Source organism: Calypte anna, chromosome 14 (assembly GCF_003957555.1).
Source record: "Calypte anna isolate BGI_N300 chromosome 14, bCalAnn1_v1.p, whole genome shotgun sequence".
Lineage (NCBI taxonomy): Eukaryota > Metazoa > Chordata > Aves > Apodiformes > Trochilidae > Calypte > Calypte anna.
Genome location: NC_044260.1, coordinates 3,823,446 through 3,963,982, shown reverse-complemented (window position 1 = coordinate 3,963,982; position 140,537 = coordinate 3,823,446). Strand labels below are relative to the sequence as shown.

Genomic DNA, 140,537 nt, shown 5'->3' with positions numbered 1-140,537 from the left:
TCAGCAGCAAGAGCAGAAACAGAGCAGGAGAAGATTCCAAACCTTGGAGCAAGAGCATCCATCCATCCAGTCTTTAGATTCCTCTGCTGCTTCCCTGAGCCTTGTTAGAGGCTGGAAGACAGAAAATCACACCTCCCTGTTTGCCCTTTTGGTTGTGTGAAAAGGAAGAAAAGAGGAGGGAAGCGGCATGAGTGAAGAATCAATAAAGAAGAGGTTACTCACACTGCCAGGAGAGCTAGGAAGATAAGCAAAAGGGCCCAGGTCTCTGTAGAGAAGTAGGGAAGAAGGTTCATTTTGGTTCTTCTCTTGGCTTTGAGTTGTGTCTTGATGTGGTTGTCCCAAATCTGTGGGAAATATGAGTGTTTAGCAGTGTTTATGATTAGTGTCCAATCACATGATTTAGGGGGCTGTCCTTCTGTCAGGAAGGAGGAGGAGTAGAAGGCTAAGGTAGCAAAATATGGTAATTTGAAAATCCCAGAGAGATGCCTGGCTGGGCTGTCTAAGGGTTGAATCGTTTAATCCTGATGTCACCAGGCATTTCAGCTCAGTTCTCTGTTATAATAGTCAGCAATAACTGACTTCTGAGTGAGTAATGCTCCTGGGCTTCTACACCAAAACAAATAAAACCAAGTTACACTGAAAAGGTAAATCCCAAAGCAGGTGTCAGAGTTGGTTTACAAAAGGGAAAGAGAAGGGAAAAGGTTATTTCTGTACTGTATGACAAGATCTTTCCTAGCAGCTGAATTAACTTTGGCAGAACTTAAGATTTTGTTTAAAATATATTTCTTTCTGTATGTATTGGGAAAGGCAACCACTCCCTGCTTCTGCCTGTGGTGGATCAGGAGCAGCTTCAAGCAATTTCCCCCATTTCAAGGCTTTAGAAGTCCACCTGGTTTGCTGGCTTGGTAGTCAGGCATTTTATAAGAGGAGTCTGCCCTTCCCCAGCTGTAAGCAGTTAAAGTCCCACCATTTCCAAACCAACAACTCCTGAGCAAAACCAGCACCTGCCCTTCTGCTGCAGCTGGCAAAAAGACCCAAGCAAAAGGAAAGTAAAAATTTTGTTCTCTTGTAAGGAAGGGTAAGGAAAGGAATAGCATCCTAGAGGTATGGACACAGATTGTGATGGTGGAGAAAGCTGAACAACTTGGGATGGTGTTTCCTGGTCCTAATGGAGTAGCAGGAGGCTCTAGTTTGCACATACAAGTAGTGCAGCACCTTTAGGGCTTCAATCAGAACTCCAGAATGAGCAATCCCTTCCCATTGACAGAGCTGAGATCTTTGAATAGGGTGTTTACTGACTGCCCAGGAAGCAAACAACTGTGTTATAAATATTTAGCACACCAGATACCTCGTGTCTCTGAGGATGTTGCTGTGATTGATGCCACTGATTGACAAGTGGACACAGTCCACATGGTGATATGAGACGCATTCTGAGAATCATTGTCTGACTTAGCTCAGCAGCATTTGTATCTCATTTCACCTTTGCCTGGCTTTTGCTCTGACCTCCAGATAAAACCCAGTTGCAGATTATTTTGTAATAAACACAGGCTTCTTTAGTTTGACACAAACAGGCAGGTTCATGACATTGTAATACAAGCTTGTGTCGGGTCCTACCTTGCTTGATTCAGAGATAGTGAAAAAACATGTGGTTAAGGAGATGTTTCCCATTCAGGACCTTGCCACAGCACTCACTGTTTATCCTGTATTCCTCTTTGCACATTTTGATATAGCCTTGAAATTTGAATTTACTGGGCACTAAATGTTCCTGACTCACCCTGTTGGGAAAGAGGTGAACACAGTTCAAGCCCAAGCTCACCCTCTCCTTTCCCAGCTGAAATCTCTGCCTGGCTGGATGCAGCTGCACTGAGCCACCAGTTACCCCCTCACCAGATCCAAGTGTCTTATTCCTTGCTTTTTGAGGTGCACTGCATCCCATCCCAGGTTTTGGTGCGCCCAGCACCCCAGGCATTGGAGTAGAGGCACTGCTCAGGAGGGAGAAGGTTCAAGCCCATGTGGAGGTCCAGCTATACCCTTGGTCACACCCTGCTAATGACACAGCTGGACTCATTCATGGTGACAAAGTGGCACATGATGTGTATTGCAGGGTGGATGTGCAACCCTTGGCATTTAGGCTGCTGAATGACGTGGGACCCCTGTGGTGCCACCTCAGCCACAAGCTGAGGGTGAGAGGTTTAAGAAGTCAAAGTTTGGAATAAATTCAGAAGAGAACTGAGCTGCTTTTCCATTCCTAATGCCCCTAAGTAGCTCAGATGATTGGATTAATGGCTTTTGGAAAAGCAAAACGAGTTAGCTGCAGTGTGATGAAAAGTGTGCTCTTAATCCTGGTGGTGAACAAGGTGTGATGAGCAGGAAGGAGTTCTTGTGTAATAATGACCAGGGGCTGGGAAGTGAAAAGGAAGAAGTATTTCCTCCAGAAGTTATGAAACCAAATGACATAGGGTAAGAAAAAAACAACAGAATAGAGAATATGACCGAGACACAGGTGTGGAGAACAAAGAGCAGTTCAGGATTGGCAAAAACACCCAAAAGCCGGGGTGGGTGACTTTTAATCATCATGATGAAATGGACTGCACTGGCATGATGAGAGCCAGGCTAGATAAGCCTGAATCTTTAGGTCTAAATCAGTTTTGAGTCCTCATCATGAGAGAGTTTCTCCTGAAATTCTTTGGGAAATTTGTTTTAGTTTCCCAGGGCTGGACTGGTTGGAGTGATACTCAGGATATAAATAATGCTGGGGAATTGTATCATTGTGGAGTACTTTAAACTCTCTAGAGAGAGATTGTAAAAGGTGCAACCAAGCATGAGGAACTCTGGTAACCTCATGGTAAACTAAGAGAGGTGTATTTTTAATCACAGAATCTTTCAGTAACCTCTGGATGGGAGGTGGTAGATTTCTGTACTGGAGAAACACCAAAATGGCAAGCAATGGAACTGGTTTTGCTCTAGTGTTGACAAATACTTAAAAGATATCCTAGAAGAACAGTTAAGAATAAAATCACCTTGGGCTGAATGAAATTCATTCATTTAGTTTAATGTAAGTGGAAGTATAAACAAAAACAAGTTTATAATTAGGGTTCCCTTTTGCAAGAGGATGAATTAATGAAAGAAACCAGTGGAACATCTCAGGGCCTCCAGTGTACACTGTGTCAAACCTTTTTCAGTCAGTGGTGCTAATTTTAGCAGCCCGTTGTTTGCCAAGAGATTTGTAGAAACAGATCCCACACCCAACTGACTCTACAGCTGCACCAAAAAGGATGCTCAGAATAAACCAACCACAGAGGAAGTGGAGAAAAAAAAACAAACTCAATGACTTTGTAGTTCAAGGTATGCTGTTACATGTTCTGGCCACGAGATCTCCTTAGGTTCTGTGCCCAATTCAGTGCTGCTCACCTGGGGTCCAATTTGAGGGGGTCCAATACACTGGGGGCTCTTCCAGGCCCCTTGGAGACAAAAAAAAAATCTTTGTTTCGTTTAGCTAAAAGATAGCTGGGCTGGAAGGTGTTTGCTGTGAGATAAATGCCAGGTAGGAAAGCTACTTAATCAAATGATGAAGCTGGATCAGGGACAAATGGGTATAACCCAGCCATGAATAAATACTGGAAATGAGCACAGTCCTGGCCTGGGCAGCTCAGGAGTCATTCCATCATGGAGTTAAAAGAAAGAAAAAAAGCTCAGATAATATGAAGTGGGGCTTGATAGGGAGGAGAGGGCAGTACATTAAATTTTTGACCAACATTCTTCTGCTAGAGCAATGTGAGGAGTTCATTTTCTGCATAGGCAGAAGATATGGGGAATCAAGTCTTTATTTCTCCTGCTATGCAGTGGTTTAGTTACCCACAGGAAAAAACTTCATAATGGAGTCTACATCTTGTTGTCAGTGGTTAAAATATTGATACACTGCTGCTGGATAAAAAATCAATGTATTTGGAGGGATCTCTAATTATACTTTGTGTAGTTCTGCGTATAGATGACTGATACCCTCCTGCACATAGATTTCCTTGGGATTTAAAAAGCTCACAAAAAAAAAAAATAACTCAACAAAAGAGTAATTAATTCCCCTGAATGTTTTGTTCCATATACTGAGCTTTGGAACTGCAGAAACTGGGGCATTCTACTGATGTTTTTTCAGTTGAAGTAATATCCCTGATACATACCAGTCTTTCTTCATAATCTTTACAACATATAGTTATATTCCTTTTCATGCTAAGAAATGACAGCTACAAAAGCAATATTCTATCTGACTGGCTAATTAACTCTGAGCACCACATTCTTGTGCCCAATCCAATCCAAATGTCTTTCTGAAAGGCTCTCCCTTTAACCTTATAAAACCAGTTGAGAAATAATGAAGTCTCCTGCTAGCTCTGCCCATGACTCCTTACTCAAGATGCAGCGAAAGATGGGGCCACATCCCCCAGGAGAGCAGCAGCACCAAACCTGGATAAATATAAACTAAGAGAGGTGTATTTTCAATCATAGAATCTTTCAGGTTGGGAAAAACCCTTGCAATCATCAAGTCTAACCATCATCCCTACTCTCCAAAGTTCTCCCCTAAGCCATATGCCCCAACATCACATCTAAAGGACCCTTAAGCACATTCAGGGACAGTGATTCAACCACCTGGCAGCCTATTACAGTGTCTGACCACTCTTTCTGTGAAAATTTTTTTCCTAATATCCAGTCTGAACCTACCCTGTTGCAGCTTGAAGACCCTAAACACAAAACCCTAAAACAAGGTGTAAGATCATGGTCTCTCCTGGATAGCTTGAGGGGGGATATCTTGATGTGGCAGTTGCGTGCAAGTGTTGGTTGGTTACATCAGAATTTTTGGCAGTCATTCCAAGAAGTGTCTGCTTGTGTCTCTGCCAGAGCAAACTTCTGCATTGGGATGTCACAACCTGGTGAAGTAAGAGCACTTGGCTCAGAGCGAGGGATCTTTGAAAGGGTGACAAATCAAACTGCGCATCCGGAGCGTGAGAGTTTTGTTATGCAAAGCACTGCATGAGGTTGTTCCTAAAACAGGAGTAATGTAATGTCTTCAGTCAGACCTATTTTTTTATCATTATTATTTTCTGTTTTAAAAGTAAATGGCATTATTTTGAGAACCAGTCCCTAAAATTCTCTTATGTTAACAAAATGCATGGGTTTTTAGGTCACCTCAGCTACACTGGCTGTTGTTTGGATCACGCTGTGAGAAGAGCTTTCCAGTCTGCATTTGTTTTAAGATCGCTTGAAAAGAGAAAAAAAATAAATAGAAGGTTGTGTCACCTCTACTACAGGTTGGCAATGAGTCTGAGAGGTCAAATGAGTTTTAAAAACCAGCATGGATTTCCTGGAAATGGCTTATGTTGGAAACTCAGAAGCTTGTGTGAACACATCTTCTGGGATGTCACAAGTTCTGGTCTCAGGTCTGTGTGTGAAAATCTGTCTGATTTCCCCCCATGGTTTATCTTGTTGACTACCTAACCAGTTACTAGCCTGTGGGATGGGATTCAAATCACTGAGTCTGGAAATCCTTACCAGAGGTGTGGGAGCAGATGAGTCCCACCAGAAATATTTCCCCCAGTCCTAAGATATGAGGCACCTACTTTGTCCAAACCAGGGGACTTGTATTGAAGCCTCCTGTGCTTCTGGACAATTTTGGGTCTCTTTAGGTTTTCACCTACCCATACCAGCTCCTCTCCGTGCTGGGAAGCACCTTGACTTGGCCGATCAGGGCATTGCCAGCCCCAAAGCTCCAAATTTCTTCACCAACTTGAGGAGTGATGAGCTTCACTCCACAGCAAAGATGCTCGCACTACCTCCAGCTTCATAGGTTGTTCCTGCTGTTCTTTTAATTGAGAGAGAAGTGTATTTTGGAAAATAGCTTGGCCTGCTCTCATCAGAGGACTTCAGCAGTGGTTTCATGCTGGTTGGTACCAATGCCTCTGAGGTAAATTCAGGTGCAAATCTGACAAGACATGTATAAATGGCAAGGACAGAACTAGTAGCTTTAAAACACAATTATTCCTTTAGGGTGATGCTCCTGCCCAGCAGGTTCTCAAGGAAAATCAACAGTAGGGAAAGCGGTTTCAAAACCTTTTCCTGAAGTTTCGTGGCCTTATCTTTTAATTCTTAAGCACCACAGAAACCCTCACATCTGTGATCTGAGTTACTGGTGCTGAGTGGAGAGGGAGAATCAGACCCTAATGAAAAGACATTCATCATTACAAACAGTTCAGCTGGCAGCCCTTGTCCACCTCCACACAGATTTATGCATTTCAAGAAGAATTGCAGAATTAACATGAAGTCCTGCAGCTCCCAGAGCTGATGCTGAACCTCCTGCCAATTCATCCCCTCCCCAGGATGGTTCCATCATGCTGTTAATTTTGCGTGTTAGCTGAGGGAAGGGTTCTTTGGAGCTCCCACCATATCCTTTCCTCTCTCACTCCAGCACCAGCAGCAATTCCCACTCTTCCCAGTAACCTTCAGCTTCCCCGAGCCTAAATGTCTGACAAAGACAGACCTTTAAAATGTTGGACAGAGACCCAAAGTGAAGGGCACAGTGATAAATCCTGGCAGCGGTTTGACATGATGGGAAATTCATTCCTCCCACATAAATTATTTCCTGCACTTTTCAAGCTTTAGCCTTTTACTGTGCATTTCCAGCCATAAACAGTGAAATATGACATTATTTACTTGGGAAGCACTAATAATGGGTACACGCCATAAAACCTGATGATGCTCTGGAGAGTTCCCAGCCACCAGCAGAAACCCAGGGAAGGCAGAACGTGCCCCAGACCCCATTGCAGGGCCAGCCCCCCCTGCCCCTTGCTTTATGCCTCCCTGAAGCATTGCTTAGTGCAGGCAGCCCTATTTATTCCCTGCTGGCACAGCTCCCCAAGCACACAGGGTGCCCTTTCCTTTAGGGTTCATCTCTCCTGGGTTTATAAACATCTCTCAGCTACTTCAGGGCTGCCTGACCTGTCTTGCTTAGAGAAACATCCCCAGCAGAGCCCAGCTCAGATGGGAGATGGGGCTGGGAGATGGGTTAAAACCTGAGCCTTGCTCAACCCCATCCTGGGGGCTGTGGTGCTCAGGCCAAGTTCATTTGGCCTGGCAGGTTGCAGGGGAGAAATGTCAAAAGGGATTTTCAGCATCTGTGCACGGATAATGCTGTAAGGAAGTCACAAAGTCCTGTTACTTTAACTTCCCTGCATTATTTTGTTTTTCTTCTTTTTCTCTTTTCTTTTTTTTTTTTTTCTTTTCTTTTCTGGAGGTCTTTCCCCTTGATGCTGCTGAGCTTTGGGTTAGCTTAGCCTGGCTTTTCATGCTCAGCCATAGCCATGCCCATGCTTTGGCCACTCTTGTCCTTGGCTCTGTGGGCTGGGAGCTGGCTGGATCTGTAGGAGATTCCTCCTGGAGAAGAGGTTCCTGGGCTGTGTTTGCAGCATCCCAGTGGTACAGCTCTTTTGTTATGCCAAACCAGGGAAGTTTCAGGTGAAATAAAAGGTGAATGAAGCCTGGTTGTGCCCCAGTGCTAGTGAGGCTCTGAACTAAGAGGGATTCCTGCAGGAAACCCAGTGAGGGTTTGGGTTAACTGTACGGGGGTAGCTGGGTCAGCCTTTGTCATCCCTTTGGGTCTTGGCATTGTGAGGAGCTTCTCAACCCCTCAAAATACCCGAGAGAGGAAAGCTGGCAGCACTGTCAGCCTGTCTGAGCAGGGGAGGAGGCACCTGGCCTTCTCCAAAGAAAATATAGAGAGCCTGTGGCCATATCTATTATCATTATTGGAGCTGTCAGCTGAGATTCAATACAGAGCTTTAGATAGATGTACCGAGGCCAGCTTCCACCCTGACTTCCCACAGCAGCACAGGAGCCAGCTCCTGTCTCATTTGTGTTCATTTAATTCCATTGATTTCATTGGAGTGAAGGGTGAGGAGGAAAGCAGCAATGGGCTCTGCAGATCACAGCCCAGGGCTTGGCTCAACCTCCTTGTCCTCCCTAACACCATCACCAGGAGATGATGGGGAACCTGGGGATTCAATGTCTTGGGCAAACCACAGGGCCAAGGCACAGGGATGAGCTTGTTTAAACAAAGCTTTTGCTCTAAATCAGGTCTGGGAAGCTGGACACTAACCCCCCTCTCACTTTCTGATTTCTATTATTCTCCCTCTGTGGCAGTTCTTACAGCTTAGATGGTTTGTTCCATCTTAACACTGTACCAAGGAAGGGAAACCATTCCCTGTCTTATCAGAAATGAAGCCAATATTTCTGTTTTCCAGCCTGTTCCATTGCTGTGCAGCAGATGGTCTCAAAGAAGCAGGTTCATGTCAGTTCTCCTGTTCTTGGTTAAAATATTGTGTCAGAAGGTAGAGACCACTGGGTGCTGGTTCACCTCAAGGATCTGTACATCTAGAGAACATTCAGGAGAGGTGGTCAGAATGTTCTGAGACAACACCTGGGGTTTGCTGGTACCAGATTAATTGAAGGGCTGGAGAGGCTGCCAATGTGATTACCTCTTCTTATCTTGTTCCAAAGTCCCTGCAACATCTACAGTGCAACAAAGTTTATGTGTATTTTTAATTTTTTTTAAAATCAATAGCAGTGAAGGTCTCATTAACACCAGCCTATAAATAAGTTTCTGTGAGGAGCCGAGAAAGTACAACTTTCCTGTGGACATATGGTTCACCTTTAGATTTGAGGCTGGTTTTTCCCTGTAAGAAAAACTACTGAAAATCTAAAAAAAATTACTAATGAGGAGCAAACCAAAGCCACCTGTAACCCACCCTCAGCACCTCCTGTGTGTGAGGCTTTGCAAAGTGGTTGTCTGAGCACTCAGGATCATTTTCCCAAGGTGAAACAGGTGTTGGATTTGTGCTTGGCTACCAAGCTTCAGTGTATGGCTGCTTCTGTACCTTTTCCTCCATGGACAAGCACAATTCAGTAGCTCCCCACAGAGGACCTGGGGAGACCTCAAGAGAGAGATGAGCCCCAAGAGCTGAATTGAGATCCCTCAAAGCTTCCCTTTTCCCAAGCCATGGGAGTCTCAAGTAAAAAGACTCTATTCAAATCACTCATCAATTCAGAGCAAAGCATTTAAGAGGAGGGCACAGTTTATACCTGTGGAGGATACTTTCTCCCACCCATCTCTTGGGGATCTCACCATCACCCCACTTATGCCCTATATTGCTGCCAGTACTGTCTGGACCTTTGGATGGAGGAAGGCAGCTGCATTTTGCCCCTGGGCTGTGCTGTTTTAGTGGCTCAGCACCATCCTGGTGGGCTGGGACCCTCCAGTCACAGAAGGGTGTAGAGAGACATTGTCAACCAGGTGCCTTGAATTGCCAGTGAGTGGGTGTGAGTCCACCTGTGCCTGATTAGGACAGGCCCCTATTGGGCATGAGCAAGATCAGGGGGCCAATAAAGGTGGGACACACACCCACAGAAGGCACCTCAGCTCACTCTGGTGCGAGGCATGGAGAGGCCAGCAGCTCGTCAAGCCTCTGGAACAAGAAAGGCTCTTCCCGCTATACTTCTACCCTGGAAGCGCTGTGTGGTGGCTGGAGTCCTGGAAGAGACCAGCAGCTTGTCGAGCTTCAGGAGCAAGAATGGCTCCTCCCGCTACAGAAGGGTTCAGGAGTTACCTCTTCCAAAAGCCACCACCACAGCCCAGGGCTGTCACCCACTGCCAACTGCAAGCAGCAAGGTCAGCAAAGTTCTCAGTGCCCTTTTAGCCTGCTGTGATAAACACACAGTCACAAAGGTTTTACAGCAGAACATGGAACAGGATCTGCCCTTTGTTATCCAAATGAGGTCGAATTTGTGGCAGCACATTGCTGTGAGCCAGGGCAGGTTTCGACTGGGATTCCTGATTCCTGAACAAGGACTGATGAGGCTCCCTGGGAGCTCCCATTAATCTTCCTGGTGAGCTCTGCAGGGCTGCAGCTGGAGAGGTTTTGTGTTTTCTCTCTCTCATTTGCACAAAAGGTGATGGTGATCCTTCCCCTGACAGACAGGAAGGATCTGGGCTGGGTTTCAGGCCAGGGGTTTCACAGTAGTCCTGTCTCAGCAATGCCTTGGAGAAAGAAAGCTTCAGGAAGGTGGCTTGGTCTCTGCTCCTGGGATGTGGTAGCTCAGGGCAGCTTCTCCATGGATGTTGCTTTTTGCTGGGGGGGCCAGAGCATCCCAGCCCTGGAGAATCCCTTAGCAGGACAGTGGTGCAAATGATTGCTCACTGCACTGTTGCTGTTTTTCATCAGCCTGGAAGCCTTCCTGCTCCAAGTTGTGTGGTTTAGGTCTCTCCTTAATATTTCAGGAAGTTTTCAGACCAATTAAATCTTTAATGTTTGCCTCTCGGCTCTTTGCTTCTACCTTTGTTGCAGAGAAGCTGCCTTCCCCGCTATAAACCACCTTAAACAGCCCCAGAATGAGCCAAAAATTCATCTCCTTGCTCCCCTCCCCAGACCACACTCTGCCAAGGAGAGGGGAAACCAGAAGCCCCCGAGTTCAGAGTCCTGGAAAGCCAAAGGAATTTGTTTTATACTAAATCTTTCATTTTCCAGATATCAAAACACTTTGTGAAGTCAGGGCCTGTAGGGAAGCAGTGCTGCTATTTATGTGATCAATAAAAAGTTTTACACGGAGCCTTGGATGCTCACAAAAGATGGGAAGGAATGTAGCTGAAACAGCTCTTTGCATGAAAACAAGATGTTTATTGGTATTGAAACACCCTGCTAGGCTGAAATCAGATGCCAAGCAATGTGAGCTTAGTCCTGGATGGTTTTTGGTGGGGAGAGGAGAGGAGCAGGCTGGCTTATTGCATAGGACTAGCTAAAATTTCCCTGTCATTATGTGTAATAATAGAAGGATAAATGCATAGCATGGTGAGATGATTGAGGTTGGAGCCAAGGGGGGACAGAGCCAATAACATTTTATATATTTTCCTGCCAAATGAATTCTTCACACCTTGAACTACTTTTCTTTGATTTTCTTTTTTTTTTTTTTTTTAATTTTTTTTATATATATATATATTGAGGCAACAGCCAATAAAGGAAACTAATGGGTTAGAACCCACGTCAGCAATCTCCCACTGCACTCTATTCCCCACAGACTCCTTGCATCAAAGGGAAGGCAGCAAAATAGGGCAACCAAAAGCTACCTAATAACCAAGATGAGTTGGTGCCAGCTCTGCCCCATGCTCAGGGCAGGTCCTGTTACCTGCAGGGACTGTTGGACTGGTAGGGACCATGGCAGCTGCCTGGCCTGGGGTGAAGTTGACATTTCAGGGTGTGACAGGAAGGAGCTCAGCTTGGGACTTTGCTCTGCATTCCTCCTGCCCCACTCCTTCAAATGTAAATACATCTCTGGGGCTGCCCTGCTTCTTCCTGTGCCACCCCCGTGCTGGGAGAAGATGATCTTTGCTTGCTGCAGTTCCTCTCTTGCTGCTTTTAGTCTTGTTTCCTGTCTGGGAAGTGCAGAGAAGCAATTTATCCTGTGTATGGCCTGCCTGCCCCTTCATCAGGAAGGGCAATTTCATCCCACTCCCGATGTGTTCCTTCCCTCATTGCACTTTACTGACCTCAGCAATGTCCAATTAGCAAATCTGGGCCTCCCAAACACAGCAGATATTACTTCCACCTCATTTCAAGTTTACCACTCCACTGGGTTTTGTTTTCCCCTTACCAGCACTTGGTGATTTTGCTAATAATGGAATCAGTGTCTCATTATTAGTGGGAACCATGGTGCTACATCCTGGGAAATGAGACACGGTGGGAAAACACTGAGTGTCCCCAGGGCTTCCTGGGAGGCATCAACTCTGGAGTTTGAGCCTTCAGGAAAGGGGCAAACACTGGTTGTGCCACACAAATGCTGGGAAGTGCAGCATTAAACCTTATGCTCTTGGTACAAAGCCCTGAGGAGCAACAGCATCAACATGACCTGCAGTTTTAGTAAGGGCTCTGACAGCTGGCATAAGGACTTCATGCAGGATAAACTTAAATCTTTTTGTACAGGCTCCTCCATACCCTAAATCCTGCTCTCAGTTGGTGCCTTTGCTCTGCAGGGCAGGCAATGCAGCTCAGGGTGTTCTGCACCCACTGCTGCAGGCATCAGCTCTTACCTGAACTGTTCAGAGATCCTTCTCCCACCCTGTGCAGGACAAAACTGTGGAGCTGCTCTTCAGTTTCTCCATTACCAAGCCACAGGCACTGCTGCTGAAGCTGCACACTAGGAAAGAGCATTAGGAGCTAAGATGTCTTATTTATAGCTTGGAGAATCCGCATCTCGGAGCGAGGCACCGTACTTAAAAATCAGGAGAGACAAAGGGGCACCTTGCAAAAGTGAGTGTTGCCTGGGCAACATCAGCATCTGCATCCCCACGTCTCCCTGGCCTTGTGCTTAGCAAATCTCCTCCCAAATATCTGTGGTGCTTCTGTGTGTGCTCAGGCTCACACCTTGCTCCCTCTCGTTCACATCCGCATCTGCTTCTCCAAGGTGGAAGGCAGGATTGGCACAAGAAGTCTGCATCTGCTGCTGGAAAGAAATGAATCTTCCTTCCCTCTTTTGGCCTGGCTCTGCTGCTCTGTTCTGCAGAATCCCAGGGCTGTGCTCACACCCAGTGCAAGCTTCACCCTGTGCCTGTGCCTTCCCACAGAGCCAAGTGCTCTTGTGCCCTCCCTGTGTGAAGCTGGACCACAGATCCTGTATCTTATCTCAAAGTCACATTTATGTAGTAGTTACATTTAAGGACAGATGCTTTTTCTCTCCCCCTCTCTGCTCTTTTTTTTTTTTTTTAACACTGTAAAGAGAAACACACTTTATCTTTCAGATTTGGGAGTTCTCTTGACAGCAGGCTGTGTGATGGATGTGCCAGGGCATCATTTCATCAGAATATCAAGCCATGAGGTTGGCTACTGCCATTCATTCTTGTCATTTGAATCCTCTTGATGTGTAGGATCACATTAAAATCCTGTAAGATAAAAGTGCTGCATCTCTCCTTGTCAGAGAGGACTATGCTGGCTCATCCATCCCAGCCTGGGACAGAGCAGTGGAGGGGAACCCTTCCTTGGACCCTTCTTTGAAGGTGAAACATAAAAGTCTGCAGGTACCTACTCCCTATCCTGCTCTAATTTCTAAAGGAAGAAAAGGAAGGCTACCAGAGCATTTATTATTTGCAGATTTCTCCACCTTGACAGTCAAAAAAGTTGGGTTTTTCCTTTCATCCTGCCAATGACAAAAGGCATTTGTCTTTCTTATGCCTTTTACTCTCTCCTGATTGCTTGGGGTTTGGTGTTTTTTTTCAGCATCTTGAGCAGTGGGCTGGTGGCCAGATTTCTGAAGGTGTTTAAGCATCGACAGATGCAGCTGGGTACCTAGAGGGATTTTTCAAAAGCATCTTGCTGTAATTGTTTATGATATTCCTCAGTAGCATCCCTACCCCTGCCAGCATGGCACCTCCTTTGGCAGAACTGAGCTGGATTTTCTTTCTCTTCTTACTTTTAGTCTCTACTCCAGGTAACTCTACAAAAGGGGAAACAAATGGGCAAAATTTGCTGCAAATGGTTACACTTGGGTAGATTTTGGTGTCCTTACAGATACTGATGGGAGGCAGGGAAGGTGCACACTTTGATTTACAGCAGCAGAACTCCAGCATGAGCAGAGCCTTTCCACAGACCTGATCTTAAACCGAGAAAGGTACCGAGAAATCAGCTGCCTGCTCCCTTTGAAATGCAAAATACTCCTGTGTTGCAGCGTCAGGACTGAATTTGCCAGTGGATTTTGAGCATCTGGATGTTTTTTGTTTGTTTTTTTTACAAGCAGTTATTTTGCCGAGAGCTTCCACGTCCCTTTTGTCCAGTTTACATTCTGGGGGGTTACGTTTGTGCTAAAAAATGGAAGGAGATTTGCAGGCAGGTCTGCAGAGAGCAGGGAGCTGACAAGGGACAAGCTGCAGGAGCCACCGCAGCCCAGAGCTGTTCCTAAAAGAGGAAAGGGATCTGTAATTTCCATCCTGCAGTGCCATCTATAGGGCAGAGCTGGGCACAGCAAAGGGCTCTGCAAAAAAAAAAAAAACAAAACAAAAAACCAAAAACAAACCAGAAGCCATAAAAGAAAACCCCAAAAAACACGGAACTGAGGCAGCAGCTTGCGAGAAACCTGAGTGCTATACATTAAATTTGCAGTTTAGGGCCATGTTGTGCTGGACTGGATGGGAGTGGAGGAGCCTGGAGTGTGAGTTCTACCCATCCTCCTGTCTGGGCAGCATCCTTAATTTTGAGGGGTTTGCAAGAGAATTTTACCCCCTCCCCAATAATGTAGGAATGGGCAGTTTTCTCCAGGGGACAGCTCAGGTTTTACAAAATCAGAGGCATGAAACCAAAACCCATTTTGACTCTGATGAGCAAAGGGAATTTCTTTTATTTTTGATTTTCAAAGCAGATGTTGCTTTCATGCTCTGAAACCTCTGAAACAGCTGAATGGATATTCTTCAAACTCTTCACACACACCAAAATTCATCTTTGGGCTGTGAACAAGTTTTAGACATTGCACTATGATGCTGTGGTGGAGATTTTAATTTTTTTTTTATCCCTCCACTCTTTTTTTTTTTTTTTTTAATTTGGAAAGTTAAAAGGATCCTAAAATAGCAGCTGAGAAATGGATTAAATGTCCCTTTGTTAACTCTTAGCACTGCTCCAAGTCTGTAATTATCATTTGTTAAGGTGCCTGGCTCCCATCCGTCTTATACTGCCAGCTGCCACATTTTTTATTAAAATAACTGCTGAAATAATGCTGAGGACCAGCTCATATCTGGTGCAGTCTGAAGAGGGGGCTTTGCTGAGAAAACCAGGAGAAAGCCCAGCTTTGAGCTTCCAAGTTGCCCTCTGAATTTGAGGAAGGAGATGGAGATGCTCCTTGGGACCTCCCAGCATCGTTTGGCAGGAGGGGCAGAGGAACTGCTCAGCAATGTTGAGTGCTTTGGCCTGAGCAGAAAAATCAACCAGTTCACCACTAGAAATGGATAAATCCATCACAGGCAGCTGCCCTGATCTAAATCTAGCTCGAAAGGGACATGAGAAATAGAAGTTGTAGTTACATCATGTGCATACCACATGTAGTTACCTAAGGAACCTTGCTGTATTGTGGAAATTCGAGGGGTTTTTCCCACCAGTTCTCTGGTTTTCAAGAGCAGTTTCCAACAGGAAGTTCCTGTGGGATGCCCAATCCCAACAACAGCCTCATGGTAATTTATGTTAATGCTTTGGGGAAACACATTTCTAGCTTATTTTAGCCCCTTTGTGTGTTGCATGGGAGCACCTAGGAGCACTGGACACCTGGGAAATCATTTCATTGACACAGCATGGGCCAAAATCAGCAGCTCCTGCTTGCACCATTAGTTTTCAGTGACTCCCATCTGCACTGATGAGATGAGTAACTACTCCCAGTCTGAGCACAGAGCAGATCAAGCCCTGGGGTCAGGATGCTGGGGTCTGAAGAAGGGATTTCAGCCACCCAAAGGTGTTGGAGACTGAGAGGGAGCCTCTTGTGACCTCTGGAAAGGGTTTGGTGAGCAGAGCCCTTTGCACAGCGGAGCTGGATGGGCTCTCTACGGATGGATGAGTTCCTCAGCTTGGCCACTGCCTCTTTTTAACAGCAAATTATGTGCTAAATTAAGCCCTGGAAAACAAATTGCACACTCAGCTTGGCTGGAAGGGCAGATTTCCTCCATGGCGCCACATCCACCTCCCATAGGACTTGCATGGATGACTGGAGCAAACTCTGGAGTCCCAAGGGGAGCTTCAGCTTCTGGGTGCTGTTTGCTGCCAAAGCTTGGGGATTCTTTTCAGGTTTTCCACTAAGGAAAGTGTACAAAGTGGGGGCTTGGCTGGGGAGGGGAATCAGGGAAGGGCTGGAACTCGCTCGGCTAAAGCCCTTTGGGCAAGCCAAGGTGTTCCTGGAGGGGTGGGATGTGGCTTCATGGCCCCAAAGGAAGAACAAAGCATCTCCTGCTCTGAAGCTGAAGGCACAAAGAGCTGAACCAGAAGCACACTTTAGCATCTTTAGCAGTAACCCCCACCAGTGTCTACACCCACAGTAATTCTTCCCCTTTTCCTTGGGAGTCCAGTCCAGTTTTCTTTTTATTCTTGGGCATGCATCTGTAAAGAGCCAATTGTGTTCAGCCCTGCCAATGAATTGTATGTTTTTTGGTTTTTTCCCTTCCTTCCAGAGCTGCTTTGCCTGAAGTGCCACTCAGTGTGCAGAAGGGGTTGAGATGATGCCTTGGTGGCCACATCAAAGTTCTTCTTGAGCAGGACCCTTCTTTCTTGTGAAAGAAACCCCTGGAAGATGCAAGCAGCTGTCATCTGGGGATTTTCATGACTGTAAAAACTTCATTTTACTTTTATTGCTACTGAAAAGCCCTGGATTGGTGGATTTAGGTGTATTTCTCATCCAGCTGATTAAGCTGAGGTCAGAAGCCTCCAGACAAACAGCTACACTGATCTCTACCTTTGTGCATGTGGAAGTGGTGTATTTCCACCTTTTTCCAAAGGAAAACCAGAGGCAAAACGTTGCTAGCATGGACACACAAATAATACCCTCTCTTTTTCCTCTGAGACTCCAGCACAGGTTCGTTACACTCACTTAGGCTCCTTTCAGCTCCCAATAAGCCTCCAGGTTGCCTAGCAATCCTAACAATATTTTATGAGGTCTTATTCCACAGGCACATTTTGCTAATGCTGAATTTTAGCTCGACGCTCCAGGAGAAGCAGGGAGGAAGCCTGAGATAGCATCACTCCAATTTATTACAGCAAATAGACTAGGTGGGGGGGGAAAATAAAATCTCCAATTATGATGATGGGCATTTAGCAATAAGGATTCACATCATGCCCCAGTGTGCTGCCAGGGGGGGTTTCTGTGCTATCAACCAGGTGTAGCAACATAACCAGGTATCTGTGAGTGTGCACAGCCAAAAGGTACCAGTTGCTAGCAGCCAGGTTTCCAAGCAAACCTCTAATGGAAAGGAATAATGAGGGAAAGCAACTTCTGGCTGAATGAGACAGAAAAGAAACTCCTACATGGTTATTAATTTGTTGATGGAGAATGAGCTTCAGTTAAATCCAGCAACTGTTTCATTTTTGGAAAACGTGTTTAAAAAAAATAATCAGTAGACATGTTTCCATGCTTTTTTATTTCTTTCTGCCTGGTTTTGGAGTGATTTTAATTTTTTTTCAGTTTCCAGAGTGCACAGGTTTTTCTCTGAGCAGGTAAACACATCCCCTCCTGCCCGTGAAGCAAGAACATGAAGCATGAGACAACTGGTAAGTGAGAATTACTCTAAACAAATGAAAGACCCATTTCATTGATTTTCTTCTCACTGGCCATGCTGAAGGACAAGTAAATTGGATTTTTTAAATCCTTTCACTTTTAATACTATTCAGTATTAATAGTAATGTAAGTAAAACTGTTTAGAGCAGATGGTTTCCTAAAGTTGACAGTGTGCCCTTAAGTGAGGCAGGATAATTGCACATCCAGGGTTTTCTAGCACTTCCAGCAAATGCCCTTCTCTCACTAACACAACTAATGGAAAGGGGAGCACAGAATGGGAAAATCACAGAATCATAGAATCGACTGGGTTGGAAGGGACCTCAGAGATCATCAAGTCCAACCCTTGATCCACTCCCGCTGCAGTTCCCAGCCCATGGCACTCAGTGCCACATCCAGGCTCTTTTGAAATATCTCCAGACACGGAGAATCCACTACTTCCCTGGGCAGCCCATTCCAATGTCTGATCACCCTCTCCATAAAGAAATCCTTTCTAATCTCCAACCTAAACCTCCCCTGGCACAACTTGAGACCCTGCCCTCTTGTCCTGCTGAGAGTTGCCTGGGAAAAGAGCCCAACCCCCCCCCCTGGCTCCAACCTCCTTTCAGAGAGTTGGAGAGAGTGATGAGGTCTCCCCTGAGCCTCCTCTTTTCCAGGCTGAACAGCCCCAGCTCCCTCAGCCTCTCTTCATAGGATATGTGCTTAAGTCCCTTCACCAGCTTAGTTGCCCTCCTATGGACCTGCCCCAGGACCTCGATATCCTTCCTAAACTGAGAGGCCCAGAACTGGACACAATACTCAACGTGTGGCCTCACCAGGGCAGAAAAGGAGAGAGTTCCACCCTTAATTCAGGATTTTACTCAGAACCAGTGTTAGTGATGGAAATATAACCAAAAGCCAGGTTTGCTCAGTGCTTTAGAGGTGTTTATGGAACAGCAGGACATGGAGAGTCTCTTCCTCAGCATCTGCTGGGATGCAGAGATCCCAAAGGATGCTCAGGACCCACTGCAACTATGGTTTACATGTGCCTTTACTAGTCCCTACTTCAAGGATAATCTGTAGGCAGCCAAACCTAAGAATAGGCCACAGAAACCTCAGATTTCCTCTACTGGAAGGATACACAGCAGCTGAAATCCAGGGAGGTTGCCACGTGGGTCCCTGGGCACCTCGGATGGTGTCAGGGTTCTTACCCCAACTCTTCAGCTCTGCCTTCAGTCCTTTGTCCCCTATCTGAGAAAACCCAAAGCCACATAAAGACCATCTTAGCACATCCTCTAGGTCTAACCCAGCTGCCCAGTGTGTACATTCATCCCCCTGAGCCAACTGACCCAAGAAGTTTGGGAAAAGTTGAATCCGGACCTTTTCCTTTTCCCTTTTTCCACATGTGGCTTGGCCCAGCGTTTGTTGGTTTTGTTTTTGTCACGGTTTAACACTGGCCCGGCAATTAAACCGAATAACAGACGCTCTCTATTAATCTGTCTCTCCTTGATAGAGAAAGGAGAGAGAATAAGGGAGAGAGACTTATGGGTTGGAAACTAAACTACACAACTTTAATGAAACAGTAGTGATAAATAGGTAAAATTACTAAATATATACAAATATACAGGAAAATGGAAACCACATTCCTCCCCCTTTTCCCCCAATAACTCTCACGTCACCACCGAGGCTGTAGGGCAGCCCTGGGAAAGTCCAGGCTGGACTCCTGGAGTCGGCAGCAGTCGGGAACTGGAGGCAGGAACACACAGATATGGGCTGGCACGGATCAGGACCACAGGCAGATGAACAGACAGGATCCTTCCAGGATGCCGGGTGAAGGAAGGGAAGCAGGAAAAGATCTGACTCGGCCCACGTGATGCCTCAAATTTATACTGAGTGTGACGTATATGGGATGGAATACTCTGTTTGGTCAATTCTGGCATCTATCTTGTCCGTTCCTCCCTAAAGGAGGGTTCAGGTGGGGCCTCTGTGTCCTTGGCTCTGCATACCAGTCTCTAGCAGTAACTATAAACATCAAGTGTTATCAGTCCTAAAAACACACACACTGCATGAGAAACTTGCTGTTAATTTCAGCAAATGCAACTACTTACAAGGGACTTAGCTAAAAGCAAAAGTACAGAAACAGAAAACCACCTTTATCCTGGCCCAAACCAGGACAGTTTTTTTCCCATTTGGAAGGAAAGCTGGCGGTACCCAGCAGATTGAGAGGCGATAGTTGGTTAAAAGAGAAAAGTTATTCATTTCTGGAGGTGGAATATGCACTTGAATGCAGCCATGCCCAGTGAGAGTACCACAGAGCCCGGGCTGCTGGTGATGTAGCAAGGAGGCTGTTTACACACCTAACCTGCCATGGGTTATGGATCCAATTCCAGATTGTCCTGACCTTCCCTGGGTGGTTTCTGCCTGTGAAAATACAGGAAGGATGTTGGGATCAGGTGTGACCACTGTGGGTTTGGCAGCACATTCTGCCAGCTGTACATCATGATAGGTACATCCTCCCAGGTGTGAATCAGGATGTAAGGTTTGGGACAGTAAACATCCAGGTGCTGTGTTTTTTGTTTAAGTGTTCTGTGATCACACAGGGGAAATTCTGTAGCTTTACTGGCTCCTCTGGCTTCTCAGGCAGGTTATAAAGCAAGCTATTTAAGATGAGCTGCTACAAACCCTCCAGACACCACACAGAGCTTGTTTTCAGCAGCAACAGGCAGTATATGCTACACTTGCTCATAAAAGTCCAAACCCATCTTCCTTTTTGGGCTGAAATGCTTTGTGTCTGATACCAGATTTTATATTTACTGCTTCAGTTGTTTTTAGCTGTTGAAAAGTATATGGCTTTGTTTTCTTTTTCTCTGTTTGCATCGACGGAAAGTGAGAAAATGAGATCATTCAGCAATGACTAAAGGAAATAATTCAGACCTGGATTGTGTTCTGTATTTCACTGAGGTCTACATTTCAAGCCAAATTGAAAGAAAATTCTCTGAGCAGGTTTACAGCTCGAAGCACACACATGGGTGTAAATTTTATGAATTATTTTAACTGCAACCCATGAAATGGTATTGCTTTTGTAAAATTATCTCGACAACAAATGGTCTTGTTCAAGGCTTTCCAAAATGGGCTGTCATCCATCAGACAGTCACTGGCATGGATTCTAGAAAAGTGACAGCATTTCTGCATGGGGAATGAGCTGATCATATAATATCTTATGGAAAGGCAGAGTCTGGGCATCAGATGTTCCTAGATCTTTATTGTATTTCTGGGAACTTGCTGTGAAAATATATTCTTGTTAAGTGTGAATTGGAAAAAAAAAATCCCTGTGAAACCTAAATAAACTGTGACAGAAACATTTCCACTGTACTGGAGTTTACAGTAAACAGGATCACAGCTGATTTAGAAATGAAAAGATTCATTACTATAGAAAGAAGCATCTTTTCAGGCTGTGCTGCTAACAGATAGAGCATTTTGTTTAGCCCCATCTTGCCAGGCACCAAGGCTGCAGTTCAGCACACAGAATGAAGCACACAGCTCCTTGCAGAAGACAGCCCCGACCAGGCAGGGTTTGATGGATTCCTGCCTTTTGGTAGGTCCCACTGAATGCTTTTTCTTTCCTCTGATGCTTCTGCCTTCAGCTCAGCAGCCTATTGGCACTCAGAAAAAAAATGTGGGTTTGCATCTTTTGTAAGCTTTCAGGACCTTGTGTGCTCCCACCATATTTCTGACTCACTGCTATTGTTTTCCCCAACCTTCTGCTGATTAAAAACTCTGCAGGGAAAGAAAGAATTTTGCCATCAATATAGCAGCACCTCCTCCACAAGCAAAGCCTTTCTTATTAGGCCATTTGGATTCAAACCTGGAGCAGAGGTGTTACGAAGATTTTTTTAAAGTTGCTCTGATTGAGGAGGGGTATTTATGGGTGAACCAGGTGGGATGAGGGCTCTGCTGGGCTCTCCAGACCCTTGGCAGCAGGGCTCATCCTTAAGGCTGCTGTGAGCATTATAGGTGCCCTCATGGTCAGAGAGCCTGGGGGATGCAGGCTGTACAGATTTACACACACTGCCCCAGGTCAGGCTGAGGGATTTCACTGGAGAGACATAAGGATCAGGGTTAAAAGCACAGATCATGCAACAGAATTGAGAAAACAGGTAGAAATCCCATAGGAAACTGGCTGAAACACTATGAGTATGCAGGTGTGTGCCAGATACTATCATGCTCCCCAGCATGTTTCAGTACAATGTATTTTATTTAACTTCTTACAGCTGCTTGGTTAAGAAGAAATCCTGCCTGACACTTATAAGTCCATACCCTTCTTTGCTCCTGTGTCACAGCACTGTGATTTCCTGAGACAGAAAGCAGAATTAAAAGCCACTCAGCTGGAGAAAGAAGGGAGGCTGCTCCTGAGCACAGGTAGGTTGGGGGAAGTGGCTCCACTGATACAGAGCACACTGCCCATCACTTGTATTGCACATCACCTTCACTGCTTCAAATCAGTTTGGACAAAAATCACAACAGTGTTTAAAACCTCCTTGATGGCTGAGGGGAGGGAAAGGGAGAAGGGCTGCTGGGCAGGAATCAAAGTGAACACTGCCCTATTTTTCTGTATTTTATCTAAATGTTTGTGTGATGCACGTCCTGAAGTCCCTGCTTGCTTGCTAATGATGCACAATTCACATCAGCAGAAGCCCTGTCACCCTTAAACCCATCAGATTGGCACTGTGCTCAGAAGGAATGCTGGGCTGGGCTAGCACGGAGACAGCAGGGTCTGTTTTCCTTGGAGTAATTGCTTTCCTTCACTCTTCTCCTCCTCCTTCCCGGGGTCAGGGCTGTGCACATTAGGGTAGCTTTCACTCTGAGCAGCAATGTGTTGTCTGGCTGCTGGGTAAATACATCAAGCAGCTCCTGCCCAGCGTGCAGCTCACATCGTGCCTTCGTGTCCAAGCTGCTTTCAAATTATGCTTTGGTCTGGGGGTAGAACAGATTTCCTGCAGTGCTGAAGCCGGGCAGCTTCTCTGCTGAATTGGGGCTTGATAAATATGGATTCAGGTGAGCACCAGGTATGTGAAGTGCTGTAGAAATGAAGCACTTCACTTAGAGAAACGGAGTGTTTTTAAGCAGATGCAGCCAGCAGATAAATGCAGAAGTGTTCCCTTTTATCACTGTTTTTGCCAGGTTTGTGTTTGCCCAATGCAGTGGTATCTGGGTGACCATAACAACCCATTACATTCATTTGCCCACAGCTGATAGCACAAAACAGATCCCTGCTGTACGTCACTGCAATGAGACAGTCAGCAGTGACACACTGCCAGACAAATATTTGACAAAGGACAGTCGGGTCTTGCACTGGTCCCTGAGTAATGCTGACTATATTCCAGCTCCTTTCTGCTCTCTTTGTCTCATCCTTCCCAGCTGCTTTGTTTGAATTTTTCATTTCTCTTGCAGGTTCAGGTGGCCTTAGTGCACACACGTGGGGGAGCAGGGCAGCATCTCAGAACGGCTCAAGGTGTCTCTGTGGAATTATTTTGGCATGTGCAGGGGCACTCATGCTGGGACAGGGTCTGAGCACCACATCATGCAAGTGCCCAAGCATGATCCTGGTGGGAGGGAGCCCAGAGCTGGCTGGTTTGGATGGCCAAGGTGCTGTTCCCACATCCAAGCATTGTCCCAGTGCCTGGACACACCTCAGGGGTGGCAAAAGGACCGTGAAGTTCCTGGCCAGCATCTCAGAACGGCTCAAGGTGTCTCTGTGGAATTATTTATTTTGGCATGTGCAGAGGCAGTCATGCTTGTACAGGGTTTCATCACCACACCAGCATGATCCTGGTGGGAGAGAGCCCAGAGCTGGCTGATCTGGATGGCCAAGGTGCTGTTCCCACATCCAAGCATTGTCCCAGTGCCTGGGCATATCTCAGGGTGGCACAAGGACTGTGCAGCTCCCGGCCAGCTGAACATTTTGGTAGGCAACTTGTAGAGTCAGGGAGTTTGGCTACACCTGCAGACATACTCATCTAAAACCCTGCTGAGGAAAACGAACCGCTTTAAAGTCAATCCAGCCATACGGGATGAGATTAATTTAATCCAAACAATTTTGAGTGCATTTACATCAGGCATTTACACTGTGGCAGCCAGCTTGACTTTAAGCAGGATTAGTTGACTGGAGGAGCGCAAAGCGTTTCCTTGTCTGAAGGGCCCTTGGTTTGATGCTGTTGTGGGGTGGATTAGAGCCAAGCAGAGCGTTGGAGGCTGCTGAGCAGAGCTCTGCTTCTCAAAGCACAAGCAGCTTAGGAAAGGGATGCTGAGCAGAGCTCTGTTCCTCCCAGCACAAGCAGCTTAGGGAAGGGATGCTGCAGGTGGATGGGCTGCTAAGCACAGCCCACCCAGCAGCTCGGCAGAACCCTGTTTCTGTGCACTGCTTGAGCATATTTTGCATGAGGCTGGGATTTATCTCAGCAGTGGTGCTAGCTTAAGCAATAAATTCCACTTGGAAGAAATTTCGAGGCAGAAAGGAAAAGGCTTGTTAGGAAAAGCCTCTCATGGGTTGGTGTGGCAGGAGTGCCTCGGTGGCTGCAGAGTGACCCTGACGTGTGGATGTGCCCACTGGCATCCCCAGATCTGCAGTCCTGCAGCAGTGAGGCTGTGCCAGCTCTGCCCTGGATGCTCGGGAAGCCTCTGAAGTAGGATGAGAATCTTCACAGCTGGGCTCACGTGCCAGCCCCGGGGTTTTTTGCTGACTGGAGCTGCAGAAATCCATAGCCTGTATTCAGGATGGGAGAGGTAATGGGGCACAGCCCTGGCAAGCAACAAAATTCTTGGCCCCACATCAGACAGGTCCACAGGGCTGCATGCAGCTCCTGTGTTCAGAACCACCGCCCCACTCCTGCTCATGCAGGGCTGGTTCCTGCCTGCCAGCCAGCCTGCCCCCAGTGCCTTTTCCCATGCAGCCATGGAAACATCTGGTAACAGCCTCACCCTATTTCTGCTCCTTTTGAGGTCCTTCTGGTCACGTGGTAAGATTTGGGGTTTTAGTAAAACATTAGGCATGAACTAAAATCTCTCTGGAGCTGTTTCTCTTTTTCTTTCACTTCCCTTGCTCCCACACGCCTGCCTACCAGCTTGGATCCCACTCTCATCTTGGTTTGAAGGTGCAAAAAGGCACATGAGCCAGTTCTCCTCTTGGGCAGTGTGTGACACTGGCTCTCACCTATCAGATGGCCACATTTTACTTTCTGTTTTTTTTCTGATGCTGAGTAATTTGGTGCAGGAGAGGCAGATGGGTACCAGCGGAGCACCTCCCCACCAGAGCTCTGGTTACACCCCTGCAGTGTGCCATGCCCCTGCTTATTTGTTTCTCACTGCCTGAGAGCACTATTTCAGCTGTGATTTAATTCCAGGCCTCCAGGATGGACACTTCTTGTGACCAACCTCCCTTCTCCCCATATTCCCTTTGGGAATGCCTTTCATCCCTTTCATGCCCTGGGGACTGCAACCTTGTGCTGTGTCTCAGCTGAGTGGCTGAAGAGCAGCCACACTCACTGCGTGGGCAGTGGTTATCAGTGTTTCATTAGTTGGTACTTTCCTTTCTTTTTTCTTTCTTCCTCTCATTTTGTGCTCTTTGGTGGCAAAGAGCATGCTGACTGAGGATGTCTCGGGTGAGATGTCTAATTCAGGTCTCAACTGCTCAGCAGTCATTAAACATCTCCGGGAAGATGTTCCAGGCACAGGGACGTTAACCTTGCGCTCCTGGAGCAATTCCAGCTCGTTTAATTACAGCTTTCGTAGCTGGAATTTGCTCTGCACTTTTGACTGGTTGTAGGATTTTTTGTCCCCCCTTCCCTGCTAAGGTTTTGAGCAGCCTCGCAACGCGCTGCTGCCTTCCCCGCCTGAGCTCAACCAATGCGTAAATTACAGCTGCTTCTTCTCCCCAAAATCTCAAATTAATTTTATTTCCTTATTACTTAGCAACCGGGGATTCTGCTAAGTATCAGTGGTACCTATTCAGTACAAATAATCTGACCAGTACAGAGTACGTATGGCCCAGATACAGGATGTTGTTGCAGAGAACGTGACCATTACAATTCAGAAAATAACTCATGCAAAGTATATATATAAAGTCACTTGAAGAATGACATTATTAATTAAAGAATTAAACTAATTTAATGCACGCTAAACAACCCACACACATTCCCTGATGATGAAAAACTTTCCTGCCCCAAAGCAGGGACGGTTTTGGGGTGGGTGCGGGCGGCACTTTCGCGATTCACCTGACAGAGACGGCAGAAAGCCGTCTCTCGGGCCGGGGGGGGATGTGCGGCGGGAGCCCCCTCCGAGGGCTCCGCTTCCTCAGCACCTGCCCGAGGTCCGGGCCCAGGACCCAGAGCTGCCCGCCCGCCCGTGCCTGCAGGCGGCGCCGCGCTCCCGCCGAGCCCGGAGCCGCCAGCCCCCGCCCCACGCCATAAATCGCGGCGGGGCGGCTCCGGACTCTGGCGCTGCTGCCGGGTAGGCAGGGGAAGGCGGCGGCGGCGGCGGCGGCGGCGGCGGCGGCGGCGGCGGCGGCGGTGGTGGTGGTGGTGGTGCTGCTGCTGGTGCTGGTGGCGGCGGCGGCGGCGCGGGTTCGGCTCCCGCTCCGCCCCGCTTCCCTCCGCCCCGCCGGCTCCGCCCCGGAGGCCGGCACGCTGGCTCGCTCCCTGCCTGGGAACATGGCCGAAGTCGGGGAGGACAGCAGCGGGGCACGGGCTCTGCTGGCGCTGCGCTCGGCGCCCTGCAGCCCCGCCGCGGCGCCCCCTCCCGGGCCGCCGCCCCCGGCCGCGCCGCCCGCCGCCGCCTCCGCCGGCCCGGTGCTGGCACGGCTGCAGGGCCGCGAGTTCGAGTTCCTCATGCGGCAGCCGGCCGTCACCATAGGCCGCAACTCCTCGCAGGGTTCGGTGGACGTCAACATGGGGCACTCCAGCTTCATCTCCCGGCGGCACCTGCAGCTCAGCTTCCAGGAGCCGCACTTCTACCTGCGCTGCCTCGGCAAGAACGGAGTCTTCGTCGACGGCGCCTTCCAGCGCCGCGGCGGCCCGGCCCTACAGCTGCCGCAGCAGTGAGTGCCGCCGAGGCGGGCCGGGCCGGGTCGGGGGCGCGGGGGCGGTGGTTCCGCAGGGAGGTGGCGGGGGCCTGCGGGTCTGGGCCCGCTCCGGAGGGAGACGGAGGGGCCGCGGCCTGCGGGGAGGGACCCAAGGAAGGGCATGACGGGGTGGAGAGGGACCCACTCCGTCCCGAGGAGGAGAGGTGGGTCTGGGGGGAGAGGGACCGAGGAGGATGATGGAGGCGGTGAGGGGGCAGTGAGGTGGCAATGTCCCACGGGGTCTGCCAGAAGCAGGGCCTGAGGGTGAGGGGCTGCTGATGATGATCAAAAAAAAAGGTGCGGGATGATGCCTCTACCCACAGAGCCCGAGGGGACGGTGTGGGACCGTTCGGATGAAGTTGGTCACGGTGGGTGAGGGACCCTCACCTGAAAGGGTGATTTGTGACCAGGTAGTGAATTCATCTCTGGGGATGCCCTCATCTTCCTGGCCCTGCTGCTGTCTGTGACTGAGAAAGAGGATGATGTTCCTCAGTGCTGGAGCTGCTCCCTCTGAGGAAACCATGCCTGGGGAAGAAGTGTGAGCTTCTCATCCCAAGGTGTTTTGCCAGTGAGCTGTTCCCCATGGTCATCCATCATCTTCCATGCTTGCATCCCAGCTGACTGTGTTCAACTTGTGGTCTTTAAGTTGTTTCCCAAAGAAGGGGCTTCCAGCCACTGGGCTAAAACTTGCTATACCCATGGCCTGTATTCCCTGGAAAAGATCTCATGGAATAAGCTGGGGAAACTGCTTTGCTAGAGTGCTTATTTTAGGGCTGGCAAGTTGAGTGTTGTTCACGGTGTCTCTTTGGGACAACAGAAAAAAGGGAGTTGGACCAGGCCAGGGTGATGTTGCTCACCAGGACATCCAGAGAGCAGATGCCCAGGAGGTGGTTTTGCTTCACTGAGGATGGGTTAGAGTACTGCAGGAAGGTTTTCTTCTGTGCTGGTGGGGAGGTGGTTGTCTGAGCTGTGTTGTAGATAAATTCCCTTTCAGAAAGAAGAATGAGGTTGACATTAATCTGCTTCTTCCTCTGAAAATGTTGTTTATGGTTGCTGAGCACTGTCCAACGACTGCAGGGCTTCACCCCAGGGGCAGCAGCGGGGTAGTGGTGGGTGATGTAATTCCTGCCTGTGCCTCTTCAGGTCATACCAGACAGACTGTGTCCAGTGCCATCTCTGAATGAAAACATACTCTGAAGGCAGGGGATTGGGGCTTAATGGTGTAGGCTTTTTCTTTGTATCAAACATCAGTTTTCATCTATCATTTCTTGGCTTTCCTACCGTTTACTTCTAGCACCAGGGTCCTGGTGTTCTCCCTCTCCTGCCAGCCTGTTGCTCAGGGGAAGGTTTTTTAATTACTCATTTCCTCTGCAGGCTGCTTCATTTTGTACTTAGTAATTTAGTTATAACTCCCTAGCTGCTTGCTCTCTGAGGCATTTTGGTTTGTAACGTGTTTCATTTTCTAAGAGGTGTCTTTCAGTGTCTATTTAATTAATCTTGCTTTGTAAAACAAGACCATCAGAAGCCCAGGGCACTTCTGTTGTCAGCCCCTCTGGCCCTGGGTTTATCTGTGTGAGCTCACTCCTCCCTGTCCTTCTGTTTCTTCAGCTGGTTAATTGTCCACAAAACCTCTCTCAAACAGTGACTTGGTTGCTTATTTCTCTCTCTTTCCGTTTGCTTGTGATTCTTGGAATGGCAATTTTCCTTCTTCATTGCTTTAAAGGGAGGAGTTTAATGTACAGTTATGACCTCTGCACAGTAAGGCATCCTCTTTGCTTGGCCCTTGTTTGAGCTATACAAATAAACTTGATGCTCCTCCCTTTCTGACTTCCAGAGTAGAAAAATGTTTTGCATCAATCTAAAGGAATTTGCCCCCTTGCTTTGAACAGGTAAACAGTTCCTTGTCTTCTGCTGGCCAGTCAAGGGTTTCTAACCCAGACCAGGGGGAGGAAAAAGAATCCTGTTGAAACTTAGTGTTTATGCAGTCTCAGTTGAGGCTTAAAACTGTTCTCTTGTCCACTTTCTTCTCCACTCTTGGAAAAACAGACAGTTCACACATACCTTTTATGTTTAATTTCAGGAATTAATTACCATTTAATTCAATTATTAGATGGGAGGCCCTTGTGATTTGGGGAGCTCTTGCTGATAAGCTTTTAAGAATGAGTTGTTTAATTAGTTGTCTCCCTTTCTCCTGTTCTTTTTTTTTTTTTCCCCTACCTGTAAAGAATAGCAGAAATATGCCAAGTCCTGTTTCTTTTGGACCAGCACAGTCACTGCTGCTGTTTTATTGCAAGCAAGGAGATGCTTTTGTATCCTGAGATCAGAATGGAAGCAGAAGGGTATGCATTTCAGGAGTAGTTCACACTATCGATTTTAAAACAAACAAACAAAAAAACCCACAAAGAAACAAAACCAAAAAACAAACAGATCGTGGACTAGTAGATTCTCTTTCTGAGGTTTCTCTTCACTTTTCTGTATAAGATTTCTCTGTTACAAGCCTGCTTCTAAGTTTAGGAGTTCCTAACTATCTTGACAAAGCTTTTGTCAAGAGGGTAGGGAAGGGAGGAAGGAGAGTTTGAGACCTTTCTTGGAGACTGTACCTACCAACTGACACAACAGAGGCCTTTGGAAATTTTCTTACTGCTTATTTCTTCAACATTGTGTGTACATATAATCTGCTGTCACCAGAATTTCACTGCTGGGCAGGAGTATCATATTTCACAGCTGTATTGTTATGGAAGCTTATATTTCACAGATGTGATGACATAACTATGAAGTATAATTAAACAATAAGGAGGACATTTCCTAGAGGTTAATGACAATTAGAAACAAAGTGGGTGAAAGAGTGGAGGGCCCACAGTACAGCTGAAGACCCTGTAGTTTCTTTAATTAACATGAGTGCCAGACTGCAGCAAGCATCACAAATATAAATCAAGATGAACTCGTGGAAATACTTCCATCAAAAATAAGGGCTTTGAATTAAATTAATGATTGCTAGAAGCTGATTATTACTAAAATGTGCTAGTGGAAGCTGGCAATCTGGGGGTAAAATATCTGGCTGGTTTTCTATTAAAAAAAAGAGAAACTCAGTAGAATATGCAGTAGATTTTTAAAACTAGTGATACAAGCAAAATATAAGATAAAGCAGGAGCCATTAGCTGGAGCATTTTTTCCTACTGAAGATGGTAATTTTTTCAAATATATCACATAATGAGGTGTTCACAGGATCAGGTTAATGCTGCAATGTTAATTTTTCATTTATCCTTAGAATTGACTCAATTTTTAAAAGAAGTTCTAACAAATTAGAGACTTCAGGAGCTGAAATAAGCATATATTGATTCCCACCACCACCTCCCAGTCAAACCTAAGGAACTGAAACTGTGGAAAGTTAAGCTTGCTAACCTGAATTTTAAGCAGCTGTGGGTCAGGTTTTCAAATACTCTGAAGTACAAAAGTCCTATTGACTAAAAACTGCAAATGTTGATTGAGCGTAGCCTGATAATAGCACTTGAGCTTTCTGAACTGGGAGCTCAATAGATGGGAAAATGGTGCTTGTCTGTGAATATTTCATGGGATATTTGCTTATTGCTTCTGTGCCCATTTTGTGTTTTTGTAGTAGTGCTATTAATGGAGCTTGAAGTTTATTTTTCAGTGTAAATTGGTGTTTTCAGCACAAGATTCGTAAGCATAAAAATAAGGTTTTTAACTTACAGATTTTTTTTAGGATTTAAGAAATAGAAGAAATGAATGGAGGAATTTTTTGTTTGAGTGGAAAATACAAGGGAAATAAATATATGGATATGTGATATTAAACTTAAGCATGGAGTCAATTTTTTTTAAAACTGTGTATGTAAGCTCCATTATAAATGGAAAACTTACCATGCATGTGAAGTTTTATTAAGAGCATGCTGCTTTATTTATAGTGAGATTTTTCCTAGGTACTTAATAAACTTGACAAAAATAAACAGTCCAACATTCTGAACACATATCAAAGTGCTGATCCCACAAAATTTTAGGCCTGCATTCATCTTTCTGGAGTGTGAGTACACAAGTTCAACTCAATGTTGGGGTACTGGGGGTGTCTCTGCAGTTGGGGTTTAGTAACCAAGCAGAAAATGGAGAGCCAGATCCAGCAGTCTTTTCATTTCCCTTTCTAAGGAAGATTGTACAGTCTGTTGGCCAATAACTCAAGGCACTACTGAAAAGTTTTTTTAAGAAATTGGCATAATCTAGAAAAATAGAGGTGTAACTAATGTAAGGCAGTGTTGTGGTGACCTCACCAACCACTCAGCCTCCATTCTTGTGGTTAGATTGATGCCATCATGGGGTGAATGAGTGTGAGTGTCCTGACAGCTCAGAGCAAACTGCAAACTCTACGTACACATACTAAGGAAATGCTTTGCCCACATAACCACAAACTACAGAACTGGTTGTTTCTGAAATGCTGCTTCTATGTCTTGACTCTGATAACTCCCAGTGTAGTTTTACTCCTAAAATATTGCATCATCTCCATTTGCAACATTTTTTTTTTTGGCAGTGGTGTGTGAAATACATAGTTTGGTTTGCTTTGCTGCAACTTGTGGATGGTGGTTTTACTCTCACTAAAAGCTCTCGTAAAGATTTGCTGTCTTTGTGCTTCATCTTATATTTTTCATGTTACTTGATTTCAAAGACTTTAAGAACAGGTTTTTTGTTGCGCAGCAAGATGGTGATAAAGGTTTAATTATGGAATTTATGTCAAGTTGTAATTTTTGGCTAAGCAGCTCAATTTGTCATGGGTTATATTAAAACGTTTAAGGAAAGTTTCTCATTATGTGAAAATACTGCTCAATTTGAGTCAAAAATAGCTGTGCTGTACGTCAGGTTGTGAATATAAGCTCATGCTATACAGAAGTCAGTGTCTGTTCTCAAGTGTTCAAGTTTAGTTCAGTTTAGCAGATGTGTTGGTTAGGAAAAGATTAACCAAAAGATGCCACACTTGTCTTGTTTATTCTTGTGCAGCCTCTTAGTTGTGAAGTTTTAAATGTAGATTCAAGTTGTGCTGGTGTGACTTCTTTGTGTTAAAAAATCACGACAGGTCTGCTTAGCTGACTGTAGGATTCTTCCATTTGGAACTGTTGTTTTTCTATAAATTTAGGGGAGGAAGGAGGGTGAGAGTCTTTGTTTCTATGAGAACACAAATAAAAATGCTGAAACCTTGAGTTATCATATCTGAGTTATTTTGGTGCCAGCTGTGTGGGCATCCTCACTGCAGACTGTTTGGACTTCGGGTAACAAATCAAAATAATGTTTCTTTGCTTCCCCCCTGCTCCAGAAAATGGGACACGGCAGTCTTGAACCCAATGACTGAAAGCATAAATTAAAAGCAGAGTAATGTGATTGTTTTCTTTGTAAGCAAGTTCCTGGTAACTGCTCTGATAGCCATTTGGCATCAGAGCTCTTCTGTGGGATGCCAAATTCTCTTGCTCAGTGTTGCAGTTTCCTGGAGGAGTAGATGTGCAACAGGATGTTGGTAAAGAACAGGAAACTACTGGAATTGGCTACTTGTGCCATGCAAATAAAGTCTTACTACTGGCCCATGTGTAGTAATTACTGTCTGCTATTGACACAAGTTTTTTGCAGCAGCTGCAGAGTGTGGAGGGTGACAAGTGTGTTCCTCTGCTGGGAGAGCTGCCCCCTGAGACTGAGGGGTAACAAAAGGTGTAGGGACTGGTTAGGTGCCTGTTAAACCCGTTTGAGCCTTGACAGTTACCTCCAGCTGGCTTCCTTATTCAGAGTTGATCTCTACTAGCACTCAGCTCCCTATCAGTTCTTCTGACCCGTGCTAATTTACTTTGAGCTCCTTCCAGCTCTAGTAAGTGTCTGTGCAGGCAGTGTCTGGGTGTTCTGTAGCCAGAGCCAGGGGCCACCATAACCAGAAATGCTCCACAGACCAAGATTCACCTTCTGACTGGTTAGATGGGGGTGAGCCAGCTTTGCCTTCCCAATCCACTTGGAAATGTGGTTTAAAAAAGAAAAATCACATGCTTTTGAGCTGCCTTCTGCTTCATATGTGGCCATGGCCAGCATGGGTTTGGTTTGTGTCTTTGGTTTGTGTCTTTGGTTCAGTCCCCATGCAGGAGTTTCCTCAGGTTTCATACTCAGAGCTGGGACATCCACTGCAGGATTCTTACTTGAAAAAAAATAAAAGTGTGAAGTAATATGCTGTAGAGCTTAGTCCAGAGTGGTTTGGGGTGGTTAAGGTCTTTGCTGTGTTAGTGCCTAGGGCAGGCAGCAGATGCCCAAGGAATCTGCTGACCTTGTGTGGTGCTTTCTGACTGGAAACTAAGGTGAAAAGGTTAAGGCATTTTTTTGGTCTCCTGAATGTGGGCTATGAAAAGATATCTTAATGTATTTCCAGCCTTGGTTAATTGACAAATTGTGAATACAGATTACTGTGTAGTCTTCATGCATTCACTTCAGTCAATAATTCAGTATTAATCATGGAATAGGTTTTCAGGTATTTCTCAGCCTCTCAGTTGTTTGCTGACCCCTATAAAAGCAGATTGAGGTGATTACAGAGTAGATCAGTCTCACAATTTCTAATAGTATGTTATTTGTTTCCATAGTACAGGTACAGTTTTGGTTATGTATTTTCCCTCACGTCCACAAATGTTTTTTGGTAGCTGCTCACATCTTCAGGCTTTTTTCATAACAATAAAATGCATGTGTGCATCCCTTCTGCATGGCACTTAATTTTCATGAAATACATATTTTATTGCACAGTAAAACATTTAAAGATCTTAATGGTGTAATTAATAGCCTGTATGCACTTCTACCTTGTCTGTTTAGCTCTTCGGTATCCTCCTGCTCCTTTTTCATGTCCTCTTGCATTTTTTATCATGAAAATTTCAAGCAATCTTGAGAGAGCACTTTATTAGAAGCCCGTTCTTTGAATATTCAGCAACTTTTAAGTAAGATTTGATTGATAGTCCCTTCCCTCCCTACCCAACCTATTTTTAGTAATTTAAAAGCGAGTTTAATTTTTGGGTTGTCATTTGTTGTGTGTGCTCAATTTACTTTGGTGGTTTTCCTTCCTCCTTTAAATGTAAGATACATAATTTTCATGTTCTTCAAGGACATCTTGACAGTTGGGGAGAAATAATGGAGAAATTAATTAGGAGCTCTACCTTAGCAGAAGGAGGAAAGATGGACAGTCTTGGGGACTGTGTGATTAAAAATGAGCATAAGTGGAAGCAAATTTGTAAGAACATTTTTACTGCTGATTATCCTGCTTCAAGGATCCTTTAGCACAAGAGACTATTTTTATGTACAAGTACAACCCACTCCATCTTTTCAAACAGAATGAGGAGACAAAAAAACCTTGCAGAGGTGGTCTAAGAACTTTGGAAAAGGACATCCCTCCCCTTTTCTCTGAAATATAACATTAAAGCTAGACCCCCTTTTTTTTTTTTCCTCCTTCGTGCCACTTTAAAGAGAGCCTTGGGAAGTCTTCCCACACAAACTTTTAATCTTCTATCTCCCTTAAGGCCACATGCAGAAGCCACCAAGGTTTTGACTAAGCAGGACTGGACTCCCTGCAGAGCCAGTTTGTGCACTTGCTAAAGGAATTGCTCTTGAGCAACTTAAGGTCTTTCCTCTCTCGAGGGCATAAGAACTATGGACTCTTAAACACTCCGAATCCTGATTGTGTGGGAGAAGAAAAGGACTAGACACACAAAGCAAATTTTCTTTCCACTTGATGGGTAGACCAAAAATGGTTTTGCTTTTCATATTCAGTCTGAGGTGTAGCTCAAACTAGTAAGGGTTGTGGGAGGTGTACCAACTGCTATTTATTTATTGATTTTTTTATTATTTTTTTTTAATTGTTTCATGGCTTGCATAACATGGTGTACCTTGGATTGGCTGCCTGCCCCCTGGGTGTAAAGGGGTGTTGACTGTCAACAAGCCTGGCAATTGGGTGACTTTGCTTCTTTTTCTCTAGTCCATTCAGCTGGATGGTTTCTCTCTTCTTCTACCCTGTCTCCCCCAGCCACCATCTAATGAAACAATTCATAATGAAACTCTAAAGACCTGCAAAGGAAGTCAAAGGCTGGCACATGCTTTGCTGCTAATATTAACCTCTATGGAGTATAAAGGCAAGCACTGCTGTTTTCTTCAGGCATCGGAATTCTTAGAAGAAAATTCCTGACGTCTTCAATAAAAGTGTTGCTGCATTTTTTTCTATTTTGTGTAAACAAGGCATATGCAAACCAGCTGTTAGAAATAGGGGCAATCAAGTAGTTTAGACTTGTACGTGATCTGTTTATGCTTGAGTGTCCCAGATCAGGGCTTTGGAATGAAGCAGAGCCACAGAATTAATTGGGGAAACGAAACTATCTTGATGGACAATGATTCCAAAACTGAGGTACTTTGGTGACAAGTGGGTGTGTCCTCTTCTCCAGATGGTTTCTTCTCACTTTGTGCCTCACCAGAAATTATAGCAAGTATGAGAATTTTTCTATAACAAAAACAAACAAAAAACCACCACAAAACACTGCTGCAAAAAAGAGGTAGAATCTTGTTCTCATAATGTGAAGCTTGGATGAAGCTTTCTGGTAAAGTACATCTATTAAAGTCAAATGTTGCCCTGAATCTGTATACTACACAGAGCAAAGGAAGGGGGGGAGCATTAGAATATGCCAGTAAGATGACAAGAAACTCTCTAGAATTTCCTGATTTCAAAATAATGAAACTCCTCATGGCATCAGCTTCCGTATCTACTGTCATTTTGTAGGAGTCATTGTCACTTTAGTTTGTTAAACTTTCAAGGAGGAAGCCACCCTCAGTGCAGGTGTTAATGCTGGCAGGATTTAAAATACCATCGTAATCTCACAATTATTTTACACTGTTTGCCACTTTAGCCATCTCCTGCTAGGTGCTCTTTCCCAAGCCAGTCCAGTGCATCATCTGTCTAGAACTCAATCATAGTCAAATGATTTTTCATTTCTTCTATACAGTAGGCAGGATTTGTTACCAAGTCGTGGTTGGGATTCTCATCTGACCTTTGTTTTCAGTGTCAGTATTTTGGGGGCTGTAGGTGGATGTCAGGTTGTAGATGTGTGAGAGAGATGCTGCGTTGTTGCCCCAAATGCTTATTTGACTCCAGGTGTAGAAGATGTCAGCTTTTAAAACATTTAAATTGCCCTCAGAGCCTCTTTTAAAACACTAATCCTGGCTTCCTCTACTGGGTATTGAATGGATTGTGAAATGTCTTTAGAGGGAGCAGAATGGACTTGAGTGAACATTTTGCAAGGTGGCTCCATATGGATCATTTTCTATAATGTGCATGAGTAGTACATGAGCTCTTTCAAATCACTTTCTAAGTGAACTGAACCAGACTCAAAGGAAAATAGATCACAGTCATTCTCTGTGTGCTAGAAAGCCTCATTGAACTCAAAGGTTGGTAACCCCCCACACTGCAAGGTTTTTCTGGAATATGTATGTGGGAATTAGGTTGTTTTGCTGAGCTTTACAGAGGTTATTTTGTTTTGGACAGCCTTTGCTAATGTGTTCATAGGTAGTTCCTTAGGTTCAGAAAGGAAAAGTCTTTTGGTGGCTTGTGAGAGCTTTCAAGGAGCTGGGCTGGCTTTGTGAGGAGCTTTGCTTTCAGGCAAACCCTACAGTGATGAATGGCTCATTAGAAGAAAGTTGATGGCATTGCAAATGAGATTTACATGAGAATTAAACTGCTGTAGTGTATCCAACAAGGATGCTGAAACAAATGGCTCTCTCTGATGGTTATTAAGCGATTTTATGAACTGATCTTTTCAGACAGTTTCTCCTTCTTCTCCAGGGTATGAAAATTTCCCAAGGATCTCCCAAGAAGATGAGAGGTAGGATGAAAATAGGGGGTTCAAACTTGCATGTGGCCTGTGGCAGCCATGGCCAGATGTCTGTGGTGCCAGGGACAGGATCTGTGGCAGGCTGGAAATGCCCCAACAGTTGAGCAAAGTTTTAAAATGCTTGGTGTTGAGATAGGTTATGGAAATGAATAACCAGTGCTACTGTATTGACCACCTGTGGCACTGCATTTCATTCCATGCTGTCATTAGGTATTTAAGTCTCAGTGTACTGCTCTATTTCTTATTGAAAATAAGAATTTTTCTTACGAAAAATTGTTCTTCTTTCTTATTGGAAGTCTTTGTAGAAGCTGTTTCAGGGAAGTTCCCTGAAGTGTGGGTGCTGGTGGGGCTTTTTTGGCACTGAGGTTGAGTGTGGTTTATGATTGAGGGAGTACCATACTTAGTTGAGCATTTCTGCCAAGATGAGTGAAGAAGGAAAATAGTTCATATTGACCTTTTGAGTTTTAACCAAGATCTACGTGAGTAACAGAGGCTTGGAAAGCCTCTCAGAAGGGCTCTTGGATTTCTCAGAAGCAGGGAAGGAGTAAGAGATGCTGGTGGTGGCCCTGCTCTGTTGAGTCACTTCTTGTGGTCCCCTCTGTGGCAGAATGGAAGCCAGGCTTAGGCTCTGATCTTAGGGTTTGTCTTGGAGCAAGGGGGGAACTCAACCCATCATGAATGGGGGGTAGGCAACCTTTTCTGGCACAGGAACACTCTGGGCAAGTGTGTGTGTGTTACAGAGCTCAGATTTGCTATTTCTGTGACATTTCTGAAAGCAGTGTCTGAGTGCTTGCTGCCTGGTGCTGCCAGAGGAGCCAGGATCCAGGGGGCTTGAGGCAGCCAGGGAATGATGTATCCTGGTTGGGGTTGGGAGCTGTGGTTTGGCAGGACTCCCCTAGGACTGGGGAAAGTACAAGAAGTCCTCCAGGGAGTTGAGATTCATCATATTTCTGAGCCCTTAGCAAGGGCTGAGCAAAACTTACTCCTGATCCAAGTTTTTAGGCAGTGGCTGCCCTGTTAGTCCTGGTGGTGGACAGTTTGCCACTGCCTCAGGAAACATAGGTGTGGGACAAAGGTGCTGAGAGCAGAACACAGAAATAATTATCATCCCACTTTGTTTCATACAAGTTACCTTTCATTATACACTTGAATTAACTTAGTGGGACAGCAGGTTAGCACGGGGGTGAACTGTGTTTTTTTAGTAGCATAAAACCTTGGCTGCTGTCAGGCATGCACTCAAAGAATATTTATCTCCACATGGTGCTTTTTTCTTTTAGGCTTCTGTTCCACTCCATAGGTCTGCCAATTTGATCTGTACTTTAGCTTTGTTTAATGGGTATTGTCTGGTATGGTTGGGATTTTATTTTTTTTTTCCTCTGAAACATCACACAAGGGTTTAAAATGGAGCTGTTTTAAACACAAACACTAGGATATGGTATGTGGGTTGGGGGTTGTTATTTTTTTTTGCCAATATTGTCAGAGTGGCAACCACAGAAAATTAATTTCTCTGTTCTCAAATATGTCCCAAATGTATCTGTGCTGAAGGAGTCCCCAAGGGTTCTGGGGAGGTGCTGCCTGAAGACACATCTTTGCTGTCTGTCAAAGCAGGAGTGACAAGTAAGATGTTGATTCTTTTAAGATGGATACTGGCTTAACAGGGCTAAAATCCCTACTGTCCTGTAGCCCATTTTACAGAGGTCTATAGAAGCCTAGAATGACTAGAAAATATTCAGAAGTATTTAACCTGGGTCTGTTAGAGCTCCTTATTCTGACACCCACTCTAAGCAGCTATCCAGCCCCAGGATGGATGTGGTTCAAGTCCCACAAGCAGTCCTGTACATCCTGAATATACATTTACCACCCAAGCAAGGTGGGCTTCACTTGTGGAGAGAACCAACAGATCCTGCCCCAGTGCTGAGTTTCATGGTACAAATGTGTGTGGTAAGCAGGAGAGGAGTTAATTTTAGCTTGATTGGCAACACAGAAGGGAATCAAGATGAGTGTAGTGTAAATGGCAGTGGGAGGAGATCAATAAGTGTAGTTTATTTCCATGTATCCAAGTGGGTGTTCTAAACAATTTCTTTTTTTTTTTTTTCTTTTTTCTTCTTTTTTTTTTTATAGAACCAAGAATGTTAATGCATTTAGTCCTTGAAATCCTTCTGTGAAAGCAATTCTGGAGTTTTGTTGTGTGGTGGTAATTTTAAATTAATACCAGGTGCTTTTATTCTCTTGCTTAGCTCTTCCTTGTTCCTTTGCACTGTTACCTGGTTCAGCAGCAAGTGAGGAGTGATTCTTGGGAATGGACTCTCATTTCTTCTCCTACTCACCTTTGTTGATATTCTGGAGCATGTACAAAACTGTTTATGATGAAACATTGCTCAAACAGCCAGGTTAAGATTTATTGACATAAAGGAGGCAGGGAGGAGGGAGTGGCTGACTGGTCATTCCTGGCTATTTCCAGCTGACTGGGATGTTGCTGAAGTTGCCCACATGTCTGTGCAAGGGCTCTGGTGTGTCAGGATGCTCTTCAGAAGCCCAGCGCCCAATACCTCTCAGCATGGTCTGGTTTTCCTTTGTATGGCTCAGTCATGGATGTGTACATGGGGGATGCTCTGCTGGTTCTGAAGCTTGGGGTTTTGAAAACATCCCATGGCTCTTGAGCAGGGCCCTGCTATTTTTCTCTCTGTGGGGGAGAGAGGAGGCTTTCAAATTTGCTAGTAGGGTTGTTACCTACAGGAGTTTTGAGAAGAAATCCTTTTTAAAACAAAAAAATAAAAAAAGACACATACTTCTTAAAAGACAGTGGTGTTATATGGACTGCAAGGAGAGTCAGAATGGCAGGTTGGAAGGTGGGTGCTATTTAGGAAGATAAATTGATAAAAAAATAGAGTAGCATCAGAGCTGGGAAGAGGGCAGGTTGATGGAAAAAAAATATCCTCATCCTTTCTGAAGCTAGAACAGTTTGTTTCCTGGCTCATCTTAGCTACATGCAAACCAAAGATGTTAAACAGCTATTTGGCTTCTGAGCAAGTCTTTATGTAGCATGCTCAGTTATGTTTGTTCAGCTTAAAATCAGCTATTGAGAGTGTTCAGGCTGTAGATAAAAAAGGCAATATTGACAATATGCTTTAAAAAAAATTCAAGATTGATCAGGCTGCCATGGGAAGGGATTTTTGCCATTTTAGGACTTTTATCAAAAAGTGAGATACACACAGACCTCATATGTAGCCTGTAATTTCCATTTGCTCTGAAGATCACCCATTTATTGGCTGGGGAAGAAATGGTTCAGATAGGATCTAGACCTCTGCAGGCTGCAATACCTGATTAGAGCAGCAGTGGTGCACAGGCTGTTGAGTGTTATATGGTCTCTTAACTATCTTATTTTTATGTATACAAGCACACACACAACAAAATAACATAATAGGCTTGCTGTGTGTTACAGATGATATCAGGCATCTGCAGTGCTGATTGTGAAACTCTCTGGTGCTGGCAGCCAACCTCATTTAAATAAAAGCATCATTTGCTCTTTGTGCCAGCCCACTTCTTTGGTGGCAAACTTTCATATCAAGTTTTTGGTGTCAGGCCACTCATTGTAACACTTAAAACGCCTCCCTGTTCCCAGACTTCAAAGTAAACAGCAGCTTTAGGATTAAATTTAGACTTTAAAGACAGCTTACTAAGTGTTCTCAGCAGGCAGCTAAATGTTGACATCCTTGGAAATGTGGCTGCAAAGTTTTACTCCTCTGTGACTATACTGAGAGATGTAATAAATGAGAAAGACTTTAATTGACTGGCAGTGGTGTTGGTTTAAGATGTGGCTTGCCATTTAACACATAGAAAAGAGTTCACTGTATCTTAATTTGCTCAGAGATATGAAGTTGGTTAGAGCAGGGACTACACAGGGGAAGGGAGCAAATTCTGTGTGTGGTAGAAATGGGGCTGGAATTTACCTTCAGGAGACTTCAATAATGAGGAAAAAAAAAAGCACAAAGAAAAAGCCTAACCAGTATTGATTAAAAGACAGGTGTCTCTGTTGAGGCTGCAGATTAATTTGTACTGATGTAAAATCACATCTGCTTTTAGTTGGGTGGAGGTCAGACCTTCTAAAGCTCATTTGTTTAGCACACTGGGAGATTTGAGATAGCTCTTGCAATGCTTCAGACTGTCTGCACTCCATTTGCTCTTCATGCTGCTGACCTGCAGCTTGCTTGTCTTTAAAGAAATAGGAGCACTCAGGAGAGGAAGAGGAATTTGCCTTCTGATAGCAAGCCCTGTGCCCAGCACTCCTGGTTTGGAGTGAATGGCATATTTTGAAGCTGACTCCAGTGTTTTGAAATGTGAAACTGAGTGAGGTACAATTATAGCACCACCTCTTTGTTTCTCTGGGCCTGGCAGATGGGTACCAAGTAACAACCATGGTGTCTTGGCATCCATATGGGAAAGGTGGGCTTCAGAGAAAAGCTTGTTAGTAATATTCTTTTGATTATACCAAGGCTTGGTTTCTGAGATTATTTAACATATTTATAATCCATCTGTAAATAACACTCAGGAGTTTGCAGAATTCATTTTAAGTGTTTGTAGTTGAGATTTTCTGTATTTTAAATGGATAAGTGAATTAATCCCTAATCAGGTGTGGATTGACCAGTGATCAGAGTTTGTAAACAGGTGATGGCAATGATGATATTTCAAGAATATCCTCCAGCTTTTTTGCAGGCCTTAAAGTGAATGAAAAGACACTACTACTAGCTGGGTAACAGTGGTTTCTGCTTGAAAAGTTTCAGAAAAGTCACTTGTAAAATTGCACATCCCTGGCCTGATAGCTTTCTGAAGGAAACTGGAACAGCTTCTGGCAGGTTGGTTTTTTGCATGGTACTGAGCAGGAATACTGGAAGACACATCAAAGCTGGGAATAGTAGAATCTGGAGAAGATGTGTCCATAATGCGAATTTCCCAGCACTGTGATGATTTTGGAGGGAACCTCCTGCCATTCTTGCTGACTCTCTGTTAGCTGAGTGAAACACCCTTCTCAGCAGTTGGTGATATCCATCCCTGTTCTTCTATGAGATGCTGTTTTGATACTCTATTAATTTATTCCCTGATGTTATTGTGCTATTTCACTACACCAAAAAACCAACAACTGCAGTGTCTTACATGTTTTGGGTTTTTTTCCCCTTTCCTGCTCTGTGCTTTATTCCTGAAAGGAGTAAAGCTTTACTCCCTCAAAGGGGAGAATCTCCAAGTGAAGCTGTGCTTGATGTCTCAAATAATTTTCAAAGAGTAGAATCACAGCTTTGTTGAGGAGATATAAAGGATATAAAAATGCAGCTCTTGATTGTTCACTATTAATTCTCCAGTGGCAAACAGCCTCAGACGTTCTCACCTGAATGAAAAAAAATAACTGTTTCTGTCAGTGATGCTGCTCAGTTTGTTTGCTCTGTGACAGCAATTAAAAGGAAAAGAAATGGTAGGGAAGCTGCTGTAGAATAAGATGCTTGAAGTTTCACAGCGTGGTATCATAGTGCAAACTCCCCTGAAGGTTTTGCTTTTAACATGTAGTTCTTGGAACCTCAAAACAACTACAAAAGAGTGCTGATTTTCTCCTGTGCATTTGTAAGGAAGATACAGATGAACTAAACCAGCATTTTTCTGTTCTTTGGGTTGGGCTTCTGGTCTATCTCTTCTTTTTTAGCCTCCCTGATCACCCTGAGGCTGTTTACCCTCTTCCCCCTCCACCACCTGCTTGGCTCACTTTCCCTCTCTGCCTTTTCCCAGGATGGGCAGTGGCTCAGACCTTGATGTTCATCAGCTCTGGAGGTGGGATATCTGCAGAGATTGAAGGAAAGAAAAAAACAAAACAAAAAAACAGCCCACAATTTCTGTGTGTGTCTCTGTGTGCATGATATTGGCAGGGAGAGGAATCCCAGAGTTTGCCCAAGCTTTCCTGGGAACATTGCTGTCTTCAAAGGAGTTTGCTAAAATATCTGTTTGAAAACCTGCCTGTGTGTGGAAGGCTTTCTCATTGTGTTTCAGCCTCGATGAAATGGCATCAAGGGAAGTCCTGTGCAACTGAACTCAATGGAAATGTTCATTACAGATAATTTTCTTGGTGCTTTTAAGAGCCATAGCTATTCATAAGTTGTGGTTTTGCCTGATGCTGCTGGTAGGATTGTAAATAGCTACACTTGCCTGCACACACTCTTTGCCCATCTGAAACCTTGTCTGACTGTGCTGGAAAGCTCATTTTAAACACAGTAATCTGCAGTGTTAGGCAAATTCCAGTGTCACCTGTGGTGCCTTCTCATTAAGGGAAAAAGTCCTTTATATATGTACAGTTCCAGCTAGAGAATAGCAAGCAGCATAAGGAAAAGGTCTTGTCTGTGACAAAGAAAAATGGCAATTTCAACTTTTTCTGCTGCATTATTCCTTGTTGAGCCATCTTATGCTCTTGTTTTTCTTAAAGGACAATCAGCAAATAAACTTCAGAAGTGTGGAGGTGTTAAAACCCCCTTCTTCTGCAGCATCCATAGCCTGCCTGTCCTGCCTGAGCTGACCACAAACCAACTTCTGTTCCTCCAGACCTGACCTGCAGGTTGCTGTGGCAGAATTTCCCAGGGGAAGCACTTGCTGGAATGCAAAAAAAAAAAAACCCAAACCAACATTTTTTAGTGCACAGCTGAGTGATTCTGGGTTTGAAATAACTAAGCTGAATCAAAAAGATAAAATAATTTTAAAAATCTGTTTATTGTTTCTGACCTCTTGAAAACTTTCAGCCTCAGAGAATCGTTGTGGTGGCAGATGTGATTTGCCTGATAAAGAACAGAGCTTTTCTTAAAAATAATTCCTTGTGTTTGATTTTCTGAAAGGCTAAGGCAGTATTTGGATCATGTGATGCTTAAATCTCAGTTTGTTTTTCTAAAATGTTACAAATCTGCAACATTTTTCTTGCTGGTATCTCCTCATTTCCTTCCTCCCCTTGATATTTGTCCCCTCCACCTCCTCTGGGTCAGTGTTGGTGCTTGTGTTTCCATGTGGAAGGCAAGATAAGGGATCTGATCTGCCTCACAGCTCAGGCCCAACAAAAATAAAAAGGAATTTACCAGTTACCTGGTTTGATTTGCTGTGCTGTGGTTTGGATGGAACCATTGGCAGGAGGGTGACAGAGAGGAAATGGCTGAGGGGATGGGATGGTAGCAGGGATAAAGGAGATTTAGATTGTGTTAAAATAAATCTGCATGAGATGGAGTGGCATAATTGAGATCTCTTGGGGGAGAAAATTATTTTTAAGGCAGAGGAAACCAGTGGGCCATCCACATGAGCTGCAGAATTTTACCCAGTTGGCCAGTTCTGTATCCCAGAGAGTCCAAGGTGACCATGGAAAGAGGATTTCCAGTGAACTCTGGAGTTGAGGGGAAGGACAGAAAATCCTGGCAATGATCTGGAATTACAGGCTAGTCAGTCCTGAAGAATTCTCAGTTACTTCAGTGTGAGTTTGCCTTGGGGGAAACCAGGTTTACCTTAGAAGAGGAGTAATACCTAAGAAGGGGTTAATACCAGGATCCTCAGAACACTGAAACTGAGCTACTGGTGCCTCTGGTGTAACAGGGCAACAGAAGAAAATGAAAATTTGTGAAGTAGAAGACCACTCTCTGCTGAATTTAACTAATTATTTCAACCCAAGCTCACTCACATATGCACACAGACAATTTTAGTTGAGTCTCAGCTGGTGTCTGTACTTCTCCATGTGTCTGAAATGTTAAGCACCACAGTATATATTAAATAAAGTGACTGTGTTAAAAACATGCAAGGCAAGTGATTTGTGAGCTTAGGGGTAACTGTGAGGTTAGAAACCAGTCCCTGTCATAAAAACCCAGGTTGTGACATACAGAGTAATTCTGACCAAACATTTCAATGGGTTTCTCTCTCTTTTCAGCAGTGCCAGAAATCTCTGGGCTCCTTTCTTTGGAGGTAATCTCAGTGCTCTCTAAATCTACTTTACCTCCAATTATGTTAAAAACACTAATGGCGACTTTTATAGCTTTTCCTTTAATTAAACACCAGTGGATAATATCAGAGGTGGTTTTGGAGGGAGCTCTGGAGCTTCTTTCTTTGTCCTGCTGCTGTCTGGCAACGTGCTTGTCTTGCCTTGCCTTCAGATTGAGCTGATTCATTACAGGAAGAACAATCTGGGCTTCACCATTTACTTGCAGGCTCTTTGCTTATCTCTTCATGAATGCAACAAATGGTTTATCACGTTCCAGATTATTTCTCTGTGTGGTTGATAAAGGACTTTATGGGTAGGCCTTCAGTGAGATTTCTGTGTCAAATCTGAGCAGCTCAGTAGAGCAATTGAAATGGAAATAGCAAATGCTGCAGACTCATTACACTTTGACTGCAGCAACCTCCAAAATAAACCAGCACTCCTAAAAACCTGGCAGTTAATGCTGCCTGTGTCCCCCAGCCTAAAGAGATGTGTAAAGAAAAGAACTGTAATGACTCTTAAAATTGCCATGGTGATAGGTACATGCTTGGTTTGTAATGTGTATTTAGATTTCACAGAAGAAAATGGTTTTGTCTTCCTTCAAGAAGTCTTTCTGTAGTCTTAGTGGAATTAGCTTTTTCATTTGGAATGCTGATAGCACTAGCCAAGTGGATGATACAACTGGTTTCTTACTGGTATTGCTTACAAAGTGTTATTTAGGAGGAAGAGAAATTCTAGAGTAGGGAGTGGAACAAGAAATGTTGGATGATTTTATTATTATTTTATTATAAAGGAGGGGTGAATAGTACATAATCTCCTGTGACAGCTCAGACAGATTTCAGAGCTTGTTGCACAGTTTTATGTAATTCATTCAAACTAATGTTCCTTTTCATTCACTTGTGATTGAAAGGTGGGTTACTCATGTTTTTCCCCACCTTGCTGCTTCAGGCAGCTGCAGTTCCAGCAAAAGAATCCTTTTGAGCGCAACCCTTGGGATGATTATTCCCATCGGAATGTAAGGGTCTGGCTTATTTTTGTGAAGGTGGAGGAAATTGATTTGGTTCTTTCAGTTGCTGGAATGAGGGGAAGCCCTTATAAATTTTATGTTTTGCAGTTGAAGTGTTGAATTTTGTGCTGGGTGAGGTTTGCTGTAGAAAAGCTCAAGTTTTGAAGACTGTTGCTTTCCCTGGGCAGAGGGCAGCATTCCAAGGCAACAAATCTTTGTCAAGAAATGTTCTCAGCTCAGCTGGTTTGCAGTGGTCAGAGCAATTATCACGGCCTTGTTTCTGAAGAAACATGAATCTGGGGTGGTTGTTCTGCTCTGAGTTTGCTTATCTCTCCCTGGGCACCCCCTCAGGGCTCCCAGACGTGTTCAGTCACGTGAAGCAAACTCTTTATCTTTTTCTAAGCAAATTTAGTTTGATATTGGGTGCCTGGGTGCCTAAACTTTCCCAGTGAGTCTTTCATGTTGTCTAAGGCACCTCCTTTCAGACTGCTTCAAAGTAGCACAGGAATAGGGAGTGGATTTCTGACTTAATGGAACTCTATTTTCAGAGTTGCAGGAGTCTGCTTCTTCCCTTTGCTGATTACAGAAGATGAAGAAAATGAGTTACAGGAAGTAATCGAGGCATTTCTCTATAAATCTGCTATGTACAGGACCTGCACGTTGATTGTGGCCTGAAATGTTGGTATTTATCCTACAGGCTGACTGAAACAGTGTGAAGTATCCACCTTTCCCTCTGGAGAAATCATGTCAGGTACCTTGAAATAATTTGTAATGGTAATGGCCTGACACCAGTGACTGACAGCCAATTCTCACTTGTGCTGAGAGTCCCAAGGTATTTTTGGAACTCTGGGCATGGGAATAATAACATATTCTTCAGGTTAGCTACATGCAATTGACACAAAACAAATAGATTTCCAAGAAGGTACAGGGCACAGAGAAACAGTTGCTGTGTGAGGCTTGTTTGGGATTTCTTTCTCTTTTACAAGGGTTTTTTTGGGGATCTGTAGTCAAACTGCATTTGGTAATGACATAATTCTGTTTCATCATGACACAGGCTGCTGTAGTTAAAAGTTCTGGCTGCCCACATTTACTGAATCCAAGGTGTTTACTGATGGTAGAGCTGACTGCCTCATCCTTAGCAGCTGGGCTACTGTCCCCTGGCATCACAGAAGCAGTTTGCTTGGAAAAGACCTTTAAGATCATTGAGTCTAAAGTCAAACCTAATCCTATCCACCACTAAGCCATGTCCCTAAGCACCATATTTGTCTTTTGGATACCTCCAGGGATGGTGATTTAACCATGTCCCTGGGCAGCTTGTTACAGGGCACAGTTCTTTTAGTGAAGAAATTTTTCTTGCTACCCAGTCTCTGCTGGTGCAGTCTGAGTTGACTTCCTCTCATCACTTAACTGACCCTCCCTTTCCAACCTTCTTTCAGATATTTTTAGAGAACCAAAAGGTCTCTCCTCATCCTCTTTCTCCAGGCTAAACACCCCCAGCTCCCTCAGATGCTCCTGGTCAGACTTGTGCTCCAGACCTTTCCCCAGCTCCATTGCCCTTCTCTGGACATGCTTTTACCCCTCAATCTCCTTCTTGTAGTGAGGGGCCCAAAACTGACCCGAAGATTTCAGGTGTGGCCTCACCAGTGCTGATCCCTGCCCTGCTCCTGCTGCCCAAACTACTCCTGATACAAATGCAGAGGGGGGGGGGGCGGGGGGATGTAAATATAAGAGTCAATGGTGTGGGAACAGTATTTGCAAGTTTAAAAACAACTGGCAGTTACAGCAAAGGGACAGTCATGCTTAACTGTGGTTTGGTTTTGTTTTTTTTAATGAAACCTGTGATTCAAACAGCAAAAAAAGTGTTATTTTTAAACAAAGCACTTCCTACAGGGCTTGACCTGCTGCTGCATTTGTACCCCCAAAGTACAGGAATAACAGGATTTCATAAATTATGGCAAGATGGGTACCAGCTTGCTGATGACAGTGCATGTATAACAACCTTCCACCTTTTCTGGTTATTACCTTTTGCATAATACATTGGAATGATGTTTATATATAGCATAACATAGATTATATATAATGTTTATATATATAATCCTGTATATAAATATTCCAGGGTTTATATAAACGTTCTTTTATATATTTTATATATATGCTTCACCTTGGCTTTTTCATGATTTGTCCTCTCCATTTTGTCACTGGGCTCTCTCACAGTGTAAATGTGAAAACATGAATCCAGCAGTTTCCTGTCTCCTTTTAAAATCTTTAAATAGCCTTTTCTTGCTCTTGTGCAGCAGATCTTAGAAGTAATTTGTTGTTGAAGAGCACTCAGAGTGCTCTAACAAAGAGATCAGTGACTGTAGTAGCTTCTGTTGAACCTGGTGCTGTGTTTTGGCAAATCCATCTCTTTTCCCTTTGCATCTGTGAGCAAAAGGTGCTTTGAGGAGGGGGAGAATATGTCTGCTTTCTATAGTCATTTTGTTGTTCGTTTTTACCTAACTATTTTTCCTGAAGTCTGCTGTAGGAGTGACTCTTTATGTAAAGTCCAGTGTTTCCCAGCAATTTATTTTCAAATGCTTGTGGTCACTGTCCCTGGTTCACCATATGAAGGATGTCTCATGGCACTGGTGCTGCTTTGCCAGTGCAAGGAAGCTCATCACAGGACACTTTGGGGAAAAATGTTGCTAGAATTTTTTTTATTTTAAGCAAGATACATCATTTATATCACAGTAACCATGTGTGGCATGTGCCCTCCTCCTCCCCTTGGTCTCCAATGTATATATAGCATACATTCAGCCACTGCTATGGAGTCCGTGAGCTCAAGAATGCAGCAGGGAGCCAGCAATCCATTTTCTTTGACTTTCTGCTGCCTGTAATCTAATAAGGCAAGAATTGGGTTGTGTGTTTGTGTGATTTGAGTATTAACACAAACTAAAAAAAAAAAAAGAAAAACTTTCAAACTTTCTATTCTCACTGCCCTGCAAAGCATCCTAGAGAAATGGAAATCCTTTCCCAGGAAGAATTGATGTATGCAAGGTACTGTTGCTCTATATGAGCACAATACATACGGTTTTATGGCATTGCAGGCCTGCCCATAGCAGATCATCAAGTCAAATGTGGCACTTCTGGAACTGAAGCAGGTTGGTTCTTGCCTGTTCCAGGGCCAGGAGGTTTTGCAGACCAATTTAGTCCTCTAATCAGTTGGACATTTCAGAGGTGCTTTTGAAAGACTTGTCTCCTGGGCACCTTTGGAAATGCCAATTAATTTCATCATGCTTTTTGTTGAGTCTAATTTGTGCTTTCAGAGTCATCTTTTGCTCATGATGGAAATGTTCAGCATTGCCATGCATCTTTGATAGGAATCATGCAGCATGGATCAAATGGAATAACTCAGTTTAAATAACTTGAAATATATATACAGTAATCTGGAGGAATGCATACTTGGTTTTGCTTGGGCTGTCTGTCTTGTCCTGCTTATCTTCTGGAGAATTCTAATTCTCATAGGTTTAAATCATGTGCTAACATGCCCCACTCCTAAATAGGACTGATATAATTTGAGTTTATCCTCTTTGGGCTGGAAAGAGGTTAATGAAGGGAATTAGAAAAGCTCATTAAAACTGCGTTTTAATGAAAAGTGTAATGAAAAGTGAGCTTCCTGTGACAAGGTGATTCAGCAATCATGCTTTTCTGATTTCTCATTGCCACAGTTACCCACTGTTAGCCCCTGTGCTGGTTTGAAGCTGTGTCTTGGGCTGTGCTGTTGCTGTTTGCATTTTGTGGTGGTTGTGATGGAGACAGGAGCAGTAACATTTATCCCAGACACCTTCTCACCCCTGAGGGTGGGGGGGCAGTTCAGCAGGAATTTACACCATATTTTGCATTGCATTTCCATTCCTTGGGTCCCAGGTTTTTACAGCAGTTTAAAAGCATACAGGCTCTTTGGATAAGTTCCCCCCTTCCTTGGCTTTGCAGGCAGTGTCAATATTGGAAGCCAGCACAGACCAGGCTGGGGAAGCTTTCTAAAGCTCAGCACCCTTGTTTCTGGGACTGGTTCCTTACAAAACAGCCATGTCCTTGCTAGTTAGCAGGATGTGTGAAAACTTTTTCTATGTCCTGGCTTCTGCTTCAGTGGATTGGGAAGCCTGTCTTTCTAAAAATGAAATCACAAAACAAAACTCTTTGCTGGTGTAGTCAGCCAAGGCTCTGGTTCCAGTCTGAGGCTGTGGGTAAGTCAGATGCTGGATGGGGTCACTTTGGGGAGGCTCTGAAAGAAAAGCAGGGTTAGGTGGGCATTTTCAGTGCACATTTACTGGGTTACTTTAAACCTTGTATTTCAGGTTGACTCATGATTTTGGAAAAGCTACCAGTTGGCTTTTGTTAAGATTGCCCATACTTGCTGGCTGATGGGGCTGCCTCAGTGTTTTGGGTGCAGCTATCAACCTCTCTAATGTTGTTACAGCATTGCTAAGTATAGAGTTGAGGAGATGGTTGCATCATCCCCTGGAAGCAGTAATGTTTAGAAGATGGGGCTCTTGAGTTCCTGGGTCCTTATGAAAAGAAAGATATAAGAAAGACAGAAGTGGCAGCTGGATAGAGCTCTGTGCTGATAGGAAGCTGTGCTGGGGATCTTCTGGCCTCAACAGTGCTGCAGAACTGCCCTTGGGCTCTGCTCTCAGACCTGTTGAGATCAGCAGCAGGTTGGGATTGCACTGAACACTGTTAAACAAGGACTGATTTGTCTCTGACTCAGATGTTCAACTATTCCTGGGCATCTGGCATTACAGCAGAGAATTCAATCACTCAGTGAAAGGAAGCACTGCTTTTCCCCTGTAAGGACTGAAGAAATGATGAAGCTTTGCTTGTATTGGTGTTGAGCCTTAGTCCATGTGATGCTCATTGCAAATTTATGTATTCTTAGCTTCTGCTATAAGCATATCCATGTAGCAGTGCAATCCAGCTTACAATCCAGATCAGTAGCTCAGCAGCCTTGTTTCAGGTCCCTCTCAGTAAGCTGTGTGCCTGCTGCTGGCAGACAAGGACACTGCTGGTTTGAATTGTCCATTTGTATTGGCTCTGCAGAGAACCCTGCTCAGAAGGGTTAGATAAACACGAGGAGGCTGCATTGCCAGCAATGATGTTCTTATTTAATGCCTTAATGAGTGCAGGTGGCAGGACCTCTGAAGTCAACTGAATGCAATGCAAACTTCTGCTGGATGTAGCAGAGCCGTTGTGAGTCCAAGCTGCTGAATGCTGAGCCAGCTCATCTGGGAGATGAGGTGGGAGATGGGAATGAGCTTCCCACGCCTGAATGATAATTTTGCACTCTGAACAGCAGGTTTCTGAACATTACCTCACAGCAGACCGAGCTCTTGCAGAAGAACCAAGAGCAAGAGAGTATGTTTTTAGAGCTGTAATAGCATGTGTCTCTGCACTTCTGTTGGTTGCAGCACGAAGATAAAGTAGTCACAAATACAGATTTATTTGCCTGACACCTCGTTGTGTTACCTGACAGGATTCAGTAATGCACTGGTTAAAAGAATTATGTTCAGCCTCCACCAGCACTTACAGTGCTGGAGCAACACTGCCAGAGCTCTTGATTTCCTTCTGCAGGCAAGATGCTGGAAGCCAGCACAATTGCTGTGTTCTGCCTGCCTTTCCCACAGTGAAACCTGGTTTTTATTTCCTGCATCTTTAACCTTAGTATCAGTGAAGTGATCCCTGGAAAGCCTGTATTGATTGCACGTTATTGTCTAATTAAAGTGCAATGAGAAGGATTGCAGAACACTTGCTCTTGTACCCTGTGCCTGCTCTAGACACTATAAATTAGAAAGCTTTCTGTTCAAATATGGAAAATGTCAGTGCTTATTTCCTTCTGAATTTCCCAGAATCTCCTGAAGGCTATGCTCCTAGATGTGTGATTATTTTTTTTCCCTTAAATAACAATTGGAAAGAAGTGTTATTTAGAGAAGAAATGAGACCCTGTAGGCTTGGAGGGGCCCTTTTCTGACCCTGTTAGCTATAACCCTTTCTGTCTAAAGGGAGGCACATCTAAATGAATCTATTTTCATCTGAAGCCTGCTAAATGATCCTTTAGCATCGTGTGCAGAGATATAAATGGGTATTAGTTACACAGTATGTTGAGATCTGTCTTTAAATATTGCTGTCTAGTTTTACCTGGAGGCTGTTTGATGCCATGTCTGGACTTTATGGCTTTTCTATTCAATGTTGCTGGTGGTTTGATACTTTCTAGTAACTTGGACTATCCTGAGTTCTGTGAAAGGTGCTAATTAGAGAAATCCTGCTCTTTGAAATGGCAGGAACTTGAGAGTGTGTCACTATAGTTCTGCATCTTGCCCAGTCACTGATTAAATGCAAGGCCCTGGGGAAATAGCTTAGCTTACTCAAACCTTCAGCTTGCATGCAGTCACTAGATGATCCATGATACACCAGGATACATACACAGAGATTTCTGAGTGATCAGTAATTTTTCCCAGAGCTCTGGGCAGAAAGATGCAGTAGTGGATGGTGGACAATCAGTGAATCAATGATTCACCAGGTGCACACAGAAACCCTTGAAACCTGTTCAGTATCATGGATGAAACTGACTTCTCCCTTTCTTTCCCTTACAGATGTACTTTCCGATTCCCTAGCACAGTTATAAAGATCCAGTTCACATCTTTATACCATAAAGAAGAAGCAAAAGAGGAAGCCTCATCACCTCCCCTCCGGCCACTTTATCCTCAAATATCTCCTCTGAAGATCCACATCCCGGAGCCGGATCTCCGGACCGTGGTCAGTCCCCTCCCGTCCCCCACAGGCACTATCAGGTAAGCTGTTAATTCTCCAAAATGTGCTCTCTGGAAAAGGTATTCCCTTACACCTATCTGTATTTTTTGGTATATTTGGGGCATTAAATATCTCTTTGAAAAAAAAAACAAAACAAACCACGATACAAAAACTTGTTAAATATTTGCAGTTTGAAATTATGGGCATCTTAACAACTGGAAGTAGGGCACACAACTGTTTTCTTACAAGCCTAAAGGGCTGGGAGGGGTAAAAACTTGAGTCTCTTTCACCCTATAGAGTTACTAGTCTATCTTTGGCAGTGGAATTATAAATATTTATCAAGCGCTACCTATATGCATGAAGAAAAGAAAGCAGGCAAATGTTTTCTATGTTAGGACTGCCCATTTTATTTTTATCTCAATAGTATTCTGTTGTTGCTGGGTGGTGCTGGTGTTATCTGAAGCTAGGGGCAAGGGGTGGCCATTGGCATGTGGTTTCCTGGGAATAAAAGGAAGTGGGGGTAGGATGCTGAGCGTGTACTGAGGGGCTGTAGCCATCTGAATGTACATCTGTGCAAGTATCCTGTTTTGCAAATTACCTGATTTCTGAATGTGCAATAGAAATAACCTGAACACCAAGTTAATGTCTGGGATATTTTCTTTCTTTTTCAGCAGAGTTGATGTTACAGAGTTGCAGTAACCTCTTCCAAGACTAAAGCTGCTATTTGAAGTAGAACAAATTTTATGAAGCAAAGTAGACTAAAGTTGTAGGATGATGTGTTAGTTTTAAAACATGCAGGCTTTAGATTGGCAAGAGTGTACCTGGTAACTCTAATAGCCTTCAGGTTGTTGGTTTTTTTTTTGTCTGCACGTTTGAAAAATGTGTAATAGCCAAATGTCATCTGACAGTTAGCACTAAGTCAGTGAGGAACAGTCAAATTGAGAACAACTTAAGTGCCACAGTGAAGCCAGTTTGGTTTTGCATAGATCTGGGGTTGTTTGCTTGTTTGGGTTTTTCCCCTGGCCTCACAGAGCTACCCAGATGTGCAGTGCAGATATTCTAGAAAGAGGGGGCTGGAGGTAGCTGTGGTTTTAGTCCCTCTGTTGAGGCACTGCTTTTAGTTTATATTTAACCTTCTCTTTTTAGATGAAGCTTGTTGCTGGGAGGGGAGGGGGATGGTTTCTTTGCCAACACATGGTAGTTAGTTTCCATTCAGTCATCTTGCGCAAAGCAGCACTGTGTGGTTTGTGTTACTAACAAAGCTGTAGCTTTTGACTCTGGTACATGCCTGCAACTGTTGTTTGACTCCCCGAGAATGTTTCTTTTGCATATGGAGAAAGTGGAAATAGTAGTGTTGAATTGTGCTCGGCCCCTAACGGAGTGTTTACCAAGGGTGATTAATGATTGCATCCGTTTGTCTTGAGCAGAAGCTGCTCCAGCCAATTCTTCAGAAAACCTCAAAAGACATCTGAGGTTTCACTTGCCAAACCCCTTTCGTTTCCGAGTTCCTCTTGCAAGAGGAGGGACAGACACGTTTGTAAACATCCCTGCTCAGCCCCTTCAACCTTCCCCTCTCCCCCAGCAAGGTCGTGAAGCTCTCACACCCTGTGGGCCACCAGTTGGGAAGTGATTTGGGTGTTGCTGCCCGCAAAAGGGAATTGTTTTCAGGGAGCATGGAGCTATGGATTCTGCCTTTCAGGGCAGCTCTCTGCAGTCCTGGTGGCTGAGGCTGGCACAGTGTCCCCTGCCCCTTCCCAAGGGCTGGGCTGGGGGGGGGACTCAGCAAGGGACCCACACCCCTGTTCCATGGACTGCTTTGGGAGATGGTTGCTTGAGCTGGGCTCTCCTCCTCCTCCCTCTCCCCCTTCCAGTATTTACTTTCCTAATTTGGTGCGTTTGCCTCGCTCCTCCCTGATTGGCCCATGGAAAATTATTGCAGTTTAGAAATCCTGGGCAGGGTGAAATTTCCTTTTTGGAAAGTGCCTCTTGGCCTCTTATTTTTTTTCCTGCCTCCGCCCCGGTGCTGGGGCAGGGGCTGTACCTGCACTCTCACAGCCAGACCCAGCCCTGCCCTCTGACCCCCCCAACCCTGCTCTGCCTCCCTGTTGACATGGGAGTTTGCTTCTCTGCAGGTTCCTCCCTGCAAGTTGCTGGGTTTTATCCTATTTATTTTCCCTCTGCAGAGTGCGCTGCCTGGAGAGGGAAGGAGTTTGAGTTAAATAAAACCAAACCTGCCACCCTCAGCAGCCTTGCAAAGCAAGATTCCTACTTACTCCAAGGGAGAAGTGTGTCCTTTGTTTTCTTAGCTAGGTGTTTTATCTCCAGGAGGGGCCATTTGGAGATGTTGTTAATGTGGTTGTACATCTTTAAGGGAAAATGTTGGTTGGCAGCTTGCTGTGAGGCTTACACTCAGGCATGGCTTATTTCTTCCTGCTTTGAGTTTAAAATTCCTTTTTAAAAAAAAGTCAGATGTAGATGTTTGGAAAAGGAAAAGGCCAGTGTGGTTGTAAGAAATCAGTAGAAGCAGCTTGTATTTTTTACACAACATAAGGAGGGACAGAGCAGCACCAAATCTTTTAGTAGATTGAAGACACTGGAAAAGCTGTGTGAAACTGTGTGTGGTTTGGTTAAATTCAGCTCTGCCTGCTGGGAGCTAGAAGTGATTCACAGTTTAAGGAGTTAAAGCCTTTAGGTACGTGGCCTTACGATTCTCTAGCTTGCACTTGGAGGACCTTCTTTGGAGAACACCCTTACTGGTGACATGAAGTTCCTTCCTATGCTACAAATCCTACTTTTGCTGTAGGTCACTGACACATTGCTGAATGTGACTCCATATATTTGTAATCTCAGTGCCAGAGATTTGCTTTGGGTTGTTTTGGTGTTTATAAGGTGTGTTGTAGGGCCATATTCCTGGTCTCAGTCATGCTCAGTTGGAGTTCAGGTTTACAGTGTTTATACTCATTTTTTTTATCTCTCAGTTGATGTTAATACCTAATAGTAGTAATTTAACTCAGTTTTCCAAATAGCATCTCTCCCCAGCACTGCCCTTCAAAGTTGGGGTTTGCTTTTTCTAAGTATTTGTGAAAATGAAATTATTTCTCTGTACATTTTCCCCCTATTCTAAGCAGCAATTATGATCTCACTGTTGTGTATTTTTAAAAAGCTACAGTAAACAAATACTATATGCTGCTCTACACAGGTCAGTATTGTTATTCATATTATACAGCTGCTACTTCTGACTTATCTCTGCACCAAAATGACTGGGCTTGAACACTTTGTCTTGTACTTGTTTGTTTTTTCACTGAACGGGCATGGATAGGTAGCTCACATACTCAGTCTTTGCTAGTTGGAAAAAAAAATAATTCTTTGGTATGTAGGAGGAAGAGCCTAAGAGCCCTGTGAGAGCCACTGCTTGAGAAGTGTCTGGTGAGGTTCTCTGCCAACAGCTAAACTGGCAGACATTTGGATGTGGACCTCCATTTGTGGTTTAGAGACTTATTAGTCCTTAATGAGCCTGCTCATGATCAGCTGTTGCTGGAAGGGTCAATACCTAATTTACAATGAAATTAAAGGTATGAATAATGGAAGATCAGCTGGTATCTTTCTCTATTTTTGTTTTATAAGCTTGATTAGTAAACCAGAAGATTTGAGATGAATTGCCATGGTTTCAGAAGTTTTTTGTTGTCTTGTTGGGTTGGTTTTTTTAAACCTTATTTGTGCTTTCCTTATTTTCACAAGACAAAATTAGTTCAGTAAAATGCTGCCTGCCCTGATAGTGAATTACTCAGAGGCCTGCACTCCAGGAACTGCAATTATCTTGGCTTAGCCACCAACTTGCTTTGTGGCCTTTAACATGTCATTTAAATTCATTGTCTGATTTTTATGCATGTATAGTGTAATTACCACTTTCCAAGAGTGTGTAGTAGATAAATTATGTATTGAGCTTTTATTCCATAAAGCGTGACAGAAGAGCCATGTTATAGTACACGTGCAAAACGCTGGCTATGCTTTGATTAAAACATGCTTGGAAAAAGGGAGTGCTGTTTAATAGGCTCTGGGACAGCCATACAACACTGATTCAGAACACGAGATTTAATCTGGACTTGAATGTTTCCTCCAAAGGCCTGTAGTGAGAAGCTGAATGAACCCTGACTTCAGTGGATGCTGGAAAGAAGATGCATAAATACTGCCTGCTCAGCTTCATTCAGGCTTTCCATCTTCCCATAGCTCTAGCAGCAATTGAACTGAAAAGCTTGCGAAGAGCTCCAAGGCAGGGTTTTTTTTGCAGGCTCTTTTGCATTGTCTTGGTTATCCATCCATTACTTCCTGCATCCAGGCAGAATCTGCAGCTCAGGTAACTCCCACAGTTGGGCAGACTGGTGATTAAAAATAATCACCCTTGCCTCCAAACCACAAGGCAGCTAGTGGGATGCATATACATTGTGTAAGAAAAGCAATGATCTATACCAGGCTTGGGAGTTCCTACACATGTTTATTTCAGATAATGGACCCTGTGCTTGAGGAGATATGCCAAGCCTTCGGCTGGAGGAAAGGTTGCAGATGTCCCCAGCTACACGAGCACTTCCTCTTCCCCTGATCAGTGTAAAATGTTCACTGAATCGACTGTGAGAGTGACCTCACTTCCTTGTAAAGTGGGGAACCACTGGAGCACAGAGAAGTTACAGAATTTCAGCTGTTGCAGAGTTTTAACTTTCACTGGGGCTTGTTCAACAGCTTTGGTTTTCTTCAGTGCTAAGCAGGCAGGGTAGCTCTCAGATTTCTCCTTTCACATCAAAAATCCAGCTTGGTTTGGCAGACTCACCACTTGTGATTTTTTTATTATTATTGTTTGTTTGTTTGTTTTGGCTTTTTTTTTTTCCTGAAACCTGTCTGAACCATACAACATGCAAGGACTTGCCTTTCTTTGAGCTAGGATTTCAGGGCTAGGCTGGGGAAGGAGAGAGCTGCAAAGGATTCTCACCCATTATTGCTGATTGGCATATGGAAATGCTGGTTTCGCAAGATGAAGGGCTGTACTTTGACCTGATTCTTGCTTATTGCATGGAAAAACGTCCCTATATCTTTTGGTGCCCCTTTTTGCCAACTGTTGAAGTGAAATATAGGGGTAGTCTGTGGTCAGTGGCATTTCTGTAACCTCAGTCCAGTGTGCAGGGCAGCACACCTTGCATTTGAGGGGGAGACAGGGGAAGATTCTAGGAAATGGGGATTCTCCCTTTATAATCAATAGGGGTTTAAGAAAAATGGCCTCTTCAGACACAAATCTGTGTACCAGTGGTGTTGCCAAGGTTGTAACTCTTATCACTGCTGTGTTTCTTGCACCTGCTTCACAAGTGTGCACAGGGGCATTTTTAAAGGCACTGCCCCTGTGCACAGCATATCCTAAACCACAAAGTTGAAGAGATTGGTTTTTTCTTCTTCAGCAATGCAGATTCCAAGTCAATGAACAGTTTTATGTGGGATCCCAGGTAATCATTCCTCTTTGTCACAGAGAGTATAGATAATTTACCCATATACCTGGCTTAAATTAAACTTCTGTAGCTTGATCCCTACAGATACCTTTCTAGTAGAAGAGGATGAAGTTAAATAATGGGGCAACTTTCCTGCTTTCACATACTGCCATCCTTTCTGGGGAAACTGGCACTGGAGTTTGGGAGTGTTTCTGTTCCTGGACTTGAAATCTGTCCATAAATATATAATTTAACCACTTCATTTTTATTTTTTTCTTCCCAGTCTGTAAAATGTGGCTACTATTGAGAGAGTCGGGAGATTTTACATAAGGATTTTTATATGTGCTCAGGCAACAGATCCCTGTAGCCCAATATTCTGCCTCAGATGCGTATATTTGGAGTAATGTGAGAATACAGAAAAAATACAGTTCTGCTGAGTTTCATGCAGTCTGCCTCCACCATTTTCTTGGACCAGGGTCTGCCTTCAAGCAGGGACAGACTGTCTGTCTAGGAAAGCCCCTGGCAGATTTTCTGTCTTATTCCTTTCCCTAAGAACTTGCCTAATGGTCTTTTGCATTCACACAGACCTGTCTTACAGCATGTCATCCCACAGTGTAACTACAAACAGAAGCACTTTTATCTTGGTTTGGACATGCTGCTTAGTTTCATTTTGTGTTCACCATTTCTTCTGTTGGAAGAGGCCAGGAGCTGAACTTTTGGCTTTGTTTTTGTAGGCTGTCACTTTGCCCCTCATCTTTGCTTTTAAACTATTTGTTTTCTGTATGGAGTCAGTTTCATAGCTCTAGTTAACCCTGTCAGAACCTTCTCTGGATCTGCTATATCCTTCTCTTTTTTTGAAATGAGATAAGCACCATGCAGTGTCCAGGCACACAGTGGTATATCCTATTTTTGCACTCTGATTCTTTAGTTAAAGCAAACTGGTTTTGGACATTCCAGTAAGTTGTATATATCATCCAAAAGCTTGTGTTTAAAGCCTTAAGTTCACAGCACTTCCTAGCAATTATTAAGATTCTTGTTGGCTGGAGTTGAAAGTGAATCGTGATGCTACCAGACCTGTTATGTTCTGAATTAGCCAGAAGTTAAACCCTGTGTTTAAAAAGCCTCTCATATGGGTTAATGTATTTCAGACAACTTGCAGACAACTCTCTGGCATTGCAGCTGAAGAAGGGTTAAGTATTAAATGGAAAACATGCTTCCCAGGACCAATGTGATTCAGCACGTGGTTGGAGTCTGACTCTAAAGCTGTGTCTCAGCATGATATTTGGGGAACTGCAACTCCATGGCTGCCTGCAGTCAGTGTTTCAAGCTGAGATGCTGAATCCTCAGTGGACATCAAAGATCTCTGGGACTTGGCATTAACCACAGTGCCACAGGATTAAGCCTGTGGGTAATTGCAGCTGATTTGCTTCTGTGCTGTGTGTCTTTCAGTGGTGTAAAACACTTGCTTCCTCTCCAGAATGATCTCTTCTGTAACAGGCAAGCTTAACCCAAATTTGCTTGGATTTCTGGTAAACTAAGCTTGCCTGCGTGGTTGGTAAGCATGGATCACAGCAAGTTAAGATGCCCGAGAGCTGGCTGCAACTGCAAACCTGTCTGTGCTTTTCTCACTAAAGGTTACAGTTCCACAATGGATCAAGTTGTCTCCAAGTATTGATGCAATAATACCCAACCAATTGTAATCAGAACACAAACAGGTGTTTATAGGGTAAAGTCTCTTTGTTCCATAATATTTTTAAAGAGGTGTGAGTGCTTTCAAACAGCCCCTGCTCTGGGTGGCGAGGAGAATTCCAGGAACTCCAGGAAACTGATGTCAGTGCATTGTGCTTGCTTGTTTTCTTTTGACTTCACTAATGTTTAATTTTAACTTAACCCTCAGAGGGGTATTTTTAGTAAAACTGTTTCTTCACTCCTTTTGTCCCATGTTTGCCGGGTAGGGGGGGGGGGTGTGAACAGATTGTGCCTCCTTGTTTTTTCCAGTAGTCAGCTCTTTTTTCCTTCCCTGCTCTCTGATGATTGACTGCAAGCTTGAACACTTCACAGCATGTGTTACCCTGTCTCTTTGCATGGAGTGGCTAAAAGTTCCTGTTGCTTTTTTCTGTACCCCTCTCTCTTGATTTGATCACTGATCCAGGTTGAACAGAGGCAGATCTGCCTGGGCAGAAGTGCTCCATCCTGGCAAATTTTTCTACTACTGCAGAAATTTCTTCCCCTAAGGGATAGCTGCACTTTTAGGGGGGGATTATCATGTTCCTCGGTGACTATACTGGGAGAGGCTGGATTTTGTAAAACTTAAACACTTCAGGTTGGAGAGGCTTTGTGAGCTCTCAGGAAAACCACAGGAGCCCTGCAGGATAAGGGTTGCATCCTTTGTTTTTAGAAAAAGAAAAAAAACAAGGAGGGGGTGGGGGGGGAGAAATCATACTTAGAATTATTATTGGCCTCAGAAGCTGAAATTTGAACAGCAAAGACTGGGAAACTTGTTCTGCTTATCTTGAACTGAGTGAGTTCTTCTGTCTGAACTCTATGGAACAGTTCCTGAGGTCTGTGCAGTGCATGGATTTACAGGAGAGCTTTTTTCCTTTTCCATATCCTTGACCTGAGGTTTGGCTGATCTCTCTGTAGTTGGCTGCTCATGTATTTCTTCAGACAAAGAACAAAATCAGAAAACTGTTTCATCCTATTCCATTCCTTGTCTCTGTGTTACAATAATTGCTCAGGTGCTAAACACGAAGATAAAAAGAGTTGCTGTGGTTTTGGTTTGTCATTGTTTCATGTATGAAAATGCCTTTCATTTGTAATTATCTACACATTATAAGTGTGTGTGTGGAGAAGCTATTGAAAAATGACAGCAGAATAATTAAATTCACACCAGCTCCCCATGTGAATACTAAGACATCAAGAGTGTTTTCTGTGGTTTAGCATTACCTGCTTCCAAAGCAGGCTCAAAGCAAGGAACAGCAAACTTTGATTCATTTCCCTGCACAAAGAGGTCACTACTTTTTGAAAGACTAGGCAAGAAATGTCTTAATCTCCAGCAAAGGGAGAGAGGAAGGTACGTGCTCATCAATGCTATATACCTCACACATCCTCAAAGCTTCACCTCCTGCTGTGTTTCTGAAAAGCATCACCTATTAATGCCAAGAACTACTGCAAGGGTTACCAGGCACTGTGCAGCGCTTTGCATGACTAGATACAGGAGATGGGTGGGTTTGGCTTTCTAGTTGGGAAGCTTTGGTATGGCTGCACATTTCTCTTGCCTTTTTCCCTCTTCCTGGACTCCCTCCCATCCTAGAATTCCCTTTTAAAAGAAACCAGTCTGAGTTGTGCTGAGCTCAGCACTGCAGCCATTTGAAAGAGGCCACAAGGAGAAGCTGTGCTGCTCAGTTTCCAGCCTGGATTGCAGTAGGGAACACTCCTTCTTTACCCTGTCCAGTTGCTCATAAACCAAAGGTGTTGCCCATGGGGCAAACTCTCCCTCTGCATGTGTATGTTCCTGTGTGGGAAGCCCTTTAGACCATCCCTTTCTTGAGCATAGGTCTGGCTCTGGTTTTCTCCTGCATCATTTAGCACCCGGCGCTGTGCTGAGTGTCACCTCATTCATTGGTGTCAGGGTTAGCATTGCTGTTGGGCAGGTAAGGGTGTTGTTTATTTGTTTACGCCTGCTTTGATTCCCAGCTGTGGGCTTCAATTTGCATCTTTTCATGCAGTTTGAACTGCTTGTTTGGCTATGTAAATTTTCTGGAGCGTTTTGTGGGTTTTTTTTTTCCCCCCTCTTGTTTTGCTTTCTTGTTTCTTGCTCCTCTGCTCTTACACAGAAGACACATGTAATCCTGGGATTTGGCTGTGCCTCATCCTGCTCTGGCAATGCATCCCTCAATGCCAGGCAGTGCAGAATGGAGGATCTTCAGGAAAAGGGAACTTCAGATTCCCAGGCTCATCCCTCCCCTCCCATCCTTCCAACCCCACAAACCCAGGATGTGTGATCCCTAGCCAAGCCTTTCTGATGAGTTCCCATCTTGTAGCCCTCATCTCTGTGTTCCTGCTGCAAATTACGGTGCCCTGTTAGTTGTTTGTAGCTTTTCATCAGCTGTCTCATGGCTTTCCTGCTCAGTAGCTGTTCCTGCAATGCCATCGTGTGGTGGCCCTGCGACACTGAATTTATCGTTTCCCTGTGCTAGCCAGAGCTGAGAAGTGAGCTGCCTCCTGTGCTGTACACTAAGGATTGCAGCTCTTTTGTTCCTTGGGTTTGGCTGCTGGTGAATCGAGGGAATCTCTGCCCCTAACTCTGTGGCACTGACTAAAATATGATCATCTGAAGCTCAGGATTTGGGTTAGACAGGGAGCTTCGTGGCAGATGCTGCACTGACACTGTAAAAGAATATAACCCACAACTGCTAAAAGGATTGATTAACTATTACCTATGTTACAAGGAGAGCTGTGGTGTTCATTCACTAGTTACAGTAGCAAGCTATTTGTTTAGTTTAATTGTTCATCCCTGGTATATGTTGTTTTAAGCCCCACATTGGTTTTAAGTGCTTCTCCAAACCCAGAGGAGCTGTTTAATGCTTTGAGACTCTACTGCCTCCTGATCATGGGGAGGGGGGGGAGTGTCACAATTTTGTAGAAATGAGTTTTATCTCTGAGAGGTTTTTCCCTTCATCTCCCTAGGCTTTAGATTTATATAAGCCACAGGGACAAAAACAAGCCCACTGCTCAACTGCTTCTCAGTGACCTGGGAGCTTTCCTGTGCCTTCGAGAATAAGAACTGCACGTCTTGTTAAGGAATGAAATAACAATTTTATTTCCTTTTTCTCCTCTCCAGTGTTCCCAACTCTTGCCCGGCCAGTCCACGTGGTGCTGGATCCTCAGGATACCGTTTTGTTCACAACATTACCTCGGATCTGCAGCTGGCAGCAGAGTATGCAGCAAAAGCAGCATCAGAACAGCAGGCAGATGCATCTGGCGGGGACAGCCCAAAGGTTCACAGAAACATTCCTTACCCAGCAGTGTTTCTTCTTATTCAGACCTTGAAGTTTGTTGGATGTAGTTAAAAGGGGTCTAAGAATACCCTGGCCAAAAGTGTGCGATGTCCTCCAGGGTTTTCAGACTTTCAAATTAGGATCTTATTAAGAGTAGATGATGAATCTGCTTGCTTAGCTGCCCAAAATGCATTTAAGTCCTTCAGTGAATGGGTTAAGCAAGAAGAATTTCTGTTGCTTGTTTGGTACAAGAACCCAGAAAGAAGAGATGAATTAAAATTCAGAGTCTTATTTTCTCCTTCTTCATTAATGGTATTTTGCAAAACACAGTTGGAGGAAGGGGAAGCAGGGGAAGAAACCAAATCCTCACCATGAGAAATCTGGAGTCTGACTTTAAAACAAACACAAAAGGCCTGTCAAGCAAGCACTAAATGAGGAGAGTAGCAAGTGAAATTTAGATTAAAAAATAACTTAGCTGTAATGATAAAATGTAATTTTGGTAAGCTGATCTTTAGATCAAAGTTAAAGGTCTAGATCCAAAACCACCTGATTTGGGACTGGGTGGAAGAGCACATTGCTAGGTAGCTTTTTTGTAGATTGAATTCTCCCTTGAGACAAGAAGAGCTGTTCTTGATGGAGTAATATGAAGAGCTGGGAATATGAGATCTGGCAAACAAATTAAAGTTTCTAGAATGAAACAAATCCTGCTGGAGAGGGAAAGGGATAGGATCAGGTTTCATATTGTTGCTGGGAGGAGAGCTGATAGCATATTTGCATGAAACCCTTCTGACAAAGATTAATTGTAGCTAAGCAGATTTGAAGGCTGCAGTTTCATGAACACTAAAAGCAGTGGCTTTTTTATTTGGGCATACAACAGGAGTGAAAGAAGAGGGGGATGCTGCTCTTAGCATCTGTGTAAGCTAGAGCACGATGGGTTTTTTCAGGTTGGTTTATAGGTACACTCTAGTGTAGAAATTGTGTTAATGACTGAATTTGTTGGGTTTTTTTTCTTCCTTAGGATGAGTCCAAGCCACCCTATTCTTACGCTCAACTAATTGTGCAAGCTATATCATCAGCACAGGACAGGCAATTAACACTAAGTGGGATCTATGCCCACATTACCAAGCATTATCCATATTACAGAACTGCTGACAAAGGCTGGCAGGTGAGCTCTTGACACTGACACATATTTAAACTACTTTGACAGGGCTTATCTTCATTGAAATGTATTTATTAAAGATTTAGGGCACTGGGGATAGAGCGACTTCAAATATTCCCAGAGTGACTTTGTTTAAAATAAGTTAGCAAGTTTGTATGTGGGTAATGGGTTTTTTTAAAATACTTTCTAGGACAATGTAGTGTGTTACTTTTAGGTTTTCTAGTTTCTGAAACCCTTTCAATGTTGTAGTCATCTATCTTCCATTTTTCTTTGTTTTTTTAATCTTCTACATCTTTTCTAGCAGTCACTCCTTTACTCAAATACTTTCCTGAATCTTGGTTAATCCTTCAGCTTGTCTTTATTGCAATGTTCTGTCCCAGCTGCAGATGTAAAACTGAGGTCAAAGTTTTTAATCATACCTTAAATCTTTACAGATGTTTTGTTTTCTCAGTGTACATTGCCCAAGTCACACTTTGCAAGTTTTGAATCTCAGAATGGGAACTTCAAGTCTGTGCCTTCCTTTTGGTATTAAAGGAAATCTGACCAGCTTCAGAGGAGAGCTTGGATGTAGTTAACACATGCTAAATCAAGCATAAATGTTCACTTGAGGGCTGTTTTCAAAGTTCCAGAAACCTCAGCTCCACCTGCCTTCAGACTCTTTCTTGGCATTGCACCTCTAAAAGGAGTGTTGTCATTTGAATATAAACACTAATGCAGCTGGAAAGACTCTTGCAGCTGCTAATTTCATTGTGTTCAAATGGCAGGAGCAGCACTGCTTGGTGCTCTTTGAGTACAGTTGGAATAAGTGTGTTTCTGCCTCCCTGGCTTTTCCCTCAAGTTGTAATTAAGTGTGGAATTCACTTCCTGCCTTAACCTGCTCTGCAGAGTTGTGCTTTGCAGACCAGATCCTGCTTCCAAGAGAGCTGCATTTCAGTGGAGGATGAACTTTTCTTTTCTCCTCCCCTCCCAGGGCTATTGTAAGGCTTCAGAGGTGAAGAGCTTGTCTTAAAGCTGCTACAAAAGCTATTGTTTGCCTTTGAGAGGGGAAGAGGATTTAGTTTGTGCACACCTGGGTTGAGTTTGCTCCTGAGCTCAAAAGACAGTGCTACACCAGGTCAGAGCTGAGCTTTTGCAATGAAATGGATAAACAGTTGTGTCAACATCTGGAGAGCTGTACAGTGCTAGACTAGTGCCACATCAATAATGGATTCATCTTGGAGAGAGCTGTCTGAGGGCATGTTGGCTGCCTTTTGTATTCTGCTTACCATGAGATGCAGTGTCCTTCAGGGCATGTTTGGGCTCCACACTGATTGTTTGGCAGGTAAGCAGCTAGCACAGGCTCAGACAATTTTTTCCACTTGCCTGGGATAAGGGCTGTCTTTTGAGAGAGTTCTGATGTGGTTTGCAGTGGTATCTCCCTGTCTCAGCAAAAACTCTGCTTTCATTGCTTTCCACGGAAAACTCGGGGCACTGCCTGGCTCCAGATGGATTCAAGTGTTGGTGTAGTACCAAGCAACCCCATCTTTCAGCTTGGTTAGGAGGAGCTGTCTGACACATTTCCCCAGGTGTTTTTTTGTGGTTCTGCTGTGACTCTGGAGCTGTTTGAGCTGACTGACTTGTTTCTGTCCTCCACACTGATTCTGGCAGTCTGGGTCTTATTTTTCCTAGCCATGTGATGAAGCCCATTAGTCTTTGTTAGAAGCTTCCTCACAGCAAAATAATCATCTCATTCCTCTGCTTCCTGCAGAATTCCATTCGGCACAACCTCTCCTTGAACCGTTACTTCATTAAAGTCCCACGCTCCCAGGAGGAGCCTGGAAAGGGCTCCTTTTGGAGAATTGACCCTGCCTCTGAAGCCAAACTAGTAGAGCAAGCATTTAGAAAAAGAAGGCAAAGAGGAGTATCCTGCTTCCGAACACCTTTTGGGCCTCTCTCCTCCAGGTAAATTTAACTTCCTCTAATCTCTGTCCCAAAAACGTTGGAAGAAAACAAACAAAAAAAAACCTCTCCTGAAGTGCAGTGGGCAAACTGAACTTCTGTTTATAGTTTCAGAGGTAATGTAGTTAGATATTCCTGAGGCATGATCTGAAAATTGTTCTGACTTCTTGGGTGTTTAAAAAAAAAAAAAAAACAAACAACTCCCAAAAAACCTGTAACCAAGCTGTAAAAGTGCATCAAATAACATATCTGTTTTGGCATCATTTCAAAGAAATTAAAAGCAGTTATCACTGGAGTAAATGTTTTCAGATGCCAATCTCTTGCTCACTTCAGGAAAGCTGTGTTTAGAAGTGGATTAGATCATAATGGAAATAACTTTTGTGGTATTTAAAACATAGGGAAGATGATGTTGATCTTGGCTGTCAGCAGGGAAGCAGTGGGGAGGTGTTCTGTGTAGCAGCTCCAAAAGAATGGCTGCAAAAGAGGACCTGAATCCAGTACAGCTTTCTTTAAACCCTGTAGATGTGGGGATAAGACTTGCAATTTAACACAAGCTGGAGGAGTTTCATGTAGCATTCTCCACAAACCTTGTTCCCATTCTGCCTCTTAAAATCGGGGGAAACAAGAGAATTGTAGAATCATGCAAGTTTTCAGCTGATCAGCTTCTCTGTAGTCTTTGTCATTAAAGAAATGTTAAGATTCCTCATGTGCTTGGTGGTCATGTGGGACCAGAGGTGGGAACCAAGTGGTTGGAGAGGGAAGAGGGAGAAACTGCTCTGGAAGCATCTCCATTGCCTCTTTCCCTCCCCTGTCACTCTCCAGTGCTGACAGTTCCTTTGAGAACAGCCTGAAGTTATGAAACTGATCTGAATCTGAGACATTTCCAGCTTCTCTGACAGCCAGAGGATCTTCAGATGAAATGTTAAGCCTGCTCTGCAGAGTCTGGCTTGCTTCAGCAAGGAATAATGTGACAATATTTGGTGCTGGAGCATTTGTGAGGTTGCTGTGTTCTTTTGAACTCTGCTCAGCAGGACTGTAGTGGGTAGGATGGAAGAAAAGCTGCCCTTCTGTGCTGGAGAACAACTCTTGGTCTCTTCTGTTATCTTATGGTTGAAATGCATCTACATCTCCCCTTTACAACACTACCATCTGGTGTTTCAGGAGTGCTCCTGCCTCCCCTACTCACCCTGGCCTGCTGTCCCCTCGCTCCAGTGGCCTCCAAACTCCAGAGTGCCTGTCCCGGGAGGGCTCCCCCATTCCCCATGATCACGACTTTGGGTCAAAGTTGGCTTCAGTTCCCGAGTATCGGTACTCACAGAGTGCACCTGGTGAGTAGCTCTGCTGTCACAGAGGCTGACTGCTCAGTGCCATCATGTGCCACACTGAGGACACCACAGGAATGCTTCTGCCAGGGTGTTACAGAAGATCTCTTCTCTCTGCTTCATTGGTAGAGACTGATGGTGCATATGCAACTTCAGACCATTTTTCTTACTCTTTGGATGGAGGGGCAGGAGATGAAGGAATCAGGAAACACATGAACTGGGTGGCTCTAAGTAGCAGAGTAGCTGTGGTGGTGTGTAGCTCACTCACACTGATTTGCCAACCATCTGAATAAGATCAGCTTGGCTACACAGAGCTCTGGGGTGCTGTGGCCAGGGCCTCAGTAATTTGTCAAGCACTGGTGAGTGTCTGCCTGTCACCTGCACTGTAACAGGGCTGATATATGAAGTGCTCCTGGTAAAGTTGGGAGTCAAAGCCCTTTAGGTAAAGCTTCATTTTAAGGGGGGGCTTATTGTGGTTTTTCACAGAAATGTGCTCAGGTGGCAAGTAAGGTTTTTGTAGGTTAGGAAAGAGAAGATTGAAGGATTTTTAAGCCTTGTTCTTTGCTCTCAACCCCACTCCTGACAATGCTGAAGGACTGATTGTTGCAGATAGAAGTGCATAGGTGAAATGAATGCCTCTTGTGTTAATATATGCTTCTCTCTTCTGTTTAGGATCTCCAGTTAGTGCTCAACCAGTGATTATGGCTGTTCCTCCACGACCATCTACTCTGGTGGCAAAACCAGTGGCATACATGCCAGCATCAATAGTGACTTCTCAGCAGCCTCCATGTCATGCAATTCACTTAGTCCAACAAGCTCCCACTGTTACAATGGTCCGAGTTGTGACCTCCTCTGCAAACTCTGCAAATGGATACATCCTGACAAATCAAGCCACAGCAGGAGGAGCTCATGAAGCTGCAGGAGCAGTGTTGGACTTAGCTGGTGACCACCGAGGTAGCTTTTCAGCTCCCTTGTTACTCCACTACTACTAAGTCTTGAGCAGGCTTGCAGGGGATGGGGTGGTCAAACACAGTTTCACTCACTGGGTGCTTGGCCCTTTCTAAAAGGTGTTTCTCCAGGTAAAACTTAAGCCAGGTAAATGCTCATTCATTTATGTCTTTACCAGTGAGGTGGACAGCTGTGCTCCTTGTCTCCTGTGAGGAACAAATCTCACAGACTTTGGATGCTGAAGAATCATGCCATGCTTATTCCTGTTATCCTCCCATGTCAATATTATGCCTGTGTATTGGTCAGCTATGGAAATATGTCCTTTTTGTAGCCAAAATAGGTGGCCTGGGAAAAGATGAAGCTCTCTGCTTCAGGATGGCCTTGTAAAGAAATGATTGAGACTTTCTTTTCTGCAAGCCTGGATTCCTAGAGGAAAGCATGTGCTTCTGGAAGTGCAGGCAGTGCCCATGAAAACAGTCTTCAAAAACCAGTTTCAACAAAGGCCTCTCTTTTCCTTAGCTGGAAATTCCAGCCTTTAGGGATTTAGTGAGTGAAATGTTCTCTTGCTGTGATCCAGAACAACACCTTGTCTGCTTGCCATCTCAGAAGGGCTTAGTGCTGCAAGACAGATGTGTGTTGAACCAACAGCAAAACTAGTTACTCTGCTTGCTTTTATGTGGAGTGGGGCAATGGTTCTTCTCTAAGGGAAAGAAAAAAATTACAAAGGCTTCCCCCACAGCAGTAGCCAGACCACTAGCATTTTTAGTTCAGCACTGGTTATGCTGCTTGAGTTTCATTTGCATTCTCTAGAAATTCCTGTCTCAGCCCCATAAATGTTCCTGTAGTGCTAACAGTTGCAGCTCCCTCTCTTGTCACCTGCTCCCTTCTTTCATTCACTTGTTCTTGCTGTCATTTGTTCTTTCCCTACGTGTTCCTCTCTTATTCTCATTTATATCCTCTTCTAGTTTCTACCTTCCCTTTGTTTTTTCCTGGTTGCTCCATTTTCCTTCCTAATCTCCCTTCCCTTGCCTTTTCTCTCCCCACTTTCCATCAGCGTGCCTGCAGGTCTCAGCTCAATGCTTGTGTCCCCTCTAACTCCACTCTTGTTGTCTTCTGATGTTAAAATGGGAGAAATCTTCTCATCCCATAGTGAATTTGTGCTTCCTCCCTACCTTCTCTGCTTTGAGACCCACAGAGCCCCTGGAAGAGAAGTGCCTCTCCTCTCCCCTCCCGCATGCCCAGCAGGAGGCTGCCCTAGATCTGCTACATACCTGCTGAATTAACCCCTTACCTGTCCTGATAAGTGAGTGAAGTGGTTGAGTGCTCTCAAACAGTTACCTCTATCCAGGAACTCAACCCTCAGTTGTTCATTTTTTCCTCCTGGTTTCTTCCCATACTTCCATAGCAGGCTACAGCTTGCAACTGTGGAATGACCTCTGTGTAAATCAGCCTGACAGCAAGCTGGGGCAGACTTTTGGCTTCAGGCAGTGTTTAAGATCTTAATTCCTTCAGCTGTGTGGTATTGAGAGTCAGGCCAATTTGCCTGTAATTGCAAAGCAAGCTATGAGATTTGCAGTGAGTGCTGTCCATGTCACAGCTGTAATGTGCCAATAAGGGAGATAATGCCTTCTTAGGACAAAGGGTCACGTTTACAATCTTGATTTTTATTTTATTTCTGATGGGGTGGCTTATGCTGTAAGAAAAATGTTCTTAATACTCATACAGTATATGTATAATAGAGAATATTTTAATATTTTTTTAATATTCATTCCCCCACCTTCAGACATGCTTCAAGATAAGTGCTGTAGGGGACCTGATTTTCCCAAGTCTGTCCCTTTTTGCAGTGTTCTTCCCCTAATGAGCAGGGTGAATGAACCCTCTCAGGACTGAGTACTCTGTATGAATCAGCCTGCAGAAAGTGTCTGTCTGTGTGTCTGTCTGTGTGTCTGTCTGTGTGTGTGTAGCCTCCTAACAAGGTCTGAGCCCTTATCACATTATTAGCCCTCTAGGGATATTCACAGCTTTTTTGGAGACCAAATACATTACTTTTGTCACTAAGCTGCCTCAGTCAGAAGCAATGCTTTCTCTTGCCAACTGTAAACCTTATAGGACACATCCAAGGCGAGTTACTTTGTTCTCCTGAGGTATTTTAAATTTTAAGCCTGGTTGTGTCACTGCTAAAAATGTCAATGAGAATAAAGCCAGGGCAGCTTAACAGCCGGTGTTGTCTGTTCCCCTCTTGAGCAGGCATGGACGAAAAGCCAACCATCGCCTTTGCCACCATACCTACAGCCAGCCGGGTCATTCAGACTGTTGCCAGCCAGATGGCACAGGGAGTTCCAGGACAGACTGTCACCATCCTCCAGCAGGCAGCTCCAGTCACCCTTGGGCAGCACCAGCTCCCTGTGCGGGCGGTCACGCAGAACGGGAAACACGCAGTGCCCACCAACAGCATCGCCGGCAGCACCTACGGTAGGTTCTGGGACCATCTCTCTCTGGGTTTTGGTTGCTCCCTGAGCTTAGTAGTTCAGTTGTAAAGCTGCAAGGCTTTTCCTGTCTTCATTGAGAAATCAGGCTGTTCCGTGTGTCCCCTGAGTGGTAAAAATACCCATCTGTCCACATCTCTTTGCTCCCTTTGCCTGGTGGAAAAGTTCGGCTGGCTGTTAGCGCTTCTGAATATTCCAGTGTCTTTCCTTTGTCCTTGGCTGTACATTTATTAGTACTCCTACTCTCTGCTTTTTGAGGTTGACTTGTTGAAAAGTGTTGGTGATTCTTGCGTAGAGCCTCCTTTCATTTGTTTTCCTCTGACAAACAGCCTTTGCTTTCAGCATGCCAAATAGTAACATTTCCATGGTGCTGTTTAGATCTTGTGAAATATGTCTCCATAGAGTATTAAGAAAATAACATACTTTCCCTTCTTAAGGGCTTAAAGCCCAGGAGAAGTAAGATCTATTTCATCAGGTGAATGACTGTAGGATTTTTTTTTTATATACAGGATGTGTTCCAGTCATTTGTCAAGCCAGATTTTTAAAATCCCACACCAGCTATGTCTTAGCAGCCTCTTCTTATTGCTTGCTCAGTGCCTCATGTTTTGTCCAGTTAAGGATGATGATGAGAAAGTAATACCCAGATTTCTTACAGCCCTTTTCAATTAGATGCTAAGCACCTCTGCTCTCCCAGGCTGGTGCCTGTGCAGAGTTTGAAATGAAAGGCACTGGTGGGATTTTGATGGCTTTCATGAAGCAAAATAGGAATGTTTCAACAGAATTTTCTGCCATGTCTATTCACAGTATCACTTGGCCTGCAACTGAATTGCAAGAATCTTACTGGAGCAGTGAAGAAATTACAGCAATTAGGCTTTTATGCAACTAGAATATTCAGATATGAAATACAACAGATAGGTGGACTTGCTAGTCTGATGAAGAGACAGTTTTATTTAACATTTTTATGTTAAGGTACTCTGATGTCATCAAAACTTTTCTACTTCTGTCATCAAACTGAGAAGTATTTTAGTTGCATCTGAATGTTTTTTTGTAAATGGTACAGAATTTTCAAGTTGACAGAAGAGAGCCTGAATGTCTTGACTTCTCTGTACAAAGTTAACTTTTCTTCAGCCACATGGTTCAGGTTCTCTCAGTCACTGAATGGTAATTGTTGACTGCCCTTGTCCTTGCCTTATTTTTTTTTTCTTTATCCCCTCAATACTCTACCACCTTCCCATGCCTTGATAGAACTTGCCGGGCTTTGGGGACCTTTGTTCTATTTGCTTTGTTTGTTTATCCTAGGGCTCTTTTTTGATGCACTTAGCAGTGAACACACCACTCATGTTCTCTCATTCCATCCTTCACAAATCAGTCTGGAGGGCAGAGGATGTGCTGTCTCCTGAGTCCCCTTTGGCTGCCTTTCCGATTGATGCAGAGGCCAAAAGCTACATGTGTGGTGTTTTTCAAGCAGTGTTTTGTGCCAGAGCCAGCATGTAAGCACATTCTCTGTCTGGAACAAGGAATTGTAGACATTTTTACCAAGGGCTGCTACTTAACCAGTCTTCTTTCTCACCGCTTTTATTAATCGGAGAGTCAGAGCTTTTGTCAGTTCTGGAACACAAGATTGGAAGCCAGAAATTCCAACTTTCTGATGGGAATGCATTTGGTTGTCTGGGGTAAGGTCTTTTCTACCCCTTTTACAAGCGACACATTAGTACACTCAATATTTGGATTGCAATTTTATTTCCCAACCAGCTGGCTGCTCTTACTGTGCAAGAAGGGCTAAGGATGATCCTCTAAAGGGTAGGCAAAGCACACAGATGATTTTAGCTTCCAAAAAGTTCTGATTGGGGGTGGCCTGAGAACAACTTCTCAAAGAGGGGTGTGCTGGAGTTTTAACAGGAAATTCATCTTCCTGGAGAGGAATGCTTAGGTGGCAATGCTTTGTTTGACAATGGATAGGATAGGATAGGATAGGATAGGATAGGATAGGATAGGATAGGAAGAAGGAAGTTCTCCCTTGCACAGGGTTATTGCCATGTGGTGTCTGTGCTAGCCTTGTCTCTCCCTCTTCCCCTACAATCCCAGCTTTGTGCAAGACTGGAAAAATGGACTTGAAAAGAGCACTTGAATGTGTGCCAGCTATCACATTTGACCATGGTGCTTTGTTTTCTTGTTTTCTGGAAGAACAAACACTTGTGCTGCTTCATCACATTAACTCTCTCTCTCTCTCTCTCTTTTCCTACCCCCCCAGCTCTTACAAATCCACTGCAGCTTCTTGCAGCCCAGGCCAGCTCATCCACTCCTGTTGTTGTCAGTCGGGTGTGTGAGACAGGGGACTGAAGAGACAGCAGCAGCTTCCTCCACTGAACCTGAAGTCAAAAGACCCAGGACAGAAGAGCCCAGTGGAGCAGTCTCAGCCCAAACTGGAGTCATCACCTCTACAGCACCACAAGGACAGGCAACCAGTGAATGAAGAAGCAATGAGAGGAGCTGGAGTGAAGCAGAGTGGGCATGGGATGGCAGGAGCCCTAAAGCAGCTTTCAAAGAAAAGAAACCACAACTGTCACAGCTCAAAACATAGAGGATAAAGAGCTCTTTTTAAAGTCAGATTTTTAAACGGGAGGTCAACAGCTGTTTAAAATCACAAGGTGCCAAAAAGAATGGAAAACCCCTCCCAAGAACCCATATCTGGAACTGTTCTGTCTTTACCTATGGGATATATTTTCCTTCTTCTTTTTTAAAAAAAAAATATCTAAAAAAAAAAAAATAGACAACTGATTGTATGACTGCTGGGATATTTTTAACTGTCTTTTCTCCTTTTGGCTCCAAGGGGATGGGATTTGCAGTTCAGCATCTAAAGGAATGTAACACAATTACAGTCTGCTCCCTGGAAAGAAAACTCCTCACTTTCATGCCTTAATACTGTGCTTCTCAGAGCTTTGAACCATAGGACCATTTTAAAAAGACCACCTAAGGCAATCAGATGCTGAAAGATGGGTGCAGTATCTCACAACAACAGCATTAAAGAAACATGGTACCAAGCTTAAAGAAAAAGGCAAATGATTTTGTTTAAAACAGAAAAAAATCTGAATATGAACTAATGTTTATTTATGTGGGAATTCAGGAGGAAGAGTTGCAGGGCTCAAACACCTGAATTCCAGATGCAATTTCTCTCCATTCCCTCTGAGGGCAAAAAAGATGACAGAGAAACTGTATTAATTTAGACCCTGTAAAGATATTAAAAGCAAAGGGTTTTCTACGTTCAATGATCTCATACAATTATTCATCACTTGCTCTGGACAACAGCTGAAGCATCTTGATGACTGAGGATCCCCTGGGGAAAGGTGTCTCAAGAAGGTTCTGGGTGCATTTGATTGATCCCATCCTGTGCTGGAGCACCAGGTGTTGTTCAAAACAGCACTGGAGGTGAAGGCATTGCCATGGTCTCTGTGAACCTGAAAAAATATTGATTGGTCTTCTGCACTAAAGCAATCTGCCTTCACCTGTTGCTAGTGTAGTTCTCAACTTAGATGGATGGTGAGTGGGAGGCCAGGGTTAGGTAGAGATCTGTCAGTGACCTTCAGCCATGGCAAAGCTCCTGCGTCAGTCTTCTGAGAGCTGGAGTGAGAGGCAGCAGAGTTCATACATTTGTGTTTAATACAAATTCTGGAAGTGTGTAAAGGACAAGGCAAAAGAGGCCTTTAATTTTCCATGTGGCAGAAGTCACTGGAGGTCTTAAGCAGGTTTTCCAAAAGGAATTTGAAGGTTTCCTTGCATGTCCTGACTGCCTCTCCCACTTCTCCCTAGAGGACCATTTGGGTTGGCCAGTAGGAAAAGGCTTTTATTCAAACTGTGTTCCAGGCTCTGTGTGCTACAAGTACATCTTGGGAGCAAAGCAGATTGGAATCACTTCAGCCATGTAGAGCAGTGGGAGTGTGTTCTACCTTGGGACTGGCAAAGAAACCAGTGTGTAGCCTCTGGTAGCCTCTAGCCTAACCCTTTTGGTTTTATGGCCATTTGCAGTCCCCTTGGCTAACATGGCACAGAGATCTTTTAATTTAAAAACTGTTATGGCTTTGGTAATGGCAAGAGGGACTTCAGAGGCTGGGCTGTGCCTTTGGTAGGTTATCTCCCTCTCTGCACTGATTTGTTGTCAGGTTGCTGTCCTACACAGCTTTACAGTGAGATCTCAAAGCAGAGAGGTAAACCCACTGCTTAAACATGTTATAAAATCATTTCCCCAGTGTAAATGATACTGTCCCTGTATTTTAGGGATTAGGGAATAAGGCCCAACCATTCACCGTCTTGGGGAGGGGGAGAAAAATCCACAAAGTAACAGCTGGTAGCACTTGTTCCCTTCTAGGTTTCCCTTCTCTTTGCCAAATCCTATTCAATAATCAAGTCCCACAACTTGAATAAACCCAGCCATGTTTTATTCTCAAGTCAATTGTTTGGCAGGAAGTATTTCTGAAAGGAGGAAAGAATTCCTTGGTCTTGTGATTTGTGGTTATGTTCTGCTGTTAGAGGTATACAAAGTCTTAAGGACACTTCATTTACCTACAGCTTGGCTTTCATAATGTAGGGGGGTGCTTTTAGTGACAAGTTATTAGCTTGGATTTTAGTACTTTGAAATGATTTTGTGAAGGAGGGTTGTTTTGTTGGAAAGTTTTGTGGGGTTTTTCTCTACTGCTGCTTTTCTCTTGGAAAGTCTAAATAATCAAGCCCTAAACTTCAGTAAACTGGTCCAGTACCATGGAAATACATCAGCTAAATAACAGTGTTTTCCTAGATCAGCTGCTGCTTTATAATACCTCTTGAAAGTCCATCCTCAGGGTGCATGTACAGCTCTGCCTCCTCAGTATTTAGAGCAGAAAAACACTTTTTCACTCTTCCTTGTATGGCTCCCAATACCTGCTGGTTAAAATGCAAGTTGAGGATAAACAAATATCTTTGATCTGCTTGAGGTCTCTGGAACTTGTCAGCTCATCCTATCAGAGGATTTTTATTTATCAGTCTGCTGCATCCCCCTGCTACTGTAGGAAGCAGCTCTGCCACTTGCAGATTTCTTTTTTGGTAGGTTTGCCTGTATCACTGCCTGATACCTGGTAAAAATAACAATCCTACTAAATCCTGTTGAGAGCTGTGGAAAAATGCAGTGCTCATCTGGAACACCTGAGATTGGGGATGTCTCATTCCTGGCCTCCAGATGAATTCTTCAAACACTCTGCTCAGTCTGGAAGACAGCACCATTCTCCTGACACATCAGTTCCCAGCCCTGCAGAAAATGTAAAAATTATGTGGAATGAAGCCTTCAGCTAGAAAGAAAATGTTACCTTAATGGTTACCTTAATGGCAGTACTCAGATTATTTTACAGGGATTGTCTGCCTTGTTTTTATTGTCTGAAAAGTTGCATCTCATAGCTTCAATTAATTGTATCACCTGGGGGGGGGGAAGAAGTAGGAGCTTCACTGTATATTTTGTCTGCATAAGAAAGCTGAAGGCTTATTGAATATTTAACCTGTGCTAATTTAGACTTGGAAAAACTTTCACACTTTAAGAACTCAGTTCTAATTCACTTTTCACCATTCCCTATTGGTTTGGGGTTTTTTTCCATCTTAGGCAATGACAAAGACTAATATTGCTTTGATTGCAATCAATTTATAGCAACTTCTGTTGTCTCAGCTTGCAAAAGCTGAATGCAGTTGTTCTTGGATTATTCCACTCAAATTCCTTAGTTATTGTTTTCTCTTGACCTTGGCTCTTCTGCTCCAGGAAACTTTTTCCAGTGAGATCAACTTAATGTGATTTAGTGATAAGATTACACAGTGCTGAGCAGAGAACTGAAATAACTCATATATTCTTTTCAACTCCTTTTTCTTCCCCTATTCCTCCCTCCCCCATAGCACTGCTGCTGTCCCCTCTAACACCCCCACCCATTTTTATCCACCCAGGGGAGCAGCACCATGCAATAAGTTCTGCCCAAGGACTCAAGGGTAAAAACAGTAAAAATACCTGTGGTATAGAGCTCCTTAACAGGTTGAGAAAGGTCAATTTGGTCACCTGTTACTTAATTTTCATGCTCTGTTTTAAACTTATTACTGTTGAGCATAGCCTGTCCAGGAGGGTGTTTACAGAGACTTGTTAAAGCTTTCTAAGAGGGAAATGGTTGAATAACAGCTGAAGCCTTTGCTGTGCTTCTGAAGTGAATGTTGTGGTCTGGCTTCAGGTTTTTGGGGGCCTAAACTTGGTCTTGCATTCTTGAGACAGACATCTGTCTGATCTACTGACTTGGAGCTGTCAGTCAGAGTTAATTTCCACATTTTTTCCCTTTGTTCAGTAGGGAAATACCAGCACTGAAATAAAAGCTGAAGGAGAGAGGGCTGGTGACCTGTTTGTGAGCAAGTGAGAGTGTCTGACCTGAGCTTTCATACAGTGTGGTGGGGAAGAATTTTCAGTGACCACTGGGGATATTAAATTGATGTTAGAGCTTTTCATCTGTTAGCAAGAGGGTTTCCCAGTGAGATATTTGGTATCACTGATGTCATGTGTAGCATGGAAACTAATGTCAAAGTGGAGGGTGAAAGGAGGAACCTAGGTCTGGGGATCATGGATGGCAAGGATTTTATCTAATAATAATTCTCTACCTTTCCATAGAGGATCAAGAGCCATTTCTTCAAGCTTATTGTGTCAAAGAATTCATTTCCAACTGATTGGTTGTTTCATCTTTCTGAGGTTTAAACCATAACTTATAAATTAAGGTTTATCACTGTGATAAACATAGATCACATAAAATGTCAATATTAGGGAAAATCAACCCTCTGTTGTCTCTGCCACTGACCCGTTGTAGAAATATTGAATAACTTGGGGTAGAATGAACCTTTCTCTGCTGTAACCTCCTACTGAGAGCAGGTCCAACTAAACCACATTGCTGTGACTTTGTCCAGCTGAGCTTTTAATATCTGCAGAGATAGCTCCATCACTTTGGTCCATATTCCACTCTGACCCTGAGGTGAAAACCTTTCACCCTGAGGCAAAACCTTTCACCCTGAGGCAAAACCTTTCTCAGCTATCCAAGAATTTCCCATCTCTTCTTTCCCAGAAGGATTTTCCCATTTTTCTCTTGTTGCCTCTTCTCCTGTCACATCACCTCTGAGAACAACCCAGCTCTGCCCTCTCTGTATCTGGGCAGAGATGAGATCTGAGCCTGGGCACAGAACTGCTGGAATGATTTGATAACTGCTGGATGGAGTGGAAAAAAAATCACTTTCCTTGGCCTGGTAGCTACACCTCTACAAGTGCAGCCCAGCAACTCTCTCTCTTGCTGCAAGACATAGGTAAGAAATGAGTCCCAAAGTGAACTGGAACTACTTTGGATTTGTATGCAACCATCTTGTCCTTCTCTTCCAAGGAAAAGTGCCAGCCTGGCTCTTGGAGCTTTTAGGACAGGAGGCAGTGCTGATGACTCCTGGTTACATTTAGAAATATCTGTTCTTTACCTTCTCAAATGACAGGTTCAGTCCTGATGGGGAACTTGCCTGGTGTTTCTTCCCTAATGAAAAATCTGTCAGGTTTTTATGTCCTGCTGCTAATACGTTGGATTAGGGCATTAAGAATGAGCTTCTAAAGCAACAGAACTAGCTTGGTAATTTTGCCCTTGCTGCAGTGCCATCCTGCAGCAAAAATTATCTGTCTTCCTTTGCCAGCCAGTCTCTCAGGCAGCCTCCATTTCTCCTTCCCATCACAATTTTTCTCCTGTTTGTAGCTGCTTCTGTCAACTCCAGAGTCTTTTAATACAGCTCCTAATTTAATGCCATTGCTTGAAGGGCTTCATCTGGTGGGAATCTGCCCGTTGGGGTGCATTTACACAACAGATGGTTCAGTCATGTAACTTTTTGTTTCCTTCTGGATGAAAAATTATGCCAGAGCTGCTGCTACCAGAGCATCCACTACTGTCACAGAAGTGTAGCTTACAATGGAGCCAGCTGTGCTGCAGAAAACAGTTGCACTACAAGGTCATCTGGATGATGGGAGTGATGCTTCCTTGCTTTCTGTTGATCTGGACCTGATCAAACCACAGCAGTGACTTGGGGCTGCAGCTCCTCTCTTTTTGCAGCTGCTCAGCTGTTATTTGGCTGCCATTAGGTAGCTCAGCCCCCTCTCTGTCTGCCAGGTGGCTTTTAGGAGGGCAGCACAAGTGTTTTGTGAACATGGGGGTGAAGAGACACACAGGCAATAACCTGGCTGTGGTGTGGTGGTGGGATTTCTGTGCTAGGGTCTCTTTCACAACAATGAGCATTGGACTGAGCAAGACACATACTTTGGTTTTCTTGGAGCACTGTATTTCAATTCCAGTTTTCTAATTGACTTCTTTGTATTTATATGTTCAGAAAATTCTTTTGATACCTTTTCAATTAGACAACAATTAATTAAAACCCTTCAGGATACGTGGCTGGTCCTCTCCTTATGTGTCACTTGGAAGTTTCAGAGCTCGATTGTAGTTGTGCTCAAGGCAGAAGAAACCAATGACAGTACATGGGTGGCAGCTAAGGAAGAAACCTTTTAAATATTTTTTTTTCAGAGAATATTAAATTAGAACTGTGTAAACATAAGAGTTTCTATTTATTAACATGTGTGTGAGTGTGTGTGTAAATATAGATATATAAATGGTCCACGATTATTTCTTTCTTTCTGTTAAATGGTACTTTACAAGACTTAGATACAGTATGTTGGTAAATTCCCACACCAGGCACTAATTCTGAATGATGAACCTGTTCTAATAATCAATTTGGGCAGCCAGTAGAAGCAGCTTTACTTCAGCAATTGCTTTCATTCCTCCCACAGAGCAGAAGCAGCAACTTGGTACTTGCATCTTCCTGGGGTAGGAGCCCTTCTTGTGACTTTGTCACCCTTTCAGCAGCCCCAGGCTGAGCTGCTTTTCTGGCAAGAAAATCCCTCAAGTGGCACTAATGAAAGCTGGAATCCTTTCTCACCTCAAATGATCTCTAGATGCTGTATCAGGGATCTGTTCTATAAGTAATGGGATGTCATTTTTAACAGAGGCAATGGATGGCATGAGGATGCTGTAGGGTTGAGGAATTCCTGTCTGTCTGTCTCTCAGGTGGCTTAGCCAGCACCAGAGCACTATAAAATAGTTTCTTTTCATCTGTGGTGAGCTTATTCTCCTTTTATGGTGCTTCTGTATCTTCATAGGGTGTGTAAATCCCCTTTTAAACAACCCCCTAAGTGTTTTTCTAACGTTCCCATTCACAGGGTGTAAACTTTACCAAACTGGCCAAATTTCAGTCCCTGTTTAGTTCCACAAGGATCACTAAATTCCCAGAAGTGTGTGGGTTTTGAGAATTAATCTTACAAGATACTTGGCTTCCTAATTGCTCTTCCAGAAGTGGAAGCTCCTTTTCCTGTAAGGACCTGGGTGAATGTTTCAGCAGGGTCTCTGCTTGGGGTCAGACTTTGGTACTTAGGGGAGGGATGGGATGGGTGGCAACAGCAGTGCCCAGGGTAGGAGCAGGAAAGAGCTTTCTTCCTTAGCAGAAAATAACCCTGGAGAAAACCAGACTTCCCCTAGTATTTGGTTACTGCTTTGTGTCTGCTGCTGGTATCCCAAATCCTGGCACTTTTCCTGTGATCTGGACCTTTCAGTCCTGCTTCTGCCCCACCTCAGTTTCACTTAAAGCAGTCTGAAACAGAGCCTTCCTTAAAGCTAAGGGCAACATTGGGGAGAAATGTCTGCTCACTAAAGGAAAAGGAGATTTAAATGGAGCAGAAAAAGGGAGATTTCCTTCTGTTTCACTGCCTTGCTGCTAAAAGTCTGGTGCAGGACATCCAAATGTTCTGCTGATTTATGTGCTGCTCTTTTGGGGTGGACAGGCTGCTGAGCAGGCAAGGTGGCTCTTGAGCAAATGCATTGCTGTAAACCTACACTTGCTTCACCTTGTTTGGGTTTTTTTTTTTCCTCCCTCAAATGGGCTTGAAGTAGAGGGAGGGAGTCAGAGTATTGTTGTAAGGTTTTTTTTCAATTAGGAAAAAAAAAAAAAAAAAAAGAAAAATAGAGAATGTAAAAACTCTTTACTCAAGTACACTGAAACCAGAATGGCTTTAAAACACAAAAAATCTCACGAGACCATATTATTGCCTTGGGTTCTGGACATGCCATTTGTCCTGTGTTGTGACTCTCCTTGCCAGGCAACCTCTGCATAGCCAAAAAAATGCATTTAGGGCTCCTGTATCCATCCAGAGGGCTGTGTGTGACTCCAAGGACTGTTAAAAACTGCTAAAACAAAAGATGGATGTGAGCAACGGGGGGGGTAAGGCTGGAAATTTCAATCCAACTCTAAATGTTTGCTTTAATCCAGCATAATTGGGCTCTCCCCCTGTTCTGCAGAGCTTCATTCCCACTCAGGGAAGGCTCCAGTGTGGAATGAGGACCTGAGATACTCCAGGGGCTTGACACGAGTGTTTTGCTAGAAAGATCTGGGGGAGCCTCACCACTTTCTTCTAGATTTGGCACTTAATTTAAAGATGGGGACAGGTGGGGGAACCAAAGCCATGAGTGCATTTCAGTTCCTGGGGCTGCCTGAACAAGCCACCTTCAGCCAGATGTTTTTTGTGGATTTATTTTAATTATTTTTTATTTTTTTACAGTTGATATCAAAAGTGGGCTTTGTGACTTGTTTTTCACCATCAGTGCTTTTTAAAAAGCAGTTGTGTATCCCAAGGGCAGAAGCTCCATCTGGGGGTGGGAGGGGTTGGATGTGGAGTTGATCAGCAGCTTTTTTTGGCCCTGATGCAGCTCTGCTCCTCTGAGATGCTGAACTGCACAGCCAGACCCTGGGGATGCTGAGCCTGCTGCTGCTCACCAGATCCAACCAGGAGCATCCCAGGAGCAGGACCTGCATTTCCACATCCAATGGGATACAGTGGGGTTTGTTTTTTTTTTTTCTTTCATATGGAGCCATACATTTTTTTTAAAGTAATTTGAGATCTGAATGTGATTTCTAATGTATCAAGAATATTAATATTTTAAAGCTATAACAAAGTTTTAAATTTCTACTTTTTTTTTGTTGTTGGTTTTTTTTTTCATTTAACTGTTCTGTTACCTTAATTTGATGTTATGTGGTTGGGGAATGTTGCTTCTCCTCTTAGTATTTGTTTCTATAACCAGAAATAAAATTATATATGAAAGAGAAAATGCCCTGAAATTGCTTGTTGCTTTTGACTGCCAAAATTCCATCCTTCCAGGGTAGGATCACACTTGGGCTGAAATTCCTGCAGCAGTTTGTGCCCCTTCTAATAGAGTGAGGGGACAGAGTTGGTGAGTGAGTTGGTTTGGTTTTTTTCCTTTTATTATTTTCATTAAGAGCTTTAGGAAGGAATTATGTGGCTGATGCACATACTATGTCGCAGACACTAAGCTGGGGGGGGAGAGTGGATCAGCTGGAAGGCAGGAGGGCTCTGCAGAGGGACCTGGACAGACTGGAGAGTTGGGATGATCCCAACGGGATGAGGTTCAACATTCCAAGTGCTGGGTCCTGCACTTTGGCCACAACAACCCCATGGGGAGCTCCAGGCTGGCACAGAGTGGCAGAAAGGGACCTGGGAGTCTGGATTGCCAGGAAGCTGAACAGGAGCCAGCAGTGTGCCCAGGTGGCCAAGAAGGCCAATGGCATCCTGGCCTGGATCAGGAACAGCGTGGCCAGCAGGTCCAGGGAAGGGATTCTGCCCCTGTGCTCAGCCCTGGTGAGGCCACAGCTTGAGTCTTGTGTCCAGTTCTGGGCCCCTCAGCCCCTCAGGAAGGAGATTGAGGTGCTGGAGCAGGTCCAGAGAAGAGCAAGGAGGCTGTGAAGGGATCCAGCACAAGTCCTGTGAGGAAGGGCTGAGGGAGCTGGGGGTGTTGAGGCTGGAGAAGAGGAGGCTCAGGGGAGACCTCATCACTCTCTACAACTCCCTGAAAGGAGGTTGGAGCCAGGGGGGGGTTGGGCTCTTTTCCCAGGCAACTCTCAACAAGACAAGAGGCCATGGTCTCAAGTTGTGCCAGGGGAGGTTTAGGTTGGAGATTAGAAAGAATTTCTTTCTGGAGAGGGTGATCAGACACTGGAATGTAGTAGTGGATTCTCCGTGTCTGGAGATATTTCAAAAGAGACTGGATGTGGCACTCAGTGCCATGGGCTGGGAACTGCAGCAGGAGTGGATCAAGGGTTGGACCCTTCCAACCCAGCCAATTCTATGATTCTATGAAGACCTTGCAGTGTTTCTAAAGAGTTCCCAGCCTACTTTTGATCCCTTGTCAGTAATTTGGGAAGCTGTTACCTCCCAGCAGAGGGAGGATGGGAACCTGTGTGTGGCTGGGGTTGGCAAAGCTTCCCCTGGGGATTATGAACTCTTTCTCCAGCTCTTTCATTCTGGCATGAAGTTAACCATGGTTATTTTGAAAGATATTCTCCATTTCAGTGAATTTCCCTGTGTATTTCAGCCTCTATTCTCTATTTCAGTGGATTTCCCTGTGGCTGATGATTTTTGTTTCCCTTAATCACAGGAGGACAGAGACTTATTCACCTACCTCATAGGTTTATCCTTCTTTGTCCTCCTGATGGAGGTGTAATTTTAAATTTTTCTGCATTTATTTTGACTAGAAGTCATTCTGACTTCCAAAAGTTTAATTATTAGTATCTTTTAAGATAAGGAACTTAATTAAGTATCTTTTAAGACCCTACTTGATACCACATTTGACTGTTTAATTTATTTTTTTAAACAGTGTAGCAAAGCTGTTCAGCCAGAGCCTTTTCTTTCTTTCTTAAGCTTGAAATTGTGTCTTTGCCTGGGCTGAGGCTGCCACTGCCTCTTCAGAGGACAAAAGGGAGCTGAGGTTAATTAATTGCCCTGTTAATGAACTTTAGTACCAGGGCCAGGAGGTTGCCCAAGGGTTGGGGACATCTCCCCGCAGGGTGATGCTCAGCACGGTGGTGTCAGGAGTCAGGAGGAGATGTTGCTCGTGGGGAAATGTTGGGGATGCTTTTGGAACCTCTGAGGTCACCCACAGAGCAGCTTTTTTGTCACATCTCCTGCCCCTTGCGGGACCTGCGGGGTTTGAGTGGGTCACAGGAAAGGCTGATGGCATCTGTCTTTTTCCTTTTTTCCTTTTTTCCTTTTTTTCCTTTTTTCCTATTTCCTTTTCCCTCTTTTTCCTTTTTCCCTTTCCTTCTTTTTAATTTTCCTTTTTCTTTTTTGCTATTGATCATTTCCTTTTCCTTTTTATCTTTTCCTTTTTCTTTTTTCCTTTCTCCTTCTTCCTTTTTCCTTCTTTTTCCTTTTTGCTTTTTATCGTTTCCTTTTCCTTATCTTTTCCTTTTTGCTTTTTCTTTTTCCTTTTTCTTTTTCTTCTTCCTTTTTTTTCTTCCTTTTTCTCTTTCCTTTTTCCTTTTCCTTTTTCCTTTTTTTTTCTTTTTCTTTTTTTTCTTTTTCTTTTTTCTTTTTTCTTTTTTTCTTTTTTCTTTTTTTCTCTTTTCTTTTTTTTCTTTTTTCTTTTTTTTCTTTTTTCCTCTTTTTCTTTTTTTCTTTTTTCTTTTTATCTTTTTCTCTTCCCTTTTTCTTTTCTCTTTTTTCTTTTTCTCTCCTTTCTTTCTCCTTTTTCCTTTAAACCAAAACCGAACTTTGCCCCTCGCTGCCCTCCAGGGATCTTTTCTCTCAGGTCCAAGTCCCGACCCCTTCCCCATACCCTCTGCGCTGCCCTTGGTGCCATCCTCACCCCAGAGCACGGTCCAGAGGTGGAGAACAACAGCGTTACCCTCTCAGTGCACAACCACTCCAGAGGACATTGCCCTTACCCCTTCTCCCCTCTTCACACAGGGCAAGGTTCGGTCCAGTTTCCGCAGGACCGGGACCAGCCCAACCGGAACCTTCACCCGGAACCTTCGTTCAGCAGTAGCCGCGTCCCCCCGGAGCGGTGCCGCACGGACCGCTCTCCTCTGGGGGACCACTTTAACAGCGTACCGGGGCGGGGGGCAGCGGCGGAGCCTCCGCGATGTTCACGGCGGCGGCCGAGAGCTTCCTCAGGCAGGCGAGGTGCCGAGGGGGGGCTGGGGAGCGGGAAGAGGGCCGAGGTACCGGGGGAAGGCAGCAGAGCTCCTGCGGGGCGGGCCGGGGTCCTCTCGGAGGCACCGGGCCCGGCGGGAGCTGTGGCTGAGGGGGGAGCCGGGGTCTGGCGCTGCCTGACCCGGGAGCGGGGGGGGGAAAGGGGGCTGGGGGTGCATCCCCAGCCCTGGGCTTCCGAGGAGGGTCAGGAGTTGGACGGGAGCGGTGTGGAGCTGACCGGGATCTGGACGCTCCTTCTCTCCCCCCCCGTTCCAGGGAGATCCAGGAGGAGGAGCTGAGGAGATTCGCCTCCCGCGTCGCCGCCCTCCTGCAGGCTCCGAATCCGGGCCCCGAGGCTGTGGATTGCCTCCAGAGGCTGCACCTCACCATCGCCGCCACCAAATACCCCCGCAAGTGAGTTGCCCTGGTGTTGCCAAGCAGCAGAGTGGGGCTTTCTTTGGGAAAAGAATCAAAGCAGGGAGGGAGAGGGATGTCGGAGGGGGCTTCGTGGTTTAAACACATTCTCAGGTCAAAAAACTGCTGAGGTCAACAGAGATGCAAAGCTCTTCTTTGCTTTCCCACCACCGCTGCTAAAAGGGACCCCACTCCTTGGGCAGTGGGAGGACCAAGTGTTTGTGTCACTGAGCACTCCCACTGCTGCCCAAAGGAACAAAACTGGGGAGCAGAGAGGAGAAGGTGGCATTAGGCAGGGTTAGTGTCAAGGGTGAGCATCTCAAGAACACGCAGGAAACAAAGCCCTGAACCTTTTCTTGCCTTGCAGTGATGCTTTGCTCTGGTTCTTGCAGGCTGGATGGCAAGTTTGTGGAACTGCTGAAGACAATGCTGTGTTCATCCAAGAGCCCTGAGCAGATTCAGGTGTTATGTGCTGCCATTCTGAGAGAGATGTCACCTTGCAATGATCTGACCCTCTCCTGTGATGAGATTCAAGATACAAAGCTCTTGAGCCTGGTATCCTCCATCCTTTTGGCTCAGGTAAATGACCTGTCAAGTCTGAAATCCTCCCCTGTCAATATGGATTTGCTTTCTGATCATTCCCTGTTTGCTGAGCTCAAGGAGAGTGAAAATCAATTGGAATTAAACTAGGGGAGAAAAAAACAAAAACCAGAAGCAGTTCTGTGTTTGTTTATGGAGCTAAATTATTCTGCTTTGTGTAGGAAAAAGTTTGAACTTTTTTGTGTTTATTTTTGTTAACAAAGAATGCTTAAAATCATCCTGAGGGCCTCGAGTAGGCTTGTAACTAACTGGGTGCAGAAAAGAACATTTTAGTGCCAGCTGCTGTCAGAGGCTTCAGGTTGTGGCTGCTTGAACCTGATAAAAAAGATTTGAGGCTGAATTTATTACAATTACTTTTTGGTTTTATGGCACTGCCTTTCATGTTCAAATATAAAAAAATATCCAGAGAGCCCATAAAACATGTGGGGCCATAAATGTAGATAGTGCTTCCAAAATCTAGATTCTACATGGAGAAGAAAACACGAGGAACCTTTTCTGTTTTGAGTGCTGCCTGCTCTGACTGCCCTCAGGGGAATAAGATGGAAACCTTTTTTTTTTTTTTCTCTTTTTTCCCCACTTCTACTTCTTTTACTGTTATTGCACCTATTAAAGAGAAAATGTTTTTCTGAACCCTTCTGCAGCTTCTCACTCTGAGTTTCACTGTGTGCTTAGAAATGCCTCCAGCATTTCTGATTATTCCTCTGAGTCTTGCTTAGCTGGGGGAAATAAAACCAGAGAAATGGAAAAGAGTGACCTGTTATCTATAGGCTGCTTTACAAAGAGCCTCTCTCCCCTCCCCAGCCTTGAGCCTGTCCTGCAATTCAGTGTAAAAACCATACCCTGCCTCTTAATTTTTGTTAGTTTACAACTAAAACTTTGAAGATATTTTCATCCATTCTTGGTGTTACTAAAACTTGTTCTATTTTAGTCATTTCAGTGCCACTTCTCAGCCATGGGAGGCAATGAGTAGCAGCCTCACACAGGAAGGCAGCCACATTCCAGCAGAGCCTTTAAGAACATCTTATAAATATTTTCATTTGTCTCTGCTTTGGGTGGAAATCCTCCTCCTCCTCTTTGTCCCTCTGCACCCTTGGCTTTGCAAAGCTGATGTTCCTTTTGTAAAGCTTTTGATTTCCCAGAAAACTCTGGGGCTGCATTAGGAGCTCAGAAGCTGCTATTGAGCTGAGTCCTGTCAGGTTTTCCTCTGAGCAACACCAAATGTTTCAGCAACACACAGAAGCAGCCCCATCATTTGCAGTGGGCTGCAGCAACTGTTTCATTTGCCCTCACAGCACAGATCTGAACTTTAAACTTCCTCTTCTGGCTGTTGCTTTGGTTGATCTGTCCACGTCTGCTCACAAGAGAAGCACAGGAAGTAGCTCGAGTCATGGGGGAGGTTCCCATGGTGAGCTCACCTGTCATTCCCTAATTCCTTATGGTGATCTGGTATAAATCTTACTGCCAGAGGTCAGTGTTTATTCAGCCCCCAGCTGTACAAGACCCTGAGGGGCAGAGGAGGTTTATTTTTTGATGGAATTCTTAGAGAAAGAAAACCTGTCAGTAGTCTGGGCCCACCCATCATCTTGAACAGAGTCATCTTGGATGAAAGAATTTGGCAGCATCTCAGATCTGCAACCAGAACAGCCTCCAAAAAAAGGAGGCTGCTTTATCTTCCACATTGTGAGGACCCAGTGAGCCCTACAATGTGTTACAATAATTCCATTTCCTGGTTGTAAATTTCTAATTTCACATCTGAGCTACCAAACTGAGCACATGGGGAGTAGTTAGTGCTAGGTCTCTGCTCTGGAACTGAAGGATCTTAGTGTTTAATTTGAAGATCCCCATTGCAGTTTTTCCACTTTAGGTGATGCTTATCCTACACAAACCTGTTGCTCCATCCAAATCCTGGGATGTGTGAGATGCCATTGCAAATGAGCTCTGTAAAAGAATCATAGAATCACAGAATTGGCTGGGTTGGGAGGGACCTCAGAGATCATCAAGTCCAACCCTTGATCCACTCCCACTGCAGTTCCCAGCCCATGGCACTGAGTGCCACATCCAGGCTCTTTTGAAATATCTCCAGACACGGAGAATCCACTACTTCCCTGGGCAGCCCATTCCAATGGCTGATCAACATCTCTGTAAAGAAATTCTAATCTCCAACCTAAACCTCCCCTGGCACAACTTGAGACCCTGCCCTCTTATCTTGCTGAGAGTTGCCTGGGAAAAGAGCCCAACCCCCCCCTGGCTCCAACCTCCTTTCAGGGAGTTGTAGAGAGTGATGAGGTCTCCCCTGAGCCTCCTCTTCTCCAGCCTCAACACCCCCAGCTCCCTCAGCCCTTCCTCACAGGATCTGTGCTCCAGTCCCTTCACGGCCTCCTTGCTCTTCTCTGGACCTGCTCCAGCACCTCAATCTCCTTCCTGAGCTGAGGGGCCCAGAACTGGACACAAGACTCAAGCTGTGGCCTCACCAGGGCTGAGTACAGGGGCAGAATCCCTTCCCTGGACCTGCTGGCCACGCTGTTCCTGATCCAGGCCAGGATGCCATTGGCCTTCTTGGCCACCTGGGCACACTACTGGCTCCTGTTCAGCTTCCTGGCAATCCAGACTCCCAGTTCCCTTTCTGCCACTCTGTGCCCAGCCTGGAGCTCCTCATGGGGTTGTTGTGGCCAAAGTGCAGGACCCGGCACTTGGAATGTTGAACCTCATCCCGTTGGGATCATCCCAACTCTCCAGTCTGTCCAGGTCCCTCTACAGAGCCCTCTGTGAAGGAACTGTGTTCTTTCTGTGTTTCACAGTGACACTGATGTCTGATGGACAAATTTGTATGGGCTGGGTCTCTAGAGCTAAGAGATTATCTTCCTACCTTTACTTTTGCTTTATTTTGTAGGGAAATAAGGCTGATGTGTCTGCTGTGGGGCAGCATGTTGTGAGAGTCCTTGAAAGAAAACTGCCTGAAGGTCAGAATGCTCGATCCCTTCTCCCTGTCCTGTCAAATGTCATCAGTGTTTTACCAGAATCTTTCACTGAAGGTAAGATACAGAGGAAGGCATGAGATTGCCACCTGGCTGTGATCTGTGTAATGATAAGAATGCTCTGGCTGGGAGCAGAACCTGAAAACTTCTGATAAAACTGACATCTTTGCCCCAGGGAAAGTAAACTTACTGGGCAAGATGTGTTTCACCAGTCCAAAATGGGAGTGGGCCTTGGTGGGTCAGAGACAGGGACTGAGGCTGGGGGAGAAGCACATCAGCTGAGGGGTAGCAGAGCTGTGCTGCAGAGGTTGCTTCTCTGCTTGCTCTAGCAATGACCCTCTGACTTTCCTTGTACAGAGCAGACTGATGCAATCAATAAAAAGCTTGCTGAGTGGCTGAGGTATGCCAGCATTCAGCAAGGAGTTGGCCAGACCTCTGGAGGCTTCTTCTCCAAGTCCAGGAGCAGACAGGTGAGAGCTGAGTTGTTGTGGTCATCTCAAAGGGGTATTTGTTAGTCAAGTACCTGCTGTTTCAGCTTCCCAGCAGCAGCTTTTTGGGGAAAATAACCTGGGGTAAGTGGTCAAGTCACCTAGGAAAACAAAGTAGGAGGATTTCTAGCTCCAAGACACTGGAGTTCTGCTGTAGAGCAAGAGCTTTGATCCTTGAAGTAGTTTTTGAAGGGAGAATCTTTTGGTGACCAGGTACCTTAGAGTACAAGCTGATTGTAAAAGAGGGCTATGTCAGAGAGAGGGGCAAATTCTGGGTTGGTTGAGCTGGGAAAAAGGATCCAACACATCTGGCTTTTCTCTCTCTGGGTAACTGCATAGGGCAGATATCCATGGGCTCCCTGGGCTCAGTGGTTTCCTCCTTGCCAGCTCAGCCTCTCTCTGGAGATCTGACCTGCTGCCATCTCTTCTCACAGCCTAGCCCTGTCACAGAGGTGGATGGTGCCATTGCCACAGACTTCTTCACAGTGCTCTCAGTGGGTCAGCACTACACACAGGACCAGTGGCTCAACGTCCAAGCCTTCTCCATGCTGAGAAATTGGCTGCTGTGCTATGGGGGCAAGGGGACAAAACTTCCTAATTCAGGTACAAACTGAAGGGGTGTCTGCTCTGAGGTGATCAAACCCAGCAAGTTGTAGGAATATGGGCAAGAGTTCAGAGCTCTTGAGCTAGGAGCAGGGAAACTTTGGGAGGGGATGTCACAAAACCTTCTGTTTGATCCATATTGAGCCTTCCATGAGGAATTTATTTAGTGGGTCCCCTGGTTTCTGATAAAACACTGTGGGCACCTGAGAAAAAAAGGCCTGGGTTGTGGGAAACAGCATCTGAGTGTGCTTAAAACACTCCCTTCCTCCTCAGCCTCCTTTTCTTCAGAGTGCACTTGGGTTCAGATAGCTCCCTTGCTGTCACTGGGCAGCCCTGTGTGTTACACTGTGTCACACATGAGCTGCTACCTGTAACCTTTATTGTGTAGGTGACAGATCAGGACTGGAGAAGCCTGGTATGGCCATGGTCTCAACTGCAGCCCCATCTGGCCACCTGCTTCCCCCAAAGGAGCATCTGCAGGAGAAAGCCTTTGAGTACTGCCAGAGGTTGATTGAGCAGAGCAGTCGGCGTGAGTCTTGCCATGAACCCTCCTTGGAGCCCTCTTGGTAGTGTTCCTGGGAATGTTTCTGGTGTTTCTTTGGGATCTCCCTTCCTGGAGTCCACAGTCAGAGGCATGGGACTGGTCACTGCTACTGGTGCAAGCCATTGACCAGTCGTGAGCTGGGAGGTTGGGAGGGATTTGAAGACAATGGCCATGTTCTGCCTCCTCCCCTTGATTTGCAGGGGGGGGTGTTGAATTTGGTTGTCATTAGCCTGGAACTGGGATCAGTCTGTATTCCCAGCTGTCCTGAAATCTGGGCTGGTGCTCAAAGTCACAGCCTCATGTTCCTGTTTGGACTCAAAGTTTAACTTGGATTCCTTTCTCTGGCAGGACCCCTGAAGAAAGATGATGGGGACTTGCAGAAAGCTGTAAGTACCCAGAGGTGAGGATGGAGCTCTGGGACTTGTGGCTTCCCTCACTCTGATCTGACTCTCTCTTCTCTTGCAGTGCCTCATTGAGGCAGTGAAAATCATGGACATCATCTGCAAACAGAACTCCTCCTATGTGTCCCGTGCAGTTTCCTTCCTCAAAATCCTGCATGGCAGAATCTGTGGGGATGCCACTTATGCCAGGGTGCTGCTGCCCATTGCCCAATTCTTTCTGAACCACAGTAAGTCATCAGCTCTCACTCCCTCCTCCACAATCTGGTTTAACATTCTCTCAGCACAGCCTTTTTCCTGGCAGTTTGCTGGCTGCCAGAGTTGGTAATTCAGCTTTGGCTTTACTCTGGGATGGGTGATCCCACTGCAGGAGACCCAGCAGCTGGGCTAGCCCATCCTCTTTAGGAAATTTAAGTTAAATAAAATAAATTTAGGTTATCCCCTGGAACCCTTCTCAGCAGGGCTGCTGGGTGGGCTGTGCTCAGCTGCCTGCTGTGTCCTCCCAGGCAAAATGGCAGCTGTGGACTGCAGTGGGATCTACAAACACTTATTCTCTGATATCCCGGCCCAGCTCTTCCACAACCCATCACTGGCCTTTGAATTTCTCCAGTTCTGTAAAGACAACAGCCAGCTCTTCACTGAGGCCTCCAGCATATTCAGGCAGAGCTTCCCAAATCTCTTCAAGGTACTGTTTGCAGGAGAGAGCCTGCTGTGTGTTCCTTCCTGTGCCCCAGAACCTTCTGTTTGCCTTTCAGTGCTCCCCAGAGCACCTCATGGCAGCATTCCATGCCCTCCATGCTAGGGAGAGGATGGGCAAGAAGGGCTGTTACCAAAGCAAGTGTTTTTTGGAGAGGAAAGAGGGTTCTGGGTGGGGTTGGCAGTGCCAGGAGAGGAGAATCAGCATTGGTATTATTGCCAGTGGCTTGGGAAGCACTGAGCACACTTAGGACACAGCATTTTGCTTCTGGAAAACCTGAATAAATTGAAGCCTGCCAGCCACTGAAACAGCTGCCAGATGACTGTGTTGAGCTTCCAGCAGCCTCCCAGGTTTTCACCAAACCCTCAGACTTTTCTGGTTTTGCTTTTCCCTTCCCTTTCCCTTTTGGTCACGGTGTGAGAATCATCTGGGTGTGTGGTGGAGTAGCAGGGATAGCACAACAGTTTGTGCTTATTCCTTGCAGTTCCTGGCATGGAACAGCCCACCCCTTATCTCTGAGTTTGTGGACCTTCTCCCCTTTCTGCTGGATGCAGGCACAGCTGTTGAGATCTTCCATTTGCTGCTCGACCTCCCCTGTTTAACTGCAGCTCTGGACATCCAGCTGAGGTAATGCCACCTTCCCTTCCTCCTGCTTCCTAATCAGGCTTCTGACAATGGCCACAGCCCCTCTGAGCCTCAGCTGCCCTCTGGCTGCTGCTGTCACAGAGTGAGAGGCATCTGCAACAGTCAGGTTAACACAAAGCTGCACAGATGTCAGACCTCTTGTCTGAGTAATGTGCTCAGAAAAGGGAGTCATCCTAGAAGCAAGATGTTGGTGGGCTTCCATGGCTGAGGGATACAGAGCACCATTTTCCCCTTTCCTAGGACTGATGTAGAAACAATTCTAGAACTACTGCCTGAGCCCAGGAGGGTCTGAGCATTTATAATTCCTGTCATCCTGTCAACCAACTTGCTTTCCCTGTTTCACTGGAAAAGGACTTTGGGATTCCACCTATGTAGTGGCCCATTCTCATAACACAGCATGTCCTGTGTGTGCCTCCTGCTAGGTCATCTGCTCTTCCTACCTCTGAGAAGTCTTCCTGCAACCCAGCCATGAAGCCAGCCACCTGCCTGGAAGCCTTTCACCATCCCCTCTACAAGAACCCCTTTGAGTATCTTCTCCGCACCAAGTCTGCTCCTGAAGATGCCCCAGAGAGGTAGGAGACTGCCAGAAGGGTTTGGTTCATCCCTCCAGCTCTGGGAGGCAGCACTGGGATTGCTGGGATGGGGTGAGGTGGGTTTGATCTCCCCTGCGTTGGCTTTGCTGAGCACTCAAAGCCCTTGGAGGGGGACAGGGAAGGGCAGCAGGGGAGCAGCAGGGAAGAAGCCTTCACCAGTAACTTTCCTCTTGCCCCCAGGCTGATTCCACTTCGGCAGCTGCTGGGATCCCTGGCCAGCAGCCCAAGGGTGGTGCAGTGTGCTGAGACTGTCCCTGTTTTACTGGAGCTTTTTTTCAGGGTGGTGGTGGAGGTAAGACCTCGTTGGGGGAGCTTGGCTCCCAGTCATGCTGTGGGGATCTCTTGTTATGTGAAGAGCAGTCACAGAAGAAGTGTTAAGACACTGCAGCTTCAACAGAGGGGTACATGAGGGGTGGGATGGTGTAATACTGGCATGAACCAGCCCTGAGCTGGCTGTTTCATCTGGAGAAACAAAGCTCCAGGGTGCAGTGTCAGACATCATGCTGTAGAGAAGGTGGGTGAAGGCAGAATGAGTTCCTGATACCTGCTTTGTGCACTGCTCCTCCCCTCCTAGATCAGGCTGTGCCAGCCCTCTCATCTGGCTGGTTGGTTTGGGTTTTGGCTCCTGGCAGTCTCTGGTGTTGCTGAAGCAAGGGCTGTTTCACAGTTTGCAGACAAAGGGCTGATAAACCAGCTGGTGGTGCTGCTGCTGCAGAGGAGTGACCAGCTCTATGAGATCCCAGCATTTAAAGATGATGTGTACAGGTGAGTTGGGGCAGGAGGCCCAGCCAGTTTCCCTGCCCTTCTGCTGGCTGCAGCCTGGGACAGCCCAAGAACCTTTTAAGTTGTGTCCTGGTCCCTGCTGTGACACATCTCTGGAAGCTGCAAAATGGGAACTGCACCTTTAACCTTGCTGGAAGTATCCTGGGTGCTCTCAGCACCTCCTCTGGTCATGACCATCTTGCCCATGGTCTGAGCTTTACTCATCTCTCTCCTCCAGGGTGCTAAGCTCACAGCTGGTGGTGCTCTGCAAGCTGCACCCTGCCCTCATCGTGGAACTGTCCTCAGAGATTCTGGAGTTCTCAGGAACAGTCAGCAACATCCAGGACAAGGAAGCCATCTTCATCCACCTAGTAAGCAAGTCCTGCCTGCTTCTCCTATGGGTTACTCCAACTCAATGCACTCTTTGGTCACCTTCCCTCTTGTCCTAGCATGAGCTGATCTATTTGCCATTTCCTAAGGATGATTTGATTCCCTTCTGCTTGTCCTGAGCATGTCTGCCTTCATTTCAGGTCTGGGCTATTGGAGAGTTCTTGTCTGTGTCCTGTGACAAGCGCTGCACTGGGGAGCAGATCACCAGGTTCTTTGAGACCCTAGAGGTTGTGTTATTTGAGATCACCCAGCTCCGACCTGTGGCCAGCACCCCTCACTATCCCCCCTGTGCCATCACTGCCCTGATGGTCACCTTGGCCAAGCTGGCAGCTCGGAGCCAGGATTTGATCCCCAGGTGAGGAGGAGGAGGACAGATGGCAGGGAAGAGCAAAGGGCTGAGCCAGGCAGATCTGATGGGTCCAAACACAGATGTTGGCTACTGTTAAATCATCGAGTTTGGCAAACCTGAAACTGAAACAGGACAGAGGAAGCAAGCTGGGAGAGGGGGGAGCACCGTTTGGGGAAGTGGGATTCATCTGCTGACCAGTGCTCTGTGTAGCAGGAGGAGGGGGTGGGTGTTCATCTGCAGTGGGGTCTTTTGGAGGGCACAAGCTTAAGCAGTGACTTTACTGGGTGCAAAGGTCCTTCCATGTTCTTTCCTACAGAGTGTCCATATTCCTGTCCAAGATGAAGACGTTTGTGCAGAACCCTGCTGTCACCTCTGTTTATTGCAAGGAGGACCTCGAGGAGATCCTGACACGGGCAACTGAGCTCATGAACCTACTGAAAATGCCGAGCTTGGCTCACTTTGTGTTCACACCGCCTGTAGGCGTGGCCAGCACAGGGTTTCAGAGGGAGGTGACTGATACCCTCCCTTCTGCCCTGGGGATAGTCACCCGGCTCCTCCAGCCTGCTCCTGGCTTCGTGCCAGGCTGAGGGCAGGGGTTTCTGAGAGGCTTCAGCCTGCTGCTGAAGCTCGGGGCTGAGGCCCTGCTCTGATCTGGAAATGAGGAACAAATGATAGTGAATGAAACAGAAAACAGGAATAAGTAGAGCTGAGGCTGCTCTTCTGGTCTGAGGTCGTTTGTGTTGCTGTCTCCTAGTGCCTGTTGCTTTTCTACCACCTAAGCTTATCTTACCTCTCCCTGGCCAGTATGGCTTGAAAATCCTGGTGGATGTGTGTGAATGTGGCAGGAGTGGGAGTGCATGAATTTATACCCTGCCAGCATGGAGTGCCCTTTTGGGGAAGTACTTCTCCTTCCCTCCCCTCCTCTGGCTTCTTTCTCCCTCCTGTTTGCCCTCAGCCATGCACACACTTTTTCTCTTGCCTGCTGGCAGCAGAAACAGCCAAACAAGGTGGAGACAGCAGCAGTGACTCTGTTCATTCTGCTGCAAGCCTCACTGCTTTTCTGTCTTACCATCAGAGTCAAGGTATTGAGATCCAAGAGACAGCTACCAGACAGGAGCTTAGAGAGATTTATTGATCCAGTTTATTGTTGACACTGAGAGCATTTCTTAACATACATCAGCCCCGTGTCAACCAGGCGCCATGCAGTGTTCTGTGGCTGCAGGAGGAGTTTATACACATTGAGCTGTACAGTATTAACAAATGAAGGAAGTAAATACATCCCATTGCTCCTCCAGGGAGAAGCAAGCCCTCATGCACACTTGTAAATAGCTGGGTTTATTTACAGTCTGTCTCAGTACCTGACTGCACTATGAGCAACACACAGCTCTGGGGCTGTTCCCCACCTCCAGGGATCATGCTCAGTGAGGAGCAGAGGATTGCATCAGCACCACTGATCCTGTCTAGTGCAAACCAAACCTCCCGTAAGCCCTGGCTCCCAGGCAGAGAGGAGTAAGGAGTCCATGCAGTTTGTCCAGGGGCTCTAGAGAGCTCATTTCCCACCCTAAAAACCTGCTGAGCTCTCTGGAGGATGCCAGGCCAACAAACCTGCTTGATTCCAAGTGGAGTGAATCACCAGGAGCCCAGTGGGGCCCCGAGCCTTTGCTCGCCTGCCTGGTGCAGCTGAGTCAGTGGCTGGCGGGATGATGCTTTGTTCCCAGTTCCTGGTCAGCCAGCACCCCAGGCCACTTGGCATGAGTGTGGCCTAGCAGAGAAGCAAGGCACTAGGGTCTTGGTGAAGGTGCTTTGTCCATTTTGCCCTGGAAAATCAGGCCAGGCAGCGTTGAAATCAGGAGCAGGGTGTTATTCCCCACCTGGGTCATTGACCCTCCTTCTGCAAAGTGCAAGACTGAGCAGAGAAACTCCAACTGCAGCAGTGAAGTATCCGAGGTGTAAGGCCAACCCTGCTAAGCATCCTTTTTTTAGCATCACAATCCTCAGAGCACTGTCGTTGTTGAGATGCCATATGAAGATCTGATTTGGTGCCAGAGCCCAGACCGTGCTGGTTTAAGTGCAGGGTGTGATGTGGGGCTTTGTAGCAGGCTGGTTTAATAGGGTTTGGCTAAACTAGGTCTCGGTACCTGTCTAAATGTGGAAATCAGGTCGGGTTTATCCCGTTAATGTTGCTAAAAGCAGCGGGAGGAGCTGGCAGGCAGGAGGACGGCTGTGCAGGGGATAACCAACCGCACGGTGGAGCTGCCAGCTCAGCCCTGCTGCCCCCGGTGCTGCTGGCAGCAGCTGGCAGGGCAGTTTTGGGACATTCAAACCTGACCTTGTAAAGGGACCCTCTGCTGCCCACCAGCACCCATCGGCCTGGCAGCAGCACGCACTCCCGGGGTGCTCTGAGCCGAGCAGGAAAGGAGGTGGCTTCTTAAAACATCCTGGCAAAGCTGGAGGGAGAGGAGCAGGACAGGGTGCCAAGATGTCCATTGTGGATAGTGCCAGCCACACCTCTGGTCTGGCACCTCATCCTGTGGCTTGCTGAGGTCCTGGGTGGCACAATGCCCTGTGCTGGGGTCAGCCCTGGAGGCCTTCTGCCAGGGTGGTGATGCCAGGCCTGGGCAATAAATCTGCTGTGTGAGCAAGGAGGAGATAGTCCTTCCCTTCAAGGAGCTCCCGCAGCACTCACAGGAAACTGCTGGAGTGTCAGCCCTTTGCTGGAGCTGCTTCCCACCCCAAAGCAGGGCTGAGCACAGCAGAATGGGAGCCCAGCAGTAGAAAGCCACCCAAGTAGGATATGGCACCAGGGAACTTAACTCCTAGCAGTGCATCCTGCTTGGAACCCTGCTGCTGGGTGCTCCTGCTGCTTCTACCCCCCCCCCCAGAGCTGGGAATCCTTTTCCAGCCTGATGTGCCAGCACCTCAGGTGGCTGCTGCCAACAGTGAAGCCCAGGCCTGCTCCACATGCTCATCTTTTAAGTCCCAAAGGTGTTTCAAGCCTTCTGCTTGATCACACAGAGCTGCCAGCCCAGAGGAACAGAGGAGCCTGCCTACAGTTCCCATCGGGGGAGCACCCCCTTCCTACCCCCTGCCAGAGGGAGCAAGGAACCAGGAAAGCACTTAAAAAGGACAGCATGGGGTATAAGGTGAGGCTGGGCAATGGATCAGGAAGGATGCTGCCTTTCAGTGCAGGGGAGGTGGCGGCACCACCGCTCTCCATCCTTTCATCCACAGCAGGACAGGGTAGAGGTGTCAAAAAGCAAATCGAGGGCAGTTGTGGAGTCCTCATCCTCCTCTTGTGCTCCAGACTCCTGGTGAGCAGCCCAACCCAGAGCTGCACCCCAAGCTGCTGCAGAAGGGATCCCAGTATCACAAGGACTAGGAGGAAGAGGAGCTGGAACTGATTTTTTTGGCTATTTCCATGTCTGACTTGGCAACCAGAAACCGCAGCTTCTTCCCTCCGGAGCGGATGAGATCCACAGCGCTGCAGAGAGCAGCAACAAGGGAGAGGGGTGAGTTCTGGCTCCCCCCAGGCTGGCAGCCCCCCAGGAGCCTGCCAGGACATGGACAGTCACAAAACACACCCCCCACCCTCATTTGCAAAACCTCAGCTTGGTGCCTGCTCAGTGTTACAAACAGGAGCTGTTTCTCTTCTGCCTGTAGCTTTATGGAGGGGTTAGCCCTCCACAAAAGTGCTGCTGGGATGAGGGCAAACAAGCTCTGAGCTGCTCTGCCCCACAAGCTGTGCCCCAAACAAGGGGATGAGCTGCCCCATCCCACTGCCTTCAAGAGGAACTCTGGGGTGGGATGGGCTGGAGCAGCTTTGCATTGCTGAGATCCACCTCTGGAGTTCTCATTTGCTTCCTGAACTTGCTCTCCAGCTTCTGTTCCCTCTTCCAAACCCCTCCACCCAGCTGCCTCCCCCTCTTCCTAGTGCCCAGCACAGCTCATTCCTCTCCCTACAGCTTGTCCATACCACAGTATCCTCCGCCTGTACCCGGCACGGGGAGACCCTGTGCAGCTCTTTGCTACCAAAGAGCTGAAAAAGTGGAGGTGAGCAGTAACCCCCCCCAGTGCCAAGAAGCAGGCTGGGCCCTCTGGAGAGGTGCAGCTCACCTTTGGTAGTCTGCCCCGATGAGACTGGTGCCGTTGACAGCCAGGATGCGGTCCCCGATGGAGAGCCTCCCGTCAGCCGCTGCGGGGCTGTCCTCAATCAGGGTGCGGATGTAGATGCCCGGGGAGCAGAGAGAAGTGTGCTGGAAGCAGGGACAGGAGGTGAGTGACCAGCCAGGGTGGAGGGGACACCAAAGGTTTGTGGTCTCAAAGGGCTGAACTCCCCAGGCAGGGTGACTCTGAGGACCTGGTGCCATGCTGGGAGGCACTGGGGGTAGGCGAGGGCTGGGCACTGGGGACATTGTCACTAACAGTCCCAGGAAGGAGCCTTCAGTTTTCTATCAGTTTATACACAGAAAGAAGAGGTGAGAGCAACCTTCTCGTGTTCAATTTAATTAAGAGCAAAACATCATTAACCTGCAGCCATTTTGGGATGGGAGCTCTTTGCTCAGGGCTGTCCCAAGGGCTGGGTGATGCTCTGTTTCCTACTGACTAATGCAGGGCTGTGAAAGGCCACTTGGTGAGATGATCCAGCACACAAAGCCAGATGGCAACACCTTTTGCAGAGTGCCATTGCTGGTGGAGCCGTTCTGGCACCCCACAAGCCCACAAGTTCCCCTCCTCTTCCCTTGCCACCCAACGAAGGGCGGAGGAAAGACCTCAGCTGAGTCATTTTCCTTCCATGGGAGCACTGAGCCTGTTTGCTCTCTCCAGCTGCAGGACAGCTGTGGCAGACTTTGCATGCACAGCACAGAGAGCCAGGAGCAGGACTCTGCTCCTCCCAAGAAATCATTCTCCTCCTCATTTTCCCAAGTAGAAGCAGCCGAGCTCCTATGGGAAGCCATTAGCTTCTTCACTGGCTTTTTTTTGGGGGGAAGGGCTTTTTTGTCCAATGTGTCCCACTACATCTATCTGGAGGGGCATCAGTCCTGCCCCAGGATCAGTGAGAACTCACCACACCATCAATCAGCCCCATGCCCAGCCCGATGGGTCCTCTCTCCAGCTCCACCACGAAGACGTAGCAGAAATCATCAGTGGCAGAGCTGCGGCTGGAAGACTCCGGTGTGGGGTAGTCATAGGGGGTCGGGGAGCACCCTGCCAGTGGAGAGATCAGCTCAAAACTCTGGCATCACCCAAACCTACCTTCACACCCTCCCCCAGAAACCTGCCCCCCCCCCAAACCCCATCAGAGCCAACCTTGGGCTGGTTTTCTGCCAAGGGCAGGATTTGGAAGAGATGTTTCATCCCACAGGAATCATGTGTAGAGGGAGGGCTGCACAAGAACACGCCAGCAAGCACACTCCTGCCCCAACCCTGCACCCCAAAAGCAAGGCAGCTCCAGCCTTTTGGTACCTTCAGGGGTGCTGCCTTTGGTTCCATTCGTCCCATTTCTCCGAGGGTCCTGTAGCCCCTTGCCTGTGCCCTGTGGGGACTCAGGGCTCCCGGAGTCAAAGTTCAAGGGGGTGGTGGGGGGTGTCAGGAGGCAGGAGGGGTCTGGGGGTGCTGTGCCAGCCTTAGGGACCGGACCCCTGCCCAGCTGCAACTGCTTGAGCTTCTCCTGGAGCTGTGGCTCACTGGTGGGGTGCTCGCAGTGGCACCCATTGGTGGGCAGGCAGAGGGGGGGGCTCCCCTCAGGCTCAGGGCAGCCCCCCAGGGAGCTGTAATCCTCCTGGGTGATGGTGCTGACACCCACTGGGCTCTCGCTCACCTCCAGGACGTCTGGTGTCATGCATGCCTCTTTCTTAAGAAGGAAAAAAAATGCTCTGTGGGACTCCCCTCCCCGTCCTCCCTCCCCTCCATGTGTGCTTTTCACCCCCCTGCTGCCCCCCAGCACCCTGCCTGTGTTGCAGGGAGGGCACTGCCAGCTCCAGCCAAAACCTCGACAATCTGGACACCCCCAGGGCTTGTCCTGGGATCAGGACAAGTTGGTGGCCAGGGTCATGCTGGGGATGCTCACAGCCAACCAGAACTGCTGGGGGATGTCATTGGAGGGGGACACTGGGGGGAGCAAAGCTCCTTCTGTGGCCCCTGAGCTGGGTGACATGGGCTCAGGGTGACAGGAGGGGATAGCAGGGTCTGTGGGTGCTGTGGTTGATGGGGGCAGGGTGGGAGAGGAGAAGGGGACCTGCTGGAGGGATGTCCTCTCCAGGAAGCTGGAGACAAGTGGCAGCTGAGCTCAGCACCCACAGCATGTCTCACCCTCCCTTTTTGCAGGCATTAGTTAATTAGCTAATGAGTGCCTTAGTGCTGGGCTGCTGGACAGGCAAGGTGCAGGGGAGGGAGGATGGTGGGACGGGCAGGGAGAAGGGAAGAGCTGCTTGCAGACCTCCCCCCTTCCTTCTTCCTCCCCACTAATGAGATTGCAGGGACCTGTCCTTCCCACTCACCTTCCTGCACCCCAGCCTGGGGGATTAGCAGCACTAATGCTGCCAGCAGCTCCAGGCTGCAGGTGGGGGCAGCAAGACCTTGGTGCTGGGCTCTGAGAGAGCTCCAGAGGGATCCAAAACCCTCCTGCCCAACCAGGAGAAGAACAGCCCCTCCTTACGGGAACAGGCTACCTTTGGGGGTGCCAAGCCTGGCCTCTCACTGCTGGGGGAGCTCTTGCTCTGCAGGCTCCAGAGGAAGTGGCGGATGTAGAGGAGGTGCCTGTAGATGTTATCATCCAATGTCTCCACTTCCAGGTCCACTTTGAAGCCCCCACTGGGCAGGATGATGGGTGGGTGGTTGTCAAAGGACTCCAGCACCTCATCTGGAAGGCAGAGGGGGGGGGGGATAGGGGTTGGTGCTGGCCCAGGCTGCCCCCTGATCCTGGCTCCCAGGCCTGTGCCATCTCCCAGCTGGGATGGAGGACATGGTGACCTGACAGGCAGCAGCACCCTTCACCTGGGAACACAAAAAGATCCCCAAGCCCTTCTGAGTGCTTTTTGCACCCTTTGCAATACCCAGCAGTGGGGCTGTGGTTATTCCCCCTAGCTGCAATTCCTACAGGAGCCTCAGGGAGGGGAGGGCACCCATCTCCCAGGTTTGTATGGTGAGCCTGTGTTAATCCAGCCTTGTTCTGATGGGGTTTGGGGGGGCAGGTTTCTGGGGGAGGTTGCGAGGATGGGTTTGGTTGGTGCCAGAGCTGTTAAGCTGCTTTTCCCACTGCCAGGATGCTCACCGACCCCCTGGGACAACCCTGTGCCATTCCCCAAGCACAGTGACCAGAGCAGCAAAGCCAGGAGCTCACCAGGCTGGAAGGTGGCTGGGTTCTCCTCCTCACCAGGCTGCCAGGCCGTGATGCAGCCCACATCCATCACCTCCTGGCACTGGCTCAGCACCCTCTGGAGCTGCGCGGGGCTCAGCGCCGGGAACTCGGCTCGCAGGGAGGACCAGGACATCTGAGTGAGGAGGCAGAGGTGAGGAGCTGCACTCTCTGAGCTCACAAGGAGGATGGGAGGGAGAGGTCAGGCAAGATGGAGTGAACCTCAGCATCCCCTCCTTGGTGCCATGGTCCCCCCACCCCTTGAAGGGACAGCTGGCAACAGGTTGCAGAAGAAGGGACGTATCGCTGCAGGAACACCCAAACACCAAGCAGGGTCTCTTCTGCCTGTGCCCATAAATTCCCAACTGGGAATCCCTCACCTGGACCAGCTGGGAGCTGGGCATGGCCAGCAGGTTGGCCACGCTGGCGAGTTTGGCAAAGAACTGCTGAGACAGCTGCTCGAAGCCAGCACCACGCAGCCACTCCAGGAGCATCCGCACGCTGGCCCGCAGCTTCACCCCCTGTGACCAGTGGAAGCAGCCAAGAGAGGAGCCTGGGGAGGCAGAACATCAGCAGCTGGTGGCAGGGAACAGCTCCCCCACCCCTGCCCCGAGGCAGCAAAATAAATCCAGGTTAATGTCCCCAGCATCCCCCAGCTGTGGATCCTGGTGGTGGCTGGACCTCACCTGGTGCCCACAAGCAGGTAATGGGGCTGCTGTGTTAATGAGGCCTAATAATGAGGTTCGTAAAGCAGGCTGTAGTGGTTTACTAATGAGCTGCCCCTCCGAGCTGCTCTCAGGCTCAAAAGAGCAGTGCTCTTTGATATTGCAGGGGGTGAGGATGGGGCACTGGTGGGGTTAAAACTCTCCTGGGGATGGGGACCCTGGAGATAGTGGCTGGGGCTGGTTTTGACCTCCCCATCACCTCCCCATCACCAGGGGGCTGCTTGGAGCCCCCTCCCTCCTGTACCCCCAAGATGACACTGGGATTGACTGAAGGGTCTCCCTAAGGGCCGGTCCCCTGTGGGTGACCCAGTCCAGGTTGGGTGTTGGAGGAAAACCAACCCTTGTCCAGCAGCTGGTTGAAGAGCAAGGTGTTGGAGAAGAAGAAGAGGTAGGCAAACATCTGGGAGGTGATCTCTGGGTGCACTTCATACTGACGGAGCAGGTCCAGTGTTGCTTGGTAGATAAGCACAACCCTACGGAGCTCCTCGGGCAGGGGGGGAGATGCCCGCCAGCTCTCCCGGCACTCGTTCTGGAAGGGGTTGCACTCCAGCAGGGCAGGGAGAGACATGTAGAGACACTGCAGAGAGAGAGAGCAGCAAAACCACGGGAGATTGATTTGGTTTGGCCTTTGGGTCTCTTTTTGCCCTGAGCCAAACCCCTCTGACTCCTGCATCTCCAGCAAGCTGAGCAAACGCTGCTGGCATGGAGCTGGCAAGGGGCTGGTGCTGCTCACCCCCTGTCTTAATGGTCTCTGGTGTTGGGCAAGAGGTTAAATGGGAATTAAAATGTCTGTTGCTCTCAGCAGCTGGAGGTGACAGCATGGGACAGCTCAGCTAAAGGAATCTGGAAGCACATCTGAACCAGAGGGTTCAGAGGGTGAGAGAAAAAAACAGGGGCAATGGGATGACCATTCCCTATCTCTTAAATGGGAGAGCAGCACCTAGCACCCACCTCTGCCAAGCAAATGGGGAGGTGAGGGTGCTGGGGAGGAGAGTGCTGGGAAGGAGGGTGCTGCATCCCCCCCATCCCCGCACACAGCAGCCTTTCTCCTGCCTCACACTGCCCTCTCTGTTCCTCGCTGCCTCCCAGCTCTCCAGGTCCAAGGGCGTCGGTCCAGAGGCCCCTTTCTACCCTGCCCTGAATTGCACCATTCTGCCGAGCCAAGCCGCTCCCCTCCCCAAACACCTCCCCCGAGCCGCTGCACTGCGGGCAGGGAAACGCGCTGCAGTAATTCAATACTTCTATTGGGCTGGGACCAAAAATCGGGGCACTTCAGCCCAAAGGAAAACACCTCGGCTTGATGCAGCTGCCAAGGAGTAAAAGCTTGGAGAGAAAAAAAACCAAAAAAAACCAAAAAAAACCCCAACTCCTGCACAGGCTGAGAGCTGCTGGAGAACCTCGTGCTGGTCCCGTGGGATTCTGCCACCCTCCCCAAGGATCATGTACCTTGGAGATGTAGTAGACACACTGCTGGAAGGTGTACATGATCACCTCCTCCAGCACCGTCATGGCCTCCTCGCTGGCTGTGATGGTTGAGGAGAACAAAGACTCCTTGGAGCCTACAGGATGGAGAAGAAGATGGGGGAGCAAACCAGCAGCAGGAAGGTGAGCTGAGTTCCCCACTCCCTAAACCCCTGGGGTGGGGGTGCTCAGTGGTGCTCCTGGGCTGTCATCAACACTGGGGAACCCCCCAAGAGGGACAAAATGGTTCTTCTCCTCCCAAGCACCCACCCACCATCTCCCACACAAACCAGTGCTGCCCCACATCCGTCCAAGAGCTAATCTGGCCTACAAACAAATTTACTGCAGAGACCAGAGGGCTTCAGTTTTAATCTCTTTTTCCTTCTTTTTTCCTCTACTTTTTTTTTTCTTCTATTTTTTTTTTCCCTAGCATTAACACAGGCTCACCAAGCCCCTCTGCAGGGCTGCTTCCAAACCCAGGTGCCCACACAGCAGTGCAAGGGGCAGAAAGCCACCCTTGAGCCATTACCCACAAGCTGCTGGGACAGAAAGGGAAGGTTCAGCTGCCAACACAACACAACCTGGCCCCAAAGCCCAGCAGCACGATGTGAGGCTGCTCCTCCTGCACAGATTACCCCAACCTCCCCGCAGAGATGGCCCTGCTGATGAGGATTACAGGGGGTTAAAGGAGCATCTCAGGGACACTGACCACCACTTGTGGCCAAGGATTAATGGAGCAAAGTCTCTCTGGATGGAGAAGCAAGCAAGGTGCTGCATCCAGCTCTACCTCTGACATCCAGCTCCTCCTCCATGTTCTGGATGTAGGTGGGTGACTTCTGCTGGATGAAGTAGAGGACCTCGATGGCATTAGCCATCCAGAAGAGGATGTGCTGCAGGTCTGGGAGAAGGTCTGTGATGGTGAAGCAGGACAGAGCAGCAGGGTCCTGGCTGGGGACACACAGCAAGCATTACAGCCCCTGTTCCTCAGTATTCCCACTAAAGATTTGGGGGACAAAAGACCTTTTGCATCCCTTACTCTCAAGCCCAGCACACCCTTAAGGAGACCCTTAAACAAAAATCTGGTGGTTCCTGCTCTGTGGGATGGCAAAGGGTTTGTTGAGTGCCACTTTTTTTTGGGGGGGTGGGGGGAGATCCCCACAATATTGCTGAGCTGTAGGAAACACTGGGCTGAAGAGCGGCTCTCCTGAAAAGTATGTGCTGCTCCTGCCAGCTCGGGACAGTTAAACCCAGCCCTCCCGCACTGGGCAGTTCAAAAATAAAACAAAATAAATAAAAAGCATCTGGGAAGTTTCTCAACTGCTGAACTGCTTTTTTCCTGTCGTAGGAAAGGCCTGGGAAGCATCCTAGGAACTTGTCCTGAAGGAGCTCTCATAGCAAGTTCTCCACATGCTGCTTTGGAGCCTGGATTTTGGAAAAAGCTGGGAAGCCCCTGCACCTCTTTGATGGCCTCAAAGAGGTGCTCCCCACCCCAGGACACTGTTTGCCACCATCTCTGCATGCACACAAGCCCACCACCAGCCCAGTCCCTGCTCTGCAGGGGGAGGTCTTCAGCATGACCATGGTAAGACCTTGTGCATCCCCCAGGGATGCTAAAGCCACATATGTAATAACTTGGCCAGGTCTTGGACTGGAGAGGACCTCAGAGCTGCTACAGGTCCTGTTGCCCTCTGAGCTCACCTGCTTTTCCAACCCCACACATTCCCAAGCAGGGGCCTTTTGAGCACTGTGGTGAAAGGTGAATGTGTGGGACTGAGCAGGAAAACTCAGGGTGCATCAGTGCTGGGAGGGTGAGTTTAGCCAGATATGGACTCCTCTTGCTCATGGAGGAAGAACTGAGCTGACTTCCCCCCCCCCTTTTCAGGGCAAAACAAGGAGGGGCAGCAGGTGGCACTTACTGCTGGGACTGCTTCTCAGCCAACTCCCGTGTCCGCTCCTGTGCAGGGAGAGAAGGGGAAAGCAAAATGAAAACCAGTGGGACAAGGTGACACGAGCATCATCCCAAACAATGCTTTCTGGGCTGGGGGTGGGGCTAAGGGAAGCCCCCAAGGGGGTCCAGCACCACCCCTACCCCACAGAATCAACCCAGTTGGAAAGGAATTCTGAGATCATCAAGTCCAACCCTTGCCCCAACCCATCAAGTCCACCAACACCCCCATCCCACTGCCAACTGACCCACACAGTCCTCTGGATCATTTTGGCCACTTTAAGCAGCAGCTGCCCGAAGTCCCCTGGCTGGAAGCTGGTGGCTGAGTGCTGGATGCAGAGGCAGAGCAGGAAGGCAGGGGTCAGCTTGTGGTCATCCCCCCCCGGCTCGATCAGGGTCATGATGCGCCGCAGGAGCACATCCTCAGCCGCTGGCCCGAACTCCAGCAGCAGCTTTCTGCGGGGTGCCCCTGGAACACTGGCAGGCGAGGAAACCCGTTTTTTGGTGGCAGAGTCCTTCAGCAGGTTGCCACACGCCCCACAGATCGGGGGACCCTCGGGGACAACGGGGTGCAGGGCTCGCAGCCTCAGCAGGGTCTGCGCCGGCAGCGGCTGCGCCTTCATGGGGTCCTTGTAGAGGAGCAGGTAGTAGAGACCAAGGGAGAGGAGGTCCCCGTGCCTCAGCACAACTGTCCTGGCCACTTCGGTGAAGTTGACAGAGATGCTGGCACCAGCGATGGGTTCCAGCACCAGCTTCTCCTCCCAGCGATGCCGGGAAGGTCGGAGCTTCCTGATGGTGCAGTGCAGGGGCAGGATGTCGGGGGCTGACAGGCTGATGCTGGGCTTGCTCGCCTGTGTCCTCTGGCCCACCGTGTGCTGCTCGCGGTTCAGCAGGTAAACCAGGCTGTCCTGCCAAGCAGGGAGATGCAAAATGAACCGGGAAGGGGTGGGGAAAGGCACCCCCCTCCCTGCAATGCGGTGGGTGCTGCAGCCGCCCACCCACCTGCTGCACCTTTGCAGGGCAGAGCCCTGGTTCTCTCTTTAATTTCCTGGCTGCCAAGCAGGACAGCAGCAACCCCTGCTTTGGGTGCACTAATAATTGGGCACAAGGACTTTGGGTATGCAGAAAATGAGGCTGCTTTGGGCAGAAGGAGCCTTCCCTCCACCTCTAACTCCCTCCTTCCCCACAGCTGCTTTTCCTTCCCACTTTCTCCCCCTGCCTGGAGAATGATGGGACCACGGACAGAGCAGCCCCCATACATAACCCCCCCCCCCCCCCCCCACCGGCCTGCCTGCACACCCCAAGGTAGCTCACGTCACAACCCCGTGCCTCAGTTTCCCCTCCAGATGTGCTAAGGGGATGGGTGAGGACTGCAGTGCAAGCCTCACCGACCCGGAGGGCTCAGAATAGGCAGACACTCAACAGGGATAAAGTAGCCATTAACTCCAAGAGCCGGCCCAGTCCTTTCCAGTTCCCCAAGTGCCTCCAGCGCTAGGGAGCAGGGAATCCCAGACGCGTTGTCTCCTTCCTGCCTATCATTAGGGTTGTCACTACCGAAGCAGCCAAACCAGGATAAGGGGGGGGTCGCGGGTCACTCCTCCTGCCTGCTTGAGGACAGGCCTGGGGACAACGCTTGGTGACAAGGCTGCAAAGTCCTAAGCTGGCACCGCTTGTTTCCTAAAGGATGCTCTTCCCGTGCCTCCCATACCCCAGCAGCTCCGGCCATGCAAGCAGCCCCCCTTCCCCGGGGTTTAGATGGGTGTGGGGGGGGGGGGGGGGGGGGGGGGGGAGAGAAAAGCAGAGGGGTGCCGGGGAGGAGTGTGGGGGGGGGGGTGTATGTGCAGGGAGGGAGGGGGTGAGCTTACATGCTGCTGGCTGTAGCCCTGCAGGAGCAGGAGGTGCGGGGACTGGTAGAGGGAGTACCGCATGCTGCCGCCGCTCCGTGCCGCCGGGCTGCCGGGCAGGGTGGAGCAGAGCCTCTGGAGCCGCTCCCCGGCCCCGGCTCCGACCCCTGCCCCTGCCCGCCGAACCGGGTTGCCCAGGCTGGTTTCGCTGAGGCTTCGCCGCAGGGCCGGGGGGATCTGGGGGGGTCCGCGCCGCTCAGTCCCCGCCGGCAGCCGCCGGGCCCCCCCGCGCCCGGTGCCGCTGCAGCTTCCGCGCTTGGGCGTTGATACCTGCGGGGATGGGGAGAGAGAAGCGATCAGCTCCCCTCCTCCCGGTCACACACACATACACACACACACACCCCCCTCCGGGATCACCGCAGCGGAGATGCTGCAGCACCTTGGAGCAGCTCAAAGACCCCCCCCCAAGTCCTTCCTGGGGTAACGCGTCCTCCCTGGGCTGATGTCCCCCGTCGTCCCTGAAAGGTGACATCAGGACACCAGCGCAGGGAGTTTTGTGCCCCGGTGTCACTGCCGAAAAGAGGGTGCCCCAGCACTCCCCAGTCCCTAAACCCCAATGATCAGGGGGCAGCCGGCCCGGGCTCAGCATCCCCCACACCCTCTGGCCACACTGCCAGGGCTGAGAGCAGGGGGAGGCAGAGGAAATCTATGCTAAAAAGAAAATTTGTTCGATCTTTGCAAAAATCAAAAGAGCCTGGATGCTCCTTAGGGGCCTGCAGCACCTGGTGGCCAGCGTGGGAGCCGGGTCCCCCCTCCCGAGAATCGGCCAGGCAGAGGAGCAGAAAGCTGCAGTGGAGCTTGTCTGCCTGCCTGCCCATCTGCCTGCCTGCTGCAGGAGGAAGCTGTAATTAACTTCTCCCCAGCATCAATTCAGGCAGACCTGTCTGCAAGACGAGTGGGAGCCAGACTGAATTAACAGGCCTGGTCGAGCTGCAAAAACATCCCGTTGCCTGGTGTCCCCAGCCCCAGGGGTGTCCCCAGGGACCCCTCGGAGCTTGCAATCACGACTCGAGCTCTGCAGGAGAAATAGGAAGTTATGGGTCCAATGGGTGATGCTCGTACCTCGGGTGGGCAGTCTCCTGGGAGCAGGTCGCTGGGATTCGGGGAGGATGAAGAGAGGGTAAAAATAAATAAATCTAAAGGATTTGCTTGGAGGAGCAGCACTGCAGAGATGTCAGTGCAGCCTGGAGCCAGAGCCCCACTCACAGCTCATCCAAGCAGTGAGCAGACTTCAGCCAGCAAGATTTGGGGACAGCCAGCGGGATTTGGGGATGGCAGAGCAGAGATCTGAGTGCCCAGGGCTGCTTAAAGGGACACTCACAAGCTCAGACCCAAAAGAAAAAAACAGAAAAAGAAAAAAAAAAAAAGAAAGAAAAATGTTATCTGCCATATTTGGTGAGGAATGGGCTGACGGTTCTGAAATAAATTTTTTTGTTTGTTTATTTTAAATGGAGTTCTCCTTTGCTGGGAAAATGAAAGTAATGGGGATGGGGTGGGAGGAGAAAATAGCCCATGGTGTTTACATGCCTTGGGATTAGGGCAAGGAATGGCTTCAAGCAGCCACCCCGAGCAGCCCAGTGCCCCACATCCTTCTTAAAATGGCAACAGGCTCCAGTCCTGTCCCCATCGTGGCCAGCAGCATGGCATGGGATGCCTGCATCCCATGGGTGTGAGACCCAGGGGGTGCAACAAGCAGCCCAAACCGTGTTGCTGGGAATGCCAAACACTACCCTAAATATGCCTGCAGGAGGCCCTGGCTTCCCCAGGAACCTGGTCCCTGACCCACAGCATGGAAATGGGCCAAAAGGATGAAGGGGGTCAGCTGAGACCTGGGTGATGCAGGTCTGAGCCTGGCCTGGGGGAGCTGGATACTGGATTTGCTGGAACTCACTGCATCAGGAGGGAGCAGGGGTTTGGGGTCACAGTGCCCAGAGGACACGCCATCACCAGTCCCTTATCTAGGGGAAAGGAAGCTTCTGTATTTATTCTGTAAAGGGAAAAAAAAAAAAGCTGCTTTTTTACTGCCGATAGAGCCCCCGTCACAGGCTCCCTGCTAACCCCAGAGCTGCACTGGAAAGATAAACACAGCTCTTTTCCTGAGCATAACAAAGTCCCTCCATAAAATGAGTTCTTTTCAATCCTCTGGTGCTGTTTTCTCCTTCCAAGCATGTGTAGATTATCCCACCCAAAATGCTGCACGAGCATCTCCAACATGGTGGGGCCGGGGAAGAGCTGGGAGCTGCTGAAGCCACATGGCACCATGGATGGGAATGGGGCAGGATCACACCTCATCCCTTATGGAATGCTGAGCACCCCAGGCAGGGGCACCATGGACCCCCAGCCCCTACCAACCTGCTGCCTCTAAACCCAGGAAAAACCTTCCTGGGATCTTGGATGCCTGGGATCTGCCTCTTTTTCAGCCTAGGAACGAGCTTTCCTTTGGCTGGCTGAGAAATAAACCAGTCAATAAATAACTCCACAGGCCCCAGGAAAAAAAGAAATGCTTTGAATGGACTCAGGAGGGGCTAACACCGGGGCTGGCCCTTTCCTCTTGTAATTGCTCGACAGAGCCTGCAGGGAGCCCTCCCTGGATGAGGCCGGGCAAGGGTGGATCAAAGCCGGATCCTCAGCGGTATCTGCCAGAGCATCCTTTAAAGTCACAGCCTTGGTTCCGAAGTTCCTCGAGGTGCCCACACAATTCAGCTTCCAGTTTCACAGGAAAACCCCGACAAGCTCTGGACGTGGTGCAAAATTGGGCTGGTTTGGGAGATCAGTGCGATAAATATGCCAAATGCTGAGTCTCTCCCCCAGCACCCTCCAGCTGGTGGGTGTTATCCCTGGATGCTCCCTATCTGCTCCAAAAGGAGCAGGGATGGGAGTAGGAGGGAGGGAAGGATTCAGCCTCCTTTCCTGCAAGGATGCTCAACCTGTGCTGGTAATTAGCAGCCTGAGGAGCGAGTCCCTCCCTCCCCAGTGGGAAGCAGCTAATAAACTAATTAGGATAATGGATAAGTGAGCAGATAAAACTCTTCAGCTCTTTGCTAACAGGTCATGGGTGGGTGTGGAGCCTTCCCCTTGTTGCCCTTGTCTGGCAAGCAATGCTGCACCAGCCTGTGTGACACCAGTGGTCTCAGCTCTGCTGGTCCAGTGATGCCCTCTGTAGGGAAGAGCCTTGCAGGTATTTCCCTGGGGATTCTGCTTTGCAGCATCCCTGGGTTTGTTTTGTTTTGTTTTTTTTCTTAGGGAGCTGCAAGCCCAAAGTCCCTTGATTTTTGCACAGATGCTGCATTTTCCACACCAATATCCCATAACACCCCTTGGGCAGCTGATGTTCAGCAAAGGGACCTCTGCCAGCTGGAGGCTGGTGACAAGGGTGACCCTGGTGGAGGGCACTTGTGGTCACTCCCCATCCCTCCAGGAGAGTAGCATCATTTGGGGATGATGGATCAGTGGGAAGCAGGTGCTGCTCCCCAGACGTGCTCCTGGCTCCAATCCAGCAGCTTGTGGATGGGGTGGGAAAGTGTGGTCCCAGCCCTGCAGCATCCCTTTGGACAGTGCCACTGCCATGGAGTGAGACCAGTGACAGAACCCCTGGTGCCACTGAAAGAATGGGCTTTAAGAGTGGGAATTTAACAGGTAAGATAAACAAGGGCTGTGTAGCCTGCAGACCAGACAGCCTAAACAAAGGTGGGTGTGGGTTTTCTGTCTCCTTAAGAGCTTGCTAAGCTATGGAAAATGCCCAAATATTCAAAAAAAAAAATGGAGAATTTCCACCACCCCACCCATGAGTGCTGAAACAAATGAAGTGGTATCTACAGTGAAAGTGCAATGGGCTCATTTCCAGACTCGGGGCACGCGATCCAGTTGGGAACTGCTCCCTCTTTGGAAATGACCAAAGGGTGAGGAGCCCAGACCAGCCCAGAGCCTGCTGCTCCCCCAGCCTGGGTGGGAGCTGTGCCCGGCCCAAGGCTGCCAGCCCACCCAGGGTTCAGGACATGGGTGGAAATGCTGCTTCCCATGTCCAGGGGGGAGTATTTGAGGCTGAGAGATGATGTGACCTCAGACTCAGCCAGGGGGCTGCCATGTGCTGTAACCATCCCACTTGGCTTCTGCCCTTTCCTCTGCTCAAAAGAAACTGTTTTAAGTCATTCTCCCCAAGATCTTAATGTCTCTCTGATCTGTTTAGAGAAAGAGTGGAGGAGAAAAGAGCAGATCATCCAACTTTGCTGCTCCCTTCCTGGCCTGAGCTCCTTCTTCTCTGTTTGCATCACACATGCAGTGAGCTGGGACTGGTCCCGTGTTTTCCCCTCCCAAGCAGGGCTGGACACAGGGAAGGCTGGAGGGACCCCTGCCACACCATTGGATGCCAAGAGACCATCTTGAACAGCATGAATATGAGGAGTGAGGGCTTTTTTCCACTGCTCCTCCATCCTTTCCAGCTCAAGGCAGGAGTTGAGCCCATCTCGGGCATCCCAGGCTGATGGGGAGCTACCCCCAGCACCAGAAACCCTTTGAAGCTGCAAACAGATTTTAGGGTATCCAGGCAGAATCCCAATTGTAAATTGGGATTGCTGGTGGGATCCCAGCAGCATCTGTTCTCCCCTAAAATGCCCTCAGCTGGTTTCCTTCACCCCCTGTGCCCAAGCTCCTTTCAGCACTCATTAAAGCAGGTGGGCAAGGAGCCCTGTCCTCTGCCATGGGACAGCTTGGGCCATGCTGAGGGAACCTTGGCTCTCATTTGCTGAGTGCCCTCAGGGTAATCCTGCATCACTTTTAGGTTATTTCTGACAATCACAACCCTTTCCCTGAGAAGCAACTCTGTGCCCACCCCAGCAAAACCCCCTGACAGATGCCTCCAGAGCCTGATCCAGACCCCTCCATCAGCAGGTCAGTCCTACCAAGTTCATTGTTTAATTAAAAACATTCTTTTAAAACTTTTCTGCTTTCATCTTCATGGGATTTTTGTTTGAGAGGAGGAAAACTTCATTACTTTTCACTGGGGTCACTTAGTAACCTGCTGGTTCCTAATGATGCACTTATCTCCTCCTGCCAGCCCTGGACTTGATTAGACACCTCAAGGGGGGGAGGTTCTCCTGCCCTACATTGCTCTCTCTTCATTAGCTGTTAATTTTGCTTAATTATTCCTGCAGATTTTCCTGGGGTATCTGGCCTGGGGGATGCCCACAGGGGGTGCAGGGGAGTGGGGCAGTGCTCGGGCAGGCATGAAGCTGTGCCCAGGCATGGGACAACGTGGTGCTGAGATGGGAAGAGCTGATGGGCTTGCTTAGTGGTGCCCAGCCAGGAATGAGGATTTGGTGTGAACCTCTTGACTGCCTGGTGTAAATATCTGAGGTGGTGGGTACCAAATTTAAGTAGGAGAGCACCAAGTCCCAACTCTACCCAGGAGCTTTGTAGATGAAAAATGGCTCCCATCCCACTGTGCCCAAAATATGTACAATGGCTCATGGAAAGGGGTGGAGGGGGGGTTGAAGGGAGGTTGAAGGGGGGTGTGTCAGAGCTCCCCAGACTTAATCCCTGCCCCACACCCAGCTCTGACCTGCAGTGGTGGTGTCCACATCCCTGGCCGCCATCTCTTCCACCTCCGCCCTCTTGCGCAGTTCCAGCCGCCGGGAAAAACCTTCCCTGGGCTTCCAGAGATCCTGGATGAGCAGAGGCTTCTCATGGTCCCCCAGGACCCTCAGCCCTTCTGTCTGCCACCTCTTCTCGGGGCCCTCGAACCTCCCGATGACATCGCAGAGCGCGTACTGCCCAGCACTCAGCTGGCTTAGCCCATACCGCTCCAGGGCTTCCTTCACCAGCTCCCGTGCCCCCGAGCTGCCCGATGCCAGCACGCTCTTGTAGTTGGTGCCTGCACAGATGTTGCCCCCGAAGATCTTGAGGACACCAGGGGCTGAGATTTGGGTGGAGAGCTCAGCTGGGTCATCTTCCCCAGCTGCCTGGGCAGAGGAGGTTGAGCTCCGGTCCTTGTAGCTGAGTGTTCGGTAGAGAACCTGGGAGAAAATCCGGCTCTGGCGCTTCAGCCGGTTCTTGGATGGGGGAGCCATGGTGGAGGAGGACCCATAAAACATGGTGGGTGAGGTCGTCATAGGGCACAGCTGGGCAGGGAAGGGAAAAGAAGAAGACATCAGCCATTTGGGGACCAGAAGGACAAGCAGGAGCCGGCTGGTGGCCACGGAGGAGCTGCTGTCACCTTCAAGGTGGGTGAGGGAGGACCATGTGCAACCTATCAGTGACCAAGCTCAGCTGGGTTCCCTGGCATCAGCATGGTTATCCTAGGATGGATTTGTCCCTGAAAACACATCCAGGAACCATCCCAAATTTCTCCATCCATCGTGTGTTTCAAGAAGTCTCTCTCACCCAAGTGAAATGCAGCAGGAGGAGAGCAAAGCTCAGCAGGATTTGGGGTAGGGCCCATCCTGGTCAGGAGCGGAAGCATCAGGAATTACTTTCACTAATGAGTTTATGGAGCAATTTTTTTTTTTTTTTTTTTTTTTTTTTTTTTTTTTTTTTTGAGGTGAAACGGAAAGCTCAAGTGCCAATTCAATCACTCTGAGGTCACTGCTAAACCAAGAGGCACAGGGCTGAAAATGGGCTTTAATTAGCCTTTCTAAAAATGTCCTGACTCTGGCAAATCTCTTGGCTGTCGCTCATTTGTGGAGGATGCTCAAGCATGTGGTGACAATGCTGCCCTTGTCACAAAACTCAGGGCAGGGCTGCTCGGGTGGTCAGCAGCTGGAGGAGATGTGGTCAGGGCTGTGTGAGAGCTCTGGAGCACCTGGAACGGGCTGCAAACCATGATGTTCTTCTGGCTTTAGGTAGAGAGGTCCTGCCCAATGTCACTGTTGACATCTGGCTGTGAAATCCCACCCTGGATGCACAGCCCCCCAGTGCTGATAACACCACCAGCAGCACCACAGGACAGCTGGAAAGGAAGGTCTGGAAAAGAGAATCCAAGTGCTTCCTACTGGGACAGGATGAGGGTTTCCCTCACCTCCAGATCCACTGGGGCTTTGGTGCCTATGTAGGGAACCCCAGAATGTCCCATCCACAGCTCTGGGAGAGCTGGATGCAGCACTTGGCATCAAACTTCCAGCACCCTGGGCTGGTGAAAGCTGGGCTGGGCTGGGCAGCACCCTGCCTATCCAGGGGGCTGGAACTGGGTGATCTTTAAGGTCCCTTCCAACCCAAACCAGTCTGGGATCCTGGGATCCAGCTGCATATGGCTGGGGAGACCCCGAGTGCCAGAGCTGGATGTGTCCTGGGAGCAAACCCAGAGCTCTCAGGCAGAATGATGTCGGCCCTGGAAAGCCTCCAAACCACCATCTAATTCCAGAAGAAAAAGCCTCCCTGCTGCTAATGGAAGAGGTCACCTTCTAACCCAGAAACCAGCTCCCTGCTGTGCATGGAGGATTTCTGCAGGGTGCACAGCTCCCTGGTTCAGCACTAGAGGCCCATTGAATGCTGCCAGCGGGGAAACTGAGTCACCAGCAAGCACTAAGGCTGCCTGGGAGCTGTGCTGCACCACAAGTCACCTTCCCCCTCCCCCCCCCCCTTGGTCCCACCAGTAAATGCTGGGGTTTGTCCTTTTTCCCAGCCTGCTGGCTCAGAAAGTGAGGATGCAGCAGATCTCTGGGTGATGGAGGGAGAGGAGCAGGAGCCCCCCCAGCCTTAGCCCATCACTGCTGCCTGCCTGAAACTGTGCTTAGCCAAAGCCTCAGGCACAGGACTCAGCATCTGGTGTTTTGTACCTCCCCAGCCCAGCCAAACATTAGCCCCAGCAGCTTCACCACAGCTCATTTGGCATGGGAAGGGCTTGTCCTGCTCCCACCCTACAACTGGGGAAACTGAGGCAGGGATGGGGTAAAAGCTGCAGATTCCACCCCATGCTGCTGTTTCTCCTTTAGCTGAGCCCTGGAGCTGCTGCTGGGGACACCACTTGGTGTCTGCTGTGTGACATCTCCCAGGAGTGCTGGGACAGACCCAACCCGAGGAGCAGGTCAGGGCACTGGCAGACAGTCAGGTTCAGGAACAGCTTCCTCAGACTGTTGGCACAGCCCCACCAGCCCTCATTAACATCAGCCAGAAGAAAAACTACCCCAACAAGACCTCACCATCAAGGATGCAAAAGACAAAAAACCTCTGTCATCAAATCACTGTTTGCACTTCAGGGATTTAACCTCCTCCAACCTGAACCACCTCCAGCACAAAGGAAAACCTTTTAACATCTGCTGCTGGTAAAAATCATTCCTCCAAGCCCACACCACAGAAGGAGACACCATCCTCACTTCTCACAGGTCCCTGCCTGGTTTTGAATATGTTATTTATAGCTCAGCTATTTTCCTCCTCTTTCCATCAAATGCAGCACTTCACAGAGGCAAAGGCGTTTCATGGGATAAAAAAAAAAAATTAAAAAAAATTACAGAGCCTGGATTGAGAGAAGATTCCAGCTTGGTCACTCTGTTATTCAAAACCCGGAGCAACATGGGTGTGGTGTCACCAGAGAAATCACAGTGTCACCCTGAGGACAGAGTAATGAACAGCTTGGTCACCTTGAGGACCTGACTGGATGTGATAAAAGATGATAAGGAGATGGGATCTTCCAGCACCTCTGTGTTCCCAGGCTGTGCTGTTGCAGGACTCACACTGCAGCTCTGGAGACATGACCCTTTCCAAAGGGTCCCTTTCTCAGCAATCAGGGACATCTTCTCTGCCAAGGACTCTGTGGGAATTATCCAGCAGCCTGCCAGCACCTCCAGATGGGGGCTGCACCAGGGATCCTTCACCTCCTCACACACCAGGTCTGGCCACACCAAAACCAGCTCTTTACCCCAGCCAGCACCATCTGTATTTATTCCTCAGAGCTATGACAAATGCTTTTGGTATTCACATGGCCACCACATCTCCTTCCATCACCACCATCACCAGGGACTTTCCTGTGGGTGCTGAGGTTCCTGTTCCCACCATGGGTGAGCAGCTCCTTCCTCCTACCCAGCACTCAGCCCAAGCCTCCTCCCTTACCTTGCCATCCTTCTCATGTGCCTCTTCTCCTTCCATTCATCCTCTTCCTCAAAACAGGCTTTCTCTGCTGTCCTGCATCATCCCAGGCAGGTGCTTGTGGTGCGTCTGCAAGAGGAAGAAGAGTTGTTCTGGGCTGCTCACAGGCATCAGATGCTCACAGCATGGTGGCTTTGGAGGGCTCAGACACCACAAGGATCATGTTTGCCACGCATCCTCCTGCCTCACATCAAGCAGCCCAAGCATTTGCTGCACTCGAGGGCTGCTCGTCCCTGGGATGAAGGGGACCCAACACCCATGGGGCACGTGGGGCTGGTGACATGGCCATTCAGCCACAGGCCTTGATGGAGAAGGTGAGTTCCATCAGAGCAGAACCACAGCAGCCTTGGAGGCAGCCTGGAGCAAGCCCATCCCCACATCCACATCCACCAAGAGCACCTACCCCATGGCAAACAGACAGCAAGAGAACAGCTACAGGACAAGAAATACTTCAGAAAGGAAAGACAAAGAGGTGAGCAACAACCCCACAACCTTTATCTCCTTCTCCCAATCCTATGTGTCCCCAGGGATGCCAGGCTGGCAACCCTCTCACCCACGTGTGGATGATGAGTCCTGGACCAGCTCCTTCCCTCTGTGGCCAGATCGTGCTGGGGTGCTCCCTGAGATTTGTTCTTCCTGCATTCCAGTCAATTTTGTTGGACACTGAGGACAACCACCAAACACCCTCCCCTTACCCACCCAGAATATAACCACCAGTAACCAAAACAGAGACAAGAAGCACCTGCAGAGTGTCAGCGGTGATCCCGTGACTGTTCCCAACAAAAACTCAACAGGGCACAAGAAATTCTCCTTCCTGTGGCTCCACCATGATTAAAACCAAACACTCCACCTAATTAAATCACCCAATCAGAGCCTTGGGGCAGGTTGGACCCAGCCCCTCTTGCTGGCCCAGTGCTGGGGCTGAGGGAGAAACTTTCCATGAGGTCAGGACGAGGAAGGCAAAAAGATGCTGAAGGCACCTCTGCTGCTTGCTGCTTGCTGCTTCTCCTAATGATTAATTGCTCCCACCAGTTAAATATTTATGCCCTATTTCCAACGTGTCTGCCTTCAGCTGCCAGACATTGATTCTTATACTTCTCTCTGCTCGATTAACGAGCTTTTGGCTACCATGTATTTTCTCCTCTCTGAGAGAGTATTTAGATGCTTTAATCAAGCCCCCCTTTTCCTCTTGGCTTTGATTTATGACAAGACCAACCAGGTGGCCATCTCATCCCTGGCTGTAAGACGTTTTCTGCAGCTACTTGGTTCCTTCCTATCTCTCTTCTGCTGAGATGGAGCGATTGGGTTTGGCTGCCACAAGCCCAGATTTGGTTCTGATAGTGCCCTCACCAAAAATGCAAATAACTGTTTGGTTGTGGTTTTATTGTTTTTTTCCCAGAGCAAAGTTTCCTGTGACCCTGAAAATGTTCAGTTCTTCAGCAGAGAAATCAGGATGGACACACATCCGTCCCCAGCCACAGGAGGAGGAGGAAACAGATGAACCCCCCCGTGCTGCCTCACCCAGCATCTGTGAGCATCTCCTGCTGAAAACAGTGCACAGCCCATTTAACATCCAGATCAGGGACAGGAAAACACATACAACTCCAATTATTATTTTTGGGTGCCAAAAGATTTCCACTTTCCACTCTACTCCAGTTAGGATGCCTTCTGTTTGCCCAGTTTTCCATCCAGATTTCTGCAAACTAGTAACACTCTGCTGCTCTGAGCCAGTCCCAGGTTCTTATAGAAATTATTTTTATCTCCTTCTAGATCACTGATAAAAGCCCTGAAAAGCTGAGGGTGTGCTACCAGCTAGCACTGCCCAGCAGTGATAATCTCCTGTGATAACTGCCTTTGAAATGGAGCAGGTTTATTTAATCCTGGCTTTTTTGACACCATATAATATCAGCTCTAAATACTGAGCTGGACTGACTTTTTAAATACTGCAGAGTGCAGGTTTTTAAAAGAATATCACCTCACATAGCTCAGATGTTTTGCAAAAGTGTATTAGAGGCAGAGAGTCACCTCTTGCATCAGGGACTGAAATCCTTTCTCCTTGCCAGGAGTTATTTTCCATATAGCCACGTTGGATGGCAGGAATTTATTCCTGGTGCTGAAGTCTTTAATCAATTAAAGCCTGAGCCAGGTTTCTCCGTCTTCTCCCCGGGGGGGATGCTATCAAGCCAATCAACCTGTAGCTACCAGGTCATCTTATTCCCTTTTGGGAAGAGCAGCAACATTATTAAAACACCTTTTAATCTTCTGGAATTTCCCTGGGGCTCATCTCGGCGCAGATGCTGTTCTCTATAGATGGGTGGTGAAATTTCAGCAATAACCATCCCAGGATGGCAACCAGAAAAGTGATTTCCCCAGATCTTTATTTGAAAATTTTCCTTTTTTTCTCTTTTTTTTCTTTTTTTTGGATGGAAACCACTGGAGTCACAGCCTCAGCCTGATGGCAACGACCACAGCCTGGATGCTGTTGAGTGGAGGGAGAGGCCTCCCCAGCACTGCAATGTGGAACAAATTATAACTCAGAGAGCAAAGGAAATGAGAACACCCTGGACACAGCAGCTTTGACGTGTGCTCCTCGGCTCCAAATCCTTCCCCTCTGCAGATCCCTTCCCTGCTGCTCGGGCATGGCCAAAATCCCTCTGCTCTGAAGCAGAGCTCCCCCTCCCCTCTATTCTGGACCATGTCTTTGCTTCAGAACCTGGCCTTTTCTTGTGTGAGTTTGAACCACAGACAGAGCAGAGGCTGATAAAGTCAGTGCCAGCCTCAGTGCCCTCTTTAGCCAGATCAGAGCAGGTAAACTCCTTACTGTGTTATTATTAGCAGCAGGCACTCTGCTGTAGCATCCTGGATCCTACCACCCAGGGACCATTCACACAATATAAAGGCAGACCCAGTCCTGCCAAGATGAACTAATAGTTTGTCCTAAAGGCAGCTCCACAAACACCAGAATGATTTTGGACCCCGACTCCGCAAGGACAACAGGAGTCCTTTTAGCAGGTTTTGTTTTGTTTTGCTTGCTGCTGTTTTTTCCTCATTATTTCTGGAGGATCTTTTGAGCCGCCAACGTCCTATCAGCTCTCTGGTAATGTGCAAGTCCAAATGCCAGCCCTCTACCCAGGCAGCTCTATTCACACACATGCAAGAAACATTTCACAGGGAAAATTTACTTTCTCCTGCCTTCTGAACAGCAGAGTCTCGGTAGGCTGCCTAATTATAAGATCTTAGCAATCATTTTAAATTTTTCTTTTTCTAGCGATAATTAACTGGTCCTGGAGAGGGCTGAAAATAAGCACTTCACAAGCAAGTAGCAAACTCCCCTGAGTTTTCTCTGCTAAAGTTACAGCTCAGCAGGAAAGTGTTCCAGCCTCACGGAGACACAGATCATCCCAGCACCTCCCCGCCAACGCCTGGGATGCCACAAGAGTCACAAGCAGCTGAACACAGGTGAAATAGAGTGTGGGGAACAGCAGGGAGATCCCAAGGGGGTTAGGAAGGGATAAGGATACCCAGGAGTGTGTGATGGGATAAAGGGTCCCAAGGGGCATGCAACGGGACAAGGATCCCGAGGAGTTTGCAACGCAGTAAGGGTCCTAAGGGACATCAATGGGACAAGGATCCCAAGGGGAGTGCAATGGGACAACGATGCCCTGGTGCCTGGCGCTGGGACAAGGATCCCGAGGTGCTGCCTCTCCCCAGCACAGCCCGCCCGGTGCTGTTGGACAGGTTGGGTCTCCAACGGCAACCGGACAAGCCTCAACCCTTGCCCCGCCGCTTGCCTCCTTCCTCCGCTTTCCAGGGCGTCAATAAAACCCCCAAACATTCCCCTCCAGGGAGATGGAGGTACCTGCTGACCCCATCCCGGGGACAGACTCCTCGGGGACCCTACAGGAGGAGATCTATCCCACAACCACCCAGAAAAAAAATTTAAAAAAAATTAAAAAAAAAAAACAAATAAAAAAAAACCAACAAAAAACAACCGAAACGAAAAGGGGAACCTAGGACAGGGTCCACTCACTCCATTCCCTATTCCACTCCCCCCCCTCCCGATACTCACCGTGTGGGGCTCGGCGGGTCGGGCTCGGCGCGACCCCGGCGGCTGCAGCGCCCGGAGCCGCCGGGGCTGCGCTGCGCCTCCCGGGGCGGAGCGGAACCGAACCGAGCGGCTCCGTGGCGCCCTCCGGTGGCCGCCCGCAGGCACCGCCCCACAGGGCCCCTGGGGAGGGCTGAACCGGGTCCGGCCGCGCTTTGTCGGGTTTGGTACCCCCTGAATAGTCCCGGGGGTGAAGAGGTTGGGTGAAAGGAGGTGCAAAGGTGGTTGGGTTGGGGAAGGAGTGGGTTATAACTGGTCCCGGAGTTGTTTGAGAGAAGGTGGTGAAAGGGTTTATCACAGGGGGTTTGAAGTCAGAGAATCCTCCCACTGGTTTGGGTTGAGAGGGGTTTTAAAGGTCATTGAAGGAGGTTTTCGTCTGAAGAGAAGGATGAAGAGAGACCTCATCACGCTCTGCAGTCACCTGAAATTTTAGTGACGAGGGGGTTGGGATCTTCTTGCTGGAAACTTGGGATAGGACAAGGGGAAATGGCTTCAAGCTGTGCCAGGGGAGATTTAGGTTGGATGGCAGGAAAAACTTCTTTACAGAAAGGGTTTTTAAGCACTGGAATGAGCTGTAAAGGGAAGAGGTAGAATCACCATCTCTGAATGTGCTTAAAAATTGTATAGATACGATGCTTAGGTCCATGGTTTAGCAGTGGGCAGGGTAGAGCTAGGTAGTAGTTAGGGTGAAGGTTGGGCTGGGTGATCTTACAGGGCTTTTCCAAACTGAGCAACTCTGTAAGTCTATGATTATCCAGTTCTGCCCCCCTGCCACGGGCAGGGACACCTCCCACCAGCCCAGGTTGCTCCAAGCTCCATCCAACCTGACCTGGAACACTGCTGGGGATGGGACAGCCACAGCTGCTCTGGGTTACCTGGGCCAGGGTCTTACCACCCTCATGGGAAATAATTCCTTCCTAAGATCTCGGGTCAATCTCTTCTTTTTCAGTCAACCTGGAGAGTCCTGTGGCTGCCGACAGGCTGGTGATTGAAATCAAGAAGGGATGGATCATGACTGCTTCTCTCCAAGAAGAGCCAGCGCCTGTGAGAGTAGGTGGTGGGAGCCAGTAGGTGACGGTGGCTTCCCCTCTGGGCTCTGTAGTGCCTACCCTCTGCCCAGTCTGCCCCAGGTTTGCCTCCTCCTGGACGTGGCATCCTTCCTCCTCCCCTCCTGGGGCAGCCCCAGACAGACACCAAAGGAAGGAGGACACGAGCAGAGTGGGGGTGCTCAGGGCTTTCCCCTGCGAGATGCCAGGACACCCCTCAGCCTGTCCCACAACATCAGCAATTCTTTTATTTTTAAGGAAACTCCACAGCTTGCAGCTCAATCCATCCCCGAACTCCGGAATTTCCCCATCCAGTCGGTGTGAAGGACGAAATGCTGCTGTCGTCCCCCGCCCCCCCCCCCGGCAAGCCGAGCCAGCAGATGGCAGTGCCACCCATGTCCTGAGGTGAGTGGGTGCTGGGGACATGACCGCAGGTCCCTGCTGCATCTGGTCCGGTGGCTCCTCTCCTCCTCGGGGAACGATGCCATCCGGGCCAAGTCAGACAGAAAATGGGGTTTTATTTCCAGCTGCTGCAGGAAAACTCGTTCTGATTGAACCAGCAGGCAATAGTGAGGTATCTTGGGTTTTTATTTCAATTCTACTCCACAGGAAACAAGATTTGCTAGCATCATCTGCCTCACATTTGTTTTTTAATTTGACCCAATACTGTGTTAAATAGAAAAGACTGATTGGACAAGAATGGACAGTGAAAAACACGAGATGCTAAAAAAATCCCTCAAACCCTCCTCCACAGCCATCCTGAATGTTACAAGTCATGTAAAATTAGTATAAAATAGGAGGACAAGCTGATAACCTGCTCTGTGTCCCCCACCCTGCTTTTGCTTTAGGAAACCCACTCAGCAAATGGGGGGGCAAGGCAGGGTGGCAATGTCTCCAGTGGAGCCCAGTCACCCACTCCCACCCAAGTGCCTGCCCTGCTCTGGGTTTTCAGCAGGAGGTGGAGGTGAAGAGGTCTCAGAAAGGTCCTTCTGGCACTTCCCTGTGCCTTGTGAGACCCTGGCTTGGATTTAGGGCCAAAAGCCCCCAATGGCAAAATGGCTTCCAGGATAAATCCCTTGGGATGAAGCCTGCAGACAAAACACAAGAGTGGTCCCTGGGCATCCTCAGCCCCTGCCAGGCAACGTGTGCCCAGTGGCTGGGCCTGCTGTGTGCAGGATCTGTTCTCCAGGTTGTTTCCCTGTGGGATTTAGTGATGGAGGGAGAGGAGACCCAGGCATGTTGAGTGGCAGTTGTCACCCTGCCACGTGGTGGCTCTGGGAATTTGGTCCCCCAGGCTCAGGCTTCCCCATCACAGCTCACTTTGGAGCATCACATGGATACATCCCTTCCCTACAGCATTCCTGGGAATGCCAGAATTCCTCCCAAAAGATGATTTAAATTGATGAGCAAGAGGCTCATCATGAAAATGGAAGAGGAGAAGGCAGAAAGCCCCCTGATCCCAGCGCACGGAGGTTTGCTTCCCCATCCAGTGAGGACAAAGAAAATCCCCTGGTGAGGATGGGCTGACCACAACCAGGTGGATTCCAGGTCCCAGACCTCCCTCTGCTCTCCCTCAGGGGAAGGCACAAGCAGCAGAGCCTGGGGACAGGGCCATGCTGTGCTTTGGGGCTGCTGCTGGCACCGGTACCATAGGGGAAAACAAAGCAACCCAGGGAGAAAATGTCCATGGAGGTTCCAAGAGCCCATGTAGGAGGAACATCCCAAATTGTGCGCTTAATACTGGCTTAGAGAAAGAGTTTCCTAATGCTCAGGGACTCTGGGGAGTCCTGGAAAGAGATTCAAGTCTCATGTAAGGCTTTGTTGATTCTGGACCTTCCCATCAAGAACTTGGAAGGCCACTGGTGCTGACAGGACTGAGAAGCCAAGCTGGGGGGTGGCAGGGGTGCCTGCATGTCCCCCTCCTTGGCTGGGGGAAGGTGGGAGAAGGGGTTGGGTCTCTCTCCACATCCCAGCTCCTCCATATCCCTTGATGACACTCCCTAAAGTCTCCAGCAGCCAAACCCAGCCAAGAACCCCATTCTGTGGGATGCTGGGGGCCAGGAGGGTGAGCAAGGCTGTCCCTGAACCCCCAGTGAGTGGTCACTGCAGCCCATCAGTTGGTCACCTGTTACAAAAAGTTTGCTTTTAAAAAATCAAGAGTTCCCAAGGTTAAAAAAAAAAAAAAGAAAGATCTGTTTAAAATCAATCTCCAGGCTCTGCTGTCCCTGCCGGATGGGCAATGGTGGCTGTTGCCTATGGGGTGAGCCCAGGGCACGGGCTGCCTCCCCATTCCCTTCCATGGCCCCACGTGCCAGTTGGCTGCAACGGTGTCTTTAAGGCATCTACCAGGATGTTTTGGCCTCCAGAGTGTTGGGCTGATAGAGGTACCTCCAAATGGCATAGTAGTGGATGCCAGCTCCGATGGCCACGAAGAGGTGCCAGATGGCATGGGCGAAGGGGATGCGGCCGTCACTTTTGAAGAAGACCATGCCCAGGCAGTAGGAGAGTCCTCCAGCCACCAGCTCCAGGAGACCATCCCTGTTGGGCTGCGAGCAAGCAGGTAGGCAAGGTGACCACACCACACCCACCCTTTCCTCACCAGCAAATCCATCAGGACCAGAAGGATGGTCCCAGCTGCAGGGTGAAGGCAGGACTATCACCCTACCTTCTGCTACCCCCTCCAGCAAGACACAGCAGCTCAGCTTTGCTGCTGGGAGAGTCTCAACATGACAGAGCCCAGGCAGGAGATCTGCTAGAGATGCACGTGGCATCTGCTGAGCACCCAAATCACTTGGATGCCACGCCACTCGGCTTTGGGGAATGGCTTGATCTGTCACACAGCCTGAACCACACCAGCCCACCAGAGACAAACCAGCCACACTGGGACTTGTCCCACACATGCTTCCCAGCACTGGCTTACCATGGAGAGGATGACCAAGGCAGGGAAGAAGCCCATGATAACGTAGCACACCAGCTCCACCAGCTTGTACCTGCAACCAACAGAGATGCTGCTTAGAGGTGGGTGCAGAGAAAGTGTTGGGTTTGACACCTGTAATGTCTGCTGCTGTGCTACAGGAACCACCACTGCAGGTCCCACATCTTCGTGCTTGAGCCACTGCCGTGGGGCTGGCACCCTGCTCTGGGGGTGATGGACTCACAGCCCTGGCTTGGGTGCTTGCCAGCTCAGGGCCAGCTGCTTGGGGCTCTGGGGAGTTGTCTGGGACTTTTTGCTTTTGTTTGGTGCCATCATGTGGAAGAAGCAACTCATGGCAGCAGATCCCTGCTCCCGTGTCCTGCTGCCACAGTCCTGGCACCACAGCTCCTAATAGCAGGGTGCTGATGGGGAGGGATGTGGTCCAAGGAAGGTCCTCCAGTGCCATTTGCCCAGATGACTGCCCAAGGACCCTGCGCTTATTTATTATCTATCTCTGTCCTTGCTCTTCCTTCCAGCTCACTTACCTCAGGGCACTCAGAGGAGCTGGCAGAACTGAGTGGGCTCTGGGACACCCACCAGGCAGAGGTACTCACCGTTCATGGAAGAAGAAAACGTAGACAGTCCCGACTGATGCCATGATCCAGATGATCCAGCGCATGTGGGAAGCCCAGGGACCCAACTCCCGCAAGTTCAGCCTGCAAAACCCAGGTCTGCTGTGAAGGAGACCCAGGGCAGCACCCCAACGGGGGCAGTGGGCATGGAGGGGGAAATACTGCCCTCAGCCTCAGGGCTGTCCCACCAAAAGGTCCTCCCAGCTTGTGACTGCAACTTAAAGGGGTTGCAATCTACGGGATAGGAAGGTTTGGTGGAAAGAGTTAAAGTCCAGCTGCAAGCAGAGCCAAAGCTTCAGAGGAAAACCCTATTTTTGGCTGATGTTTTCCACTTCAGGATGGCCCCCACCCACCAGCAACTCACCAGGGAGCATAGGATGCTGCGATGAAGAAGTAGATCACCATCCTGTCAAACATGTGCAAGCAGTGCTCCACAGTCCTGCAGGATGCACAGACAGGGGGGTCACAACCCCATGGACCTTCCTCCCCTTCCCTAGCTCCAAACCATCAGGGCTTGTACCTGAGATGCCTCTTCTTCCAGGAGATGGTGTGGAAAATTGTGGAGACAATGAAGAGGCTGGACAAGCCACAGCCATAGATCCAGGCTGAGATGGTTTCCCACTGGTCGTCAGAGAGGATGTAAAGGATGGAGCTGCCAAGGATGCTGGGCAGGATCCAGAACTGGAAGGTAGAAGGAAACCTGTTGTTGACTCTGTTTCCATTGAGGAGCATCAATATTGTCTCTGCTTTTCCTTTGAGGTGTTTCTTCTGCTTCTGGATGAAGCTACCACCCATAAGGGTAAGCTGGGCACCCACACTGGCCAGACATGGGCTCTCCCCATGTGGTGCAGCTCCACAGTAGCTTCTCCAGGTGGATGCAATGGGGAGGAGATGGGCACAAGGAGGATGGATACCTCTGAGTCATCTCCTGTAGCTTGGAGTGGGAGCTTCCCAAGGGAAACTTTGATGTGAGGAGCACTTGCTCTCACAGCTGTATAGGCAGCCCCATGGGGTGCCTGTCACTATTCCTCCTGCTTTCAGGGAGCTTTGCAAAATGCAAATGCAAAATGCTCCAGCAAGTTCACATCTGGCTTCCCTGGGAATATGGGGCCATGGTGGGTGAAAGCAAGGGAGATGCACACCTGCTTCCCAAGGCAGAAGAGGGAGAATAACACACACCCCCCCCCCGCCTTCCTGGGAGTGCCTGGAGCACAGCATGGCAGCCCCAGGACCCTCAGGAGCTGCTCCAACGCCAAACACAGACTTTTTTTTCTTTTTTTTTTCCATTCTTTGAGATCCCCCAGGGGATCCCAGAGACCTGAGCACCAATCTCCCTCACCCTGGGATGGGGACAGGGACTCACTGCATGGGTGGCACAGTTTGCTGCATGCTCATACTCCGTGGGCTGATACCTGCAGTTGGATGGGACACGGTGGTTCATGAACCTGCAGGAAGAAGCAGGAAGAGAAACACAGTCAGGGGATGGGGTTTGGGGAGAAGCAAAGTTGGAGGGGTCTGCACAGGAACACTCCCCACAGCCTGGAGCCCAATCTCAGCTCAGCTTTGCCCCAGCTGACCCACAGAGGTGACCCTGGCACTGGGCACAACTTGCCCCTCTGCCTGGCCCCAAGTGCCAAGACCCCAGGTCTTGCCTAGCTCCAGCTCAGGGTGAATTTCCCAGCAGTTGCCATTCCTTGGAGAGCAGAAGGCAGGAACCAGCTCTGCCTGGTGCTGCACACAGGAGAGGGCAGGCAGGGCAGTGGTGGGAAGAGCCCCAGAAAAGGGGATGTGGGGTGGGAGGGTCCATTGTGGGTCCCTGATCCATCCAGTGGTGACACCCTCAAGTCACCAGCTCCAACCCGGGTAATCCCTACAATGCCTTTGGTTTTCCCTCCTTATCCATGGGGTCCCAGCACAGATTACTGCAGAGAGAAACCCTGCCACCCTCCACTGGAAACCTGGATTTTATTTCTGCTTCTCTTCGCCTGAGGTATCAGCTTGCTCTTGGCACTGGGAGGAACACATCGATGTCCCTTGTCAGATCAACACACGGCGATAAAAAATAGCGTGGGGCTTGGCTGGTCCATTGCCAGGTAGGGAATGGCGTGTAGAGAGGAAAACGAAACGAGGGGGGTTGGAGAGGGGGGGAGGGAAGCAAAACGCTGCCCTGCGCAGCATCCTCTGCTGGCAGGAGCGGCGGTGGAGGCTTAGCGAAAGGGAAGAAGAACCAAACAAATAGAGAGTGATCCTCTCCTGGCTGCTGGGGGTAATCAGGGATTTAAAGATCTTTTCTGGAGCAGCTCAGGTCAGGAGGGCCGAGGCCAGCGGGCGCCGGCGGGGCTGCCCCGCAGGACCTGGGGTAATTTTCTTCTGACCCCGGGTGCTCTTTGGCTCCAGCACCATTTGTGGTGTGTTTTACAGCTGAGTGAAGGGGCTGGGGGCTGGTAAGACCTCGCCGATGGGTGACCCCACACTGCAGGGCACAGGGGAAGGCGGTAAAAGTCCCCTCTGTCCCCTCCCCTGGAGCCACCCGCGCCCGTGCGGACCCCTCTGCCATCCCCACCGCCCTCTGCTCAGAGTGAGCCGGGAGGGATTCAGTAGCTCAAATAACAAGGATTTGAAGGAGGGAAAGGGAGTGTGAGGCTTCCCCGGCAGACGGCAGGGACATCCTGCCTGGGGAGCCTGCCCTCAACTCCAAAATCTCTTGAATTAGGAGAAACAGAAGGGATGAAGCTCCCCCGACGCTGCACGTCGAGGACCCGCGGTGGGTAAATCGGGGACCAGCAAGGCTGCCACGGCCAGAGAGCAGATGGGAATCTTTGGGGACACAGCAGTGCCCATCCATCCATCCCAGGGGACATCAGGGATGCCATGTCCACCCTGCTGCTCCAGCCATGAGGCCTGGCCAGGCTCCCCAAGCTGGAGACATGTCTCCCTGGCAGGAGGACATTACTGTCCCCAGTGTTGCCAGGAGACTGTCCCCAACTCCCCTTAGATTTCTGCTTTCCTTTCTTTTCCCTTTTATTAATAAGAAGGAGGGGAGGTGGTGGGGGGGTGCGTGAGGAGCCCAGATGTCCCACATGACATCGTGGTTGCTGAGGAAACACGTAGGAGGCCTTTTCCTTGAATTTATTTGTTTTACCAAAGCCCTGTGCCATCTCCCCTCCATTCTGGCAGTTGGTGCTCAGAGCAATAACGGAGAGAAGCATCAGAACCAGTTCTCACAGCACCACCCACCCCAGACCAAGGGGTTTCTGGACCTTTTGGATCCTGTGGAAGGGATCCCTGAGCTGCAAAGATCCTTCCTAGCTTTGGTACAGGGATGGAGAGGCCAGAAAGACCCTTTCCTATGGGATGAGGTCAAACAGTCTAGGTATCCCTAAAGCCCAAAACCTTTCTGGTGCCATCCACCACAAAAGTTTTCTGACTGTTCTTGTTTTTCTGCCCTTCTCTCTAATAAGCATCATCCTGTGAAAGATGGGAAATAGAGCATCGTGGATGCAGAACCTAGCTGCAAAGTGTCTGGGTACAGCAGGGCCCTCCTGGAGCAGCCAGCATTGCATTTTAGTGCTAGTTGAGCATATTTTTGTTGCCTTCTGTGCTCAGGAGCCGAGCTGTGCAAAGAAGCACAGGAGCAGCCAGTGTCAGCCCAGCTCCCAGTAGAGCAGGATGAGGCCCTGGTGCCCTGCAGTATTTTTCTCCTCAGGGTTTTTGGGGCTATTTCCTCACCCTCCCTCCTCTCCTAGGTCTTCATCATCTCCCAGACCTTCCTAGGATGCCAAGCATCCATCCAGGTCACATCCTCACGGGTGTATGCCAGGGCATGGGGAGCCCTGTGTCCCCCCCAGCCTGCAGAAAGTTGCTGGTGTGTAAAACCGCCCCCATCCTAGCCACAGGGATGGAGATGCTCAAGGGGAGCACCCATGATTCTCATTAGAGCTGATGAAAGCCCAGGGCAGCTGAGAGCCCCAGGAGAGGCTGCTGAATGTTTCCCAGCTCTGTGCCACTGAGGGTGAAGGTCAAGGCTTCTCCAGTGCAAGAAACCCAGAAGAAGGGATACACCTCTCCCAGCTTTGATCTGATCCCCTGCAGCAAGTTTTCTGCCTGCCTGGCTGAACCCACAAGCATCACCAGCTCCATGTTATTGCCCCCATAGGCTTGGGGACATCCTGGCTGTGTTCCTGGGCTGGGGGGAGATGAGAGCAGAGTATCCCAAAAAGCCTCCAGACAATGCTGCCACCCACCCAGGGGCCCAGCAAGCCACAACAGGTCCAGGAAGCCACAAGCAGGTGATTTTCCCCCAGCTGGGTATTTCAGGGCATTTTAGCAAGTGCTGAGTCCATTTGGATGGCAGAGTCCAAAAGACCCAGAAAAGCTTAAAGCTTCCTGCACATCAGGAACACAAGCACGTTCAATTTTAGGGATGGGGCATGGGAAGCAGAGAAACCTCCCCTGGGCAGCTTTTGCTCCTCTGCCATTTCTGGCAGAACTTATACAGAGCAGCTGTTTGGAGATGGGGACCTTGTGGAGGTCTGAGCAGGGGTTACCCCTCACTGCAGCCCCAGGGCTTTTGCCTGCCCTGCTTGTCCCTGCTTTGCTCTGGCCTCTTTCCCAGGGAGGGGGGACAGAAAAGGGCCAGGGCAGCAGACTCTGGCCAGGGAAACAAAGAGCCTCTTGTCCCAGGCAGCCAAGGCAAAGTGCAGAGCTGGCTTCCCAGGCTTGTTCCTTTCTCCTTCTCTTTCTCCCATTCTTTTTTTTTTTTTTTTTTCTGTGGCTTTTGGGGTGTTTTCTTGATTTTTTTTTAAACAGACTTTTACCCAAGAACAAAGTTCTGGCCTCAAAAAATCATGCAGGTCTCCCTGGTGGCTGTTTTGCAGGAGCAGAGTAGAAGGTAAAAGGGAATTAAATCAAACAGTTCCTCAGGGGAGCTCATGTGTGAGCATTTGATCATCTTTTGTCTCTCTTGGGAACCCCCAGACAACCTGCATCAACCACTCCACGGACACCACATGCTCACAGGGGCAGAACCAGGGGACACTTTGCAGAAGAGATGTCCCCTACACACCCAGGAGGCACCGCCCTGATGGAGACCCAGCCCAGGCTGCAATTTGGGGGCAGATGAGGTTTAATCTCTCCTCTGATACTGGCCCTCTGGCTCACCTCTGCCACTTCATCTCCCTCTGGCCTCCCTTCTTCCCTCTCCAAGTGAGGATAATGATTTTGACATCTTTCAGCTGAGGTGGGAGAAGGATCACGTGAGGAAGCTAAATCACCACTAATACATGGATGGGGAGGTGGGAATTCCCTCTGCTCCCATTGAGCAGCTCCTCCCTGCTCTTCCAGCAGATCATCCAACACCTGACACCCCAGCCCTGCTGGATGTCAGGATATATACACAGTTTGGGGCTGTGTATCTGGGCACTGCTGAGGCCACAACACTTGAAGACCCAACACATCCCCTTCACAAGAAATAAATGTCAGGGCTGGGTGCCAGAGGGACCAAGCAGCAGCTGACTCCTTGGGTTGGTCCCAAGTGATGCGAATCTCCCCAGACCTCCTCAGATCTATAGGTTTTACCTGTGAGTGGCTTACAAAAGGGCTAGGCTTGCTCAGGATGTGGCTACTTAATGTCTTTGGAGGTGGGATGCTGGCTTGTTGTGCATTCCCCCTGCTGCCCTCTGCATTTCCAGGCTGTGTTCCCTACAATGGAAGTGGATTTCTCCTTGTGACTGGGTGTGACAGCTGCTTTCAGAGCCATGGAGGAGAACTGTGTCCAGATTGTGGCATCTTGTCAGAGAGGAAGGGTGGAGAAAGTCTTTGCTGGATGCTGATCAGCAGTGCTGGTAAGTCCTGCTGGGGTCCTCGGGGTTGTCCCTTGGTAGAGAAACTGTAGTGATGCCTGAAATGACTGGGATGCAGCAGATGTGTCCCTGCTGGGCAGACTGGCCCCAGACCCCTCCTCAGTGCATGGTCTGGATTTGACCTAAGGAGCCCAGAGGCTGAGGTGGAGATGCTGGGGTCTGTGCTCATGTGTGAGCTGTTGTGGTGACCTTTCTGTAAGCTGGGGCTTGGTGTGTGCTCTGCTTCTGCCCCATAATCTGGTAACACTCCAGCTGCAACCCCTTGGGCTCCTCTGGGGTTTGTAATTAGCTGAGTCCTGAGGAGCTGTGTGTGATGATGTGTGTAAGGCCCCAAGCACTTAGAGGACATGATCCAGGATGCAGAAGACAGAGCAGGGCAGCAGAGATGTGCTTGGGGTCCCCTTCAAGTCCAGGACAACAATTCTGCAACTTCATGACATGGGAAAGGCTCAGCAGTCCTCTCCTCTCTCCTCGTGGTTGCAGTTGTTGGTGTGGAGCTCCCAGGTACCACAGATCTCAAGAAAAATCTGCTTTTCCTTCCTACCTGCTGCCATAGGAGCATTTGCCACTGGGAAGAAGAAATTCCAAGGCTCAGGCTGATGCTCCCCAGCGTTGCCATTTGCAGAGCCACCCCCGTGGGCACGTGCATGGCTGCATGGCACCTTCTGGGCTGAAACCTCTCTTTCTGTGCCCATCCCTCAGTGCCTTGCATCCTCCTACATCACCATATGGTGCTCCTGGGTTGGAAAGCTGAGCTGTGCCTGCTGTAGGCTTCTGGGTCAGCTCCCTGGGCTGGGGGAGAAGGAGCAGTCAGGACAAGTTTGCTGCATGGGTTGGCTCCTTTGACTCCAAGGAATATGAGAAGCAGCAAGAGGGCACAGAGTTTTCTTTGGTGCTGCTGCTGCTTCCTCACATCTTGCAAAGAGCCTGGCAGCTTGGGGAGGGCAGCAAACTTGAAAGGCTTTTCATCTAAACCAATATCTCTCAACCTTGCTACTGGGTAAATCAGCAGATCACCAGGTTTCTGGAGTCCCCTGCCCAGATGCCCCTGGTACAAGCCTTGCTTCCACACAGCAAGTCAAACAGGGCTGCAGATTGAATGCTCATCTAATGCTCATCTAACATCTCTGGTTACCCTCACCCCAGTTTCTCTTGTTCCCAGCACTCTGACATGTGGAAAGAGCCCGAGCTGGCTGTAGACCATCCCCTGGCACTGCTCAACCTGAATGCCATGAGAAATGCTGAACAAATCCATGTGCTGCCTTGGAGATGCTCCTGGAGGAGGGCTGGGTGCTCAGCCATGTCCAGGCTGTCCCTGGCTCTGAACTGTGGGTGCAGATGTACCCATGAAGGGACAGGGAGAGGGTACTGAAGATAGTGGGAGGGAATATGCTGCTGTTATTTCCCTGATCACACCAAGGGTTGTACCTGATTCCTGTTCCTTCCTCCTTGCACCAGCAGAGAGGGCACAAAAGACCCCAAGCCAGGCTGAGGCAAGACATAGACCCATGTCTGTGAGCCCTTCTGTATGTAACAGGACTTGGCCAGTGGCTGAGAACTCAGCAGATGATTCCCAGTCAGGTCATAACTTCCCATATTCCCACCCTCCATGCAGGGATATTTTCTTTTTCTCTCCAGCAGGCTTTCTGCTCGTCATATAGATGGTATCTCAGCCTCTGCCAAGGCAATTCATGACCCTGGAAGTACAGCAGAGCTGTTTGTTTATTCACAACAGATGGGATTGGTGAGTGCTTCCCAAATGACTTCCTGAGCTGGGACTTCTTGTTTCATTTGGTACTCATGAGACCTCCAAAACAGCTGATTAGTCACAAAATGACTCTGATGTCCCAGGTGTTTTGTGAATGTTAGGAGGACTTTTTCCAGAACAGAAAATTCTCTGTTATTATTCACTGTTTGGAAAGTCATTGTGCTACCTTGTCAGGATTGTTTAGAGCTCAGGGTTTAGCAGGAGCGGCCTTGGGCTGGCTCTGCTGGGTTAAGCTCTTCAGCAGCCCAAGGTGGGGAGCAGCAGCAAGTGTGACCATTGACAGGGGATTTGGGCAGTTTTGGGGGGAAGAAGCTTTCCTGGCCTCTAACCCCAGCTCTTTGGAGACCTAGCTTCTGTTGTGACATTACTTGAGCAGCTCATGTTTCCTCAGGACCATAAAGTCTCCCCACAGCATCCCCTGAGAGACAGAGCTTGGCTCTCACTGGGGATTCCTGGATGCTGCTGGAGTGCTGATAAATTCAGCAAATGCCTCTGGACAGTGAACCCAGAGGAGAGTCGTGCATTTCACCAGCCAGGCAAGCAGACACTAGGATTTTTAATTAGCAGCATTTGCAACAGAGCAGGGCTGTGTCTGATGCTGCAGTACCAGGCAGTGCTGCTGAGCACAGCAGAGGAGGTAGCTCCTTGCTTCTGACCTGCAGATTTCTCTCTGCATAAATTCCTTTCCTCAGCCACAGCCAGCCTGGCTTAGGAACTTGCCCAGCATCACAGACTTGGATCCAAACTCTCCTGAAGGCCAGAACTTCTCAGCTAGCTGGCATCTGGTGCAAACACCAGGAATGTGATGCCCGTGGTGTCACGTTAGCATCAGTGGTCATGTATCACATGGAGCCCGTTGGACTCTGGGGTTTCACTCCATGAAAACATTGAGGTTCAATTTCTCTTGGAAATTTCTTCAATTTCTTGGAGAGAAATTGACTCCCGAGGGGGTGTGTTTGATTTTGGGGCTGAGCCCCTGCTCTGAGCATCCCTCTCCTTGCAGCATCTGTCTGGGTACCCAAAAAAACCTCCTTAATTCCAGCCAGAAGCAGTAGCAGTTGTGCTGTTTTCCTTTCCTTTCCCCAGGAGCTGCAGTGGGTTTGCTTTGCTTTGTCTTGCTGTGGAGCTGGGGGTGTGGGAAGGGAGGAGGAGGAGGAGGAGGAAGGGGAGGCAAGGCTGGGGACAGTCCTGGCAGAGCCCCATCTCTGACATTCACTGCCCTGCCATGCTGGGCACTGGCTTGAATTTCCCACGCATGGTGTTGGCTGCTACCTCATGAAGCTGCCTGCAGAGAGCTGTGCCAAAAAATCACATCAGGCTGATATCCAACACCCTGAAGGGAGGAAAAGACCATCGGGCATCCATTTCCCAAGAGACTGTTCTGCTCCCAAAAGCACAAGGCAAAAGGCTTGGCTTGCCCACTGCTACACCCCTCCAGTGGGGTGATCCCCACCCTGCTGGCTCCCCTGACCCTCCCAAAGGAGGGAAAGAAGCAATTTGAGGGAATACTCCAGAGTAAATGATGCTCTAGTACTTGTTGCCTTCCTGGCTCAGATGATAACTGCACCCTGTGCATCTAAACCTGCAGGAGATGAATCCTATCAGTGCTATCTTAAGAGGGTTTCTGAGTCCCTACAACCAACCAGGGTGGAATTGATCAGTGACACCAGGTGATCCTGTTGTTTTTTTTTCCTAGGTATTTTGGACACTTCCACATCTCTTAGAGCAGAGCTTTTGGCAGCAAGGGGAGCTGCTCAGCTGGGGGCAGCCTGGTAGGTCTGGCTGGGGATGGTGTTTGCCTGGTGAGGAGCCTCAAATATCACTACTAAAAGCACTTCCCTTCTCACTGCTTCATCCCACATGGGTTGAGGGGGAAGCAGATCTCTTGGCAAGCATTTCAGCATGTGTGGGAACAGGCAAGGGCTGCTTGTGCTTCCAGGGAAAAACAAATGGGGGCCAGACATTCCCAGGGTAGCAGCTCTGCTCAGGCTGTCAGCCTGGGATTGCTTTTCTCCTGTTTAGGGGCTGAGCATCCCAATGTTTTCTCTCATTCCTCTTCCTGATGGTTTTCCTTGCCTGGAGATGCTGGAGGGAGAGGTCAGGGAATGTCTCCTTGCTCAGTAATTACAGGTGCAGAAGGAAGGTTTTTCCAAGCTGCCTTTCCTCAAATTTGGAGGATTTAGTCTGGAACAAGTGTAGAGGTCAGATCTCCATCCCCTCGTGCAGGTGAGGACAAACCTGGACCATGGACCTACAGAGGCCCCTGCTCCCCATAACCTCCTCCTGCTGTTTCTGGGCTGAGAAATTAATGTGGATTTTCCCAGGTGCTCCTCTTTGCACAGGGCAAGAAAAGAAAACGCAGGAAGATTTAGAGCCTCTTACATGAACAAAGCAAATTGTGACCTGCTATCAGTTAATTAGGATGATTCAGTGCCCTGCACAGCCCACAGCTCTCAGAAAACTCCTCTCCACTGGTTCCTCTGGAGATGCTGAAGCTGGCCAGATACAGCAGCTCCCTGTGGCTCTGGGTGGGCAAAGTTGAGGAAGAATTTTGTGTCCTTGCAGCGGGGAGGTTGGGCCTGAGCTGCAGCCACATGGGAGACCACATTTGAGTAAGAAGGGTGTCAGAGCCAGCAGTGGGATAGAGGGGAAGGATTGTTGGCTTGGTGTAACCTGTCTGAGGAGACTCAATGAAGATTGACTGATCTGGCACTGATCTGTTTTTCTGCTGAGAAACCAGAATTCTGGTGAGCTGGGAGGAGGAGAGGAAAGGTTGTTTTGTTGGTTTTTTGTTTGTTTGTTTGTTTGTTTTACATTTATAACCCAAATCTGCTCCAACACCATTGCCATGCATCCCTACTGCCAGCATGGCCTCAGTCCCCTCCATTTGATCTCTTTCCTTCCACCCAAGCTGTGATGCTCCATCTCCAAAGCCCAGGCAGGAGGGATTCAGGGACCCCCCTGTGCCCTTCCAGCCCCAAGTTTTCTCCTGGCATTTCACAAAATGTTCTCACATCGATTGCTGCCTTTCATCTCTTTGTTCAAAGCCTGGTGCCTCCACTCCAGCTTTCACACAACAGGTCTTTTATCATCATGCTGTTTTTTAATTTATTCCTTTTGGTGGGTGTATTGATGGCCAAGTTCCTCCTTTCTTGGTCCTCACTCAAAATTTGATAAAACAACATTAAAAATGAAGCTGTTCCAGGCTTTTCCACCACAAGGAATATTTTCCTTTATTTTTTTTTTTTCCAAGGAAGGCCACAAGCAAGAGTTTCTCATCCTCTGAAAAGATGTCACAAGAGGCTTCTAATGCCTTGAAGGGCAGGTGCCACCATGAGCCCAGTGGCTCCTGCTCACCAACCCCCTTTGCAGAGCCTGGTACCCAGGGGGGCTGATGAAGCATCCCCAGCACAAGAGGAGGAGCAGCTTGTAGGATCTCCTTTGGGATATGCCATGGCAGAGCATTTCTGCAGAGAGAGGAGAGCTGGTGTGTGTGGAGTGCAGGGGGGCTGGGGATTAGCCAACTGTTATTTTTAAGCACTGGGCTAAGAGGATCTCTGCAGCCACGTAGGAAGCTCTGGGTTAGCATCTCTTGCTGGAGATTGTCGTGGGAGCACCCATCTCCTGCCCTAGCACCCAGGGAGAGGGGGAGGATGCTCTGTGGACCTGACTCTTCTGTGCCCTGCAGCCCCTGCCTTATGTGGGTTCCATCCCCCTTGTTCCCCTTTAGCAAGCTGCCTCCCAAAAGGACTATGATGGTGTATCAGTTTGCGATAGATGGAGCAACAGGCTGGCAGATGGGTTCTGCTGCAGGGGACTGAGGGTAGGGGGGCTGCCCTGCTCTGCTGCCCACCTCCCAGAGTGCCTCTGAACCTCTGCCATGGGGTAAAGGTACAGCTTTCCTCCTCCTCTGGGGGCACAGAGTTCTGCTTAGCTCCAATTCCCACTGATGATGCTCTCTACACCAGCTGGGAAAAACAGGTTTGGGTCCTCTGTTTTCCCAAGGGGTTTTGGATCAGATGCATCATGTGGATTGGCTGGGTACCTCCTGCATCTCCCCCAGGTAAGGGTTATCAGGAGGCAGCTACAGCATCCTAAATGGTCTTTGAGCAGCCACCCACATGCTGCACTCAGCTCTTGGAGGTGCAAACATGGATTTTCCCCATGGGACATCTAGAAGGAGATGAGCTGGTGGCTTGCAGGGGTGGGAGGGAGGTCTCCTGCCCTCACCCAAACCATATCAACATCTCTCAGGGATGTTCCTGCCTGAAGCAGGCAAGAAATGTTGTCACCATTCCATTCCAGACAAGTTTTTCTCTGGCATCTAACAGGATGCCTGGAAGTCTGACAATGGCAGCACCGGAGCCAAATATCCCCAGGAACTGTGCCAGCCTGTGGGACCCTCTGTGGCTGTGAAAACATCCCCACCACAGTCACAGGGAGCAAAACCTGTCCCTGGTGCAAAGCTGAGCACCCTCTGAGCTTCATCCAGCCATGCATCACCCAGTGCTCTGACTCATCCACGGCCACCCAGCATGCTGGTGGCTGCTGTCCCCATGTCCCTGCTAAAAGCCACACCTGATCCTCCAGCAGCAGTGTGGCCGAGTGCCCTCTGCCCAGCAGTCCTCAGGTTTCCCTCTAACAGGTAACACCCCGAGGTTTTTCCAAATACCTGTTAAAATACCTGCTTGAAAACCTTTCCAGGTACCTCGTGGAGCTGGGGGAAGGACGTGCATCCCATGGGAGCATCCCATGGGAGCCTCAAGGTCCAGGCTGGAGAAGCCACCCCCAGGGGCTTCACCTGGGTGCAGCAGGACCACGGGCAATGTCGGTACCTCTGCGGTGGTGGGCTCTGTTCCCGTGGGGATTTGGGCTCCCAGTCCTCCAGCAGCAGGAGGAGAACGGTGAAGTTGGACCCAGTGAAAGGCAACGAGGGCTCCCAAGGATGCTCAGGATCCCCTCGGGACGCAGAAGGACAGGCAACCTCCTCCCAGAAGCCCAGCCCGCCCCCACCCCGGGCTTTGGGACACTCGGCAGCTTTTGAAGGTCCCTTCGGACTCCATCTCCGTCAGAACCGGACCCGGGCAGGTGCTGGGGATGCCCTGGGGCTCCTCAAACCCCCGGGGGTCGGGAACCGCCGCACCGACGGCTTTACCTGGCGTAGCGCGTCTTCTGGAAATCCAGGACCCGGGAAACGAACATCGCGGCGGTGCCATGGGAGGGGGGGTCCCGGGGGGCGGCGGCTGCTCAGCCCCGTGCGGGGAAAGGGATAAACTGCTGCTCGAGGGAACCGCAGCAACTCCGAGGGCTCCGGCGGGGCGGGGAGGAGAAGGGGCGGCCGGTCCAGCTCAGCCCAGCCCAGCCCGGTCCAGCCCCGGCCTCCTCCCGGCTGCTCGGGGAAAACAAAGGCGACCTCCGGTAGAGGGGAGCCAGCCCCGCTACCGCCCTCAGATGTGCAAAGAAGAGGAGGAAAAAAAAAAAAAAAAAAAAAAAGGAGGTGGGGAGGAATCCCCACCAACTCCTCCCGGCCACAGCAACCTGCTCGATCCTCCTCAGCCACCCCGGCAGCCTTAAGCTCGGCTAAAAATATTCCCCCTCCTCCCCGCCGCCACCCCCGGAGGATCAAATAGCAGCAGATTTGAATTGAAAATGTGATTAGAGCATCGCGGGGGGAGGGGGGAAAGGAAAACGCCGGCAGCCTGCCCGCCCCCCACGGCCACGCTCCCCACGGCCCGGTCCTCCGGGAGGGAGACCGAGATGTCCCTGCCTGCCCCGGGGCAGGGCCATCCCGCCCTGGCCTCCCCAGGGAGCTGCTTTGTTTGGGTGTGCTTTCATTTATTTGATTTTAATTATTTTCTTCTTCTTCTCTTGTTTTCCAGAGGCCCGGGCAGGGGTGGGCAGCTCTGTCCCAGCCCCAAAGCTCTGGGGTGGCCATGAGTGGGGACACGACTGCCACCAGCAACCCACCCATCCCTCCCTGCTCAGGGGTGGGGGGACAAAGCCACATGACAGGACTGGAGACCCCCAGATCCTCTCTCCAACTCCATCCTAAGTCTTTCCTCCTCCATCCTCTACATCACCCAGGTAGGGTCTTGCAAAAGGTGAGATCTGAGGTTGGGCAGCTCAGAGAGGGGCTCTAAAAAGCAGAGGGGGTTTCTCTGCAGGCAGGTGGGGATCATCCATGACCACCATGACCAGAGACTGTAGGCACCTTCAGCAGAATCGCTAAGGGACAAGGAAAGTGACATAAAGCCAGCATCAACTGGTGGAGAGCCCTGGAGAGCCTCCCCTGTGCAATCTCCCCTTGCTGAGCTTGTGATACCATGGATGGGAGGAAGATGGAACAGCTGAGGACACATCACTACAAAGGGTTATACTCATATGTCCACTTCCATGGGAAATCTCTCTCACACACATATCTCCCCCCCCCAAAAAAAAAACAGAGAAAAATTAAGTTGTCATGTAATTCAAAGCATGAACTAATCCATGAGCCCTCTGCAACCCCTTCCAAAAGCAACTCATCCTGCCAGGGGATGCAAAAAGGGTGCAGGCTGCATTGTGGAGTCTCTCACAAGAAGCACCCTTGTTCCCTGATGCCAGGAGCCAGCAGCAGGGTCAGGCTTCCCAGATGTTTCCCACCATGGGTGGAAGATGCCATCAGGAACCAGGCTGGTGGCAGTGAGATCCAGGACATGCAGAGGGAACAAAGAAAGCCCCATCTGCCCCTGTACTAAGCCCTGGTGAGGCCACATCTCGAGTACTGTGTCCAGTTCTGGGCCCCTCAGCTCAGGAAGGATATCGAGGTCCTGGAGCAGGTCCAAAGGAGGGCAACCAGGCTGGTGAAGGGACTTGAGCACAGATCCTATGAGGAGAGGCTGAGGGAGCTGGGGGTGTTCAGGCTGGAGAAGAGGAGGCTCAGGGGAGACCTCATCACTCTCTACAACTCCCTGAAAGGAGGTTGGAGCCAGGGGGGGGTTGGGCTCTTTTCCCAGGCAACTCTCAACAAGACAAGAGGCATGGTCTCAAGTTGTGCCAGGGGAGGTTTAGGTTGGAGATGAGAAAGAATTTCTTTCTGGAGAGGGTGATCAGACATTGGAATGGGCTGCCCAGGGAAGTAGTGGATTCTCTGTGTCTGGAGATATTTCAAAAGAGACTGGATGTGGCACTGAGTGCCATGGGCTGGGAACTGCAGTGGGAGTGGATCAAGGGTTGGGCTTGATGATCTCTGAGGTCCCTTCCAACCCAGCCAATTCTATGATTCTGTGATTCTATGATCTTTGGTAGGACCTTCCCAGTGTATCTGGGACATCCAAGCCCTGTCTGAGACCCACAGGTCCAAGCTGAGATGCAGAGTGAGATCATCTCTGAAAACCTCTCCCACACTCTGCCATTTAGCCAGGAAGATTTTTTTTCAAGTTCCCTCCCAGCTTTCAAGATTCTGAGGCTTTGGCCAAGGCTATCCCACGATGCCCACGCCCTGCTTTACCTTTATGTGAGTCTTAATAGATGAGGGAGAGAAAATGGTGATAAACTGTTAAACAAAACAACCCCCAGCCCTGAAGCCCCCAGCCCCCAGCTGGGGGTACTGGTGAGGGACACCTGAAGAGAGGCATCAGTCCCAAAATAGAGCTGTCTCAGAGGGCAAAAGGCAAATTGAATGAAAAATAAGTTACTATTTTTGAAGCCTGAATCCAGTTGTTATGGCAACCAAAGCCTCACGCATCATGATGAGGAATGGCTCCAGCCCCAGCACTGCCTCCAAATCCTGTGGCTGGAGAATCACAAGCAGCCAGGAGCTGGTTGATGGTGGGA

The 140,537-nt window shown here is 48.1% G+C and overlaps 5 protein-coding genes across 6 annotated transcripts in view; 2 read left to right on the top strand and 3 right to left on the bottom strand.

The window, feature by feature from the left end:
- LOC103532748 (cytochrome P450 3A9) overlaps positions 1–402 on the bottom strand; it is an 11,349-nt gene extending 10,947 nt beyond the window's left edge. The window contains exon 1 of the mRNA XM_008498539.2: positions 223–402. Within this exon, the coding sequence (XP_008496761.1) occupies positions 223–293 (71 nt within the window). The 5' untranslated portion in view covers positions 294–402. The remainder of the gene's footprint in view (positions 1–222) is intronic.
- Positions 403–26,003: 25,601 nt separating this feature from the next.
- FOXK1 (forkhead box K1) lies at positions 26,004–81,534 on the top strand. The gene is given in 10 exon segments (XM_030459508.1): positions 26,004–26,389; positions 51,911–52,108; positions 62,379–62,535; positions 63,554–63,700; positions 65,442–65,635; positions 66,794–66,960; positions 67,627–67,908; positions 70,150–70,374; positions 72,640–72,721; positions 72,723–81,534. Coding segments are annotated over 10 exon segments (1,977 nt in total). The 3' UTR covers positions 72,862–81,534.
- Positions 81,535–84,348: 2,814 nt separating this feature from the next.
- Positions 84,349–95,021, top strand: AP5Z1 (adaptor related protein complex 5 subunit zeta 1). 2 transcript variants are annotated; one of them, XM_030459506.1, is made up of 17 exons: positions 84,349–84,468; positions 84,754–84,891; positions 85,284–85,470; positions 88,382–88,523; positions 88,824–88,936; positions 89,389–89,557; positions 89,946–90,086; positions 90,450–90,487; positions 90,567–90,729; positions 91,006–91,184; positions 91,681–91,823; positions 92,264–92,413; positions 92,615–92,726; positions 93,102–93,199; positions 93,435–93,567; positions 93,727–93,941; positions 94,252–95,021. In XM_030459506.1, the coding sequence occupies exons 1-17, from the start codon at positions 84,428–84,430 to the stop codon at positions 94,520–94,522; spliced, it is 2,433 nt and encodes an 810-aa protein (XP_030315366.1). In that variant the 5' UTR covers positions 84,349–84,427; the 3' UTR covers positions 94,523–95,021. The 2 variants fall into 2 exon arrangements, with proteins under 2 accessions (XP_030315366.1, XP_030315367.1); XM_030459507.1 differs by lacking the exons at positions 88,824–88,936; positions 89,389–89,557 and having other exon boundaries at positions 84,352–84,468; positions 94,252–95,018.
- A 2,289-nt stretch (positions 95,022–97,310) lies between these two features.
- Positions 97,311–120,526, bottom strand: RADIL (Rap associating with DIL domain). The gene is given in 17 exon segments (XM_030459505.1): positions 97,311–97,416; positions 98,049–98,188; positions 99,001–99,140; positions 99,399–99,786; positions 100,604–100,794; positions 101,275–101,425; positions 101,670–101,842; positions 102,354–102,591; positions 103,461–103,573; positions 104,263–104,423; positions 105,392–105,429; positions 105,669–106,328; positions 107,286–107,549; positions 107,551–107,594; positions 112,882–113,440; positions 116,364–116,468; positions 120,469–120,526. Coding segments are annotated over 16 exon segments (3,402 nt in total). The 5' UTR covers positions 116,400–116,468; positions 120,469–120,526.
- Positions 120,527–123,892: 3,366 nt separating this feature from the next.
- Positions 123,893–137,927, bottom strand: MMD2 (monocyte to macrophage differentiation associated 2). The gene is made up of 9 exons (XM_030460016.1): positions 137,881–137,927; positions 133,853–133,913; positions 130,257–130,285; positions 126,460–126,541; positions 125,617–125,777; positions 125,461–125,535; positions 125,079–125,180; positions 124,471–124,540; positions 123,893–124,096 (listed from the first exon to the last, which is right to left on the bottom strand). Exons 1-9 carry the CDS (start codon positions 137,925–137,927, stop codon positions 123,893–123,895), a joined length of 831 nt encoding a protein of 276 aa, XP_030315876.1.
- Between the last annotated feature and the right edge of the window lie 2,610 nt (positions 137,928–140,537).

Coding starts and splice junctions, on each gene's coding strand:
- AP5Z1 (XM_030459506.1), top strand. CDS start 84,428: ATGTTCACGGCGGCGGCCGAGAGCTTCCTCAGGCAGGCGAG. Junction 88,937..89,388: donor CCAAGTCCAGGAGCAGACAG/GTGAGAGCTGAG, acceptor CTCTTCTCACAG/CCTAGCCCTGTCACAGAGGT. Junction 89,558..89,945: donor GACAAAACTTCCTAATTCAG/GTACAAACTGAA, acceptor TTTATTGTGTAG/GTGACAGATCAGGACTGGAG.
- MMD2 (XM_030460016.1), bottom strand. CDS start 137,927: ATGTTCGTTTCCCGGGTCCTGGATTTCCAGAAGACGCGCTACGCCAG. Junction 124,541..125,078: donor GTTTTCTTCTTCCATGAACG/GTGAGTACCTCT, acceptor TGTTGGTTGCAG/GTACAAGCTGGTGGAGCTGG. Junction 124,097..124,470: donor CCTTGGTCATCCTCTCCATG/GTAAGCCAGTGC, acceptor GCTTGCTCGCAG/CCCAACAGGGATGGTCTCCT.